At 49.2% G+C, this 131,791-nt stretch overlaps 7 protein-coding genes across 12 annotated transcripts; 3 read left to right on the forward strand and 4 right to left on the reverse strand.

The window, feature by feature from the left end:
- Positions 1 to 4,675: 4,675 nt before the first annotated feature.
- LOC122374141 lies at positions 4,676 to 14,689 on the reverse strand (the record flags this gene model as incomplete). The annotated part of the gene is made up of 4 exons (XM_043352722.1): positions 14,423 to 14,689; positions 8,159 to 8,356; positions 7,836 to 7,972; positions 4,676 to 4,818 (listed from the first exon to the last, which is right to left on the reverse strand). Coding segments are annotated over exons 2-4 (442 nt in total), but the record flags the coding sequence as incomplete, so codon positions are not given.
- An 18,734-nt stretch (positions 14,690 to 33,423) lies between these two features.
- Positions 33,424 to 53,911, reverse strand: LOC122374142 (WD repeat-containing protein 35-like). Of its 2 annotated transcripts, XM_043352724.1 has the most exons (8): positions 53,696 to 53,904; positions 39,541 to 39,737; positions 38,972 to 39,151; positions 37,947 to 38,042; positions 35,156 to 35,373; positions 34,831 to 34,981; positions 34,398 to 34,617; positions 33,424 to 34,165 (listed from the first exon to the last, which is right to left on the reverse strand). In XM_043352724.1, exons 1-8 carry the CDS (start codon positions 53,715 to 53,717, stop codon positions 33,876 to 33,878), a joined length of 1,374 nt encoding a protein of 457 aa, XP_043208659.1. In that variant the 5' UTR covers positions 53,718 to 53,904; the 3' UTR covers positions 33,424 to 33,875. The 2 variants fall into 2 exon arrangements, with proteins under 2 accessions (XP_043208659.1, XP_043208658.1); XM_043352723.1 differs by lacking the exons at positions 33,424 to 34,165; positions 34,398 to 34,617; positions 34,831 to 34,981; ... (2 more) ...; positions 38,972 to 39,151; positions 39,541 to 39,737 and adding an exon at positions 41,057 to 45,048 and having other exon boundaries at positions 53,696 to 53,911.
- A 287-nt stretch (positions 53,912 to 54,198) lies between these two features.
- Positions 54,199 to 81,870, forward strand: LOC122374143 (transmembrane protein 104-like). 5 transcript variants are annotated; one of them, XM_043352726.1, is made up of 14 exons: positions 54,199 to 54,221; positions 57,032 to 57,123; positions 57,634 to 57,755; positions 57,969 to 58,053; positions 70,288 to 70,377; positions 74,392 to 74,506; positions 74,823 to 74,903; positions 75,137 to 75,236; positions 76,927 to 77,032; positions 77,604 to 77,697; positions 78,412 to 78,597; positions 78,915 to 79,060; positions 79,359 to 79,548; positions 79,915 to 81,870. In XM_043352726.1, the coding sequence occupies exons 2-14, from the start codon at positions 57,079 to 57,081 to the stop codon at positions 80,163 to 80,165; spliced, it is 1,611 nt and encodes a 536-aa protein (XP_043208661.1). In that variant the 5' UTR covers positions 54,199 to 54,221; positions 57,032 to 57,078; the 3' UTR covers positions 80,166 to 81,870. The 5 variants fall into 5 exon arrangements, with proteins under 5 accessions (XP_043208661.1, XP_043208662.1, XP_043208663.1 ...); XM_043352727.1 differs by having other exon boundaries at positions 54,201 to 54,245; XM_043352728.1 differs by lacking the exons at positions 54,199 to 54,221; positions 70,288 to 70,377 and adding exons at positions 56,626 to 56,733; positions 58,482 to 58,529.
- A 339-nt stretch (positions 81,871 to 82,209) lies between these two features.
- Positions 82,210 to 85,194, reverse strand: LOC122374146 (cullin-3-like). The gene has a single exon (XM_043352731.1). It carries the CDS (start codon positions 84,878 to 84,880, stop codon positions 82,562 to 82,564), a length of 2,319 nt encoding a protein of 772 aa, XP_043208666.1. The 5' UTR covers positions 84,881 to 85,194; the 3' UTR covers positions 82,210 to 82,561.
- Positions 85,195 to 85,579: 385 nt separating this feature from the next.
- Positions 85,580 to 106,489, forward strand: LOC122374147. The gene is made up of 19 exons (XM_043352733.1): positions 85,580 to 85,598; positions 90,780 to 90,892; positions 91,112 to 91,509; positions 92,300 to 92,476; positions 92,726 to 92,848; positions 93,116 to 93,229; positions 93,468 to 93,606; positions 94,194 to 94,424; positions 95,438 to 95,661; positions 95,950 to 96,147; positions 96,555 to 96,729; positions 98,772 to 98,909; positions 100,446 to 100,570; positions 101,294 to 101,495; positions 101,999 to 102,179; positions 102,621 to 102,791; positions 103,915 to 104,132; positions 105,393 to 105,482; positions 105,735 to 106,489. Exons 2-19 carry the CDS (start codon positions 90,794 to 90,796, stop codon positions 105,990 to 105,992), a joined length of 3,261 nt encoding a protein of 1,086 aa, XP_043208668.1. The 5' UTR covers positions 85,580 to 85,598; positions 90,780 to 90,793; the 3' UTR covers positions 105,993 to 106,489.
- A 1,002-nt stretch (positions 106,490 to 107,491) lies between these two features.
- Positions 107,492 to 109,200, forward strand: LOC122374145 (alkylglycerol monooxygenase-like). Its single transcript, XM_043352730.1, has one exon. The coding sequence runs from the start codon at positions 107,714 to 107,716 to the stop codon at positions 109,037 to 109,039; it is 1,326 nt and encodes a 441-aa protein (XP_043208665.1). The 5' UTR covers positions 107,492 to 107,713; the 3' UTR covers positions 109,040 to 109,200.
- Positions 109,201 to 109,658: 458 nt separating this feature from the next.
- LOC122374148 (alkylglycerol monooxygenase-like) lies at positions 109,659 to 111,344 on the reverse strand. Its single transcript, XM_043352734.1, has one exon. The coding sequence runs from the start codon at positions 111,231 to 111,233 to the stop codon at positions 109,908 to 109,910; it is 1,326 nt and encodes a 441-aa protein (XP_043208669.1). The 5' UTR covers positions 111,234 to 111,344; the 3' UTR covers positions 109,659 to 109,907.
- Positions 111,345 to 131,791: the final 20,447 nt, after the last annotated feature.

Genomic DNA, 131,791 nt, shown 5'->3' on the forward strand with positions numbered 1-131,791 from the left:
AATGAACCTGACTTGTTTTGTGACAGAATATGCAAAACATTTCAATAAATAATTGTGTAGCCTTTCACACCCAAATTGTGAGCATTTGATGACCATTTCTTGGAATAATATAGGTGTCCCTTAACACCCCACATTGGGGTGCCAGGGGACAGTGATGAAAAATAATAAAAAATAATATGCATGTATATATTTAAAAAAAAATTTATGTAGCAGGCTTGTAAAGCACCAAATTCCACATAAAATGCTGCTAAGTTGATGCTTCTATCCCCAACCCTTCTTAAGTTATATAACAAAACGCCTCAAAACTGTCCCTTAACACCCCGTTTTACGGTACTTCAAAAAGCCACTTTGTCATAACCCATGACGTCACGTGGCTGCCAAGTGCCATTTCTAGTTGGAATATAATTAGGCGGAAAATGTCCAAGGTATGCCAAAGAACTTGGTGCATTAAATGGTAATGACTGTATTTCATGGAACTGTGGTACTTATACAAATTCCATCGATTTTTATTTAAAACAAATAATTTGGATAAATTATTAGTACCTACAACTCAACAAATGAGCTTCCATATGCTATCTCTACACGCTATCTTGGTCTTTTCTGCCAAATTACATTGGACTTTCTAGGCGATTCCAATGCAGCCACAGGCGACTACTGGCCGCATGGCCTGAGAATATTTGTGTGTAGTAAAAAATGGGAAGCGTGTGGTGGCGTGCGTGAAGCAGGTTCTGGTAAGTAACAAGCGCTCTTTCTATAGTGTCAGTGGCAATGGTAGCAACCGTTACAATAGGTCGAAATTTTTCAATAGTACCGAACATTTCCACTGTGGCTAGATTAGTTATATCTATTGATTAATGTTAACCAAAGGTGTTACCATAAATAACCGCCTAAAATAGCCAGATAATTTACACCTAAACCAAATTATGAACACTGATAAGTATAGGCACCAATAGCTCGGACAAAACATAACCAAACCTAACCTAACCTAAATTAACAAAACCTAACCTAAACTTACCAAAAATGCACCTACCACCTACATCAACAACCAAAACCTAATTGTGTTGTTATTGAAATTAGACTAAATTAACTAGTAACAGGAAAATCAGAATTTTATTAGCTTTTCGATGTTTGCAAATAATTAACAATATTTCACATCGAAAAACACCTATACTATACATTTTTACTAATGTTTGAACAGGTACCGTTGGAACTTTTCACCCAATAATGTGTTAGGTCGGGATTTATTGTGAAATGTCATTTACCAGACGTCCCATTTATGGAAGGAGCGTCCCAATCTTTGGAAAATGCCCTTTGTTACGGCTGAAAGCCTCAAAACCCAAAATGATAACAAATAAAATAAATTAAATACTACGTGTATTGGTAATGGGGTAGCAAGGGAAAAGGGGAAAGAAAATGATAAGACGACGAGACACTTCAAACTCCGAAGCCGACGAGATGCAGATCCGTCTGACGTTCAACCAAATAAATTGCAGCCAATAATGTAACCAAAGTAGTGCAACGAGAATCTTGAGTGCAACATATACATTTGCTTTGCAACCTGTTTGCAACGTTTTAAACAGTAATCTTACCTTGTTCTTGCCCTATCTTTCTCTGATTTCGGCCGAGATCTAATCAAAAAGTCAAAAACCACGCCGACGCGTTTGTCTCAGACGCGCCGCAGACACATTGACCTCTATAGAGGTCAATGCGGCGACACTAAAACGCAGCAGAACATCGTTAAAGTGCTGCTCTACGAGTCGCGACTACTAAACCAAAGTATATCGGCCGTCACAACCCTTCTATTTTAAAAGAGCATTCCAAAAATGGAAGCTTCCAAAAATGAAACAGATAACCACAGTTTCCCCAACTCAGCGTAGATCCCTAAAATAAATTGTGAACTTGAACTGAGATAGGTATCTACCTACCAGTCTGCAAAATGTGGCAGGGAGCTAGACGAGATTTTCGGGGCAGACAAAGTCCTGCCCCAAATCAGAATGCTGAGACCGGGGCAGCTCAATTGCTGCCCCTAATAATGAGAATGATCTAACGTTATATTGATGTGGGAGGTGGTGTGCATTCGAAATCATTGGGAGATCAGAGATGGACCCCTTTGGCTGACGGCAACACGCTACGAGACAAAAGATGGAAAGTGAGATATACTTGATCACACAAAAACATTTTCTATTAAAACAAATCTTACTTACCTCCGGCTCCCACAAGAATAAACGCGGCACAACGGCACAACAGACGATGCGAATTGCGAGCCACGCACGCCACCTGAAAACCAAGGCCCTAAAATACAAGTGAGGGGGCCAGGCCAGACGGTCAGTCAAAGTAAATCCCACAAAAGCCCATAAAGCTCCTGATTTTACCCACTATTTTGGGGGTGAGCACTAGATTTACATAAGAAATAGGTAATTTATTTTCATAGATAAGTACCAGTGCTCAAAGTGTGGGGTCCGACTGCTCTGGTTTCATAAGAAATGCAGGGTCGCGACCCCTCCGAACACAACGTCGATGACGCCCCTGAGCTGGAAAGCACGGCCCGTTTCAAGCTGGAGAGGGCCCGTGTTCCAGTCTAAGAGGTCCCGTTTCAAGCCTGAGAAGGCCAGTGAAATGGAATCGGAGGCAGAATAAGTGGAAAAAAACGATGAATTTTCGTTTTCGGAAGGGGATATCACGATTCTTTTTCTAGGAAATTATAATTATATGCGTAGTAAAATATGTGGAATTTACAATAATGTACCTATCCATTATGATCTACAGGCCTGCATGCATCGATACTGTGAAAGTGCTTCATATGGCAGCTTCGTTGGAAGGTAAAAGAAAATGGTATAGGTAAAAAAAAAGAAATATCCATTCAGGGCGTACTTGATCCGAAATGAGTGCAGTGCGCTTAAAGAAACCGTATGTATAAACACACTGCGCTGTTACCTGAACCATCTTTTCCAGTTTAGGCGTAGTTTTGCGCAATTAGTACTGACAATTCCGGAAAAAAGCTTCCCGTGCCAAATAGGCTGCAGGCTGCCATTGACGTATTTTCCAGTCAAAATATACATATTCGTAATGCTTTTTCAATTCTCTGTCCATCGACGATTGAAATTATTTGCAATCGTTACGACACAAATAAATAGGCTCAAAAGTTAACGAACCTATAAGGGCACACCCCTTCCGCTTAGAGCGCACCGAGATATCGCAGGTCACGTGACTGCGCTTCAACCGGAATCCCCCGTCCAGGCAGTGGTCACGCTTTTGCGACGCTTATATCTCAGCAACCACTTGACCGATTTACACGCGGTAATTTTTGTAGGGTAGCTTCATTCCTTCTACCAAGTATTGCACTATTCCCGATGCATGTGGGTGACCCCTTATGCACGTGCCACGTGGAAAACGAAGAGGTGTCACTTTTGTAATTGTTGCAATATCTCGGTAACTACTAGGCCGATTGCGCTGAAAGTTGGCATGTAGGTAGGCACCCACTAGGCAATGCATATCTATGTGCCAGAGTTGGGGTGCTGCTGCACGTGCGCACGTGCAGGGGTCGATTCCAGATCTCGAGAACGGCTGGACCGATTGCGCTCAAATTTGGTACATGGTTAGGGACCGGTTAGTAGGGTGCCGTGCACAAGTCAGTTGGGACCCATTTTGCACGTGCGCACGTGCAGGGTGCCGCTTCCAGATCTCGAGAGCGGCTGGGCCGATTGTGCTCAAATTTGGCACATCGCTAGAGACCGGTTAGTAGGGTGCCGTGCACAAGTCAGCTGGAGGTACCCCCTCGCGATTTCGCACGTGCGAGGCCCACCCTCTCGCTCGCTCCGTTAGTCGCCCCAAAAGGCGTTATACTGGTGGTTACAGACAAAAATGCGGCACTATAACACTGACCCATCCCGATGCCAGCCTTCAAGGGTATTGGATGAGTCTATTCTGATCGCTCGGATACTATGTAAACCGCCTGAAACTACAGGAATAGCCTAACATCAGTGACCTATTGTGCTTGCTCTCTGAAAGCTTCCTCCTCATCTAATCTCCATTACCACCACCTGCCGGGCACCGGCTGTGTTCATCCGGAGTCCCGCCGCCAAACTACACAAACCCAGCGCCTGTCCGCGGCGGGAACACTGACACCGGGGTCACAAAGAAGGCTCTGTTCACGGCTAGTGGCGCACGCACCAGACGATCACGGTAGAGCCGCGCGGCGACCGCGTCACGGCGGCGAGACCGGTTGCCAGCCCCGCCGGCCGGCCCGCTAAAAAACACCGCCCGGGGGGGGGGGGGGGCAGGTGGGTGGGGGGTGAATGTTGCTGTCGGTGACTCGAGAAGTCGTATCGCCTCTGCGCCAGAACAAATGTCGACAGCAGGTCACGCTGTCGGAACAAATTTCGACAGCCGACTCCGGTGCCGTTGCCAAAACAGAGGTGAATTAAGTGTTTTTGTGTGTGTGCCACGTCAGCTCTGACACAGTCAGACAAAATGAGAGCTAGCATGCTATGCTCCGACACTTAAATTTGACACAGAGTGAAAAGGAACCAGCAAACAGGAACATAGATTCGTCTGTTTGGTTTGACTGGATCACTTTTGATTCTTTTAATTAGGAGTGCATATAAGTATAAGCATTTAATAAGCCATTATCAAATCAGCGGGCTTTGTTCTAGGGAGCCGGATTGATTTTACTTACCAATAGTAGTTAGCACCGTCGAAGAGAAGAACAAGGAATGTATGTAGTTCCATTTATACTGATACCGGTCCTCGCCCGGAGTCAGGTCAACGCCTGACCGCACCGCTCCGAGGAGATCGGCCTCATAGGCGGTCAGCAGCTCTCTGTCGGGTCAGACAGTGTCACAAGGTCAGCCACAGAGGTCACCGAGTCACTGGAACTATCTAACTTCATGGATAAGCGGTAAACACGGCGGAAAGCTAGATGAGAAAGCCAGCACAACCTGGCCATAATCATAACAGGCCTCGTTCGGTGATTATTGGAGAAGGTGCGAGAAACCCAAATAACAACAAACCTAATTCTCAGCTCGGCACTTGGTGAGAGGAGAAGGCAGACGCTGACGGGAAAACGAGGTTTACAACAGGTGACGAAAATAACATTTGCGAAGTAATGCGTAGACCGAGCTACAATATAGTGGCAACGGCAAAAGGCAGCACTTCGAGGCAGACATTATGGAACGCAGTAGCGTGAAACATGTTTTTGTGAGTAGGGTCCCGTGGGTTTCAGCGTATCAGCTAGCTTCTCCTCCAACAACTAACTTGAACGCCCTGAAGAAGTGTCTTCGGTCCCTTCTGACCGCCCGGGTCCAGCCCGGAAGCAACAACACGAACAAGTTTGGCCACGCTGCACATTACCTTACCAATAATTTCTGAGGCATAGTTGGGGTCAAACCACCTATAAAAAGGATGAAGTATTCGTTTTTGGTACGAAAAGCTCAGTAGCTCTAATGATAGAAATGGCAGCAAAGCAAAGGAGACAAGGTTCCCGCAAGATATTATGCATAACTACTTCCATCCTTGCTTCCATCCTGGTATGGGGGACTGAATTGAAGGATAGCGAAAAATGGTAGGTACCTGGGTACCTAACAATATTCACACCGTTCTTAGCGCAGAACACTTCTCTTAGCAGGCAAAATGGCGTATTCAACGTGCTCCGATGTGGTCGATATGAGAATGGCCCTATCACCGATGGTTGATTAGTGTAATCCGTTTCCCAACTCATGTTTGCCGCCAATGAATCAATAATGATCATGGACACAATCACTGCCCTTGGGATTTAGATAAAGTTAGCCACACGGTATCATGTAATGCACTTTTATACACCATAGTATAATCAAGAGAGAAAGTTGACATAACTCACTGCGGAAGTTGGCCGATTTTAATCTCCTAACAACACGTCGCACCCTGAAGCTGTCATCCAGCGTCCCTACTAAAGTTTCTAATCAGCCTAATTAGTTATCCAGCCCACTCAGCCGCGCCGGGAGCGCGCCACAACTGTCGACGTAAGCGGAGCGCGGCGCAGTCCGCGGCTGAGATAAGACCCAGTTCCGTCTCCAGCTGTAGCCGCCAGCGGCGCTCGGAGACTGGGGAGACTCGTCGCACCCGAGGCGCCAACTTTCCATTGTATCGACCAGGCGGACGGTTAACGAGTAACGACACCACAACGTGGTGGCTCGCCGATCCAGCTGTGGTCTCCAAGCCGCGTCTCTGCACCAAGTCACGTCTCAGGTCGGTCAACGACGACGCGACGGTGACCTCGCTATTACGTCAGACCATCCGCCGACCTCGCCGACGCGACATGGCGGTCGGGAAAAGGCGTCTGTTCCACGGTCGGGCTGAGTAACGGAAAACCCGGTAGAATGGCGAGCCTGGTGTCTGCTAGTGGCAGTGGGCGGAAACAGACGAAAGAAGAGTCGCCCAGTCGAGCGGCTGATCTGAGCTGTGCTGCTCTCCAGTCTACAGCCACGGCTCAGAGCGGGCTGTCCAACGGTCGGCCACGGCCAGTGGTGCGCCAATAAAGCGGGACCATGCGGCGCGACACGCGACTGCAATGGAAAACACATGACCGCGTGACCGAGCCCATCTGTGGCCACGGCGAGGAAGAGCGGGAGAAAGAGAGGGAGAGGGAGAGAGTTTCGCGGCCGGGGCCACGCCCTGACACCGGTGGAACGGACCAAACTTAAAATGGTACTGGGGGAAGGGGATTAGACTTTGCGATTAAATTAACTGGGCAGACAAAATTGAATGTTCGGGCGTGCGCTATGGGAACAATATTAACTCTCCCCAAGGGGATATAAAAGTATACCCATGAATATAGAAGCCAATGAAGCCAGTCGGTAAAATGGATGGCCAATAAAATGTTTCTAGTGAAAAATAAGAAAGATTCTAAATCGTTATAATATTTCCAAGTGCTGCAGGATTGCTTTAGCCACCACGACCTAAGGAAGTAACTGGTTGTATCATGTATGGCCGCATGGTTTTGATTGTCTCTTAGATGGACTACATTTAAGAAAATATTCAGACGACAGACAGTAATTGGCAATGAGGCAATCGCCTCCCTCCCATTCGTCGACACCCATTGACTCGTCAAATTATCTCCTGACTACCGTCCGGGTCCATCTGTCGACTGAACAATCCGCGGCACCCGGCTCCCACCAGCTCAGAGTCCGCGTTAGCACCCTCATTAGCTAGTAGTCATCTAATTCTGCCGCCGGCGCCAGGTCCGCTCGGGCCGGAGCTCGGCCGGTCGGTCCGTCACGGTTGGACCGGTGAGACCGACCGGCGACCGTAAAACCGCCGTAAAGCCGACCGGCCCCCGACGCTAGCCAATCACAGGGGCATCCCTGTGCGACCCGAGGGGTCCGAGGGGAGGGGTGGGGGTCGGTCACAGCCGGAACCGCCGCAAACCGGCCGGAAACGACCAACTGTGCTCGCGGAGAACGGAAGATGGGAGCTGACCGCCAGCGGAGGATTAGGCGGGATAGAACGGGAGGTGATATTAGCTCGTGAAGTCGACCAAAAGGGAAACGTGAGCTGGGTTTTGCAGCCACACAAAGAAAAAGTAGTCATCTCTTTCGGACATAGTCTGGTAGAAGAGTTAAAGCGAACCGAAGAATTCCATATTCTTTGAACATCAGCAGGGATATTGAAAATAAATTGGGTTATGTATTCATGTACCTACTTACACGTTTATTCGTTCAATCAAAATCATAATTAGTTTCCTCAAACCTATATATGAAGTCTACTTGACCAGGTGCTGGTGGATGTGAACAAAAACATTATTACGAGCATTTGAACAGCAAGGCTGCATTAGAAGAAACCTCTGTTGTTGGCAGACTGACCTGAGCATGGTTTCGGAGCTGGACACTTCACTGCTGTTTGCGATTGTGAAGAGGAGCCGACTCCGATGGGACATGACCCTGGTCACAGCCACGGCCACGTCCGCCTCCTCCCGAGGCAGTTCAATGTCCTGGAACACCTGCAGGTGGGCGTACAGCTCAGCGCGGGATGATATGACACTCACACGCTGATTATCTGTCAGCCAGTGATGGGTAGTGACGTTAGATGACGATCTAGCAATGGCAGCTGTGTGACGTTCAGCAACATATGAACACCAAATACCCGTAGCCTACGAACATCATGTGACCTTTGTCTGACCCCTGACCTTGGCTCCGCCGGCCGTGTAGACCATCAGCAGCAGGATGAGGCCCAGGTGGCCGCCGACTTTCCGCAGTCGCTGCTGGGCCTTCCGCCACGAGGAGGGCGCATTGATGAAGGTGACGCTGACGCGCGGCTGGCTCTCGCTGTTGACCTTCTCGCCCATCATGCAGCGTCATCATGTCACAAGGCGGCGCCGACGGCCCTGCGGCGGCGGCGGCGGGGGCGGGGGCGGGGGCGGCAGTTAGCGCGACGGACAGACCACCGCCGAGAGCTGCCACCGCTGATGTACGGCCGGCCAGCACAGTCGAGCTGCAGAATTAATTGTCTAATGGGGAGCGGCTACCGGTGCGGTCGCGCCGGCGGCGGTGGCAGCGCCGGCGCGGGGCTCTCGGGGTTCCCGACCCCCGCGGACTGTCCCCGCCCGGGGCTGTGCCGACGCCGGGGCTCAGCGGCAGCCAGACGCGGCCGGCCGGGACACTCACCGCCGCCGGCTCGGTCGGGCGGAAGACGGTAAATCTTGGCCGAGGCGGCCAAATGGAGATATATGTCCATTGTCCAAATTAGGACAGCTCCAGTATGGAGCGTCTCTCATCCCCAGAAAAAGATCGCTCGGTATAGCGGATTGACGCCGGGATAACTACGGCCCATTGTCAAAAATATTCGCGGATAGAATATGAGCGACGGACGCAAGAGCTCTGTACTTTGACGTAATCTACAATGAGTTGGTTTGGTTGGAATATTTACTGGGCATGTTGATGAAATGCAGCGCTGACATAAAGTGGCATTGAAAGGCTCACGCTGAAAGATGAATCGTTCTGCGGTATTTCATGTCATAGCAAGGACAAAAAATATATGATTGGTTGGAAGTCGAAACACGGCTTCCGGTGGGTAACTGAGCGAGTGGTTTGGAATTAAATTGAATGTCGGAAGTCACCAGTCGTAAAGTATGTCGTTGTGGAGCTCTTCAGTTCTGATAAATGCTAGCTACAAACAACACTCCAACCTAAATCAGAGTTGTGCTCTTTGGAAGTGGTTGTTTGTCATGTAACACAGCTCTCCAATGCTCTCAATGTTGTCATAACAACATCCAAACGTCCGAAAACTCGTAATCCTGTCGTTAGTGGTAAGATTGATATTGGAACAAATCGATGCATCATCCATTCAAATAATTATTAAATCAGAATTGGCTTGCTCTGCTATCAAGTTACTTTTGTGAAGTGTTTGTCAGTAATCTGGAAACGTGCCCTTTCTCTTCCGTCAGGCTCGGGCCATCGGCTCAGATATGGCTGATACAGGGTCATTAAATTAGCTTACATGCATACATAGCGACTATGCCTTCATCAAAACTCATCCTCTGGGCCATATTTGGGCTATTTACATTAATTTGACGGCTCCGAACTTTATGGCTAACTCAGATAACAAAGGTCGTTCGTGGTGCTAATGAAGGCCTGGAGAAGCCTTATTATCAAATTACGAGCTAAGAGCTAGTTGATCACTGATTATTAGCAATAATCGCAGCGTAGCTCGTTTTCCGCGCACAGTGCACACCTTACTATAATTGGAAGACGGATGCGTTTGAGACATCCTTAGAATAGCTAACGACTTTGGGGCTAGGCAAGCCCTCTTGCTTTGCAGAGGGGCCCCTGGATTTGCCCGTACCGCAAATGTTGCATCCGATCCCAAATGTCCGTATAGATCAAAGTCTCTTTGGTGTAGGTACTTTGGATTGCTATAAAAATGGAGAATTTATTGCAAAAATCAGTTACGATAACCAGAAGCGGCGGAACACCTTCAATTAAGCTGCCGACTTTTGGTCCCATTCTTTCCATGCAACCCCCATAGGGCTAATGTTAAAATGCCAAAATCAAAGGGGGGCACGGTGCCCCGGTGCCCTCCCGGTTCCGCCGCCTATGACGATAACCCTTTTCGAGGTTCCTCTCGAATGCTACCAGTACCACCGATTAAAGTAAAATAGAAAACTCTCCTGACTGACGCTGAATCCGTCAGTCCCCGGAAGAATTCCGATCCGTATGAGTGAGCACTGTGGCCATTCAGCGCCCACAGCAGGCCCCTGTTTCCGACCACGCCCGAGCCGCCGTGCGCCACGGCCGTGGTCCCAACTGCGGCGACCCGTGAACGGTGGATGGTACCGCCAGCCAACGGCAGCGAACTACAGAGTCGGGACGACGGGCCACACCCAGCCGGGCGCCGGAGCCGTCTGGCACAGCTGGGTCATTGATACCGTCAGCAATAATGGTACTGATACTGATACAAATAGTGGTATTGATACCGTTACCGATAGTGGGACTGATACTGACGTTGATTTTGACACTGACAACGGAACCAACGGTGCTGCCAGCAACGACAGTGCTGTGATTGACACTGATACGATCACCGACACGGACACTAATGCAGACACAGAAACTGATGTCGGCACTGACGTGATATTGACACACACACGAAGCAGACACGAACACATACACCGGCAACCACAAAAGACGGCCGTATGTCTCTCTTGTACTTCTCGCAAACAATAAAAAACGTGTTTATTTACCAAGCAGACTTGAAAGCGTTTGAGGTAAGTGCATTCATTTCTCCCCAGACGACCGCAGTGTAGAATTGTCAACAGAGAAGGTACCGGCATAATAGAACCCTAAAGGAGCACCATCCTGAATGTTCCCGACGGCCAACGGGCAAATGATGTCACGCTTCTATAAAATTTGTGCACAGCGTTCGTTGTCAGGACTTCCAACTTTTCCAGCATCCTTAAATATACTTACGAGCACTCACCTTCATGCGATCGACATGCACAATATGTAAGTGTGCTAACCCTAATAAGTGCGATATTTAACATGGCGCTAACAGAGACGTGTCGACTGAGACAGCTGTGAGTGGCGTTGAAGGTCTAAAAAAGAGCAGAATATACTCAGCAAAACTTTATAAAGACATTTAGATAGAACACTTTTTCTATAAAAATACATAAGGTCAACGCGACTTACATGAGACATTAGTCTTTGTAATTATCAAGCCTTACCAGTGGCGCGGGAACTTCTTTCGGGCTGGGGGGGGGGGCAGACCTGATGCTTTCCTAAGACACCTAAGAACAGTTTGTTTCCTCCAACTTTTTCTTTGGAGCATTTCTAAAGCTGATGCTTAAGTGCGTGCATACCTTCATAAATCCTTTCCGATTTTTGCCTGTGAAACTGCGTGAATTCTGACAACTTGGAGCAGTAGAATTCAAATAAGTCTGTTGGCTGTGACAGCCTAGTGCGAAAATGAAAAACGCTTCAACAGCAGCTCCAATATTGTGTCTAATCCACCAGGACTATTTCATCTGTCTGTCAGTACGGCTTGGTAGAACACCGAACCCTAAAGGTCACCGTCACACAGACACATGAACACACGATAGACAAAGAGAGATAGAGAGAGAGATAGAGAGACAGAGAGAGAGAGAGAGAGAGAGAGAGAGAGAGAGAGAGAGAGAGAGAGAGAGAGAGAGAGAGAGAGAGAGAGAGAGAGAGAGAGAGAGAGAGAGAGAGAGAGAGACAGAGACAGAGACAGAGACAGAGACAGAGACAGAGACAGAGACAGAGACAAAGAGAGAGAGAGAGAGAGAGAGAGAGAGAGAGAGAGAGAGAGAGAGAGAGAGAGAGAGAGAGAGAGAGAGAGAGAGAGAGAGAGAGAGAGAGAGAGAGAGAGAGAGAGAGAGAGAGAGAGAGAGAGAGAGAGAGAGAGAGAGAGAGAGAGAGAGAGAGAGAGAGAGAGAGAGAGAGAGATACTGACAGACAGACAGACAGACAGAGGAGACAGATTTAGTCGTTTCCGGCCCACGAAGGACCGAGATCTGTTGGACCGATCCGCGGATCAGGGCGGTGGGCACGAGCCGCAGAGTAGGTACTGGTACTGCTCATAAACCTCCCGGAAACGGTCTGTCCTGCCGTAAGACGGAATTTCTGAGCCACTCTTGATTTTAGCGGGCTCACACGCTCCCAAATGTCCTTTCAGCACAGAGACGGCTCACAGCTACACTTCCTGCGCCTCCTGGCGTTCTCGAGACGACCCACTCACCCCTGCCCTCCCTGGCACCACCTTCCCCGAGATGAGTCAGTGCGGGTGTCGTATCCGACGACTCGTCATCCCCGCCGCGACACGGGTCCGACTCCGGCCCGACTAACGAGAGGGGCCGGCCGGCGGCGGCCCGTCGCTGACGTGACGGGATCAGCGTCGCCGCCGACGGACCCTCAGCGTCACCGTCGACGGGACCACCCAGAGATCCACCACGTGACGTCCTCCTCTCTCTGGAGGTCGGATAAATCACGGCGAGATGGAGACAGGCGGACTGGGGAGTGGCGTCCTTGTTGGTTGAGTTGGGTTATCACGGAGTGATATAGCCTATGTCGGTGCTATGCATTCCAAACAGTGCGGATTTACATTTTCTTTCAGCGTCGGTGAGTACAGTAATTTTTGTGTCTTCTTTTCGTTGGATAGGGAAACAGACAAAAATAAGCTGTCATCCTTCTCTTGTGTTTTTAATTCCCGCTCATATTAAAGCAGCATTATTAAATCTCTAGAAATTATCAGCATGACTAGTCCACCTGTCTGATTTGCTTTTATATCAGGTTAATCTCATAAGGTTGCGCGATATTGGCAGCATCCTATTCGCACTGTTTTCGCTTTCCAGCAAATTCCAGCCTTAAGACGAAGAGATGGAAAGACAAATTAAAAAGAGATGAAGTCATATTGTGTTTGATGTCCATCAAAGCAATGAATAAAAAAAAAACTTGAAAAGAGCCATCACGTATTATAGCTCAGTCTTAGTATAAATTCCTGACCTCAAACGGCAGAAGAAGAAGAAGAAAAAAACGAACAGAAATGTTTATGCTTGACAAAACAGAAATTTCATCAGGATTTGATATCATTGAGACCTATAAGGATTCGTTAGTATGTGCGAAATAAACTTGCACGAAATATCTGACGCACCAGATAAAGCGTTACCCACCTAACCATTTAAAGCTTATTTCTTTAAAACTGCACTGATACGCCATATCATGTTTGCTACAAGACTTATATAATGTAATAAGTCCTTCCAAGACTTAGACAATTGCAGTTCGCATTTCCAACTTCTTTATGAGTCGGTGGTCGAAATGGCCAGCCCAACGACATGCGGTGGACATCGTACAAATGGCGGCTCAGCGAGGTGTCGGTGGCCGAGCTCATGTTGATAGTGCGAACAAAGACGACGTCCAGTCACGCTAGCTCACAATCACACTGCGGGCTGAAAAGTTGGAACTAATGGGACAGGTGGACATTATGCCTAAATTAGGCAGCCCCGCAGAGCCAGTGATTAGAGTTACCATCAAACTCCACAGGTGGCCACTGGCCACTTTTAACTTAGCGAAGAAAGACGCAGTGCAAAGACGTGATCATTGTGTAAATGGCTCTTAGAGTCGCTTTTTGACGATAGTCATAAGTGACATTGTTGAATTGTACCAGATCTACTTTCGGAAAACAAGTAATAGTTCCGTTTGCATTACAAGCACCCGCCATAGGTATACATCAGCAAACAATTTTAATCATGACTCCGTTACCGTCTGTTTATTACAAGCACCCGCCATATACATCAGCAAACAATTTTAATCAGAATCCGTCACCGTCTGTTTAATCTATGAGTAATTCAAGATGTTCGATGGGTAGTGCTTACCATTGATTTCGATTTTTACATTTCAACTGCAGATTTGGTTGCCTGGTAATGCCCTCGAATTAGAAAAAAAAATTATAATATTAAATACCAAAACACTGTCTGAATAATTTTGGCGTGAAGCCTTTGATTTAGGAAAGAGTAGGAGTGAGTGATTATTTTTGTGTATTTTGACAATAATAAGTGCCTTTACCTTGCCCTAAAAAGTGATATAAGAAAGGACGACGACCTTAGCACAGCTTGTCAAAGAGACTCAAACGCCGTATCTGTAACCATTGCTGCCTAATCCAGCTCGCTCACCACCAACAGTACGAGTACATTGGCATTGTTTGAGGGCTAAGAGCCCTTTCATAGTGTAACCGTTGGAATTAGGCACACCAGATTACTTAAAAATATAAAGCAAATGTAAAAGCATAAAGACGAGATCTTTCAATTCATTGTGATGTCATTAGCTAAGGCTCAAGAGTTTACCGTTTACCGGCAGTTCATCGTTTCATCAAGAACGTCATCGATGAAAGAGGGCATTACTATGTATAACGACAAAAAATTCACCACAATGCTTGTTCTCACCTCCAGAGTTCCATGTCGCAGCGTAAAGTCCAACGGCACCCGTTTATGACCTCCCCGGCTACAGCGATTTCTTGGTGCCGGTAGCAGCAGTGTTTTAGCACTGCTATCGCTACCAAAAGATAGTGTTTATACACTGCACCGATAGATCGACACCCCTCCAACACTGACACAGACACCGACTGCAGCGCGCGGCTGGAGCACGTGCTGCTGCGAGCGGCGTGCACCGTCTGGCCGTCGAACGTCCGCGCAGCGCCAGCCCCAGCTGACCTTTGAGAGCCTCTCGGCGTCGCCGCCGCCGGTGCCCCGGGCGTCACAGTACGCGCCTGCTCCGTTCGGCTGGCCGTTTGATTCGAGGAATGTGGCTAGCTGGATATTGGAACTTGTGATGTCACGAGCGCGGCTAAGATTGGTAATACCTGGAACGTAGAATGTGCCGCCTCACAGATGTGTAATGCGGGACAGTCTACCGATTCGGGACGATGCAGGCCGACTGGCTGCATCCTCCTGGCCATGTGTGACGCATCTCAACGAATCGTCCATTGGATCTCTCCGCCGGTAAGGCAGGGCGAACACTAGTTTCTACTTTCGGAATTTGCATGCTTTGAATTCATGTGTAAAACTATATGTTAATCATCTTGACCTTCAAGCCTTCAACGATCTGGCATATCGATGCACATAAAAACCCTCGTTTCTGTTGTTTGCTCTCTGGGGGGAAAGCGTCCGAGAAAATGAATAACAAAGTCCCCATGCGCTTATTAGTGCTGCAGTAACCCGACTGAACTGACTGCATCCGAATCCGGTGCAATCATTTTAGTATTCGGAATGTGCGTTTAACTCTAAATTCGTTTTATATAATCCACAGATAACAGAAGTACTTGTTATCTGTGGATAACAATCAGTGGCGGATCCAGGATTTTCACTGGGGAGGGGCTGCAGGTCATAATTGGGCGCCACGCCCCGGATGGGCGCCATAGTCGCATCGTATTGGCGCTGAAATATTGGCGCCCAGTGGCCCTGACAAGAGGCGCCCAGGATCAGTATGTACAGTGACACCACACGATTGGAAATATCGGTGCGGAGCGTACTGAAACGACGTTATTCGACTGATTTTTGCATCCTAGTCCTAGTATGCGGCACTCCGATGAGTTGCGAATTGAAAATTGGCGCCACTGCGCCTTCGGCGCAGTGGCGCCAGTTTTCCTTGGGTGGGGGCTGCCAGCCCCCGCAGCCCCCCCCCCTGGATCCGCCACTGATAACAATGTACAGTCTGTCTTAAAAGTACCGCGCAAAGTGACGGTGGATCCATCAAGCCTGACCGAGAAAGGGCCTGCTTTAATTTGAAAGTCACCGACCAATTGACCTAGGGAATGGACGAGGATGCCAATTGCTTCGGTGACCAAAATTTAGCAGGCCCTTCCTCAGTGAGGCTCGATGGATCCACCGTCACTTTGCGCGGTACTTTTAAGACAGACTGTACATGTACTACTGTTATCTGTGTATAATCCTATAGCAGTCAAGGCATAGACTTAAAATGTATCCAAATTTAGCCAGGCCAAGGAGACCGGAAAGGAATTGACATCACTCCCGAGTCCCGACTCGAGGGACTCGAGGAGCAAATGTTAACTTTTCCGACGTCGTGGTCTGACATGCAATGCAGCCACATTGGGGAAGTATCATGGGACGGGTCACTGTGGCCGGTCGAGAGGGTATGATGTAAAAAGCTTAAAAGTCATGCAAACAATGAAAACGTCAACATTTGCTTGAAATTGCTTAAAATTGAACTTGTGTACATTTCAGATCCAAAACATTAGGCATAGAGCCTTGGGATCGAGCATAGGTGCAGGGCGGGAGCCGGGAGGTCCGGTTCATGAGCCAAACACCAATCAGATGGTGAACAGAACTCGAATACCAGACCCTTCAGAAGGTCCTGGGTACCGTGTCTGCACTGTTCAAATTCCAGCTCCAGCGGAACACTGGGTCTCGGCAGGTCGGTTCGCCGGCGGGCGTGGTCCGAAACAATCACCCACTTTACAGCCGTGTTGACAGGCGCGGTCGGGGCCGCTGATGCGGCTACCACGCAACGTCGGCTCCCCTCCCCGCCGATGGCAGCGCGGCTATATAGCCATCCGCGTGCCTCGCGTGATCCACCTTCCCCAACACGAGGATATGTACGAGTATACGGCGCGGTTTATAAAACGCCGCTGATTTCCCGCACTGTTACGACGGAGCTGGCTGTATGGATCGGTGTAATTGATGATGCTGCCACAATGTAGTCCTGTTAGACTGGCTTTACAATTATGTGACCAAGTGCTTAATGCTTGAACCCACCTACGCAAATTTTGATTACAAGCTTGAACGACGTACGTTATTAACAAATAACGCATGGTATTGTTTAGTCGATCTCCTGCTTTCTCATTCTTTTTTAGGCTGCATCATAGACCTTTGCATACTGAGTTTGCTGAACAGGGCTTTGATTTCGCAGTAAATTCGAGACGTTAAAAAGTCAACCTGTGAATAGAAGCAAAGCGTCCCAAAGCCTTGGTGATGTCAAAACCATTGATTGAAAAGGCTTTTTCCGGCTTATACAGTCTGCGCCGATGCATTTTCTTAGCATCGTGTCCGAGTGCCAATATCTGATAGCTGCAAGGTGGTCAGCTAAAATTCACAATGAATGGGTCATATGAAAATTAAATGTCCACAAAAATATCAAGTAAAATGCATGTAAAATGATTCAGAGTCGCTAGCGAGCCCCTTTTTGGTAACATTGACATGAGACGCAAAAAGTTTAATGTTATTGATTTAGCAAGGCAATGTTCTCGACTTTTGGCGAGTGGCCGGTCGCAGCTTTGGGCCAGTATCGATGGAACATGTGGTGTCGGTACCGACCGCCGCGCCGTCTGCGACCTTTTACTGCAGCCTGGCAGTCTCGTCAGATGTCGCTGACGCTGCAAACGCCCTCCAGCACCTCAACAACCATATGCCGTCGTTGTGCATTGTTACGCGTAACTAACCCAAGCAGGACTAAATATACTCCACTCTACGGTAACGATGCAGTTACAGGGTCCTTTGTCTGTTGGCACCTCATATTTCGCTTGGGTCTGCCTCAGGGCAGTGTTCTTGCACCACTCCTCACTTATGTTACGCGACAGACACCACTAACGGCAGCCCTTAAGCAGATTTCTTACTCTTGCAGGGCCCGTGTAGGTATGGATGCGAATGACAGGAGACGCTGTGTATTGTGTGTACTTGTAGTGAGGTGTGGTGTTTAGATCAACAAGCGGTCTTTTGCATCAGATAGAGCCCTTTCTTAACCCGCGCCGGGCCGGGGGGTGTTTGAACACCCCCTGCGGTTTTTCGCAGATATCTCAAAACAGTTGCGTTGGCACACCTGTTTGTGCATCTTTTCCGCACATGTTGTGAAAATTTCAGACCCAGGTCGCCTTAGGTCAGGTCACCAGGTCACGCCAAGTGACCTCACCTCAGAAAAAATAAGAATGCTCGTCATAGCTTCACCGACTGATCGATTGCTTTGAAACTTTCAGCGATGGATTAGAGCAAAATTATCCATAAAATTAACATCTCGGAATTTTGATATCGGTGACCTAAGGTCAGGTCAATTTTGCGGACTCTCCAATCTCCGTTATACTGTCGTACTGCGCTGTGGGTAGCGCGTGGCTGGACGGACGGTCCGTGACAATCTATTGATCTGTGGCTGATCTATTAGAGTGTCCGTCCGAGAGCCGTACGACGGCTGACAGAGCCTGGGGGTCGCGAACTGGTGTGGTAACCGTTACGCCCACCTGGGACGCCCGAGTCGGTACGGCACTTGCGGTGTCGTAACCGGATCGGCGGGAACCAGCAGAACGCTGTTGGACCGGCGGTGAAAGTCGGAACCGAGCACTCGCCCACCAGTGGGGCGTCTGGTCGAGCAGGTCTACCCGCTAAGGCAGCCTGAGCACGAACCAGTGGCAGGGTCCGATCAATGACCGTGGTCCGACCAGGGTGTCAGCGCAATGGCCAGTCAGAGGCGTCTTTAAGGGCGCAGAAGCCCACCTCGGTCGACTGTGGCCGGTGCAACCTAGTCAGGTCGTTTGTGTGAATCTCCGTGTTCTTCCTTCGCCTCAGAGTAGCCGCTCTTCTCCAAATGCCCGAGCCGTTTTCTATGTGTATTTGTCTTGTAGCGAACAGCAGAGTCGAGAAACGAATTGACAATGTCGCCGAAAGCCGCGGTCACATGCTGGCCGTCCCTAGTACTACCAATATGCCCGCAGGCGCGGCGAGAGACAAGCTCAACGTATGAGTCACCGTCCGGCTGCCGGGAGAGCCCCTACCGCGACCTTTGTCCACAGTCATGACGTCACGACAATGGGCTCCTAAACGTACGGGCAGCGGCCGCCTCAGGGGTGCCGCCGTGACCTTTGCACGACACGTTCTATAGCGTATGGCACAGCGGTTACTAGGAAGGCTGAGGCCAGCGGCAGGCCGGTTTACAAATAACAAACAAACTTGACGCGCAATTGACAACAGGTAACAGATTGATTAATAAGGCGGTGACAATATAAATAAAAATGACAACATGAAATGACAAATCGCATAGATGACAAATCGCATAGATGACAAATCGCATAGATGATCCCTACAATACCTAAGTCAATGGGAGAAAATTGAAAAGCGTCTTTTTTGCACAAACGCTATTCTAGACACTCTCAAACATCGAAATGTAGGTAACATTGACACACTGAACCGGAAAATGGCAATTGTGACCCCTCGTTATGTCCCCGAGGTCATCTCAGGTCACGAGCAGAATCTAACAGTTTTTCGCTAATAACTTCTGATAAAGGCGTGCTAGAGCGCTGAAAACGCCTTAGATGTGTTTGGCTCGACGTTGCGGATCGACTGATATGCAACATGACCTTTTCCGGTCAGGTCATGACCTGGACCTGAGGTCAAATTTTCAAGTTGACCTTTCAAGGTCAAATTATAATTCATTCGACGTGTCTCGACGAGAGGAACACGATGCTGGCAAAAGTAATGCCATAGCTCTTTTTTTAGTCAAAAGTTATTGCCGAATAAACGTGTTTCGTAAAAACGGCTATTTTTGGAATTTTTGCCATCCAGAGGCTAAACCGTTGACCTGAGGTCAAATCTGAGGACATTAATCAGAAAGGCCTGTAAAAGGGCTATCGAATGCGCTTTTCCGCGGCGCTGTAGATCTATCGGTTCCCGAGATAGCCGTCGGCAGTTCCCAAAATGTTGAAATAGTCAACCGGGGCGTTCCACGACAAATCGACAAATAAAAAATTAAATTTGCACCCTCATATTTTATTCTTCGTTGAAAACTTGTGTAAGGGGTTGTGATGGGCGGGGAAGCCAGCTGTGGCAAGGATTTTTTTTCTTCGAACAACGGTTTCCGAGATATAGCCTCGGGCAATTCTTGGAGTTCGGGCTGCAGCCCTATGTTTGGCGGCCTATAACTCAGAAACTATTGGTTTTTTACGATAAAAACTTTATATGGTTCAACTCACAATCAACCAACAAACATTTTGGCTATCTCGGATTTTCAATTTTTGAAAATTTTGATCACGTGACCTTTTGTCCTATTTTTCGAAGAGTGACCTCGATATTTTCCCCACTGAAAGTTGCAATTTTGTCTGATGACGATTAAAGCCTTATCGATTGTCATTCATATGCGATAATAAAAAAAGTGGTTATCGCCCTGCGTTGACCTCAGGTCAGGTCATTTTTATGACCTGTCCATTATTACGAGCGGGAGCGACAGCGAGATCTCGAGAATAAAGCAAGATAGCGACAAGCGGTAAACGGTAAAGGGTACACACGGATAAGGTCTATAAATTTTACTGAGGTCATTTTCAGGTCAGGTCAAAGATGACGTCACAGGAGCTAAAAGGAAGTCAAAATAGCGGCACTATACATATATATGAAGTTTTTCTCGAATAAGTTTCAAGGTATCCCAGCTAGGAACAAACTAATAGCACCATCGTGATCCTCTCGTCGATCCGCATCGAAACATATGTATGTTGACCTCGAAAGGTCGAAAGGTCAAAAGTTGACCTTAGATCACGTGACCTAAGGTCAACTTTTGACCTTTCGACCTTTCGAGGTCAACATACATATGTTTCCATAGGCGCGGGAGCCGGGGGGGCAGTGGGGTCAGCTTGCCCCCCCCAACTCTGGGGCCGTGGGGGCGGTGCCCCCACAGCTTTGAGACGGAATACCACACTTTTTTGCAAATGTTTTCTTTTTTTTGTTGAAAAAGCCGAGGGGTGAAAAATAAGTGGCCTAAAACCGGTGAGAAAACTAGATTTGGGGGTACCCTAGGTTAATCTCTATTATGGTGTGCCCCCCCAGTCGGAAAGTAGTTCCCGCGCCCCTGTATGTTTCGATGCGGATCGACGAGAGGATCACGATGGTGCTATTAGTTTGTTCCTAGCTGGGATACCTTGAAAGTTATTCGAGAAAAACTTCATATATATGTAAAGTGCCGCTATTTTGACTTCCTTTTAGCTCCTGTGACGTCATCTTTGACCTGACCTGAAAATGACCTCAGTAAAAATTATAGACCTTATCCGTGTGTACCCTTTACCGTTTACAGCTTGTCGCTATCTTGCTTTATTCTCGAGATCTCGCTGTCGCTCCCGCTCGTAATAATGGACAGGTCATAAAAATGACCTGACCTGAGGTCAACGCAGGGCGATAACCACTTTTTTATTATCGCATATGAATGAAAATTGATAAGGCTTTAATTGTCATCAGACAAAATTGCAACTTTCAGTGGGGAAAATATCAAGGTCACTCTTCGAAAAATAGGACAAAAGGTCACGTGATCAAAATTTTCAAAAATTGAAAATCCGAGATAGCCAAAATTTTTGTTGGTTGATTGTGAGTTGAACCATATGAAGTTTTTATCGTAAAAAACCAATAGTTTCTGAGTTATAGGCCGCCAAACATAGGGCTGCAGCGCGAACTCCAAGAATTGCCCGAGGCTATATCTCGGAAACCGTTGTTCGAAGAAAAAAATCCTTGCCACAGCTGGCTTCCCCGCCCATCACAACCCATTAGACCAATTTTAAGCACAAAATAAAATATGAGGGTGCAGGGCACTTGTCGATTTGTCGTGGAACGCCCCAACCTTTGGTGACCTCTGGTGACCTGACCTTTGACCTGACCCAAAAAAAGACCGAAGTATTTTCGTCCTTATTTTTGACGTTCTTTCGATTGCCGCTTGCCGCGTGTCGCTACGTGGCCCAGGAGCCAAGTTATAAGGGGGGGGGGTGTTCAGACACCCCCGGCCCGGCGCGGAATCTCGGAGCACCGGGCCGGCGCGGCTTAAAGAAGTCAATTTATGATGTTGAGTTCTTGCATATTGGTTACCTTCACTGCGCGTGACACGTGCAAAATGAAAAGGTGTCAAATTTTCAGCAATTACAACTCTGCAATCACTGGCCCGATCACGCTAAAGCTTGGTTTGGATGAAAGCGCTCATCATGGCCATGTGCCTTGGTTTGGGTGATATTGCACGTGCGAACGTGCAGAGGCTACTTCCAGATCTCGAAAACGACTAGACCGATGGAGCTCTCAAACTTGGGTACATACACCATGGGACCAGCCACACTGCATGCACATTGCACACGTCAGTTGGGATGTCCTTCGCACTTCTGCACGTGCAGGGCTTACCCTCGCGCTCGCTCGCGTGACTCAGCCGAGCGCAAGTTAAAGGGGCATGGGGCATGGGACATGTTCCTCCATGTCTTTGCCGCCACTGCAGTGTGAATGCTGCTTGCGACCTTCCCTGAATATCTTGCATGGCATTGATAGTTATATACTAGTTATATACGTTTTCATATATACGGTTTCTAGTTGTATACGCCACTCGTTGTAGGAACATCGTGTAAGTATTCCGTGGTACTTGGCTCCTCATGTCTTCCATTCTTAACTACTTATTAGGTTTATCAATCTCGCAGGGAGGTACTATGGAGTTCCACAATAGACGAGCACGATTGAAGATTGCTGGGAATTCAGCCTATCCGATCCTTCCATGGTTAACGAGGGATACACCGGCGTGCTTACCGACCGACAAGCCTTCAACGAGCGCCTTAGTCACGCTCGCGTAACGGTAGAGCACGCGTTCGGCCGCTACAAGGCTAGGTGACGCCGCCCACTGAAACGTTCCGAGGTCAGCTACAAGGTGGTGCCAAGGCTGGCGTTCGCGTGTGCGATGCTGCACAATATTGTGGAGGAGCGTGGGGAAAGGTTCCGCCATCAGTGGCTGGGGGCAGCCGGCGCAGATGCCGCCGCCGAGCAGCCTCGGGGAATATCACCCTAATATCGGGGAATATCCTCAAGTATAAGCCTACATAGCAGCAGTTGCTGATCGTGATTCATGCTCATTGCTCAACTATCCATTGAGGCGCCAATCATCAAAACTTGAAAGCGAATGCTTAGCATTTCAAAAGAGACAATCAAGGAAACCCAATGTCACCGCTGATAACGAAGCTAACTCCTGGTGAACAAATCGCGTCCCGCCACAGCCTGCTACACGGTGAACCATGTCATTTGGAGAGAACAGAATGACAGCGAATAAACTAGCCAAGCCACGTCGTAATGTCGAAAATGATGGAACAAATGTTGAGTACCAGGAAAGAGATGCTTCCAGCATAGCTCGAATATCAGGAGGGAAAACGTGATTAAACTCTTAACCGTTCATGGGACAACCAGACTAGCTGACTCCTAACCTGCTTTCAACCTTCATTGGCCGCAGAGCGAGATAACTAAAACCGTATACCTAAAGAAACATTTGGAGACATAAGCAATCGCAGGTTGTTTCTTCATTATATTACGATAGACGCGCACGACTGAAGATTGCTGGGGATCCGGCCTAACCGCTTCTTAAATGGTTAACAAGGGATACACCGGCGCGCTGAGCGACCGACAAGCCTTCTTCAACGAGCGCCTTAGTCACGCTCGCGTAACGGTAGAGCACGCGTTCGGCCGCTATAGGCTAGGTGACGCCGCCCACTGAAACGTTCCGAGGTCAGTTACAAGGCGGTGCCAACTGCCAAGGCTGGCGTTCGCGTGTGCAATGCTGCACAACATTGTGGAGGAGCGTGGGGAATGGTTCCGCCATCAGTGACTGGAGGCAGCCGGCGCAGATGCCGCCGAGCAGCCTCGGGGAATATCCCCTAATAGCGGTTTTTTTTTTTTTTTTTTTTTTTGAATTTTGCATCCCCGCTAGCTCAAGGCTATAGCAGGGGAAGGGAAGTTACTTGCTGGCAATTAGCCAGATCTTTTGTTTTACGTTAAGTTAATTGCCGGCTATTTGATTCCGGCCCAAGAATCAAAGCAAAGACAAACTTTACGTTAGACCGGCTCATGTGGCGTCCGGTGGGTTGCAAAACAAAGGGAAGGCCAAAAAGGTGCCAGATAGGCGAGACCGATAAATTTGGTTACTTACATAGAGCTTGCTGCTGAGACTTGCTGCTGATTTGTGTGCTGTTGTTTGGTGTGTGTTGTTGTGGGGTGAACTTTACCAGGAAAAGTCCTAACTAGAAAAAACCTGGTGCCTAACCAAGAGGGCAAAAACCTGTGCTTTCAGCCAAAGTACACAGTAAAAAAGCCCTTTCTTTAATTACGTTATATTACGTTACGTTATATCGCTAATGTGTATGTGTGTTTGTGGAGCTATCACCTTCATCCACTCCCGGGGGGCCATGGATGCAAGCCACATAGGCCGCGCCCGGGGTGTCCGGCGATAGCTTCTGTGTCTCGAGTGGGCCTCAACCTTTAAGAGGGATCCCTGTCGAGAACCGCGAGCTTACACACATATATATATACACTTGGAAAAGGCGGCGAGAACGAAAACGAATGGAAGCAAAACGAAGCGGATGGAGACGACGATGGGAGATCATAGGAACATCTATATACTGTGTGCAGGGTTTCGATCATATGCTATTGATGAGATTCGAATCACTGAGGAAGGTAAAGAGAAGATCAATTAGATCTGGATGATCATCACCCAGGAGAGTTGGGAGGTCCAGGCTGAGGTTGTGTGTGTTTGTGTAGTGAATGATGGGTTGACGGTATTGGTCGTAGTGTGGGCAGTTGATAAGAAGATGGGCAATGTTGAGTCGGGTGTGTGCGGCGCAGTGTGGACAGCTCGGGGGTGGCTCATTTTTTATGATAAAATTATGTGTTATCTTTGTGTGTCCCAGCCTCAATCTGGCTAGAACTATTTCCTTGAGTCGATTATCTTGATTAGAGGATGTGAAGTTACCAATTTGCGGGTGGATTTCAAAGAGGTGATCGTAGGGAAGAGCCTGCCAATCATACTGGCGCAGGTCTCGGAATGCGTGATTGAGGTGCGAAAGGACGTCTTGATGTGTGCAGCGATCTTCTTTACGATTAGAGAGATTAAGGCTTTGTTTGGCAAGCTCGTCGGCTTTTATGTTTCCCGGGATGCCACTATGTCCCGGGATCCATAGAAGTCTGATGTTGTATCCTATCTTGTTTAGGTGAATTATGTTCTTCTTAATCAGGTATACAATGTGGTGATCGGTTTGATTCTGTGATTTGATTGCTGAAAGTGATGATGCAGAATCAGTGCAGATCACGCTGTTCTTAACTTTTTTCTTTTTGATGTGATTGATAGCATGAAGTATAGCCGCAAGCTCGGCTGAAAAGATAGAGAAAATATCCGGAAGACGACTTGATTTTCTATAATGGGTAGAGAAGACTCCTGCTCCCGATTTGCCGTTCATGACGGATCCGTCAGTGAAGTAGAATGTTGTTTGTTGATGTGTGTGGCAATATTCGAGAAAGAGTTGATTTACTTCTGCTACTGTTACTCTATCTTTTTTCTCATTGAAGAGGTATTCTATATTATCTATGCGATCAAGGTAAGCTGATGTTATAGGGGGAATTGGCAATATCGTTGGAATGGTTATTTGAAAGTGATCAATTACTTTCTGGAGGCGACGAGAGATCAGTGGATAGCGACGCTGATTTGTGAGTGACGAGTTCGATTGGGTGTTTGTGAGAATTTGGTAGGCGATATCATCTGGGCGGGAGGCACATCGTATATAATAGCGCAGCAATAGGAATTTGCGGCGCCTGTCAAGTGTGGGTATGTTTGTGTCTATGTGTAGGGCTGTTATTCTCGTAGTGCGCAGGGCACCAGTGATGATTCTGAGTGCATGATTCTGTATTGTTTGCAATTTGTCAATACGGCTCGAAGCTATATCATCGTATAAGAAACTGTTATAATCCAAGATTGGACGAATTAGGGTTACGTAGAGTTGCGTGAGTGTGCGTCGGTCCGCACCCCACTCTCTGCCTGCGATGCATTTCATAATGTTGATTCTTCTGGTACACCTTTGTACCAGATCCTCAATGTGAGCGTTGAAGTTAAGTGTGTAATCAAGAGTTATTCCTAGAAATTTGTGTTTTTGTACGTATTTGATTGGTTTGTTATCTAGTGTGAGGTTTCGCCATTTGTCACGTAGCAAACGATGGGAGAATATCACTGCGACAGTTTTGCTAGGTGAGATCGTAAGACCCCACTTCTTGCACCATTTTCCTATGTTATTAAGTGAGTGTTGTATTTGTTCGATTCCAATGTTAGGGTTGTGATGAGTATACCAGAGTGCTATATCATCAGCGAAGAGAGAGTGCTTAATATAAGATGGTTCATTATCGAAAATATCATTTATCATTATTGTAAAAAGTGTAGGCGATATGACGCTGCCCTGTGGTAGGCCATGTTCTAGAATGTAATCTGGTGAGTATGTGTTCCCACACCTAACCTGGAAGGTGCGATTAGAAAGAAAGTTACTGATGAAATGGGCCATATGACCCCGTATGCCTGTTTTGTGTAGTTTAATAAGTAGAGCTTTCCTATTTACTTTGTCGAATGCATTCTTGAAATCAATGAATACTGCTACTGTGTACTCTTTACGTTGGTATCCAATCTGTATCGAGTTAATAAGATGTGTTATGTTACTGGATACTGACTTCCTAGGTCTGAAACCTGTTTGATATGGAGAAAGTAGATTATTGGACTCCAGATAAGCCCTAATTCGTCCATTAACCATTCTTTCCATTAGTTTTGATGCACAGCTTGTGAGGGATATTGGGCGATAGTTTGCAGGATCAGAGTGTTGTTTGCCATTTTTAAGGATTGGGATAATAATGCTTCTGCGCCAGGATGGAGGATATGAATTGCTTTCCCAGAGTTGATTTATATTAGCCAGGAGAGTTGCAAGTCCAGATTCAGGGAGATTTTTGAAGAATTGGTATGCGACCTGATCTGGACCGACCGATGTGTTTCCACATTTGGCAAGTGATGAGTGAAGCTCATGTTCTCTGAATGGTGCATTGTATTGTTCGTTGTTGAGTGAGTCGAATGAGAGTGTACTGAGGTGTGTATCAAGTGTTGTGGTGAATTGTGGTGGGTGTTGCTGTTCAGAAGAGATATTGGCGTAGTGGATAGCAAATTGAATAGTTACTTCTGAGGGGATGATGTAATGTATGTTGTTAATGTAAAGGTGGGGTACCTTGTAATAGGTGCGATTTTTAGTGAAACATTTAATCAGGGACCATATTTTCGAAAGAGGGGTAAATCTATTAAAAGTGTTAGCAAATTGCTGCCAGCTTGAGCTTTTGGCTTTCAAAATAATTTCACGTGATTCTCGTCGAGCCTTACGAGCTGCCTCCGCGTGTGCGTCGCAGATGCATCGTCTAAAGACACGCATTGCTCGCCTTCGAAGTGCTACTGCTCTTTGACAATCAGAGTTCCACCAGGGAGAATTTTTGTCGGGGATGGGGGGTCGAGTGAGAGGAATCGTCTGTTTTGCTACGTTAAGTATCATGTCAAGGAAAGTGTTAATATCTTTAGGGGGATCTCTACATTCTACGTTAATGTGTTTTTGAAAGTTAGCCCAGTCGGCTTTCCGAAAATTCCATCTTGGGAGAAAGTTAAAATTTGTTTGTTCTGAAGGAACATCAATGGAGTAGTGCAAAGGGAAGTGATCACTAAATAGGGTATCATCTGCAGTGTATTGGGTGAAAAGTGTCGCGGTGTTTGTGTCCGTGATAGCGAAGTCGATGACGCTATGTGAGGCTTCGCCATTAGAAATGCGTGTGTGTGTTGGTACTCTGTTTGTGAGTGGTATCAAATCAAGTGCTTCTATTACGTTAAGTATTTGTCTGCCTCTTGTGTCGTTGCGTGTGCATCCCCATGTTAGATTTTGGGCGTTAAAGTCTCCCATTATGATAAAAGGAGGGGAGAGCTGGGAAATCAATTCGGAGAGGTGTTTAGGATTCAATGGGTAGGTAGGAGAGAGGTAGATAGAGAGGACAGTTAGATCACGCTGTGCTATTTTTACTTTAGCTCCTACAACGTTAAGCGTTGTATTGAGATGAATTTGGTGGTGCAAGATATTATTTGAGATATAAAGCGCCGAGCCGCCCCGGCGAGGTGTTTCATTTACGTTATCTGTATACAAAGAATAGTCACGAATGTTGAAATTATAATTAGTCGAGTCAGAGTCTATGAATCTGGTTTCTTGGATGGCGGCAAGTAACGGTTTATTATGCAAGATATAGTTCTTGAATTCCCCCCAATGAGATACCAGCGAGCTGGTATTCCATTGGAGAAAGAATTCAGGCCGTGATTGTTCAGTGTGGTTACTCATGTTTGCTTATTTATGTTTTACTGAGAGACGGGTCATGGGTCGGGCCCGGCTGACCGTCTCCGACTCTGTGTCAGTGGCGGGTTCAGATGGTGGGATGGAGTGTGTGGGTGAGGTGGCAGCGCTGGTCCCCGTCCGCTCGGACAGAGGCGAGTCCGGCTCCAGTGTCGTGGTTGGTGACGCGTCCGGTGTCTGTGAGGGTGTGGTCTGTGGTCGTGGTGGTGTTCGTGGTGGGGTCGGAGGGCGCTGGGCACTCCGCACCGGTGGAGGGGGACGCGGCGGTGTCTGTGTGGGTGTGGTCTGTGGTCGTGGTGGTGTTCGTGGTGGGGTCGGAGGGCGCTGGGCGCTCCGCACCGGTGGAGGGGGAGGTGGCGGCCTCGCCGGCGGAGGCGTGTCCTCGCTTGTTTGTGTTGGGCGCGGAGGGCGTGGGCGCGGCGGCGGGACCTTTTCGCGGACTGCCGGGAGCGGGGGCCACTCAGCTGGATCCAGTGTGACTGTTGCGTTCGTTGTGCGGCTGTTCTGTTTCATGTGGTGCTCCCTGGCTGCCTGTCTTGTGGCCTCCCGGTGCCAACGGCTTGCATCTTGGACAACGGGGCACCCCTTATCCCAAGACGGATGAGGCCCTCCGCAACTGAAGCAAAGAGGGGGAGCCTTACACCCTTCCGTCGGGTGCTCCTCGGAACAGCGTCCGCACCGCGGTTTGCGGCGACGACACGCCCGCGCACTGTGGCCATACATGAGACAGTTTTTGCAGGGGCGAGGGGCGTAGACCCACGGCGTGATCGGGACTCTCAAGTAGCCGCAATACACGACTTGCGGGAGGTCCCGCCCGGCGAACCATAGTCTTATTGTGGGGTTAGGACCCATCTTTTCGATGTTGTTGGACCTGAGCCTTTCGACTTTGATGACGCCTTGCTCCTTGAGTTCGTCGAGGAGCTCAGCGTTGCTGAGCTCCGTCAGCGCCTCGCTCCTGAGAGCACCTTCCACTGAGTTCAGTCGGTGGGCGAGTTGGGTTGTCACGGGTTGGTCGGTGAACGTCGTCATGTTGAGGAGGATCTCTGTCTGCTCTTTGTTTTTCGTTTGGATCAGAAGGGACCCGGACTGTACGGCCTTAGCCGAGGTGACGGGGCCGCACAGGCGATCCAAGGACCGCTTGATGGTAAACGGGTTGCTGTTTTTGAACGTTAGGTTGTTGGTGGTTTTTTTTACCAGCACGAAAGCTGGGCCGTCAGGGATGGTTTCGGAGGGGGGCAGTGAGGCCGCCCCCTCATCCTGGTAGAAAGGCATGTTACTCTGGTTAATTTGTGTTTATATCTGGTTATTATTAATAGAAGAATCAATAGCGGGCAGAACCGCAAATAGCAAAATTAGTCCGATCCGGATGAAAAAATTGGGCAAGAGGGCCGGCGCTGCCGGTAACCTCGGAGGCCCCCAGACAACGACGAAAGATCAGAGAGAAAGAGGTGGGGGGTTGTGGGACAGAATGTCCCTAGAAGAGAGGGAGTGGAAGAAAACGAAAACGATCCTAAATTACCTGCCTACTACGAGCACTTCTATGCGGGGCTTTAGCGCCGCCGGTGTGTCACCCGTCTTAATAAAGACGGGTGCACACAGCCGGGGATCTAAAAGCTGAAAGCAGCCGCTCAAAATGCCGTAGCCTATCACCTAGTTGCCGCAGTGGCACGCCCTGCCTAATAGCGGGGAATATCCTAAAGTAGAAGCCTACATAGCAGCAGTTGCTGATCGTGATTCATGCTCATTGCTCAACTATCCATTGAGGCGCTTATTATCAAAACTTGAAAGCGAATGCCAAGCATTTCAAAGGAGACAATTAAGGAAATCCGATGTCGCCGCTGATAACGGAGCTACCTCATGGTGAACAAATCGCGTCCCGCCACATGGCCCGCTGCACGGTGAACCATGTCATTTGGAGAGAACAGAATGACAGCGGATAAACTAGCCAAGCCATGTCGTAATGTCGAAAATGATGGAACAAATGTTGAGTACCAGGAAAGAGATGCTTCCAGCATAGCTCGAAGGTCAGGAAGGAAAACGTGATTAAAATCTTAACCGTTCATGGGACAACCAGACTAGGTGACTTCTAACCTGCTTTCAGCCTCCATTGGCCGCAGAGCGAGATGATTAAAGCCATGGGGAGAAGCAATTGGAAACCTGACTAAATGATGTCTCAGTGCGAGCTCCCGCCCGCCCTAACCGCTACCGGAGGTGGAACGGGACTGCCGGGACTGCACGCTGCCGGTGCGGCCCGCGCCGGGATCATGTCACAATCACGTGACCGGCAGCCACCAATGGGAGGGCTCCCTGCGTCCGCGCCCCTGGGATAGCGACTGTGCCGCAACGCAGCACGCCGCGCCGGCCGGTCGGCTCGAGCGTAATGTGGCCGTCTACCGGAACCCTAAAACAGAACCGAGCAGTGCAGCCCTTCTGCTCGATATTCGGTTGAGGTTTCAATTGCAAGAATTGATTTCATTGCGTAATGTGTTTTATCTCAAACGCAACCAGTAGCGGTAAGGGGGGGGGGGGGGCACTGCCGAATTTTGGTCCCATTCTTTCCATGCAACGCCCATAGGACTAATGTTAGAATGCTAAATTCAAAGGGGGGCACGGTGCCCCGGTGCCCTCCCCGTTCCGCTGCCTATGAACGCAACTGTTATAGGAAGAGACAGGTGTTCCGCCGTTTAATGAAAATTGGTAGATATTGCACAAGTTATCGGTCCAGTTTAACAGCCCCCCTAAGATCTCAGCTCCCAGTGGAGCTAGAAAGACAAAATTTGGAGGGTATGTGGGGGCCCTGGGGAACTCTATTGTGTGGGAATTTCATGACCCTAGGTCAATATCCTCAAGGTCAAATGAGGTCAAATGTGGTCAAATCTGTCATATGAGCGACTTTTTTGCGTTTACACGCCGATAACTCAAAAAGCTACCAGCCGATTTTCTTTTTTTATTCACTATACGAAAGAACATACATTTGTGAGTATGTAGGGTGAATTTCTAGTTAATCAAACAATAAATATGGCAGTTAGAACTCATAGAAACCTGCTAAGGGTAAGATGTCGCCGGCTGAAGCGGGATCGGCGGACGCGGGAAAAGCGGCAATCACAATTTTGTGTTTACACACTCATAACTCAAGTTTTTACCGGCTGATTTTCAAAATTTTTTTGACCATAAGATTGCCTGTACATTTCTTAGTCTTCTCACTAAATTTGACGCGAATCGAATATAATCAGCGGTAAGGAGCGCGATGTAAAGACGGAACCGTCCCGCCCCGGCACAGTCTACAATTCAAGCGGCGCGTAACGGCTAGCGCCGGCCGTCGCGCCGCCGCGCCGCCGCGGCGGCAGGATGTTTGACTTTACACCGCTATTACTAGAAAAGTTGCGAACCGATTTTCTTATTTCTTGCACGAGAAGATTCGCAATTCAATTCTGGACAGGTAGCCAAAATTTCACATTAATATTATGTTCGCGGCGCGAGTTATTGGCGAAAAACAAGAGGGGTGGGCGAAATCCGCCCCCCCCCCCTTCCACTGCGCGTGTTAAATCGTTGAAATCCTTCTAAAGAATGGATTATTTCTCCAGGTAATGGCGAAATAAGGATCAACATATGTAACCGAACTTTGATTCGCTGACCTTCAGTTATCTCTTCGGGGAAAAATGTTTGTTTTGGATCAACCAACATTGACAGACATATTTTTTTCGTCAAACTAACTATAGCTAAACCCGATCGAGGCCACATAATGTCAACGACCTTGAACCTGACTTTCCAGCAGCCTTGACACCCACCACCATCCACGGGAAATAGGTGCATCATTTCACATGTTGGCACGTTTCTAGTCACAAAAAGTTTGGAAACGTACGGATAATGTGCGCTGACACATAGGCGGCGGAACGGGGAGGGCACCGGGGCACCGTGCTCCCTTTTATTTTGGCATTTTAACATTAGCCCTATGGGCGTTGCATGGAAAGAATGGGACCAAAAGTCGGCAGTGCCCCCCCCCCCCTTAGTTGAGGGTGTTCCGCCACTACTGCGCTGACATAGGTACACTGTATCGCCATTCTGGACTGATATGGTCTCGAGGAACAGGCCAGAGGTAAGACCCGAGGTACACGCCGAATGGACTGAGACTGATTGCCCAAAACGTGTTCTTAGGCTACCAAGACAATATTCGTTGCATACAATATAATTCAATGGTTAAGGTCAAGGTCAGGTCAGGTCAGGTCACCAACAACAAAATATAGAAAAGGGCATGTGCGACACATGATTTATGAGTCATTTTATTCATATAATTCAATAGGCACACTCAATTAGTGATATGGACCACCTCTGGATGAATTTCAGGTCGAGGTCAGGTCAAGGTCAGGCCAAGTGAGGTCAATTTTTGAAGTTGGTTGTTAAGGCTTAAAAAGGTGTCTATCTTATGCAGTTTTTCACAGCAATCGAATGATGCTATTTTTGTTTCCGTATACGAGGTCTAGTACTTCCAAAAAAATCATTTTTCGAAAAATTTGTGTGTCGTGACGTTATAACTTTTTGAATAACTTCCACATTTTGAACCGATTCTTCTCAAAATTGGTATGTCGGCGCACATAGACCACTTCTCTGCCAAAAATACTGTTTTTTTCGATACACTTAAAGTTTTGGATTTTATAATTATTTTCCCCCAAAAGTCGTTTTTTTTAAATTTGGGGCCAAAACCCAAAAATTTCAAAAAACAGAGATTGTCATTTGATAGACAAAGTAGAATGACGTACAACTTTTTTGTTACGTCTTGATTCCTTTAGAAATGAAGATGTTAGCGGCGTTTGAAATTTTGCGATTTTTGAGGCGAAAATGGCGAACATGACGTCACTAAAACGTCATTTTCTCAAAAATTTCCGACGGATTTGCTCAAATTTTCACGGAACGCGTCAAATTGATGTATGATAAGGTACTGAAAGTTTGACGTTGCTGGCGTAGCGCGTTTAGAAGTTATTGGCGAAAAACGGGAGGGGGGGGGGGCAGATTCTCCCCCCCCCCCCAGCGGGGCGCGGGCTAACCTACATATACCAAATTTAGCAAGCCATTGTGCAATTTCCACCTCCAAACCTTTACTTTGAGTGGTATCTCTAGTTGCTAGAATATTTTAACGTTTCCTTAGCACGGCGAAAACGAATATAAAGCCCAACCAACAACGACTGTCCCGCCGAACATCCCGACGAGGGGCTGAGGCGACGACCCCGCCCAGGAGGGCGTCGATGGGATCCGGTATGAACGTCAAACTGTAGTTAGTCCACATCAAACCAAAAATATTTATTATATCCACGACAGATGCGACAGGCGGCGAAAGCATAAAAACGAATGCAGCGGTATTACGACGACCCAGACGAAAATCTCATTGCTGATCCGTTGCACTACCTCTTAGCTAACGTGGTACATAAATGTTGCAGAGGTCTCGCGGAAGCTGATGGATCACAAGCGAGCTACAGTAATTAGGGACATCATATTACGGATGACGGATCGTGCGTCATGTCCCACATGTGCCGCAACAAGATCAGCCTCTGAGGCCGGTGCCATGGACGGATTTCCACAGGTGACCTTGCATTCGCTCTGCAAGGGAAAACACAGGATATGTGCACACAGACAAGCACTGCTGCCACGCGGAACGGTCCCTGGGCAAGTGCATTAGTGACCAATAACACGGGCACCCCTTCTCTTCCACAAGACTGCCGACCGCAGTCTGCGGCCGTCTAGAAGTCGTCATCCTCGGCCTGCTTGGGCGGCTCCTCAGCACCGGCTTCGACGCCCTCCCCGGCGTCGGGCGGCGGCTCGGCCCCGTCATCGGGAGGCGGTGGCGGCGGCTGGTCCGCGGCAGCGTCCTCCGGCGGGGCGGCGTCCGCCGGTGGCGGCTCCTCACCCCCGTCACCTTCCGGCGGCGGCTCGGCCTGCTCGGCCAGCGGCCCCTCGCTGGGCGCGGCGGCCGGCTCCCGCACCAGGTTCACCTCCTCGTCACTGAACATGGCCGCCTGGGCCAGGTCGTCTGTCGGACACAGGCCGGAGGGATATCGATCATTCGAAGTGCTGTTGTAACCTACACCGAAACTTGAACGTGTTGGGATTTGGAAACAACTGGAGTTGACATAAGCAAAAACGACTTCCATTCTAGCTGAAGGAGCCAGCATTAGCGACAAGAATATCAAGCTGAAATCATCAAACGAACACACTACGATAGTTACCCTCTCTGAGACCACCCAACAATTCCGTTCACTCACCATCGTTGAGATCGAGGCTGGTGTCCGATCCGAGCTCATCGAAGTCGGCCTGCATGGAGCCGAAGACGCGCGCGCCCGGCCGGCCCTTGGGCTTCTCGCCCTCCTCCGTTGGGGCCGTGAACATCATGTCCTCAGAGGTCTTGGCGATACGACCCAGGCCGATGTCGAGCTCCGAGTTGTCGGCCTTCTGGATCTCCTCCAGTTGCTGCTTCATCGCCGCCTGTGGAGAAGAGGTAAGAGGTGTTACAAAAGATGCGGATGCATGACTAGGAATGTTTTCCTTAGCGTAACAGGGGCTAGAAGAAATGTTGCAAAGTAACCGTCAAGTGTTTTGTCGAAAGTCCAACAGTGATATCAAACTAAAACAATCATTGCAGCTACGAGTTCCCACCAGGGGCCATTGCCAATTTAGGAGGGTAGTAGCGCCACGCACCTGCCGCTCCTTCATGCGCGTCTCCTCGGTGCGTTCGTAGTCGTCCATCTCGGCCTCGAGGAAGGCCAGGCAGCGGAACTTGTCGATGTAGTCGGTGTACAGCTTCTTCAGCTCCTCCTCCAAGCGTTCAAACTCGTCCATGAACGCAGGCCTGGCAGAGATAACCAGACATTCACTCAGTGCTGAGCATTAGGATGTTACCAGAAGCACCCGCAATGATCGATAATTTCTACAATACCATCACTTTCAAAGAAAATCACTCCTTTTCCACTGGTTCCCCCCTACAATGTGTCTAAACTCTAACATATATTATATGAGGCCGTACCTGACTTTCTTCAGCGTTGCCAGCCGTTTCTGGCTTCGGTCCAGATCAGTCTTTTTCTTTTCGATCTTCGCATCCAAATTGGCCTCATCGGTGGCGACGTTGGAGATGAGCTTCTTGTTCTTCTCGATCTCCTCCTTGATGAAGACGCTCGCCTTCGCCACGCTGGACTCCACGTCATTCAGCTCGATGTTCTTCGAGAGCACTTGCTGTCGCACTTCCTGCAAAGAGCGGTCACCCACATGACACAAAGCCACCCACCTCTGACCGGGCGGGAGCACGCGCAGCGTCATCTATCGGTAAGTTGCAAGAGCTTCCGTATTTCAGGTTGGTCCAGCCTGGGTCCAGCTACCGACGAGTAACGGCTAAATCAAAGAAATCCAGGACAAAACACAGCCAGCTTTTCATAAAACCAAGTGTGGAGCCACAGATAACAGTAGTACTGGATTGGAAACAGAATATTGGCAGTTGCAGTAAGAGGCCGAATGTTTTTATGCGACGGCGCCAAAATGGGATTCTCGCGTGCTGCTGGGTGGATCATTTGTGTGTTGTGTATTGCAAGAAATCGTCATTTTTGTGTTTTGTCGTTTACATTTAAAATCGAAGCTACCAATGTTACTTTCATTTGCTTAAAAATTAAAGTATTTCACTTTTAATTTGATTATTTAGAGGGCACAATGCGTGGTGTTTTCTTTTGAAAACAAAGTGTGGTGCAAAGCCTTACATACATACGTATAGTATAGGTACATCAACAATGGAGGAGGAGAATGAACGGTAAAAAACTGCCGTTCTGGCTACAACCCAACGAATCAAGAGGAACAAAAGATTAAAACAGGTGATGTCTCACATGCCACCTATTCGCTTTTTTCACCGAAACATCTCTACGGGCTCAGTGGGTTGGCGCCATGGGTCACCGTGACCGGGCTGAGTGGGATCAGGACTATTCCGCTGTGTGTGAGCTGCATTTCAGAAAGGAAGATTTCGAAGATGATCGGTCATTTCGCACCGGCATGCAGAGACAGCGCCGTCGGCTCAAGAGCGGCGCAGTCCTGTCAGTATTGACCAGCGTGGATGGATTACGCGATGCCCCCTGTGCACGAGCGGCCAGCGAAACTAGCCATGGCATCCGCACGCCACTCACACCAGAAGCAGGTTATGAAGGGCCAGACCGATGCGTTCTTCACGAATGACAATGTCAGCTATCAGGTGGCAACTACAACTGGTCGAGTGTCCGGCAGTTCCTGGAGAATGAGGCGGTACTCCGAAGTCGAACTAAGGGCCTCAGATGGTGGTCACTGGTCACGTTTCAGCCCCGCCGACGCCTCCGCCCGAATGGCACCATCACGGCAGGAGTGACAGCAGGATGGTGCTCTTGTCATCCAGGAGCTAGTGGCCGCGGTGGCGAAATCCACTGAAATGGAGGACCTGGATGACAGCGCCAAGGCCTCCCTGGGACACAGCTCCGGCGCCTTGGCACGCTCGGCTCTGCGCTCGGCCACCAGGCGTAACAAGTACGGTGCCTCCGCCCTGCCTCCGCCAGCCTGCTGATCTATCATGGGGCTACGCCGCTGGAGGTACGACTGGAGAAAGACGAGGAAGACATCGACCTCACCGTGAGGATCTGCCAGATTTGGAGGCAACTGCCGAAGACGGAAGCTAACAGGAACCAGCTGCTGGTCTGCGATCAACCAAGAAGTGACGCAGAAGTGACGAAGATAGTCGTAAACCGAGATGTCGAACTGACCGGAAGTCGTTTGCAATGATAGCCAGCCACGACGTCCTTAGGAGCCTCCTTCCAGAGATGTATGCGACGGTTTTCAATCTATTTGCTGGAAAGTGTGGAAACATGGTAACTGATAAGTGAGACAGACACTCAAGACAGTGCTGTCCATCGGAAGTCAGGAAGCAGACACCCCAGCCACTGGTGCAACCCGATCGAGGAGCGACAAGAGGCCAAAGCTCAGCAGGGTCAAGAAGATGTAAGGCGGGGAAGTAAGGTCGCTGATGAAATTGTGAGGGCAGGCGAAGCGAAGTGACACTTGAAGGGGTGTTTTTTTTTTGACGTTGGTTTGAATCGTGACGTTTGGATGGTTCGTTGTGACAGGACTGGTATCGATTAGCATGTAAATAAAGAGATCAAACTCCCATGTATGTACAAGTACTTTTTGTGGATGAGAGTGAGAAATCATTATAATCAAATCAGTGGCATACGTTCCCTCACAACGGTGAGGAAAGTGTAACCAGCAGCGTTTAGTAAATAAGTTGCCATTATGCAAAAATGCAGCAATAAACACGAGCACGGCTAGTCGATTGCTTCTTTATAAGTTTCATTCACATAAACCAATATTTTTTGTTGCCTGTGAGAGGAGATATCGAAATATGGGCACGAAATATTCGGTTCTGTTTTCGGCCTCTTACTGCAGCCACCGGAATCCTGTTTCCAATCCAGTACTACTGTTATCTGTGGTGGAGCTCAATTTCAATCAAATCCAAACGCACACATGGTATAAAACTATGATGGCATTTAGGTTGAACGTGACTTTGCACATATGGTTGAGTCACCTGCAAGTCGCCATTTGCTACACGATACAAAGCGTCAAGACTGTGTGAAAAACAGACGCGTGTAAAACGCATGGTGAGTCGAGAAGGACGGGTCGTACGGTGAAAAAGGGCCAACAAGTAAAAGAGAAACGTGGCCCGTCAACGAAAGCAGAGTGGTAAGTGGTGTCAGAGCGGAAAAGAACGATACGATAGATACGATAGTAAAGCATCCGAGCACTCAGCAGTATCCTACCCGCAGGTCCACCTCGCGGCGCAGCAGGTCGAACAGCGTGGCGCCCTTCAGCGTGATGTCGGTGGCCAGTGTGCGCGTCTGCTTTAGCTCCTGGATCTGAAGTGAGTGAAACCATGGCGAGGTGAGTCAGGACTGCGTGGGTTAGGCAAGAGTTACGGGCGACAGATACTTGAACGGTCAGTTTGATCGATTACTCTGATAAATACTGGATAGACTGTCGACTTTTGAAAAAAAACGGAAGTTCAATGATTCGATCACACAATAAATTAACCTTCAGTATTTTCACATACCTATGTCATGGGCGTGGAATGAACAAAAACCAGTGAATTTAATCTTGAGTATAGTCATTTCTCGGTTGAACATTTGCAATCATGGATCAATATAAGCAATCGAGTATCTTCTACAGGTATGGAAATTTCATCGGTCTAGAGTGTACACTGTACATACACGGACCAGCCAGCAACCTGTTTGGATCCGTCACAGCGTCACGGCCTACGCAGTCCGTGTAGCGCGGTAGGTATGTATTGATTGCCCGTCGCCAGGCTACGTCACAGAGGCGTACCACTGGCCGTTGGGCGCTATACCGTGCATCGTGAACACAGGGCAAGTTCGTGGAAAGCTTTACTAAGTGAGGATCGCTTTCAAGTGACTGGAGAATGAAACGGAACAAAACTGGACAGCAATTTTTCCGTGACTTTTGACGGTGGCAGGTCGAAGGCTCATTCGAGATCTTTGTTTTACAAATTATTGTAATTATTTATAATTATTCATGAGCTCGTTTCTGTTTTAACTCTAACCCGAAGAAACACGCCAGCTTTTAATTTGTAATTTTGAAACGAATTTTGGTCGATTTTTGATTTATCGTACTTACAACAAGCTTCATAAGCTTAGATGCTGTCAGCCCAGCAGAGAAGTTCTGCAATGTTGGGCAACATAAAAATAGCCTATCAAGAGAAGTGATGTGTTAATCGCAGGCAAATAAATCTATACCTTCTTTTACCGCCTCAGTCGTAGTTTGGACCTACCCGGCTGCCAATGTCGAATGTGACGGGCAGTGCGGTCTCGTCGGGCCGGTAGTCGCCGGCGCCAGAGTTGGACTTCATCGCCGAGTATAGCAGCGTAGTAATCTTGAGCAGCTCCTTCACAGCGTGGCCGTCCGCCTGGTAGATCTTCTTCGTGTTCAGCTTGATGTTGGCCGTAGTCGCCTGGGTACAGTAGGGATATGTCATGTTACTGGGAAAATACAATCGGGTCGCAAACTCATCTGTATATGGAAGAAAAGTAATCTGTACGGAAAGTGTATTTTTTTTTTGGAACGATACAGCACAGAAAACAGCACGCCCTTAGAGCTTGTTTCATAGCCTGAGTTTTACAAACACTTGCAAAAGCTACCAAAAATTTGAGCCTTTGAGACCTGGAACATCATGACTTAATGTACGTTTTTTAGAGGTAGCTGACCAATTGCTAATAATTCATGAAAAATGTGGCGCCGCCCAGCTTAGAGTGCAGCTAAATGCGATATAACCAGGTATACGAAACACCATTCCAGCCCTCCGTCCCGACCCGGACTCGTCCTCCGTCCCGTCTGCCTCACCATGAACTGGGCCATGCTGCGGACGAACATGACGCGCTCCTGTTCGGTCTCGATCTCCGTGGGTGGGTCGGCCGACGGCTCGTAGCGCTTGGCCAGCCAGACGAGCACCTCGGCCACCAGCGGGAAGTTGGGGTTGCGGAAGTTCTCCAGCGAGATGAGGCGCGGGTAGCCGAGCGCGCGCATCATCTCGGCGAAATCTGCGGACGCGGCGCCGCAGCGGACGGTCGGCGAGCGCGGGGAAACAGCCGACTGATCTCGTATCAATCTTAACTTCTCCCCGGACTAACTCGTTCGCATTCATGTTCACGCTATACCTTGTCCGGACTGACGGCCACCCTCACCAGATAGCGGGCGGTGAGGTCAACCTTATCCCCGGTACAACCTCTCCGGGATGACCCTTTGGTGACATGTCAATTGTCAGGTTGTCCTAACGGGACACTTCCGTCCCACCACCACTAAAGCGCGCTAGCTGGTGGCCCGTAGAATCCTATGCCTAAATCCTACCATCCCACAGCTCTGGTGAATGATGAGACCGAAAGCATGTGCTATCTAAAAAAACTTGACTCGCAAATATCACGCAAACGTTACTAAAAAGCTGCTAGTACTTCGGTCATTTGAGTTAAGGTTAAAGGTCAGGTCACCAAGTCATTGGAAGTCAAATTTTCCGGATTTCGACTTTTCTCGTCAATCTGTTCATAACTCGTGAGCTGGAAGAAATGCAGGCATAGGATCGCCGAAAATAAAACATTCGATGGCTGCCTAAATATATTTTGCTACTTCTATAACGTATAAAATTATTTCGCCCACCAGTCGATGCAATAGGTGGAGAATTGTAGGGAGCTGTGGGTGTTCGGGCAATGCAAATTTACCGCCCCAGGGCGCCGCCTTGGCTTTGGGGCCGCAGCAGACGGCGGAGGTCAAGCTCACCGCGCTGGGGCGGCGGATTTGCGGTGCCAGTCGCCAGAACACCCACAGTTCCTCACAGTTCTCCACGCATGGTCGATGCCTAATATTGATATGGACATCGCACAATGCAATTGTTCTGTTGGCATCGTGGTCTAATGCTCTATGGCTTATCTGCGTCTCTTTCATGTTATTGCCGACAAACATGTGACTTTGAACCTGGCCGCGGGACTGTAAAATTACACGCAACATGACTGATCTTAATGTAGCATTGATTGGTACCTGCTTATTTTCCAATCACTTCTCAATGTCCACCTGAATTATGTATTGCTTACAAAAATGCCTTTCGTCAAAGAATTTGATAAATCTTTTTCATTACCTCAAAATGGGACAGAATGCCCGACAATTTAGAAAACACAATCTGTTGCCCCAAAACCGAATCTACCCATCGTGGGTTACAATACAATATTAACGGTTTGAGCGTCAGCTTCGTTTGCTCTATAACTCATTTTAATTGCCAATTGTGCCTACCTACAAAATCCCTTCTCGAGACGCCTTTGGAATCATCGATGGCTGCGAGTCGTATGCATGAACTTAATCAAACAGAAAACGATTCATATACACTCAGTGTATTGCTCCTCGAAAAACTTCATCGAGATAGATAATGCTACATCGTACTGACTTGAAATAGAATGAATAAATGCACATTCCGTTGCACACTATAAGCTGCGTTAAATCAGACCATCCCGTGCTCTCGTTCAGTTTCGTTCAGTTCTAGCTACCGTAGCGTCGGTTTCATCCCTGGAGTGCTCCTTTCACTTTCCATGATATAACGTAAAGAACAAAGGGAGCAAAACATTTCTACATAAGCGGTTGACTACTTGCCAGTAGCTGAAAGTCCCCACGAAACACAACCTGAGACACTGCTGCCACCAACAACCTGTCACAGCTATCATCCTGACTGCCATGACTGCCATGCCATATCACGTCAGGATCGATCTCACTCGGCAGCATACACTGGCGCGTGGCAGAGCGGACAGGTCTGACGCACCGTGATCTCACTCTCGAACGCCTGGTGCTTGCACGTGGGACACTCCCAGGCCTGGTTCGGGTCCATGATGGGCCGGCCGGATGCGATGCAGGACGGGAACCGTGTGCCACATGATGGGCAGATCGTTACCCAGTCGGGAATCATCGTCTCGCAGTGAATGCACTCGGCACGGTTGCTCTTGGAGTCTTTGGGACTGTACTTCATGAATATCTCCATGGCGAGATCCTCATAAGCCTGACGCTCCTCCGGTGTGGCGTCAGGCAGGCTTTCTAGCCGGATGAAAGCCTTCGAGGTCGTCGAGAACGCACTGTTGGCGCAGCTGGATAGAGCTAGCAGACTGTAGACGTCAGCCAGTGGCAGGATCGTCTCGTAGTCACGCAGATGAAGGGCTGTCTTCATAGCAGCATCACGGGCGCCCTCGTACAGCTGTCTCTGAGCCAACAGGAAGAAGTGGTACGCTTCAGCACCTTTCCATGCGTTGTCTAGCACGCGCAAGTCTCCAAGCGCAGACTGATTTTCTGCCTCCATCAGACCCAGCATCACCGAACTCTTTTGTCCCAGTCCTTTGCCCTTTGCGTTCATCATCTTTTCGTTGTGTTGTTGGACCATCAGGGCGGCGAGGACATACATCTTCTTGATCCTCATCGGTTTGGAACCTTTCTTCACCTCGAGGTCAGTGAGCTGGAAGAGCAGTTTGGCTGCCTCTAGGAAGTAACCAGCCTTCCTGAACAGTTCGATTGCTTGGATCCGCTTGTTCTTCGACAAGAGGTACTGTGCGTACTTGGCTAGGTACGAGCCCGTGTCCTGGATGTTTGTGGTGCGCGCCAGTTCTACAGCGTAGCGCCAGTTGTTGAGATACATGCACACTTCGACGGCTTCCTTATCCTTGTGGCATTTCTGATAGGCCTTGACCGCCGGCTCGCAAAGGCCCACCGACGCAAACATCTTGGCGATTTCGGGCAGGGCCTTGTGATTCTCTGCGATGTTCTCCACCAGTTCCTCCAGCTTTTGGTAGTCTTCCATCAGGTAGTAGCACTTGCAGAGCCGTTCTTCGTTCTGGTTTACCTGTTCGTAGTACTTCGCTGCCTGGTCCCATTTGAGGTTATCGGCGTAGAAGTCTCCGATCTTGTTGAGCGCAATATGCATCAGCATATCATCGCCTCCAACACCCGTTTTCAGGAGCTGGACCACACGGAACCAGTTGCCCATCTTGCGGTGGAGATCGATGGCGAGGTCGCGTCGATCAGCATCAAGAAACGCTTTCTCGCTGTCCTCAAACTCACCGAAGTAGGCTAGTACCTCAGCCTGCTTGATATTCTCTGAGGAGATGTTGTTGAGTCGTTTCGCAAACTGAATGGCAGGATAGTCCTTGCAGCGCACAAAAGCTGTTTCCGCGACCTCAGTTTCAAGCATTTCCAGTGCTGCCTCGCCGATGAGCCGCCACAGACGAGGATGCGGATTTTCCTCGACGAACTCTTGTGCCTCTTTCAACCCGGTGTTCTCCAGGATCTCCTTGGTGTCTCTCATGGCCTTGCTTTCGAGCTGCGCCACCAGCTTAGGATGAGGACGATCAGGTCTGATCAGCACCTCATCAAGCTGAACAGTGGTCACCTCCAGGTCCTTGAACCTACACAGGTATCCAGAGCTGGCCACGGGCTCCTCCGGGTCCAGGTTTCGGAACACAAGCATGCGCGTCTTCTCCATCAGTGCGCACATGTCTGCATTATCCTCAGCCCAGATCAAGTCCCACACGTCTTTTCGCTCGAACTTCACCAGCTCACCAGCACGTTTTCCCTTCTCAGGATCATTTCTTTCGAGATCGAAGAAGTACAGGATGCCAGTCACGTCGATGAGCGAAATGCGCGTCGCATCACAGTTGACCGCGATTTTCTGTGGACGACACTCAACCGTGTAGCGGTTGCTGAAGATGAGTTGCGGCAGCATGTACACTTGCACAACACCCGACTCCCGTGCGATGAGCAGCATCGTCTCATGACTTGCGAGACAGGTGATCGGGTCGTTGGTGTGCTTACGGGCGGCTTGACGCTCATAGTGTCGCGAAGTTTCCACTCCCGAGATCATGTCGTCTACATGATAGACGCGTTCCTTGGTTTTCTGATCATCTGACTGTGTTGTGGCTATGTCTCTTGCCGAGATACCCTTGGGTGTGTGGTAATGCCAGACGAAGAAAGACTCACGGGACGCTGCGAACACGTGAGTTTTGGTCATCGTGACATAGCGTAGCTCCACATCTGTGTAACGCGAGTCGACTGGCGTACCGATGGCGTTGCATAGCATCATCCCGAACTTGAGGTCTTGGTCGTCCTTTCGCACCAGAATGCAGCAGTGCTCGTCAGAAGCAGCCATGGCCAGCACAATGGGCGACGGTTTGTGGTACTTCTCGTTGTTCTTGACGTCCCAGAAGATGACATTGTAGTCTGCTTTGCCAGGCGACAGGTAAGTGTAGACCACTGTGTTCAGGAAGTAGCACCACTTGTAGTCTGGCCGGATGTTTGCGAAGTAGATGAAAGAATCGACTGCGAGTGAGAGCCTCAGTGAACGGCCTTCCCACGCAACCGAGGCTAGCTGGCGGCCTGGAACCTTCAGCGTGCGCACATGATCACCGAACGGTGAGAAGAACATGACGGCGTTGCAGTCCTTCTCTCCCGACTGGGCTGCGTTGATGTTGCCGGCCACAGCTAGCATTGTGCCGTTGTGGTTCCACTGACAGTCGGAGACCGCCATGCCGGCGTCGATGATGACCGGTTTGTCGTCACTTTCGCTGCGCATGATCTGTACTTTGCCGTCTTCGTAGCAGACGAACAGAGAGGGGCATTCAGGCTCGATGTAGCCGAACCGGCCATTGTACCAGCGCAGGTTGACGATACGCACATAGCCAGTCGAGTTTTGGCCGTGACACATGATAATCATCTTGTTGAGGAACTCGCCCTGGCTATCGTACAAGTGCACCTCACCCGTGCCGATCGAAAACAGAAGCACATTTCCATCTGGTGACCACTCGACTCCTGTAAAGGACTGGCCCTTCAGCTCCTTGCCCCATATACGGTTGCCATCTACGGAGCCGACAATGACTGCTCCGTCCTCATAAACGATGCAGATTTTCTCGCCTTCGGAGTTCCACGCCATACCAGTAACCACCGACTTGTTGCGGTTGTTGATCATCTCCTCGTACCAAGAGCCTTTGTAGAGCATCCAGACGATAATGAGACCATCCTGGTCACTGGTGGTCAGCTTTTGGTGGATCTGGTTCCAGGTGATCACTTGGATTCGACCCGAATGACCCTCCAACGTCTGGTTCATGGACAGGTTGGAGGCTGCAGCTAAGCCCTTGATCTTCTGGTCATCTGGTGCCTCCAGTTTCAAAACTTTCAACAGGCCATCGTCCCCACCACATGCTATGAAGCCCTCAGCTTTGTTCCATGATATCACGCTGAGCTGGATGTTGTTGGGGATGGCGATCTTTTTGCTCAAGTATATAAACATGTTGGCGTTTTAGTTGATCGAGTCAGCCAGACCAGGCAGCAAGAACTAGTCTGAAAGCAAGACAGGCATCTATCAGTGGCAAAGAAAAGGAGCTTTAATCTGCATCGTATATACCCTTACATTACGAAAACCGCTGGGGACGAGACCAAACAAACTGAAAGCTCTCGGAGTTGGCTATTTAGATAGATAAGCAGCGCATATATCTCCATATAAATTGCATCATACAGCTACTAATAACGCCTTTCAACCACGGCCATTCGTATTTCGTAATCGGCATCAGCGAGATATAAGTAGGTGCTATCGCTTATTTATAGTCTGGTCCACAATAACATCAGATATGCTTCTGCACAGATAACAGTAGTACTGTACTACTGTTATCTGTGGCTTCTGTTAAAATCACTTGCGCCGTGTCAAAAATGCAGATTCAAATGAATATAGGTATCGTTCGATATTAGGCATGCCTGTGATCTACCGGAGGCCATCAAAGCGTATTACTGAGTGTACAATGCGTACAGCAGTCACTTTCAGCCAGCTCTAGTCACTGGTCGTTCCAAATTGCTTTTGGGGCATACCCAAAGGGGGCATTTCGAGTCAACTTGGTCTGGCTGACTCGTAAATTGTGCACACTCAGTTGCAAAATCTCCTATAGCATTGATAGACACCGTGGTTATCAGTTGACCTATGGCATTTGCCAATGCCTGGGAGGTATTCATTGAAATTCGAAACGGAAGTGGTGATGAAACTTTTCAACATACAAAATTATATCGTAAGTTTATTGTGGGGCGGGGGAGGAAGAAGGAAGGACAAACGCACTCTTATAAAACTGCTGACCGGGAGTAAAAACGAGGCTTGGTTGCGTCACATCCCTCACATCGCTTTTGGAGTGACAATCTGTTCCAAACTGGCCTATGAGAGTTGAGACTATTACCCTCAGTGCTTCTCAATTCCCAATCCACGTAGGATCTTCACCTCAATAGTCAATTACATGATTTAGCGGGCGCACAACATAACCATGGATGAAGTAATACCATGGATGAAGTAACCATGGAAGTAACCATGGATGAAGTAGGTAGATAATCCATGACATAACCCCGCCGTGTTTTTTTTTATCTAAGAGGAATCTGGAATAATTATAATATATCACTTAATGCCTGTCTTGCTTTCAGAGTTTATTCGTCGTGACGAATATTATGTACATGCAACCTGATTCATGGGTTTCATGCTTTAATATCGAGATCGTATGTCAGATAAATATTTACATTTGTGATCCAACTTACCTATACGTCTATGGGTAAGATCATGCTAGGTCCTGAAAGGTAACCAGCATTTTTTTTTTGTCCCGAACCTTTTTAGAGACACTAGCGATTAAAACACCTTAGACGTGTTCACAGCTTATATCAACGCTCCGAATCCAGTGATAACACGATCTTTCCGCCTGAGTCTCAATACCTGAGTAGAATTTGTCAAACACTTGGTCAAATTTTCAAGTACAAATTTAAGATTAGATTGTAGTTCATTCGGCACATCTCAACGAGAAAACACGATGCTTGCAAAATCTGACAGATGCAGACTTCGTGTTGAAAGTTTTGCAGAAAAACATAACTCCACAAAACGTCCATTCCGACGGATTTTGCCCCGCCAATTTTGACGGGGTGCCAAACCGCCCTAAGGTAAGATCCGATGACACGATAGGGGACGGCGCTTTAACCCGCGAGTTGCTGGGGGGGGGCGTTAAACGCCCCCACTTTTTTCGCCGGGCCATAGCATAAAAACGGCGCGCCGCAGGCGCGCCAAATTTTATGTACCTGTAGGGAATTGCTTGAAGTTTATTGTGACAAAGTTTCAAAAAAATCGGTCGAAAAATTTTTGAGATATCGAGGTTTTAGTGACGTCATGATTTCTGAGTTTTCGACCAAAAACGGCATATGTTCAAAAAATCATATAAAATCACAGAATAGACATACAGACATGCCGTAAACGCCATTAGACTGCCAATACCATGATCAATCAAATGGTTATCTTCGATTATTGATTATCGTTCCGCATTTTGCATAATCTTGAACTGAATCTTTGGCAATTTTTCGTGACTACTTCACGACCATGATACATGAATTTATTAAATTGAACTTTTTGAGCCAAACACGTACACATATGATTAAATTAATGTCACCATCGTGTTCTACGCCCCAAATTACCTATGAAACATGTGTCACAGGCTGCGAATATCAGTTTTGATTTTCGGGGATATGTGCCTACCCGGTTGACCTGACCTTGACCCTGACCTATGCTTGACTGACCCCTACATGGAGCTGACACTCTTGTAGGCCTTATAAGATGGATTGTGCACCGTTTTGACAGAGTTTATGGCGATAGGCGCCCATTGCGAAGTCCTGAAGTCCATGCTACTGAAAGCCCGATTTCAGGTGTTTGACCTGACCTTGACCCGACCTGTGACCTCAAAATTCAACTTTAAAGTACTCATCTGAAGCGTCTCGTCGCGCTCTTTTGTTTGCCGCCTCGTGCGTTTCGCTGCGCCCATTGGTTCTCGAGTTATCGGCTGGGGGCGTTAAACGCCCCCCCCCCCCCCCCCAGCAAACGGTGGGTGGCGAAATACCCCAGCAACTGCCGGGTTAACTTATAGAGTTAGAATATCCCCGCAAAAAAAAAATATTAGATGGCTGTGTTAACCCGCGCCCCACTGGGGTCTGCGTATAACACGCCCTACTGGGGGGGGGGGGGGCTATTCATAGCCCCCCCCCTCCTAACTCCGAAACTACTGGGCCGATCGTCAAAATTCAAACGGCGTCTGATAGCCCCGGAAAAACTGTCGAGTGAAACCTAATTTCATTGACCTCGAGGTCACCGATGACGTCACAGGTCAGGTCAAAGTAAAAATTATTAGCATTTTGGCTTCTTCACGTTTTGGGCTCTGGCCGCCGTCTTACAAGTCAGATCAGGCTCATTTTTGGTTCACACACTCGTGAACAGATGCTCTAGATACTCTGAGGGTACCAAACTTGTACTTTGATTTTCAGGTCAAGGTCAGGTCATCACAGGTCACGAAAATATATCATCCGTCGGTCACGTGACACATGTTTTATGGTCCATTTAGGCCAAACATTTCGAATTTGATGTCGTCTGTGTCATTCGAGGTCATTTTGAGTCAAATTTAGCTTAGGTCAGGTCACTTTCAGGTCAAAAAAGGTCAAATTTGGAAGTTAAAATTTTTCAACAAAAAAGGTGTCTATTCGATGCAGTTTGAGCTCAGGAACACGATGGTGCTATTTATATTGGCGTACGATGTCAAATTCGTGCTGAAAAATTGATTTGAAAAATTAATAATTGTTAATTTTTTGCAATAATGCGTATAACTTGGCCATTTTTGAAGATATTTAGCTAAAACTTGCTAGAGGTAGTCATAATGATGCGTTCTATCACATATATTCCGGTTTTTGCGAAAAGTCAAAAACTTTTTGAAAAAAATATAAAAGTATAAATTTTGAATTTTATTATATAAAATTTTCGAAATTTTCAAAATTTCGAAAATCCGAGATAGCAGTTTGATAGCGCAGTCTATTCTGAGTCCTCTCATGCAAAGAAATTGGATCTAGCTTAAAAACTGAGCTCTTGGGAGCGATTGCCGTGGTTCAATGTTTTGCGTCGAAATCGGCCGAACATGACGTCACTCTGACGTCATTTCCGGCCGACCTATGGTAGGTACGAAGTTCAAATTTTGACACAAGGTGTCAAATTGATGCAGCCGAAGGTACTGAAAGTTTGGCGTCGATACGTCAAGCGGTTTGGAAGTTATTGCAGAAAAACGGGAGGGGGGGCTATAAATAGCCCCCCCCCCCAGTGGGGCGCGGGTTAAAACTTAAGTGGTCCAAATCGGTCCAAAACCCCTAAAATCTGTTGCAGACGAGCCCATGCTCCGAAACTACTGGACCGATTTCGATGAAACCTTCACCATTAGACGCGCCGTGGTCTGAAACGGTGCCGTTTTTGATAATTTTTTGATTGGTCCACCCTAAGTGGTCCAAATCGGTCCAAAACCGCTCAAATCTGTTGCAGACGAGCCCATACTCCGAAACTACTGGACCGATTTCAATGAAACCTTCACCATTAGACGCGCCGTGGTCTGAAACGGTGCCGTTTTTGATAATTTTTTGATTGGTCCACCCTATGTGGTCCAAATCGGTTCAAAACCCCTAAAATTTGTTGCAGACGAGCCCATGCTCCGAAACTACTGGACCGATTTCGATGAAACCTTCACCATTAGACGCGCCGTGGTCTGAAACGGTGCCGTTTTTGATAATTTTTTGATTGGTCCACCCTAAGTGGTCCAAATCGGTCCAAAACCGCTCAAATCTGTTGCAGACGAGCCCATACTCCGAAACTACTGGACCGATTTCAATGAAACCTTCACCATTAGACGCGCCGTGGTCTGAAACGGTGCCGTTTTTGATAATTTTTTGATTGGTCCACCCTAAGTGGTCCAAATCGGTCCGAAACCCCTAAAATCTGTTGCAGACGAGCCCATGCTCCGAAACTACTCGACCGATTTCAATGAAACCTTCACCATTAGACGCGCCGTGGTCTGAAACGGTGCCGTTTTTGATAATTTTTTGATTGGTCCACCCTAAATGGTCCAAATCGGTCCAAAACCGCTAAAATCTGTTGCAGACGAGCCCATGCTCCGAAACTACTGGACCGATTTCGATGAAACCTTCACCATTAGACGCGCCGTTGTCTTAAACGGTGCCTTTTTTGATAGTTTTTTTTATTGGTTCACCCTAAGTGGTCCAAATCGGTCCAAAACCCCTAAAATCTGTTGCAGACGAGCCCATGCTCCGAAACTACTGGACCGATTTCGATGAAACCTTCACCATTAGACGCGCCGTGGTCTGAAACGGTGCCGTTTTTGATAATTTTTTTATTGGTCCACCCTAAGTGGTCCAAATCGGTCCAAAACCGCTAAAATCTGTTGCAGACGAGCCCATGCTCCGAAACTACTGGACCGATTTCGATGAAACCTTCACCATTAGACGCGCCGTGGTCTGAAACGGTGCCGTTTTGGATAATTTTTTGATTGGTCCACCCTAAGTGGTCCAAATCGGCCCAAAATGCCTAAAACCCGTTTGTACTTTGTCAGAGTCCGGATAGATTTCTGCAGCACAGAGGTGCCCCAAACCCATTGTCATGCATTTTGCTTCCCAAACTAGAGCAAAAATGCATGCTAATTGGGCCTGGGGCACCTCCGCGCTGCGGAAACCAGCTCATCGGTTGACTGCATGAAAACGTATTTTTGGGCTGTACTTGAACCGATTTGGACCACTTAGGGTGGACCAATCAAAAAATTATCCAAAAGCGGCACCGGTACAGACCACAGCGCGTCGAATGGTGAAGGTTTCATCCAAATCGGTCCAGTAGTTTCGGAGCATGGGCTCGTCTGCAACAGTTTTTAGGGGTTTTGGACCGATTTGGACCACTTAGGGTGAACCAATAAAAAATTATCGAAAACGGCACCGTTTTACACCACGTTGCGTCGAATGGTGAAGGTTTCATCGAAATCGGCCCAGTAGTTTCGGAGCATGGGCTCGTCTGCAACAGATCTTAGCGGTTTTGGACCGATTTGGACCACTTAGGGTGGACCAATCAAAAAATTATCAAAAACGGCACCGTTTCAGACCACAGCGCGTCTAATGGTGAAGGTTTCATCGAATTCGGTCGAGTAGTTTCGGAGCATGGGCTCGTCTGCAACAGATTTTAGGGTTTTTGGACCGATTTGGACCACTTAGGGTGGACCAATAAAAAATTATAAAAAACGGCACCGTTTCAGACCACGGCACGTCTAATGGTGAGGGTTTCATCGAAATCGGTCCAGTAGTTTCGGAGCATGGGCTTGTCTGCAACAGATTTTAGCGGTTTTGGACCGATTTGGACCACTTAGGGTGGACCAATCAAAAAATTATCAAAAACGGCACCATTTCAGACCACGGCGCGTCTAATGGTGAAGGTTTCATCGAAATCGGTCCAGTAGTTTCGGAGCATGGGCTCGTCTGCAAAAGATTTTAGGGGTTTTAGACCGATTTGGACCACTTAGGGTGGACCAATCAAAAAATTATCAAAAACGGCACCGGTACAGACCACGGCGCGTCTAATGGTGAAGGTTTCATCGAAATCGGTCGAGTAGTTTCGGAGCATGGGCTCGTCTGCAACAGTTTTTAGGGGTTTTGGACCGATTTGGACCACTTAGGGTAGACCAATCAAAAAATTATCAAAAACGGCACCGTTTCAGACCACGGCGCGTCTAATGGTGAAGGTTTCATCGAAATCGGTCCAGTAGTTTCGGAGCATGGGCTCGTCTGCAACAGATTTGAGCGATTTTGGACCGATTTGGACCACTTAGGGTGGACCAATCAAAAAATTATCAAAAACGGCACCGTTTCAGACCACGGCGCGTCTAATGGTGAAGGTTTCATTGAAATCGGTCCAGTAGTTTCGGAGCATGGGCTCGTCTGCAACAGATTTTAGGGGTATTGGACCGATTTGGACCACTTAGGGTAGACCAATCAAAATATTATTGAAAACGGCACCGTTTCAGACCACGGCGCATCTAATGGTGAAGGTTTTATCGAAATCGGTTCAGTAGTTTTGGAGCATGGGCTCGTCTGCTTTTAAGGGGGTGTATGGTTCTGGACCATTTTGGTCCGATTGGTCCAGTCAGAGTGAACCAATCGCCAAAAAACGATAAACGGCACCTATATGAGTTCCCTGCTATTGAATGGTGAAAGAATTATCAAAATCGGTCCAGTAGTTACTGAGCATGGGCTCGTCTGCTAATCTCGTCTGCTTTTTAGACACTCCCTCCCGAAGTCTCCGGGGGCATCATCCCGAAGTCTGTCTTTCTCTCTGGGGGCACCATTCTGAGGTCTCCGGGGGCACCATTCCGAAATCCGAGGTCTGAAGGAGCACTCTCCTCGGGTCAGAGAAGGCACCATTCCGAAAATTAAGTGGCCGAAATCCGTGGATTTTTTTAGGGGGGGGGGACACCAGATGCCAGGGGGCACCACAATACCGTATGCCCCCCCCCCCCTTCCCCTTGACGAAATCCTAGATCCAGGGGCGGCGCCACGGGTTTTCGATAGGGGGGGACGGGGACCTGCCTGACCGAAAATTCCAAAAGTAGGTAGATACTGATCGTGTATGCAAAAAAAAACGAGGCACGTAACGCCGCGAAACTTGGTAAAGCCCAAAACACATCGAATGGTGCATCCCGTTTCCAAACTTATCCTAGGACACCTAAGATCGATCACCTTTTCAAGCATCCTTGCCTCTAAATCAAAATTTGCAGTCTTGCCAACTCAAAGCTGGTTTCCTACAAGCTGCGAATTACTTAGGTATGATGAGTAGCAGTGCCAACCATTCTTACGTTTCGTACTTTCAAATTTTCAATCTTACGTCTGGTCAGCTTCATGGCTTCACCATCATATAGTCATGGAGGAAAAGTGGGAATGTCTTCTGCTCTGACAAGTGCGCCAAAACTGCAATATAATTTCAGAATCATGACATCACCACCACCACCTGATCCATATGCAACGGGCAGGGTGCAGCTAATGGCTAGCCGTCAGTGGTCATGTCATCGGTGGTCACTCAAAAGGTCATGCTAGGTCATGGAAGGTCACCAGCCATTATTTGATCACACTTTCTGATGGATTTTACTTACCAAGAGCTTCGCGGGAAAAACGAGCGCATGCATCGTTGAAAAAAAAAATGAGTGAAAGGGTCTCAGGTCCGGCGACCTCTGCAGGTGAAATGCCCCAGGGTAGGATTCCGATTTTCACAGCCGCTGACGTAAGAAGGGGAGTGGGGGGTTGGCTCGATTAGACTCCCAGCCGTTCGGCCGCCGACCGAACTTAGTTTTGCAGAAAAAAAACGAGTGCTATCGAACCCCTTGACGAGAGGGAGCCGATGCTACCCAATTATAAGGTCTTGGGCTACTGCGTGCTTTTTTTGGTCCTGCCTGTGATCTATCCGAACACTTCTCCCCACAAGTGCTGGGGTTAAATGGCATAGATTTCAAATGGTTCCTGTGGTAGAACTGCCATGCTTGAATTCGACTAATTAGGAATGGAAAATATCCATATAGTAGCGGAAATCTATGGAATTTCAGTAAACTTGGTTTTGTCGGCAATGGGGTCTGGCAGTGGGATGGGGAGGTAATAACCCTGCCTGGCGCCCCAAAAAGGGGGGGGGGGCACGATCCCCGAGGCCCTGCCGATCACCTTATAACTACAGGCATCACAGCTCCACACCTTTTGCAGATGGCCAGGACCTCCTGCGATACATCACAACAGCAATCTTTATTCAGAACCTGCCTTGATTAACCAACGATGCATTAAATGCGACGGATAACTCTACAATGCATTATTATCAATTATTGAACGGGCCTCGCCGATAGGGGGGTACTGTACCCCCCTAACTTTCGATAGCGGGGGACCTGTCCCCCCCGTCCCCCCCGGTGGCGCCGCCCATGCCTAGATCCGCCACTGTCTATGAGATGATTGATGTAGCCGTTGACCGTTATTTAAAGCCATGCAGTTCCCGGTGCCTATATTTGGGGCCGGACGGATGCCAGCTCCTCTTGCGCCTACAACACGGCTAAGTTCAACATAACGATAACTAATAGGTACTCACTTCTCAGATCGCGGTAAGACATGGCTCGGAATCCTTGTCACTGGGCGTCTTGCAATCGACTATGGTAGGTATATCGTAGAATCGACACTCGTGTTGTCTATTTACCTAAACTTTCTAAACCATTTCTAAATGCATACAAATTAACTATGAAGTTAATCAGTAACAGCACGGCGCATCAATCGTCTGCTTAGCTCCCGCTGAGTGCTAGTGACATCTATCGTAAAACTCGTAAACTAATTTCATCAATAACTATTGGAGGAGGCCTGAATTATTGCCGATAAAAATGATTCAATATTAAACATACTTAAAAAATGACCTTACGTTTTCCACGCGCTCGTTTTACTTTTCAAAATTATTTCAAAGCAACTTAGACTTTTTATGAGATGAATAGCAATAATTCATATATAAACTGCACTAGGGCGCTTGTGGCGCTGGTAAAGAATGGCGCAAACATTGTTTATCCTTGGTTTATCCCCAACTCCCCCCCCCCCCCCAGTTCCTTTTGTGGGTTTGCAAGGGCTTTTCTGTGAGTTGTGTTTCGAGGTGGATGGTAGGATGTTTTTCGTTAATGTCTGGTAACACTCCATATTTTTTTGTGTGGTATTATTTAATTTAAATGTGTCGATTTGATTCCAAGTTAAGTCAAGCATCATTTGACTGCATACATACCGTAATGAGTCGTGAGTGTGCTGTAAGGTTTTTTAAAATTTTGTTTCAGTCTTGTTTGAATGTATTTATTGTATTTAATTTGCCCACATTCTATTTTATTATTTGTCATTTCACTTTTTTTGCTACAATTGTATCATTTTTTTCCTTCTACTTCAACCTATTTTTTGGCTTCTTTTTCGAAAGTCAAAGTGTGTGCTTCTTCGTTGTGATTCATTACCCTTGTTAATGATTGGGGAATGAGGATGAGACTTGAGGCCAATTTTATCAGCTAAAATGACTGGTTGTGGCTATTTTTTGCCTCATTCAAAATACATTTTCCAACGGATGGCTATTTTTGTATTTGCTGAATCCAGATCAAGGCTGCAAAGTAGGGGATTCTTGATAAGATTTTGTGGGTGCAGGGGCGTGCTGCTGGTGTAAATAGGTACAGGGGCAGTGGGGGCAGCCTTCCCCACAACTTTTCCTCGACTCAGTTGAGACAGATTACATGTTTTTTTTGCAAATGTTCTCATTTTGTTTGTTTTGTTGATAAGGCCAAGGGGTGAAAAATAAGTGGCCTAAAACTGGTGAGAAAATTAGATTTGGGGATACTCTAGGTTCCGGGAACTGGGAAGTATCAGATATGTGACATCTGATAATTCCGTCCCTTCTCTCTCCCCCCCCCCCCCGCCCCAGCCTGAAAGTAGTTCCTTTGCCACTACTGGTCTGTGGTTAGTGAGGATTTACCATAATTATAGTGCAGTGCAGAATTTTTGTTGAATGATGCAGGCCCTTAGTGGACTGGGAATGCTGGATGAAAAATGCTACAATTCAGTCGGGGAAACTATGGTAAAATCTGCTATTTTTAGCAGTCTGCTATTTTTAGCAGAAATCTGCTAAAAATGGGTACGCATGTGACGTCATCGTACCCAAATATAGCAGATTTGTGTACGGCCCCATACAAAAGCAGATCTGCACCCTAATTGAAGCAAATGCGCATCAAATGCCTGGCAGATTCATGATGAGAATAGTGCTGAGAGTGTTCTCTGCTATTTTTGTTCAGATCCGACTATTTTCAAATTCATTATTTGAAAATAGTCGGATCTGAACAAAAATATCAGAGGACATACTCAGCACTATTCTAATCATGAATCTGCCAGGCATTTGATGCGCATTTGCTTCAGTTAGGGTGCAGATCTGCTTTTGTATGGGGCCGTACCCAAATCTGCTATATTTGGGTACGATGACGTCACATGCGTACCCATTTTTAGCAGATTTCTGCTAAAAATAGCAGACTGCTAAAAATAGCAGATTTTACCATAGTTTCCCCGACTGAATTGCAACATGCATTTGTAGCAATGCTAGCTGCATCACCATATGCTCAGAAATCATAAAGTAACCATGGAAAACCATCACAAACACACTGCTGCTCATGCTTCTCTAAGGGATGATCCCTCATCCCTCTCCCATCCCTCTCCCAATGTTTAAATGAAATAAAACAACCAAAACTACTATGGGCGTCAAACCCCTTGAGACCCCACTTTTTTGCGATAATTTTTAAATGCGTGAACTCTGGTTGACGATATTCTGGCAATGTGTGTTTCAGAACCTGCCGAAACTTTTATTACTGAGGTATTTTGACGCCAAACGATTATGAAAGGTACTTCTCATTCACTCGTAATGCTAAGGTCAATTCAGGCCCGGGCAGAGGCTTGCGTTCGGCCATACTCGAGCCCCGCCACCAGCGCCATCTGCTCTTAATGTCATCTACCAGCGCCCGCTACCGCTACCAGCTACCGCCCAACATCAAGCCCATGGATGGAGCGCAAGACGCGAGTGACCGGACGCCGGGCAAGGAGCGCCGGAGGGGTAGGGTGGAGCTTAGCACTGACGTCATTACGTGGCTCCGCCCCATGAGCGCGTAGCCTCTACCCAAACAGCAGATTCGTTCCGTGAAATTTAACATTACGAGTGAATGAGAAGTACCTTTCATACTCGTTTGGCGTCAAAATACCCTAGTAATAAAAGTTTTGGCAGGTTCTGAAACACACATTGCCAGAATATCGACAACGATAGCTAACGCATTTAAAAATTATCGCAAAAAAGTGGGGTCTCAAGGGGTTTGACGTCCATAGTAACCTAACCTGACCTAACCTAAGCTAACCCAACCTTGCTTAGCTAAATTTAATCAAACCAAACCTAATCAAACTTATCAAAACCTAATCTCACCTACTGTGCTGTTACAGTTACCAGTGATGTCATCAAATAGATGGACCAGATACCTCTGCACTCATTACCTTATGATTCAAAGCTCTGATTGCATGAGAGTGTAAACTACTTAATGAAAGGCAGCAGTGCTACTGGCAAAGCTTGATGTGTAGTCAATTAATGTAAGTTATATTGTAAATAATGATGGTATATTGTGCTTCACTGACTAAAAGAAGAGTGCTCCTTCATTATATGACTTTTCTAATTGTTGCAAGATTTGTAGGGCAATTAATATAGCTCCTGTGCTGAACTGCTGCGCAGGGTGTTGCATTGCCTGGCCAATGATTCATCTCAGCAGGGCTGGCCAGGGAAGATTTGAACTTTATTCACTGTTTTGTCCTCTCACTAGTGTAGATATATAGTTTTTGTAGTGATTTGATGATAGATGAGCATTGACATAAATTATTCATGTCATTGCAGAATATTTCACTCAAGCAGCTGACAAAAGAGGCAAAAGATAATCAGTCATGCCTGCACCTGTGGTGGATGATGAAAATGGCTATTCTCCTTTGGTGAGTGTCTTTTTGAAGCATTACTTGCATAACATAAACTGTTTCAATTACAATAATTGTAATTTTTGCAAGCATTCATTATGAGCAGGGTGTTATTTCTGCTAGTGTAAAATGATAAGCAATTAGCAAGGTACAAATTAACTTCATGCCAGTGAATATAAGAAGACATTTAGTTTTGGCTCTAGTACATTAACCTAACTCCTAAGATGCCACTTACCATACCATGCTTGTGTCATATCATAGAGATTTCACATATATTGATTTTGATTTTGTTTCTAGATGAACTGTGATAAAATTAAAAAAAGTGTGTTAACATTAGGATATTGGACAATGCATGCCTGTAGGTAATTAAGTAAGTGTAATATTTCAAGCTCACTGGAATATGTGAAGTCTGAAAAGTAAGCTCATATGCTTGTAGGTAATATGTAGGACCTCTTCTTATTCCTTTATGGATACAAATACTATGTATTGGATCTAAGGACCTTGTTGATCTTTTTTCTTCGTCTCCAGATGGGCTTGGTGTATGTGTTCAATCTGATAGTGGGCACTGGTGCCCTGACTCTGCCTGCTGCCTTCCTGGAGGCTGGATGGGCACTCAGCCTCTGCCTGATCATCATGCTGTCCTTCATGAGGTATGTCTGATGAATTCATAAAATATTACCTGTCACATATCATCGAACCATGCTATTTGACTCATCATATTCTCAAATATTCTCAATGAGTGTGTAAACCTGTTGTTTCATGGCTGTTTGATATATCTGAGACAGCTATCTTTGTGATAGTCACTAGTCATGTGCTCTCATGAGTGCTCTCAGCGTCTAACATCGCGCTCTTTCCACTGACAGCTACCTGACGGTGACGTTTGTGATTGAGGCGATGGCAGCGGCCAACGCCATCATACACTGGCGCCGACAGCGGCAGCTGAAGCGGGTGAGTGCTGCGGAGTCCGCGCCGGCTCGGGCGCCAGTGCCGGTTTGAGGTGGGTGGCTGATCGTCGGCTATGAGCCGCCCGTCCTGTCAGTGGCTCAGTAATCACCGTTCTCTGCTCTGATGTGAAACTTTCAGCAGTGCTTATTTAACCGTGCTGGATACTGAAGTGATGTCCTTCAGTATCGCAAGCTGTGTGCAGTCCCTTCCCCTCTCGCTTCTGAGATGGTCGCCGCACCGCACCACCTTACGAGCTCGGACCTAGGTGCCGGCTCACCACTGCACTGCGTTGCACAGTTCTGAGTCTTCTCTCACCGCGCCGCACCGTAGCGTCCACACCAGTGACCAGAGCGCCTATGACCGGGACTGACCCTTCGGCGGTCGTTCCGATCGTGTCCCTGACCCACCTTTGACCCTGCTGCCTTCCCCAGGCCGGCTCCCCTGAGTCGCCACGCAGACTCGTTCCTCTGGAAGCCATTGTATGTAGCCGACCGGCCGGCTGTCCCGTGATCTCTCTGTAGTAACGCTCGGGCGCACGAGACCCCTGTGAACCCGCACATTGCGTCATGTCTCATCCTCCTGCCTGACCGCATGGCTGAGTAGCTGGCTATTTAGCTGAGCGGGGCTGAGTACTGCCTGTTGATTCGGCTAGCAAGTAGCTAAGGCGATGAACTTATAACGCATGGGTATTGGGCCAGGGTTAATTACAGCATTATATGCCATACTTTTATCAGTTCAATTATCGGATCGCACTGGGTTTCGTCACGTGTGCCCTTTTTTTGATGCAAAGTGTGCATTCAGCCGTTACCATGCGAGCTCACTTTGTGCTTGCTAGCGGGCAGTGAGATTGATATTTCGGTTGCCGATTCGGTATGGAGTGGTGCTGAATATGCCAAACATTTACAACACGAAGCGAAGCGTGACTTTATCTACTATTATAAATCTTAAAAAGTCCGCCGCCGCCGCCGTCGGGGTTACGCAGTCGGTGTTACTCCCAAAAACGCTTATTGCGGCGCCGTCGATTGACGCAGGAGGGTGAAATTTTCACGACTCGTGGGTCACGTAATTCAACAGGACGTATTAAATTTTGGGCACGATGCGGCCAGGGGTGCACCCGTGGCGCGTGCTCATGTGCGCCATAGGGTTAGCATTAGAATCGCGACCGGCACCGAGCAGAGGGCACGTGCTTTAGGCTCAGTTGTTCGCTTAAAAACTGAGTGAAAAGCATCAGAGCCGGCAGGTCATTGACCTTTGACAACGAAGGCCAACACAGGGCACCGCTCGCCAAGGGGATTCGCCAGTAAATACAATTAATTTGCTTTTGCAATATCTCAGCCGTTTCTGGGATGATTTAGCTGAAACTTGGACTGTCGGTGGTAGTATATGGTAGGGTAGGGTAGGGTAGGGTAGGGTAGGGTAGGGTAGGGGTAGGGGTAGGGGTAGGGTAGGGAAGGGTAGGGTAGTGTAGGGGTAGGGTAGGGTAGGGTAGGGTAGGGTAGGGTGGGGTGGGGTGGGGTAGGGTAGGGTAGGGTAGGGTAGGGTAGGGTAGGGACTAGGGTAGGGTAGGGTAGGGTAGGGTAGTGTAGGGGTAGGGTAGGGTAGGGTAGGTTAGGGTAGGTTAGGGTAGGGTAGGGTAAGGGTAGGGTAGGGTAGTGTAAGGGTAGGGTAGTGTAGGGTAGGTTAGGGTAGGGTAGGGTAGGGTAGGGTAGGGTAAGGTAGGGTAGTATGGTAGGGTGTGGTAGGGTAGGGTAGGGTAGGGTAGGGTAGAGTTAGGTATGGTAGGGTAGGGTAGGGTAGTAGGGTAATAGGGTAGGGTAGGGTAGGGTAGGGTAGGGTAGGGTTGGGTAGGGTAGGGGTTGGGTAGGGTAGGTTAGGGTAGTAGGGTAGGGTAGGGTAAGGTAGGGTAGGGTAGGGTAGGGTAGGGTGGGGTAGGGTAGGGTAGGGTAGGGTAGGGTAGGGTAGGGTAGGAGTAGGGTAGGGTAGGGTAGGTAGGGTAGGGTAGGGTAGGTAGGGTAGGGTAGGGTAGGGTGGGGGTAGGGTAGGGTGGGGGTAGGGTAGGGTAGGGTAGGCTAGGGTAGGGTAGTGTAGGGGTAGGGTAGGGTAGGGTAGGGTAGGGTTGCGTTCAGTAACATATCCTAACTTACAAAGGGCTCGAACAACTCGTATGCATCACCATCATACTCTACAGTTCAATTACAAGCAGTTACCCAGTTCTACAAAAATCATACCAATAAAAATGCAAGTTTCTACACCCAAACTAATGCATCCGTTAATCATTACATATAAAAACATACAGTTATCGCGTAAACCTGTACCTCTAGTAAATCTTAAAAAGTTCGCCGCCGCCGTCGGGGTTACTCCCTAAAAGGCTTATTGCGGCGCCGTCGATTGACGCAGGAGGGTGAAATTTTCACGACTCGTGGGTCACGTCATTCAACAGGTCGTAATAAATTTTGGGCACGATGCGGCCGGGGGTGCGCCCGTGGCGCGTGCTCACGTGGTGTGCCATAGGGTTTACACTGGAATCGGCAACAGGCTATTGCTCGGGAACGGTAAGGGCTACGGGGGTGAAATTTTCGCTGTAAGTCGGACGCGTGCACTAATTTGTCGTATTAAATTTTCGAGGGGGTGGGTTCAGCGGTGTGCACGTGTTAGGGCCGCGACCGGCGCCGAGCAGAAGGCACGTGCTTTAGGCTTAGTTTCTTCGTTTGCAAAACTGAGCGAAATCAGAGCCGGGAGGTCGTTGACCTTTGGCAACGAATACCGACGCCGGGCACCGCTCGCCAAGAGGATTCGCCAGTAAATACAATTAATTTGTTCTTGCAATATCTCAGCCGTTTCTGGGCCGATTTAACTGAAACTTGGACTGTCGGTGGTAGTGTAGGGTAGTGTAGGGTAGGGTAGGGTAGGGTAGGGTAGGGTAGGTTAGGGTAGTGTAGGGGTAGGGTAGGGTAGGGTAGGGTAGGGTAGGATAGGGTAGGGTAGGGTAGGGTAGGGTAAGGTAGGGTAGGGTAGGGTAGGGTAGGGTAGGGTAGGGTAGGGTATGGTAGGGTAGTTGGGTAGGGTATGGTAGGGTGGGGTAGGGTAGGGTAGAGTTAGGTAGGGTAGAGTTCAGTAGGGTAGGGTAGGGTAGTAGGGTAGGTTAGGGTAGTAGGGTAGGGTAGGGTAGGGTAGGGTAGGGTAGAGTAGGGTAGGGTAGTAGGGTAGGGTAGGGTAGTAGGGTAGGGTAGGGTAGGGTAGTAGGGTAGGGTAGGGTAGGGTAGGGTGGTAGAGTAGGGTAGGGTAGGGTAGGGTAGGGTAGGGTAGGGTAGGGTAGGGTAGGGTAGGATAGGGTAGGATAGGGTAGGGGTAGGGTAGGGGTAGGGTAGGGGTAGGGTTGAGTTCAAAAAGGGCCCAACATACAAAACACTTGAACACCCCGCAACTATCACCATCCCTTACAGTTCAATTAAAAACAGCTACCCAAATCTACCCAAATAATACTGCTAAAAATACAAGTCAATGACCCAAAACTAATGCACCCGTAACATAACATAAATCAAAACATACAGTTATCGCGTAAACCTGTACCTCTAGTCTACTATTTATAAATCCTAAAAAGTCCGCCGCCGGTTACTCCCAAAAAGGCTTATTGCGGCGCCGTCGATTGACGCACGGGGGTGAAATTTTCACGACTCGTGGGTCACGTCATTCAACAGGTCGTATCAAATTTTGGGCACGATGCGGCCGGGGGTGCGCCCGTGGCGCGTGCTCATGTGCGCCATAGGGTTAGCATTAGAATCGGCAAAAACAGGCTATTGCTCGGAAACGGTAAGGGCTACGGGGGTGAAATTTTCACGCCAAGTCGACCGCGTGCACTCATTTGTCGTATTAAATTTTCGACGGTGTCGGTTCAGCGGTGTGCACGTGGTGGGGCCGCGGTCGGCGCCGAGCAAAACGCTCGTGCTTTAGGCTCAGTTGTTCGCTTAAAAACCTGAGTGAAAATAATCAGACAACGAAGGCCGACACAAGGCACCGCTCGCCAAGGGGATTCGCCAGTAAATACAATAAATTTGTTTTTGCAATATCTCAGCCGTTTCTGGGCCGATTTAGCTGAAACTTGGACTGTCGGTGGTAGTTTAGGGTAGTGTAGTGTAGGGTAGTGTAGGGGTAGGGGTAGGGAAGGGTAGGGTAGGGTAGGGGTAGGGTAGGGTAGGGTAGTAGGGTAGGGTAGGGTAGGGACTAGGGTAGGGTAGGGTAGGGTAGGGTAGGGTAAGGTAGGGTAGGGTAGCGTAGGGTAGGGTAGAGTTAGGTAGGGTAGAATTAGGTAGGGTATGGTAGGGTAGGGTATAGTAGGGTAGGTTAGGGTAGTAGGGTAGGGTATGGTAGGGTATAAGGGTAGGGACTAGGGTAGGGTAAGGTAGGGTAGGGTAGCGTAGGGTAGGGTGGAGTTAGGTAGGGTAGAATTAGGTAGGGTAGGGTAGGGTAGGGTATAGTAGGGTAGGTTAGGGTAGTAGGGTAGGGTATGGTAGGGTAGGGTAGGGTAGGGTAGGGTAGGGTAGGGTAGGGTAGAGTAGGGTAGGGTAGTAGGGTAGGGTAGGGTAGGGTAGAGTAGGGTAGGGTAGTAAGGTAGGGTAGGGTAGGGTAAGGTAGTAGGGTAGGGTAGGGTAGGGTAGGGTAGTAGGGTAAGGTAGGGTAGGGTAGGGTAGGGGTAGGGTAGGGTAGGGGTAGGGTAGGGGTAGGGTTGAGTTCAAAAAGGGCCCAACATACAAAACACTTGAACACCCCGCAACCATCACCATCCCTTACAGTTCAATTAAAAACAGCTACCCAAATCCACCCAAATAATACACCTAAAAATACAAGTCAATCACCCAAACTAATGCACCCGTAGCATAACATAAATCAAAACATACAGTTATCGCGTAAACCTGTACCTCTAGTCTACTATTATAAATCTTAAAAAGTCCGCCGCCGCCGCCCACGCCGCCGTCGGGGTTACGCAGTCGGTGTTACTCCCAAAAACGCTTATTGAGGCGCCGTCGATTGACGCAGGAGGGTGAAATTTTCACGACTCGTGGGTCACGTAATTCAACAGGTCGTATTAAATTTTGGGCACGATGCGGCCAGGGGTGCACCCGTGGCGCGTGCTCATGTGCGCCATAGGGTTAGCATTAGAATCGCGACCGGCGCCGAGCAGAGGGCACGTGCTTTAGGCTCAGTTGTTCGCTTAAAAAACTGAGTGAAAGCATCAGAGCCGGCAGGTCGTTGACCTTTGACAACGAAGGCCGACACAGGGCACCGCTCGCCATGGGGATTCGCCAGTAAATACAATTAATTTGTTTTTGCAATATCTCAGCCGTTTCTGGGCCGATTTAGCTGAAACTTGGACTGTCGGTGGTAGTATATGGTAGGGTAGGGTAGGGTAGGGTAGGGTAGGGTAGGGGTAGGGGTAGGGGTAGGGTAGGGAAGGGTAGGGTAGTGTAGGGGTAGGGGTAGGGTAGGGTAGGGTAGGGTAGGGTAGGGTAGGGTGGGGTGGGGTGGGGTAGGGTAGGGTAGGGTAGGGTAGGGTAGGGTAGGGTAGGGTAGGGTAGGGTAGGGACTAGGGTAGGGTAGGGTATAGTGTATGGGGTAGGGTAGGGTAGGGTAGGGTAGGGTAGGGTAGGTTAGGGTAGGGTAGGGTAAGGGTAGGGTAGGGTAGTGTAAGGGTAGGGTAGTGTAGGGTAGGGTAGGGTAGGGTAGGGTAGGGTAGGGACTAGGGTAGGGTAGGGTAGGGTAAGGTAGGGTAGGGTAGGGTAGGGTAGGGTAGGGTAGGGTAGGGTAGGGTAGGGTAAGGTAGTAGGGTAGAGTAGGGTATGGTAGGGTAGGGTAGGGTAGTAGGGTAGGGTAGTGTAAAGGTAGGGTAGGGTAGGGTAGGGTAGGGTAGGGTAGGGTAGTGTAGGAGTAGGGTAGGGTAGGGTAGGGTAAGTGTAGGTAGGGTAGGGTAGGGTAGGGTGGGGTAGGGTAGGGTAGGGTAGGATAGGGTAGGGTAGGGGATTGTAGGGTAGCGTAGGGTAGGGTAGGGTAGGGGTAGGGTAGGGTAGGGTAGTGTAGGGGTAGGGTAGTGTAGGGGTAGGGTAGTGTAGGGGTAGGGTAGGGTAGTGTAGGGGTAGGGTAGTGTAGGGGTAGGGTAGTGTAGGGGTAGGGTAGGGTAGGGTAGGGTAGGGTAGGGGATTGTAGGGTAGGGTAGGGTAGGGTAGGGTAGGGGATTGTAGGGTAGGGTAGGGGATTGTAGGGTAGGGTAGGGTAGGGTAGGGTAGGGTAGTGTAGGTTAGGGAAGGGTAGGGTAGGGTAGTGTAGGGGTAGGGGTAGGGTAGGGTAGTGTAGGGTAGGGTAGGGTAGGGTAGGGTAGGGTAGGGTATGGTAGGGTAGGAGGGTAGGGTAATGTAGGGTAGTGTAGGGTAGGTTAGGGTAGGGTAGGGTAGGATAGGGTAGGGTAGGGTATGGTAGGGTAGGAGGGTAGGGTAATGTAGGGTAGTGTAGGGTAGGTTAGGGTAGGGTAGGGTAGGGTAGGGTAGGGTAGGGTAGGGTAGGGTACTACCATACAAAACACTTGAACACCCCGCACCTATCACCAACCCTTACAGTTTAATTAAAAACAGCTACCCAAATCTATCCAAATAATACATCTTAAAATACAAGTCAATCACCCAAACTAATGCACCCGTAGCATAACATAAATCAAAACATACAGTTATCGCGTTAACCTGTATCTCTAGTCTACTATTTATAAATCCTAAAAAGTCCGCCGCCGGTTACTCCCAAAAAGGCTTATTGCGGCGCCGTCGATTGACGCACGAGGGTGAAATTTTCACGACTCGTGGGTCACGTCATTCAACAGGTCGTATTAAATTTTGGGCACGATGCGGCCGGGGGTGCGCCCGTGGCGCGTGCTCATGTGCGCCATAGGGTTAGCATTAGAATCGGCAAAAACAGGCTACTGCTCGGGAACGGTAAGGGCTACGGGGGTGAAATTTTCACGCCAAGTCGATCGCATGCACTCATTTGTCGTGTTAAATTTTCGACGGTGTGGGATCAGCGGTGTGCACGTGGTGGGGCCGCGGCCGGCGCCGAGCAAAACGCTCGTGCTTTAGGCTCAGTTGTTCGCTTAAAAACTGACTGGAAATAATCAGAGCCGGCAGGTCATTGACCTTTGACAACGAAGGCCGACACCAGGCAACCCTCGCCAAGGGGATTCGCCAGTAAATACGATAAATTTGTTTTTGCAATATATCAGCCGTTTCTGGGCCGATTTAGCTGAAACTTGGACTGTCGGTGATAGGGTAGGGTAGGGTATTGTAGGTTAGGGTAGTTTAGGGGTAGGGTAGGGTAGGGTAGGGTAGGGTAGGGTAGGGTAGGGGATTGTAGGGTAGGGTAGGGTAGAGTAGGGTAGGGTAGGGTAGTGTAGGGGTAGGGTAGGGTAGGGTAGGGTATGGTAGGGGATTATAGGGTAGGGTAGGGTAGGGTAGGGTAGGGTAGGGTAGTGTAGGGTAGGGTAGGGGATTGTAGGGTAGGGTAGAGTAGGGTAGGGTAGGGTAGTGTAGGGGTAGGGTAGGGTAGGGGTAGGGTAAGGTAGGGTAGGGTAGGTTAGGGGTAGGGTAGGGTAGGGTAGGGTAGGGTAGGGGTAGGGTAGGGTAGGGTAGGTTAGGGTAGTGTAGGGGTAGGGTAAGGTAGGGTAGGGTAGGGTACGGTAGGGTAGGGTAGGGTAGGGGGTAGGGGTAGGGGTAGGGTAGAGTAAGGTAGGGTAGTGTAGGGGTAGGGTAGGGTAGGTTAGTGTAGGAGTAGGGTAGAGTAGGGTAGGGTAGGGTAGGGTAGGTTAGTGTAGGAGTAGGGTATGTAGGGTGGGTAGGGTAGGGTAGGGGTAGGAGTAGGAGTAGGGTAGGGTAGAGTAGGGTAGGGTAGGGTAGGGTAGGGTAGGGTAGGGTAGGGTTGAATTGAGTAACATCCTAACTTACATAGGGCTCGAACAACTCGCATGCATCACCATCATACTTAACAGTTCAATTAAAAGCAGTTACCCAGTTCTACACAAATAATACCAATTAAAATGCAAGTTTCTACACCCAAACTAATGCATCCGTTAATCATACATATCAAAACATACAGTTATCGCGTAAACCTGTACCTCTAGTCTACTATTATAAATCTTAAAAAGTCCGCCGCCGCCGCCGTCGGGGTTACGCAGTCGGTGTTACTCCCAAAAACGCTTATTGCGGCGCCGTCGATTGACGCAGGAGGGTGAAATTTTCACGACTCGTGGGTCACGTAATTCAACAGGTCGTATTAAATTTTGGGCACGATGCGGCCGAGGGTGCGCCCGTGGCGCGTGCTCATGTGCGCCATAGGGTTAGCATTAGAATCGGCAAAAACAGGCTATTGCTCGGAAACGGTAAGGGCTACGGGGGTGAAATTTTCACGCCAAGTCAAGCGCGTACACTCATTTGCCGTATTAAATTTTCGAGGGTGTGGGTTCGGCGGTGTGCACGTGGTGGGGCCGCGACCGGCGCCGAGCAAAAGGCTCGTGCTTTAGGCTCAGTTGTTCGCTTAAAAACTGACTGGAAATAATCAGAGCCGGGAGGTCGTTGACCTTTGGCAATGAATACCGACGCCGGGCACCGCTCGCCAAGAGGATTCGCCAGTAAATACAATTAATTTGTTTTTGCAATATCTCAGCCGTTTCTGGGCCGATTTAGCTGAAACTTGGACTGTCGGTGGTAGTGTAAGGTACTGGTAGGGTAGTGTATGGTAGGGTAGTGTATGGTAGGGTAGGGTAGGGTAGGGTAGGGTAGGGTAGTGTAAGGGTAGGGTAGGGTAGGGTAGGGTAGGGTAGTGTAGGGTAGTGTAGGGTAGGGTAGGGTAGGGTAGGGTAGGTTAGGGTAGTGTAGGGTAGAGTTCGGTAGGGTAGGGTAGGGTAGGGTAGGGTAGGGTAGGGTAGGGACTAGGGTAGGGTAGGGACTAGGGTAGGGTAGGGTAGGGTAGAGTTAGGTAGGGTAGAGTTAGGTAGGGTAGGGTAGGGTAGGTAGGGTAGGTAGGGTAGGGTAGGGTAGGGTAGGGGTAGGGGAAGGGGTAGGGTAGGGTAGGGTAGGGTAGGGTAGGGTAGGGAAGGGTAGGGTAGTGTAGGAGTAGGGTAGGGTAGGGTAGGGTAGGGTAGGGTAGTGTAGGGGTAGGGTAGGGTAGGGTAGGGTAGTGTAGGGGTAGGGTAGGGTAGGGTAGGGTAGGGTAGGGTAGTGTAAGGGTAGGGTAGGATAGGGTAGGGTAGGGTAGGGTAGGGTAGGGTAGGGAGTAGGGAGTAGGGTAGGGTAGGGTAGGGTAGGGTAGGGTAGTAGGGTAGGGTAGGGTAAGGTAGGGTAGTAGGGTAGGGAAGGGTAGGGTAGGGGTAGGGTAGGGGTAGGGTTGTGTTCAAAAAGGGCCCAACATACAAAACACTTGAACACTCCGCAACTATCACCATCCCTTACAGTGCAATTAAAAACAGCTACCCAAGTACAGCTAAAAATACAAGTCAATCACCCAAACGAATGCACCCGTAACATAACATAACTCAAAACATACAGTTATCGCGTAAACCTGTACCTCTAGTCTACTATTATAAATCTTAAAAAGTCCGCCGCCGCCCACGCCCACGCCGCCGTCGGGGTTACTCCCAAAAAGGCTAGGCGGCGCCGTCGATTGACGCAGGACGGTGAAATTTTTACCAGTCGTGGGTCACGTAAAAAAACAGGTCGTATCAAATTTTGGGCACGATGCGGCCGAGGGTGCGCCCGTGGCGCGTGCTCATGTGCGCCATAGGGTTAGCATTAGAATCGGCAAAAACAGGCTATTGCTCGGAAACGGTAAGTGCTACGGGCGTGAAATTTTCGCTGTAAGTCGATCGCGTGCACTCATTTGTCGTATTAAATTCTTGAGGGGGTGGGTTCAGCGGTCTGCACGTGATGGGGCCGCGACCGGCGCCGAGCAGAGGGCACGTGCTTTAGGCTCAGGTGTTCGCTTAAAAACTGACTGGAAATAATCAGAGCCGGAAGGTCATTGACCTTTGACAACGAATACCGGCGCCGGGCACCCCTCGCCAAGGGATTCGCCAGTAAATACGATAAATTTGTTTTTGCAATATATCAGCCGTTTCTGGGCCGATTTGGCTGAAACTTGGATTGTCGGTGGCAGTGTATAGGGTAGGGTAGGGTAGGGTAGGGTAGGGTAGGGCAGGGTAGGGTAGGGTAGGGGATTGTAGGGTAGGGTAGGGTAGGGTAGGGGATTGTAGGGTAGGGTAGGGTAGAGTAGGGTAGGGTAGGGTAGGGGGTAGGGTAGGGTAGGGTAGGGTAGTGTAGGGGTAGGGTAGGGTAGGGTAGGGTAGTGTAGGGGTAGGGTAGGGTAGTGTAGGGTAGGGTAGGGTAGGGTAGGGGCAGCGTAGGTTAGGGGTAGGGTAGGGTAGGGTAGGGTTGTGTAGGGTAGGGTAGGATAGGGTAGGGTAGGGTAGGGTAGGGTAGGGTAGGGGTAGGGTAGGGGTAGGGTAGGGTAGGGTAGTGTAAGGGTAGGGTAGGGTAGGGTAGGGTAGGGTAGGGTAGTGTAAGTGTAGGGTAGGGCAGGGTAGGGATTGTAGGGTAGGGTAGGGTAGGGGATTGTAGGGTAGGGTAGGGTAGGGTAGGGTAGGGTAGGGGTAGGGTAGGGTAGTGTAGGGGTAGGGTAGTGTAGGGTAGGCCTAGGGTAGGGTTGTGTAGGGTAGGTTAGGGTAGGATAGGTAGGGTAGGTTAGGGTAGTGTAGGGGAAGGGGTAGGGTAGGGTAGGGTAGGGTAGGGTAGGGTAGGGTAGGGTTGAATTGAGGAACATCCTAACTTACAAAGGGCTCGAACAACTCGCATGCATCACCATCATACTTTACAGTTCAATTAAAAACAACTACCCAAATCTACCCAAATAATACAGCTAAAAATACAAGTCAAACACCCAAACTAATGCACCCGTAACATAACATAAATCAAAACATACAGTTATCGAGTAAACCTGTACCTCTAGTTTGGATTAAATCATTGATCGTCGTAAGACCTGTGTTTTTAAAAGGTTATGAGCTAAATTTTCCTCTTCGGCTTAACAGTGTTATGACGAAATACAGGCAATGGTTTAGCTGAATTCAAATGGTGCTAAAAATGAAATTAAATAATCTTTGAGGTGGTAATTTAATTATATTTCTTATGTACATATATTAGGTGTTTGTTTAATTCTTGCACGGCAATGTCAAATCGGTTGAATTCCTGGAGTAAAAAATTAGCAATCTCTCAATACCGTTGCAACACTTACTGCATTTGCTGGATAAATATAACTGTTACTTGTTGCGTCAAGCATCGCGAACAGTCGGCTGAAATCTTTAGGGGCTAAGTTATGCCTTATTCCATAAATTTCGTACGAAAGATCTCTCTGCGTACGAGGACTAGAAATAGTCGGGATCTGATTTTTCTTTTTTTTTCTTTTTTTATACGTGTTCTGGTAGTTCATGCACTCAGTACTTTGTTCATCGTTCGTATTTCTTCGACCTTTCTTATCATTCTTCGTTATCTTTGATCTACGCCTGCTCATGAAATATTCAGTAGCCTTCTTTGGCCGTCTTTGGTTTCTTTGGTCTTCGGTGATTTTCTTTTCTCAATATGAGTAAATGGCTTTGTATTTGAAACAGGGAAACATTTGATATTTCAAATGTTGAAGTTTTTTTGCGCTTTGATATCATTTAGTTCCGGTAGAGAAAATTAGCGTTTATTTGATAAACCACACACTTCTTTGAGCACTTCCTATAATGCATAATCGTTTGGCCATTAGTTTTTTGTCTTTCTTTTTGCTTCCATAAAGTTAACTTTATCTATGTCAATATCTTTCTCGCACTATCTGTCTCTATCCATCTTCTTCGGTGTCTTGTTCTAATGTCCTGCATTGTAAAGGGATATTAAAAGTGATGTTTCATGAAGTAGCTAATTACCTACTTCTTCGACTGTTTTGTTTCAGTGGGATCTAGTTAACCAACGATGCCTTGGGTTTGATATTAGTTGGTTCATAGCTATAAGCTTATGCTTCTATTGAACTATTGCAAGTTTGCTAACTCACGTCCCATGTATAATCTGAGCGCTGTTGGTACTAACGCCCCTGCACTCACCCCGGCGTGCCTTTGTGTAAGCGAGTGCCGTGGTGCCGGACAGCCGTGTGTATACCGTAGTGTGTCTGTTGTTCGCCCACAAGCAACTGGACTGCGTGTCGACGGAGGATGGCCCGTCGGACGCCCAGTTCGGCGTGGTCACGGTACCGGCGCGCAACCCCGCGCTCGCTCAGGTACGCTCCCCTCCATCCCTCTCTCCCTCCCTCCCTTCCCCTCCATGACTCTCTCCCGCCCTCCTGCACCTCGCCGGTTTCATTGCTCCGTCTTTCTCCCTCCCTTTCCTCCTTTCTCCTTCATTCATATGTTCTCTCCCAGCCCTTATTCTGACCCTGGGACTCCCTAACCCCATGCCGTGTTTTTTTTTGGGGGGGGGGGGGGATTCGCTCATCGATATGCCCCTGGTCGGTCCGTTTCATTGCTAGCTGTGCCGCCGACGCTGCCCCGGCCTTCTCCGTTCTGATTCTGTATCGGTTGCATACGAGACTACGGTATTGTCCGGCAGCCATCCACCAGCCCCTGCTGGGCAAGCTCACGGCCAATTGGCCATGAACCCGCCTGTCGTCTCCTTCATTTCAGCCCTCTGTTTGCTGTCATTTAATCCGTCTTCCACACGCTTACATAATATTTTACCCACTATTTCCTCTGTGCTAACTCTCAGTCCGCTATTTTTGTCATTTGACTCCGTCTCTCGTTTCAACCGATAGTCATTTCACCCTCTGTCAATGCATAATTAGCAGCCTACCTTAATCATCTCACCGTTTACCACGTCATGTCATCCGCATGTTACCTCTCATGCGTCCTCTCCCCATCCTCCCCCATTTTTTCCTCGCTGAACAGTCGTAATGCGGGTAATACCACACCGGCTAAAGCATACTGACAGCCGTCCGCTTGTAGCTGCGCTGGTGTATGTATGTACAGTCTGTCTTAAAAGTACCGCGCAAAGTGGCGGTGGATCCATCAAGCCTGACCGAGAAAGGGCCTGTTTTAATTTAAAAGTCACTGATCAATTTACCTAGGGAATGGACAAGGATGTCAATTGCTTCGGTGACCCAAATTTAGCAGGCCCTTGCTCAATCAGGCTCGATGGATCCACCGTCACTTTGCGCGGTACTTTTAAGACAGACTGTACAGTGGGTCTATTTAAGATCTCCAGAGCCACCACGTGGCGCTACGGTCGGGGTAGGGCGAGTCCAAATCCCGAGGGAAGTGAGGTCACCGGTCATTGTGGGGGAAGGAGGGAGGGGGAGTGAAGCGGTATCACGGCGCATGGGGCGTGCGTAGCGCCGGGAGTGGGCCGCCCAGGGCCGCCCGCCACTGCGCCGAGGCTGAGGGGAGGGGATGATGGTTGCGGGTGCGTTCACTCCGGTATGGTGGTATCCTGTTCATGTGGAGCCGGCAAAAATGCGACTGAAGGGAATAATTATCTCAAACAAACGGGCAAGCCAGAGGCAGCGTTAGTTCCCTGTTTCAGCCTAAATGTTGGACAATGACAATTGAAATCTAGGACGTATTCACAGCATGCAACTATTCAGTCGATAGTTGCATGATGCTTTTCATGATGCATGATGAGGCTTTTCTGAACTGTTATTTGAGTTAGATATTTTTCATTTGGCACGTTCAGTTTTGGTGGGTTTTATCAGGTCGAAAAGAATCAGAAAAGAAAAAAGAGTTGAAATGGCTCCAGACAAATTACCAAAAATATTTTCTTAAAAAAATGAAACTTAGCTCAAAATTTATAACCCATAATTTTGACTTTTGGAGAGGATATTGGGGAAAGATGCCATCGTGCTTATCTGTGTTGCAGTAGAAGGAAAGGTTTTGGTTCGTGTCTAGATAAAACCAGACCCGGGAGTGGGGCTCGAACTCACGACAGATCGCTGATCGCATTCAGCTCAAGGTTACCCAACGTCAACGCTACGAGCACCTATCCGGCCCTGCGCAGCTTGCTCAGTGTTTCGGCTAAAGTTCGACCAAAGTGTATGTGTCTGACGTCTGTGAATGTCACGAGGCGAAACCCCAAGGTAAATGTCCGTTCCGGTAGCTCGGTCGGTAGAGCGTTGGACTCCATGTGACATGGGGTGAGAGCGCACGTCCCGGTTGCAAAAGTCCGGGTTCGAAACGCGACGTGTGCTTGACGTTTTTGAGTCTCCTGACGGGTATGGCTGTGGTTGGTGGCAGGCCGCTGCCAGGCGAAGTCAGTGAGGGGACCGGCCGTGCGCGGCTATGTGCGCACGTTAAAATTTGGACTCTAAATTCTGCCATAAACCAGGAATTGCTTGATCGGAGAGCAGAGAGCAGGGTCAACGCAACAAGCTAAGCTTAGCGGGGACTTTGTCCTTGTGAGTCCTTTCATTCAAAAGGTTCGGACCAAAATTATATTAAAAAAGGGGGAGCCGAACCAGGTTGGGCCGGGTTGAACCCGGTTGGACCGGTGTCTTACACGCAATCATGGTCAGACAAAACAGAGGCTTATTTCGGTTCAAATATTTTTACTAACTGATCTTATTGTTTTTAGCTTACACGTATAATAACTTTTAGCTTTTTTTAACTCGAGACTTCATGCAAAAAATGTGGCATTCGTCCACTTTTCCTCATCGTCTCTTAACGACAATTGATTTGACATCAAAGAATATGTGATGTCAAATCAACCTTACCAGCAAAAAAAAAAAAAAAATCACCTGCGTGATAATTATTTGCCTACGCAAGAAACGCCAGCCGGTCAAAAAACTGTCGAGCGATACGATCTTTTTATTGTTTGAATTATATTCAATGAAAATTTCAGGAGACAATAAATAATCTAAAATCTTAATCCTTATAGCTACTGGGCGCTGCGCCCGGAGCATTCGCTAGCATTCCATTGCTAGCTGCATTACCAACATCACATTTGCATTACTTTGGGTTCATCATAATTGACAATCGACAATTGACAGTAGATAAACCGGCCACAGCAAACCCATGCCTCATTATCCTTTCCTTCCAAGCAGCCAACTGCCAAGCTAACCGGCCGCCCAGCCCACCACCGCGACATGGAACAACGCTGGAGTGCGCCATTTGCCTGCGGCAGTGCCCCACCGCGCCGGGGCTGTTTGACAGGTCATCCGCACCGTGACCTCGCCACCCGCCCCCCCCCCCCGCCCCGCCCTCCTCCCCATCGGGCCCAGCTCGGTAGTGACCTCTCCTTGAATCTCACATGGACTCGACTGAGGCTCAACGCCATCTAGTTACGTCTGGAGATCCTTACTAGATCCACTGTACGTACGCCAGTGTTGCCTCCGGAGTCGTCTGTGGGAATCCATTAATGGGGCAGACTGCTGCAAGGCGACGGCTGGCGATGCCCGTTGTATCCGCTGTATCCGAGTTGTGTCCGAGGCTGATCCGCTTGCATAGCTGCAGGCGCAGGCGCTTCTGAAGAGGGCGTTGCGGATTTTGTATTTGTCCGCAGTTCCGCGTGCTCGTTTATCGCCGATCTGTTGCGTCGTTCGCTTTTTCGCTACTGATTCGCATTCGCTTTTATTTGTTGTTTTAGTAACGCTTGCGAATGTATATCGATGATGTGCTACTTCTTTACCATTTTTTCGTAATCTGTTTTCATTCCGTCTTCCGCTCAGTTTCAGCTTTTAGTGTGGGATGCGTCAATTCACGGAAATTTTGAGTGCTTTTTAAGAAAGCCAAGAACAACGTACTCGTTGTTATGTTTTTGGTTTCGCCTTGGCAACAAATGATCTTCCCGATGATCCGTCCTGATATTTTGTTGTGTCTGCTTTATATCCACATTCCACGACACTGAAAATGTTTTTCCTTGTCTTGCAAATGTCATTTTCGTCTTACCGCTAATAATTTATGGAAATAGTGTTTTTAATTAGCTGTTTGATTTTGCCCTATTATCGATAAGAATAAGATGAATAATAATGGCTGATATAGAACTCCGTTATTTTCTGCGTCATCGTTTTTGCTGCGTGGCTGTTATGATCTGACGTGTGACATTTGATATCCTTCCTTCGAGTAACGAGCGAGTTGTCATCTCGCCGGCTTACGCTCTTCATCAATTGCATCGTTCACGCCTGACTTTTGCAATCTTCGTCAGTGCATGACATTCAGTTCTTAGTTCCAAATCAAGTTCATGTGTCGGACACTGCCTCACCGATACCTGACCGTGAGGCGTGCTGACCTGAGCTGACCTGCTGCAGAGAGCAGAGACGCCGGACGGCAGCCTGGGTGGCTCGGCTCGGGGCTCGACTGACGGCGTCGCCGACTCGGACTCTCTGGCTGTCTCCGAGGAGGAGATGCGTCTTCTCGAGCCTGGTATGTGTTGGACACGGGTAATCAAATCGGAACACTGTTCGGTCACCGTTTTTTTTTTTATCAGCATGCTGAAAGTTTTGTCAGATATTGAAGCTTCTTGCTGGCGTTTCTCGGCTTGTTATAACCGAACCACGCACATCTACTTAGCAGGCTGGTAGCATATCGTTAGATGGCGACCGAACATCGCTGGAGTATTAGTGGGCCACGAGACCTTCTCAGCCGTGGTATGTGCGGGTCACTGCCGGCGGGAGATGTGTGATGCGCACTTCGCACATCGCCATAATGCGCTAACGTAGTTCGTGTTTGGTTGTTTCAGATCCCGTCTCGCTGAACGAATACTACAATATCACCGAGACCGTCGAGATGGGCAAAATGGCCTCCTTTTTCTTCTCCAGATGTAAGTCGGACAAATCGTTAGCCCATCGCCTAATGTGACTGTTTTCGGCACCCAACCCGTATAACGTTGATTCATTGATATCCGGAAATAATACAGTGAATCACGTAGCTTGGAATGCACCAGTGCTAACTAAGCGACCTTTGAGTGTCGCTCTTCCATACGAGCATCAGCATTTTGGAACGGGCTCCCAATTCTGGTTACACGTGCCTGATGTCATGCTATTCCGCTTTCAGTCGGCGTCAACGTGTTCTACGTGATGATTGCGATGTACCTGTACGGCGATCTGGCCATCTACGCTGCCGCCGTGGCCAAGTCGCTGCGAGATGTCGGATGGTCAGTAGCAAGGACGGTCATGATTGGTAGGACTTGCTTTGAATAATCATCGGGTTCTCTCTGTCCGGCCCTTGATGTCGTTTCCGGTCCCGGTAGAGCTTCATGCGTTTGTACTTTTTTTATAAATTTTTGTCTGAACCTTTGGATATGATTCACAAGGACAGAGCCACCGCTAAGTGAAGCTTGTTGCGGTGACCCTGCCCTCTACCCTCCGATCGTGCAATTCCAGTTCTATGGCAGAATTTAAAGTCCAAAATTTAACGTGCGCACATAGCCGCGCACGGCTGGTCCCCTCACTGACTTCGCTGACTACGGCCTGCCACCAACTGCAATCTTTCCTGTCAGGAGGCCCATAAATGTCAAGCGCCCGTCGCGCTTCGAACTCGGTCTGTTATAACCGGGAACGCGTGCTGTCACTACGCGGAGTCCAACGCTCTACCGACTGAGCTACGGGACCGGATTTTAACCCGCGCCCCAGTGGCGGTCTCAGCCAACTTCGCCCTAGTGGGGGGGGGGGGGGGCATATGTTACCACCCACCTCTAACTCAAAAACTAAGAGGGCTAGAAAGACGCGGTAAAAAGCAATCGATAGCTCTCAATGCGTACGTTTGAAAGTATTTCGGTCATTTTTCATCTTAGAGCAATATTGGGGTCACTGGAGGTCATCAAAGGTCAAAATTTGCCAAATGTCTTTATATTTCTCAGAAAACATGCATCTATCTCAGGAACTATGATAGCTAGAAAAACGCATGCAAAAGCAATCGATAGCTTTTGAACTTTTGATAAGGTCATTATCAAAATTGACCTTAGGTCATCGGCTTAGCCTCCAGAGGGCAAGAAGTCCAAAATAGCTGTTTTTGCGAAATGTGTTTTTCGACAATAACTTTTGACTAAAAAAGCCACAACATTTCTATTGCTAGAATCGTGTTCCTCTCGCCGAGACGCGTCGAATGAACTATAATTTGACCTTGAAAGGTCAACTTGAAAATTTGACCTCAGGTCAAGGTCATGACCTGACCGGGAAAGGTCATGTTGCATATCATTCGATGCGTCTCAACAAGACAAACACAATGAGACCATCACCAGCGTCCTATCTCTTTCCAATCGAGAGTTATCGTCAAAAATCTGTTTGTAGCCTCAAATGACCTCGGATGACCTTTCTACAGGCTATCAGCAAAAAAAGACACATTGGTCGTCACGGGTGGTCCAAATCATTGTGATGCTGAAATATTTAGACTGTTCCTTTGCGTACACATGGATCTAGAGGCATTTTCATTTTTGTCCATTGACTTATTATGGTAAGGTCACGCCACTGACCTGACCTTAGGTCACGGATATAAAAAATCAGAGATAAATTGTAGGCGCCAATAACATCATGCAATCCACCAAGTTTAAAACCTTTCTGACAAACACTGCAGGCTGGACATGATTGCAATATGTTAACGTGACCTGGTGACCTGACCTGACATGACCTGGGGTCAAAAATTTCACAATTGTCCAAAATTGATGTACAAAAAGCTACCCCAAGCGGCGCGGCGCTACGCGCCCCGGTTTTTATTCACACGCAAAACAACGCGACAGGGTGGTAACATAGGTATGCCCCCCCCCCCCCCACTGGGGCGAAGGTTAAATTAAACCAACGTGTGTGAGTGTATACTGTTAACTTAAACATTCAAACGTTGTGTTTCAGTACCTACGTGCCGGCTAACCACACGTGTAACGCCACCATTCCACTGTCGGACCCGTGCTGGTCTGGTCTGGAGCTGACCAGATGGGACGCCTACCGCATCTTCCTGGTGAGTCAAATATAATACTTAGGTAGGCACTCCGTATTTCTGTTAAGTCAAATGGGACGCCTACCGCATATGAGTCTCAAATTGGAAACCTGTATACTCCTGGTGACTCTTAGATGGGAGGTCTGCCAAATCAAATTTCTACCGTATTTTTTCCTGATGAGTGTTAGACGGAATGGCTAACAACATTTTCCCGTGACTATATATTTCACAAATTCCAATATGTATGGGTGGCAAACCTAAGAAAGAGCGTATTTAAAGTGCAGCGGCCTGATTGATGCATGTGCATTTAATTATACTGGGAGAGCATATTTTCTCTCACAGCTTTTCACACGAATTTCTCCGAACTATACATTTCAAGTGATCAGAACACGTGTTAAGTGATTCAGGAGCTTTAACTTCGTTCTTTCTTAGGCTTGCCACTTGCCAGACTATATAGCTCTCATCTCATTTGCATTGGCTTTTGCTTTTTCTTTTCCAGGTTCATAGGAACTGGCGTTGAGATTTTGGGCGATGGATTTTGCCCATATGCTTATCCACTTTCTGGTTACTTAACACCTCCATTTTCCCGCAGAGCATATTTGTGGCGACCCTGGGGTCGTTCGTGTTCTTCAACGTGCAGAAGACCAAGTATCTTCAGGTGCTTACCACGCTGATGCGATGGGGAGGTGAGCGTTTGTTTTATTTGAAATAATTTATTCTTTTGATGGCGACCAGTTATGGTCCATAACATATTGTGCCGTCAAACCGTGCTGCACCCATAGACTGAAACTGAACAAAGAAGAATCTTTTAAGAATCCAAGTATTCCCTGGCGACAGCTTTCGACCTAAGTACTGAAGTGGCCTGTTAAATGTATTTATCATTACGCTGAATCGGAAATAACCAATCCATTTATATCCGCGTTGGATGAATGCCAGTGTCAAGATGGCTTTGTATGGGATGGGTTTTGTCAGTGTGCATGTGTGACGGTCCCCTGGTAATTAATGTAACATCTGTGGGAAGCTTTGGGTCTGGTGTTTATGCTGTGGGTTAGCCTTCGAGCTGTTGGTGGCGCCGTCATCTTTTCTGTTTGTGTGTCCATGTGACCTCTCTGTTGTCAGCAGTCAGATCGGCAGGTAGTCCTGCCGTTGTCTCTTGTCCCGGTGTCTACGTAATTATAGCCTCCATTATCTGTGTATAACATTCGGCCCGATGGTGGTGTTGTCATTATCTGCCCTGTCACTGTCAGTAGGTATGTGACGGTCTCTGTTCTCTGTCGACAGCGTTCGGTCTGATGGTGGTGCTGCCACTTTATCGTTATCGCTGTCCCTGTGTCTATTGCCTCTGTCTCTGCCCTCTGTTTTTTTTTTCCTATGAAATAGCCTCCGTTCTCGCCCGGCAGCGTTTGGTTTGATGGTGGTGCTGGCTCTGCGCCGTCTGGTGGCCGCCGGCCGGCCGCTGGGCCACCCTCCCGCGTTCCGCCCCGCCGGCCTGCCCACCCTGTTCGGCGTGTGCGTCTACTCGTTCATGTGCCACCACTCGCTACCCTCGCTCATAACGCCCATCTCCAACAAGAGTCGTATCACAGGTGAGCTGATCCGACTGGCCGGGCAGTGACGTGACGTTGACGACACTTTTCTGGTGTCCACGAGACTATGTGTTTACTTATGCGGTATGTTTCCCACTATATAACTTAATATTAGATAGCTTCATTGTCATTAACAGCGCTTACATGTATGCCGTATTCAGCTGGGTCTACGTATTGTAAATGACCCAGAATAAGCCGACTATTCCAAACTGTCTACGGTTGCTGACATTGCTCGCTGCTGTAATTGTTTATGTTCGAAACTACGCCTTTCGTCTAATATTACCCCGTCTGACCCGTTCTGCCGCTCGCTCCTACAGCGCTTCTGGCGGCTGACTACGTGCTGATCCTGGCGTTCTACCTGCTGCTGGCCTTCACTGGCATCTTCGCCTTCCCGTCGCTGTACGACTTGTACACCCTGAACTTTGTCCCCTGCGACGAGGGTCAGAGCATCGGCTGGTTCGAGGTTCGTGCTTCTTACAACACCAAGCATTATCGAAACCGCACTGATTGTTTTCATCTGAAGTAGAATTGATGTACGGTTTGTGCCCTCCCAATTGGAAATGCATTTAAGTGGCCATCATTTACTGCGCATTTGATTGCTTTTCAATGAGATATTCTCATATACCATGAGTATTATTATTAGACGAACCCGCACTGCTTCAACGTTTTTTATCGCTCTTTGTCCGCGACTCTTGGTCATTTTGCAATTCGCTGTGCCTGACCCGGCAGCCCCTGACGTCAACCTGTTCGTCCGGTTACAGCAACTGCTGGACTACTTCCTGTCCATGTTTCCGGTGTTCACGCTGTCGACCAACTTCCCCATCATTGCCATCACGCTGCGTAACAACCTGCAGACACTGTGTCTGACCGAGGGCCGGCGGCACGGCGTGTTTGTGCGCCGCTTGCTGTTCCCTCTGCTGGCCCTGCTGCCGCCCGCCGTCGTGGCGCTCGGTAAGGACGGGGATCGGCCAGCACGGGGAGAGACGAGGGGAGATGTAGCGAGAGCTGTTAACTAACGTTCAGCATCGCGTCGTATTTTTATCAGCGCTGAAATCTGTTACGGTATCCGTCGTACCGCCGTGCTGTAGTTTGCCAGTCTGCAAATGTTTAACCCTGCCATCAGGTTCCCCCATTTGAGGATTGGGCCCTTACCCATGTCCTCTGTCTGTTTCTAGGCGCCCACCTGTGCCCCAACCCTACCCCCGCGGCTGTGCTGCAGTTTCCAGGACCTCCAGCTGCTGTGCCCTAGCCCCTAGCCCTGCCGTGCTTTAGCCATGGACCTCTGTGCCCTAACCCATGTTCCCTACCACTCTGCAGTGTTCCAGGACCTGCAGATGCTGGTCGGTATCACGGGCAGCTACGCCGGCTCCGGCATCCAGTACGTGGTGCCAGCCCTGCTGGCGTTCTACTCGCGACGCACCACGCTCACCCTGATCGGAATGGGCGTGCGCAACAAGCACAGCAGCTGGTTCCAGCACACGGGCTGGGTGGTGTTCGTGCTGCTCTGGGCCGCCGTCTGCGTCATCTTTGTCACCGTCAACCACCTCGAGGACTGGTTCGGGTTCTAGACCCGCCGCCGCCGCCGTCCGGAGGGTATAGTTGAGGAATCGGGCCGGCCGGCTCAACCCCGAGGAGCTTTCAGTAAACATGGTGACAATGTATGGGGTCCTGGTTGTATTCTGCCGGATTTAGGTCGTATCACAGGATGCAGTGTTTTCGCGGATTGGGCATGCCGGGGTGAATGTCCACACCAATACTCAAATTACAAGGGTTTAGGAGTTCTAAAATGATGCCAAGGTTGGGTAATGTTTGTCCTTTGGTGGGGACTGTAGTCCAGTGCCACTGGCAACCCCTGGGGAATTCGAGCTCCTATTTATATTGGTGTTCCGGTAACGTATCTGTAGAGCGAGGCTGTTCGAGGTTAGTCACATTCCTCCTGAATACGCACGTCATGTTAACGTTCTTAGATGCCACCTGCGTCTGTTTTAATATGGCGTTATTAAGAACCGACCATAAGCGCTTTTCAAGCATAAAAGCAATGTACTGTTATACTCGTATACCTAAATGAGGCTTGCATGGGCCTCGCGTCTCATGCGCTTTATTCCATCTCTTGTGAGTTAATCAAACATTCGTTTATGCTTCCACGTATAGATGAAACTAGAATCTGTACACGAGCGTTGCATGACGTTATTGAGTTTAGTATGTGAACCAATTTGTCTGTGATGTCAACTGATTTGTCACATATTTTATGAGATTACCCTATGAGTGACGCGCTATGAAGCTACTTGCCACAATCGTTGAATACCAGCTGTTATACGAGCTAAAGGCGTGGCGTACTATTAATGTCACAGCCGCAATCTCAACTTTGTTCGTCGTACGGCATAGGACGTGCCAAGTCACACTAGTTACAAGGCTCTTAGCGTTGAATCGCCGTGCCCTGTCGTGGAACCCCTGGATGCCCGCTCCCCAGTGCTTCGCGACAGGACCGAGCTAGCTGGGCCCTGTTTTAGCGCATGATGCTACCTGACGCTACCGGGTATTGACGCTCAGTTTTCTTGGGAAGGTACGCGGAATCACATAGTTTTCCTACGTTTCCATGGAAACCGAGCGTCAATGCCTGGCATATAGCGTCAATTAGTAGCTTCATGCCGGCTGATTCAGGGCCCAGGACCACTTGGTGGTACGCGGTGCGTTGGGAGATGGCCACTAGTCATTCATGCGTGACACGGAGGGTTAGATGCCGCGGCCTTCGCTGCACAGTGCACAATTATCGGTTTGCCCCTGAACTACGGACGATATTACATTAGGTCGGAAGGCATTTGACCAAACTAGACGAACATGGGCTTAATGTGGTAGTGGATGTGGGGATGTTCTGTACACACAGAGTCGGGCATAGCTCATGACATTGCCACCTACTTCGGACTGAGTTATAACGTTCCTGGGTGTCGGACATGAGGTTTGTGTGAGTGGGTTGGTGGGCTCTGACGCCAGACAGGCCGCACAGTGCCGCCCGGTTGTCTCTGTATGTCGTGTTTTGGGCAGTGTGAACGCACATTGGTGACATTGCTGAGGGGAACTTATCCTATATCCTGTGAAGGGAGGCGAAGGAAAGGAGACCAACGGCCCTGTCTGATGTTGGATGTCCTTGCGTCACCGCCGCCGCCACTAACCAGCTCGTCGATACGCAGTGTTGTGTTGCCTCACAGGTTTTGTGCTGTTCTGCGATGGTTGAAGCGCCTGGTGACGTAAGAAATATATTGTACATGGATCTGATCGATTGTTTTGTTGAAAATGATCAGTGTAAGTGGATTTAGTTTCTCCTGAGAACCACTAGCTGCGTGCGACGCCAGAGTTAGGCGAAGCATAAACCAAGATAATAACAGCAATTTACAGTATTACGACAACGCGTTTTTGCCCGTGAGAAAAAATCGTGTTAACATTTAAAAAAGGCGAACATTTGATCGTCGCGCTAGGTTCCATTTCGGTGGGATGTGTGGTGTCGAAAGTGTTACAGACGCTAACGAGTGGAAGAGGTGCTTCTGCTTCAGTGTAAACGAACAGGTGGGCTTGGAACACTTGTTGAGCTACCATGAAACCCAACAAACAACAAAAACTGATAAATTTCATCTATTCAACTCTTCACACTCCGATCCTCGCTCACGGATAATATGTTAAACACGATCTATTTACAAGTCGGCACATAGTGACGCCAGAAACAGATCTGGGAAGCGGGCGCCGCGTAAAATCGACCGAACAAAACACTCGCGTCTGCGCAGCCGACCTTCAAACAAATTTGGTGAAACAAGAATACACATGCCGTCCTCGGCGGAAATTTCCCCATCGTTGACGCCCACACCGTTCGCGGTAGACACCTCGTGCCCCGGCCTTCGACAGCGTCTCGGGTTCGTCCGGCACCGCACCACGACACCACCAGGTCCCTCGCCCTGCTGCGAGCGCGCACCACTTAGGCCACGTACGTGTACACTTTGCGGTCCTCCTGCGTGCGAGCCAGATACTCCTTTTCGATGAGCCCCTCGATGCGCTTCTTGATGACCACCGGCGACGGCAAGAAGCGGGACTTGAGCTGCTCAGTGACCTCGGCCACGAGCACGTTGTGCTGCAGAGTGCGGCGGGCCTTCATGATACGCACCACGGCCGCCTCGATCTCGTATTTGCGGTCCTCGTCCACTTTGCTGCGTGTCTCGCGCCGCTCGGGCTCCGACTCGCCCTTCGCCACGCCCAGCTGGATCTTCACGCGATGCAGCTTTGATGTGAAGGCGTCGTTCACGCTGAAAGCATGGCTGGACTCGATCTCCTTCGTCTTGGGCTGCTTGACAAGGATGCGCTGTGTGGGCTTTCCGACAGCCAGCGACTGGAGGGCGCGCGTCAGGTCTTTTTCCGGTATGTTGGTCTCGTTACGGATCTCCTCGTAGGTCAGACGCTCACGGTTGTTGAAGAGCATGAGGATGCTCATCTGGAAGGTGGAGACCTGGATGATGTGCCGGCGGGGACTGCGCGTGCCGGCCGCCAGCAGTGCCGAGTTGGAGCCGCCAGCCACAGCCAGGTCGGTGGACGAGTCGTCCGACTTGAACGGACCGTAGAAGACGGCGTTCAGGTCCGCGGAGCCCAGCTGCGCCTGCAGCGTCAGCTGCCGCCCCGTGTGCTTGGCCAGGTAGAACTTGCGGAAGGTCTCGAAGGCGGCCGCCGGCGCTCGCGGGATCTCCACCTTGATGTTTCCAGAGTGGGTGGGCCAGAAGCCGGTGGTCAGCACCCGGACTGTCAGGTCGACGCCGAACGGGTTGGCACCACCCGACTGGATGTGCTGCTTGAACTCCTCCATGATGGTGTTCGAGACTGTGATGTCCTTGAACATGCCTTCCAGCTTGGATGTGAACTGACATCCACATTCTGTCCTTAGCTTGGAGATCATGTTCTTCTCGTTGTCATCACTTGCTGACTTGTTGAGAAGCAGCCTCTTGGCCAGGTGCTGCTTGTAGTAGCGCTCGAAGACGTCTTTTTCCTGGAGGAACCGGAAGATGACCATGGTCTTGTCCAAAATGGCCTCAATCTCCTGTTCTGTGACACCCTTAGCCCCCTTCTTCAGCCTGTCATCAATGAACAGAGACAGGTACTCAGGGGACTTGTTGTTCAGGTTCAAGAAGTACTCAAAATCTGAGGCAATGCGCTGTTTGACCATCTTGTCCTTGTTGAAAGAGTTTTTCAGGAAGTGATCAAACACATCCCTTAGGTCTAGCAGGCTCTGCACATATGTGATGGCATTCTTCCCACCATATGCAGGATCTTCTGCTACCAGTGCCCTGCCCTGTTCCCTCAGGTAGGTCGACACACAGTCAGCCAGAGTCTTCAGTCCATCTTGTACCCTAGACAAGAGCTTGTACATGCATGCCAAGTCATCTGTTTTTTGTTGTTTCAGCATGTGGACCACACCAGAGTTTTCTATCTCGACGATCGTCTTCATGTGCTTCTTGATCAGTTCCTCTTCCACCACCTCCACAATACGAGCCTCTGTTGACTCGTCAAGGTAGTGAGATGCTCGCTCTGCCTCTTCATTTATGCGTGCTTCCACTTTCCTGATGTATGCTGATGCAGAGTTTTCAGCCAGGAAGTTTTGACTCTCCATTCTGTAGAACTCAGCAGACTGCTGAAGGAATGGCCTCTCAAAGTCTTCCTCATACACAGCCCTGCTGTCCACACCAAGAACCATCAGCATGCTGCACGCATTCTTCACTGCCAACTTGTCAATCACCTCTCCACGCCTCTCTCTCATGACCATCTTAAGAAGTGTTTCCCTCAGGTGATCTCTGATGCCACCATATCTGACAATCTGGTCCCTGAACAGAATGAGTCCCAGGTTGAACACATTGTCCACATTGTTCTGCTGTACATATACTCTGTCCATGTACATGAGGATATCTCTGATCATGATCATTGATGTCTTGTGGTCATGCCACGCTTGATTGAGGGTTGCCAGGAAGTTGTTGTTCAAAGATTTTAGCACATCCCCTCTTACTTTGGTCTCCAGATGCTGAGTTACAACATCTCTCAGTCCAGTGTACAAACGCTCACCATGTTTGTGAAGAACCATGGTGTATGCATTTCTGTACAGCTCTTCAAAGCTCAACCCACTGTTGTTCTTTTTCTGGATTTCTTGGATGGCATTCTTGAGGATATTCCAGATACCCTCCACATACCTTTCATCCATGGTCATCGGAAATGCTCTGATCCGCATCTTGGCGTCTTTCTTGGGTTGTGTCCGCTGCATCACAACTGGCTGTTTTTAGTATCAGTGAATGATAAAGCACACATACACTGCTACAGACGAATCTGCCTCCAGACTCAACGCTTCCTTTCACAGACTTCTAAATGCTCGCTGTAACTTCAGTTTCTGTTTCAGTCTCATAACGAGCGCATGATAACAAACGCAAGAAGTGGAGCAGAAACTTCAGCCTTCAATAGATGAAAGTTATAAATTGTAGCTAACAAATCTAAAAAATAATATCGACTGTAACAACTCCACCTACACCACCAAATTATTACTTTTTTCGCGTTCCTCCTCCAAGGCAAGAGCGTTGTCAATTGTTAGTCGATTGTCATCCTCTGCTGGCATTGACCAAGGTTTTAACAAAACTGAAACCGCCTCTTGAAATGTAAATTACGATTAATACAAATATGAAGCCATTATTTAATTTTTTGAATTTACTCATTAATTGCTAATTTTAACATTTGTCATGAAATGATGACATTTATTTAAAAGCATGAGTATTACTTTGTAATAAATGTTTTTGGAAATATACGTCATCAAAATCTGTCAAAATTGTCTCTTATGCGCCATCTGAGGAAAAATCGCATGGCTAAGCTCAAAACATTCAAAACATTTCGAGTGTTGAGTTCGCAATGTGTTCGCAATGTGCAATGTGTTGTACCTGATCTGGTGATCTCAAATTGATGAATTGTTATTATTATTTACGATTGTGTTACAGGTACAAGACCCAGTTTCTCCTTATATTGAAATTCGAATAATAAATAATGAGTTAAGTGCATGGATCCGAGAAAATGGATCTGGGATCTGTTCCTATGGATCCTGATCTTGGATCCGACAAGATCATAGATCCAAAAACATTCTGTTTTGGTGATTTTATGTGATCACACATCATATTCCATAGTGTTGTGGCACTTATTGACTTGGAAACAATTGGAAACCTGGTTTTAAATGTTGTGCATGTCATGTGATGTCAGGATCCACTCACGTAATAGATCAATGTTCTTGCTTTATCATCAGATTGAGATCCTATGAAATCATAAATCCAGGGTAAATTTGTTGTACCCAGTGGCGTACCCAGGAATTTGCGAAGGACCAGGGCATTGGACGAGAGGGCGCCAATCAAGGAGGGCGCCAACAACAAGGAGGGCGCCACATATCTGAAACTTGAATGTGTCAGTTATGTTCGTACACGTGCGGAACGAACATAACTGACATACTGGACAGAGGGGCGCCACCCACCATCATCTAGGAGCGCGACGCTATCGATTGGAGGGGCGCCAATACTGGACAAAGGGGCGCCACCGGCCCACCATATCGTCTAGGAGGGCGCCACTATCACCAGAGGAGCGCCAATACTGGACAGAGGGGCTTCGCCATCAACTAGAAGCGCGCCGCTATCGACTGGAGGAGCGCCAACACTGGACAGAGGGGCGCCAGTCACTGAGGGCGCCGGGGACGATGAGCCAAAGGGACAGGGCATGCACGGAATGTCCTGTATGTGCGTACGCCACTGGTTGTACCTGATCTGGTGATATCATAGCTCCTAACCTGCAGTTTGCTCTGAGATTCACAGATCATAGAATATAGATCCATCGCTCAGATCCAAGAACATGTCTGAGCTTTACTACAGCCGTTCAAGTCAGTTGAGGAAACTATGAGGCGCCAAACTAAAATTGGATCAGCCAATCAACGGCTGGAGTGGGATGACCATATATGGTCATAAAATCAGAAAACTTAATCTTTTCCATGCATCCTAGCATTCAAATGAAAAAATAAGGCATAAAAATGTTTTTTAACCACACAAGGCCTACACTCACTCGGTACACAATTAAGTGGCGGCTCTAAATCGCAGAGTTTCAATGCAAGGTCAAGCAGTGATTGGCAAGTATGGCGGATTGAAACAGACACGCCAAAAAATGTAAGCAGCACCACAGTTTTAAAATGTCATTATTTCTATTATCCCAGATCCATTTTCTCGGATCCATGCACTTAACTCATTATTTATTATTCGAAAGAGTTGGCCACCCCTCTCTGTCCAGTTTTCAAGATGATGTTCCAGCGCTCTATTGATACAGGAGTCCTGCCAGCCAAGTGGAAGGAGGGAAATGTGGTCCCGATTTTCAAGAAGGGAAACAGAGGTTTGCCTGGCAACTACAGACCAGTAAGCCTCACCTCCATTGCTTGTAAGCTGCTAGAATCTTTTGTTCGAGATAGGCTACTGGAGCATTTCCTTGAAAACGACCTACTCACCAATGACCAGTTTGGGTTCCTGCCTGGAAGATCATGTGCCCTACAGTTACTGTTGGTGATTGAAGAGTGGCTCACCATCCTGGACAGGAGAGGTGCCGTGGATGTGGTATATCTGGACTTCCAGAAGGCATTTGATCGAGTGCCCCACCAGAGACTTCTCAGGAAATTAGAAGCATATGGCATTGGAGGAAACCTGCTCCGCTGGGTATCTGCCTTCCTAGCAAACCGGAGGCAGAGAGTTGTGGTAGAGGGCGTTTGCTCGAGCTGGACGTGGGTCAGCAGTGGCATTCCCCAGGGCTCAGTACTGGGACCATTGTTGTTTCTAGTCTTCATTAATGATCTCCCAGATGCTGTCAGAAGCCGTTCTATGCTTTTTGCAGACGACACCAAGCTCTACCAGGAAGTGACCACCCTTCAGGACAAGGCTCTCATGCAGCAGGACATTGATGCCTTGGGACGCTGGGCAGACAGGTGGCAGCTCCCCTTTAACCAAGATAAGTGTAAGCTGATGCACCTAGGGTCCTCTAACGAGCACTTCAGCTACCTGATGAACGGTTCCACTTTAGCTCAGGTGCATATGGAGAAGGACCTTGGACTCGTCATTGATGAAGACCTTAAGTTCCATGAACAGGTGGCGGCTGCCGTGGGTCGAGCGAACAGAGCTCTTGGACTGGTGAAGAGGGCTTTCAAAGCCCTAAACAGTCATTCTCTGCCTCTCCTCTACCGGACTCTGGTGCGTCCTCACCTTGAGTATGCAAATGTGGTGTGGGGACCTACATTCAGAGCGGACCAGGATGCCATTGAGAGGGTCCAAAGAAGAGCAACTAAGCTGGTTCGTCCATTGCGTCACCTTCAGTACCAGGATCGACTTCGAGCCTTGGACCTCCCCTCCATGTACTATAGAAGGATGAGAGGAGATATGATAATGGCGTACCAGATTCTGACAGGATGCCTGAGAGTGAAAGTAGCCGACCTTCTGCAGCTCGACACCTCAGATCGAACGCGTGGTCACCATCTGAAACTGAAGAAGAGACGAGTGAACTCCCATCTTCGCCAGACCTCTTTCTGTCATCGCATAGTGGACAGCTGGAACAGTCTCCCTGCAGACGTCGTCGCGGCACCGAACTTGAACACATTCAAGAACCGTCTCGACAAGCTGTGGGTGAACAGGAAGTATACCCTGCGAACTGATTGAGCATGTGGTGCCAGGATGAGCTAAAAGCTACATGGTTGGTGTAAGGGAGAAGCAAATGACCGGATTTCCTACAGGTCCTTTGTTGACCGTCCTAAAAATCCGTAACCACTATTCTATTCTATTCTATTCTTTTGTATAGGTATGGCTTTTCTAATTGTGGTTCAATAATTATTTTAAATGTAAATATTTTTATTTATTGTAATGAAATTGAATCTTTTAACAATTTTCTTCCAAAATATCAATCCATTTATGGAATGGCCAGCTGATTGTGATGCCCGGAACCTGCAGAAAAGTCGTTTTTCTATCGCCATTCTCGAGTGAATTTGCCGAATTTGATCAAATCATGACCATGTTGATTCCTAGTGGAAAATGGAAGCCTTTTCTCTGTGATAAGTGGACGCGATACTGCAAGTACCAGCACGTTATACCGTTTTTCACCCTGGCCTTAGTAGTGAGGGCTGCATTTATGCCCATATATAGTCATCAAAAGTCTATTATTGACCAATCCATTTTTGGATCTTCGCCTTGTAGTTTCCCCAACTGTAGTGTCCATTTCAATTTCAATCAAGAGCTCAAGCTGGGTTTGGAGAGTCATCTAGAAGAATGGGCAGCTAGACTGTGTTTCATGGTCTGCTGTTGGCCACAAATTGAATGTTTTGTGAGCTAACAGCATGCCTGATGGGTTGTGGTCATAGGTTGTGTCATGAGACCAGTGTCTGGTCACAGCTTTTCATTAGCTCTTGAAGCACAGTAGTTTACAAAAGTGATTCATTGCTGTGAAACAGAGCTCAAGTCTTGCCCTAATTACTTTTCAGCAGTCTGGTTTTAAGATAGGGCCCCTGTCTCCAGATACATAAGTCATGGCTGAGCCCAGGCAAGGAGTTTAAAAAGTAGATTGAATGTTTTAATTTATGGATTGGCAGCTGGAGTCAAGAGTGCAGCACAGGCTGAGCAGCTGGGCTTGTTGTGCAGCATTGACTCAGCCTGTTCAATCAGAATATGGGAGTGCTGAGATGTCAATCTTAGCATTTTCATCAAATTTATATATATATGTTACCTCTCCCACTCAACAGACTTAATTCTTCAACTCAGGCCATATATGAGACCTGATCTGGATGTGGCTGCTCAAACCACACTGTCATACTTCATACTCAGAACTATGCTCAAACCAAGCTCAGACCATACTGATCCCTTTAATGATTCATTGTCTGATACTGCAGGGCACCAGAGCAGCCCAAGTCTTGGCTCTCACCACCAAAAATTTGATTTCATTGCTGCACCTACCAGCTGAGCTATGCTAAAGGCTCATTTTCTTGCTGGCAGAGTCTCATCACCCGTACAGTGTACAATTCAGCATGATAGGTACCATGATCTTGCCACTTCTGATCAATGTTACCAAATACCAACACAGTGCTCTTTCATCGGTGTTGATATGGGTGCCGATGACCCTTGCAGTCTAGGCCCTGGGGACCTAAGAAAATTATTGTGTTTGGTACCGACACTTAACCCTCGCCCGTATAGGGGGGAGGGGGGGTCGAACGGACCCCCCATGGTTTTTCGCGAATAACTCGCGTAAAAAGCGGCTGATCGCGACGAAACTTTCAGTACCCTCGCGTTCATCAATTTTACACCTACCCTGAAAATTTCATGACCCTGACCCAAATGACCTTTGACCTGTGACCTACTTTTCGAGACCATGTTTGGCCGGAATCGCGATTCGGCGTATGTCGGCTCGCATTAGCCGCGCGTTTGCAGTCTTTTCGTGGTTTCAAGCGTTCAAACATGTGATATGATGTTGCCCCCATGCATTAGGGTGGGTGTCAAGGTCACCTGAAGGTCAGGTCAGGTCATTGACCTTTGATAACCTCGGTTCACTTTTCCGAGTTTTACATGTTTCTAGGCCAGTTTTTTTTTAGCTGAATTCGAATTTAGCAACCATATGAACATTTACGAAGTAGTTTTGGTGCCTTCGTAACATGTTACGAAGCTGTCAGAGGCGGTTGCCACCTACTTACTGGTTGACCTGACCTGACCTGACCCGACCTGGCCGAAATGCATGAAGACATCATCTGTGATCAAAACTAACATGATATTCGTGATCAGCACCCCGAAAAACGCCATAGCAGCCACACTTTACGACGTTCTAACAGGTCCCGATTTTCCCGACTTTTGAGTCGTTGACCTGACCTGCAAGGTCAGGTCAGGTCAACCAGGTCAACCAGGTCAACCAATGACCTAGGACCTTAAAATTGGGTATCATCGGCTTCCTCTCGTCACGGGCAACACGCTCGTTTTTTCCGCGAAGCTCTAGCTCGATCAGGGGCGAAACGGCAGGGGGGGGGGGGGGGTCCAACGGACCCCCCCCCTTATACGTTCGCGGCTGGAAAAACACCAATACGGGCGAGGGTTAAGACATAATGTCTACTTAATCTTGCTCCCGATGTTTCTTCACAGGTGATGAAGTCAAGATGGCTGGTAGTAAGATGCAGGCAGTTCTGCTCCAGCTCCCTCTGATTGAAAATGAGAGGGAGAGATTGAACACCTACTTGGATAAAATAATTGAAAGAGTGAGGAGTCTCATATGTTGCATGTGGCTGTGCAAAATGTTTGTTAGCTGTATCCTTTGCAGCTCAATGTAGTTATGTGTGTTTGGCTGTAGGACGAACAAATTGTGTGCAGAGTAAGCATCCGTAAAACTCAATGTATTTGTGTATAGTCTTGTGGACTGCTGTTCTTTAGAGTGCTAGAGAGTGTTCCACCCGCTGATCATGCCCTGTCATCCACAGACAAAAAGGCTCAGCGCCAACCCAGCAGCAGCGAGAAGCCTGAAGCGCGAAAATGCTGAGCTGCTATGCCAGCTCACAGAATGGGCTGACTTGCTCGAGGATCATATAGCCTCGCATCAGTCGCCGTCGCCCGCCGACCCGCCGCCGGGTCCCACGAGCGTCGCCCCCAGTCAGTCGAGGACGGCCCGCTCGACGACTGACCTGAATGCCACGCTGGAGTCTGCCGTATCGTTCCACACGGCGGCGGCAGGCGGCGGCTCGGTGGGGCCGGGCGGCGGCTCGATGGGACCGGGCGGCGGCTCGATGGGACTTGGCGGCGGCTCGGCGGGACTTGGCGGCGGCTCAGTGCGACCGCAGTCCCCTGTCAGTCGCGGCAGCACCACCGAGAGGCCCCAGCGGTGAGTGTCGACGGGCGCCCATCCGGCTGCTGGTGTTGAGCACGTGAAAGTTCGGTATAGATCATCATTGGTGTCCTTGCAGTAAATTGCGGTAATTACCTCAAAATATTCCTTTTCAAGTCATTTATTATGTCTCGATGAGGCTATGGTAATCAGAGCTCAGACAAAGTTCCATGGCAACCAGTTTTGAGAGAAAAAAAAAGCGTAATACAGGCGTGTAAGTGTAATTCATTTTTCGTTGCAAGGCACACATGGGCTGGTATTAGCAATACTTCATTTTTTCACTACATTGACCTGAGGTTGAATGTCAATATTAACCTTACAGCATAAATTTTTGCATTGCTCGATGTGCCTTAACACGCGCGAGCACTGGCCATTTTAGCATCCTCGACTGTGGACGAGGAGGGTGGCTGCGGCCCCTTGTGCCTGTCCGTCAATTAAATTGGATCTTAGCAGAAGAGTAAATGTGATGCACTGCACTTCACAAATAAGAGAAAGCCAACGGCTTCCAATTTTAAATTTTCAGGTCATCTAATGATGTTATTCCGTGGCGAACAATTCACCGCAATTATCCATGGCCTGATGATATACCTATTTGTGGTAAAATACGAGTAAAATACTCTCATATCTCAACTGTTTGTTTGTAAATGTGCTACTGTAAAGTAGTGTAGTGGTTATATAATATATAGTTAGCATACTAGTTAGTAATTATATAGTTAGTGAAGTAGTTAAAGTATATACATAAAGTAGCTTTAGATTCTTTGCTCATTGTGCTGTGGTGCCTTCGCAGCACTCCCGATCCGCACAGTGATTGCACGCGGACTGCGACGCTGGAGACGCCGTCACCGCCGCCGCCGCACAAGACCTGCCCCTCCAAGATCTCCAACAGTGAGGTGTCCTCAATTATCAATCGCCACCTGCTCAAGAAAACTTTCGGTCATGAAAGTCCGAAAGAAGTGGTGCAAAGGTGAGCGATGTTGCGTTGTCTGCCAATTTGCTTCCTATTTCACTCAGTAAGCCGTATTTTGTGCGGTCACGGCCTCACTCTGTCACACGGGCTGTGCGTGTTCACCGTTCCCTGCTCCTGTGCCCGGCCACGACCTCTCACTCTGCCACGCTGGCAGCGCCTACTCGCCGTTCACGCTCCATGTCAAACCGCCCACTCTGCCGCGCCGGCTCTTCTGTCCACGGCTCACTCTGTCCCCGGTTTTGCCAGGCCGCCGCCGCTGGGTGTCGAGACCAGGGTTGTGTTTTCATTTCACGACGAGGACACCGGTTACACCTACCTGAACCTGTGGGAGGATACGGACTCGCTGACCAAGCTGGCAGGGGATCTGACGTAAGTACATGCCAGACGCTAATGCCTCGTAAACCTCGCCCGTAAGCCGCAATAAACGCCTCAAAAAGATGGCCTCATCGTACTCTTTTGTAGGTATGTGTCTTGTGGTCAGCGTCTTTTTTATTAGGTACGTTTAGTTGATAACAGCCGATGATTATGCCTTTGGACTGTTATAATATCAGGTTGTCTACCATAGTATTGCTCCAGTTTCGATGTGTCACCACGGTGAATCGTCAACTCTCTTCCTCCTGTGATGATGTCTTTTAGGGAGCTGGCGCTCCACCCGGCGCGGATGTCGCGTCTCCCCAAGCAGGGAGAGCTGGTGATCGCCGCCTGGAAGGGCGCCTGGTACCGCGCCAGGGTGACGGACGTGTTTGACAAGTGAGAACACAAGTATTTTATTTTATTTTAAAATGATCTTCATATAATACGTCTTGCTTAAGCTTCACGGCTCAGTCCATTTATGTCATATAGCAACCATTTTTTTTAGCTGTATTGCGGAGTTAAATGTTTAGTAGACTTCCTACCTTTCGTTTTGTTTTCTAAGGACTCCGTAACCCCGTGCGGCACTGTTACATCGCCTTCCCTACTAACCGTCCCGCTCGCGTCCCGGCCGTAGGGGCGACATGAACTCGATGGTGGCTCTGCAGTACATCGACTACGGTAACAGCGAGCACCAGCCGGTGGGACAGCTCCGCTTCCTGCCTGACAAGATGAAGGAGGCGCCCGCCGCCGCCTACAAGTGCAAACTGGTCAACGTGAGTACAGAGCTGTCTATTGATGATTCTAGCCGCTCGTTTTTTTTAACTCGGCAAAATGGGCGTTGTTTGAGCTTTGACCACTTCGCTGGTGTTTTCATTGAATTAGGATGTTTTATTTTGTTTTCGTACAAGCTCGCGTTCGGTGTTATTTATAAATTTATCAAGACGCTTAACCTATATCTAGTCAACTGAATTTGATGCCTTAGCTGCGGAATCGTCAAACAGTCGATATCAAGCACGCTGCCCCCCCCCCCCCATCTCTGCCCGCCGCCCATGTCTGTTAGGGCCAAGTAAAGCTGCATATACCACGACACGGTGTATTGTGCTTCCAGCGACCGAAGACCAAGCACGGACACGGCGACCCGCCGACTGACCCAGTCCGGTCACGGTCGCGCCCTTATATAACCACGGCACAGAGCGCATGCGCGGTGACCGCGCGGCGGTCAGGCGGCTCGCCCGTCGCCGGCCGGCCGGCCGAGCCGCCGGCCCGGCCCGCGCCTCGGCCCCGCACGACCGGTCCGCGGTCACAATATCCCAACATGTCTACCCACTCTGGCCACCCTCCCCCTCTCTCCGCCCCACAGCTGAAGGTGGGCGGCGAGTCGCACTGGCCACTCCAGCGGCGCCTGCTGCTGGCGCTGGCCGACGGACCCGAGTGTCGTCTGAGGGCCGTGCTACGGCGCTCACAGCTGCCAGACCTGTACGAGGCGACCCTGATCTCGGGCGTCACGGTCGGTTCCGAGCCCATGCAGGTGGACGTGGTGGCTACCCTGAACGCGGCGCTTCTGATCAACCCGGCCGCCGCTGCCACACAGGTTAGATGGTGGGGTAGTCTGAGGGAGATGGGGCAGGTTAGACGGTAAAGAAGCTGGGAGGTGGGGCAGGGTAGACGATGGGGCAGTTTGGGGGATATTGGGTGGGGCAGGTGGTGACGCGGCTCACGGCTGGAACGGTAACCTGAGAGAGAATGTTAGGCTGTTTAGATGTTGGGATGGCTTGTGCTGCAATACAGGTGAGCCGGCGTTAGTTTTGACAATATTCGAGCGGCACCACCGACCTTAGATGGGATGGGTCGGTCAGTGACTCAGATGCATGTAAACTGTGAACGACGTACTGTGTATGATGGAGGGAGGGAGGAACGATCACCGGCACCATTGAATGCTGCCATTGTGATGGTGAAGATGTGTAAATGTTTCCTGGATAGAACCATCGCATAATGGCTGGACTAATGCAAAATAAGTTTTGAAATTGAAGCTACGAGTATAACATGCCTATATTCTCTGTGCTCGTAGCACTCAAAATCTAGTTTTTTTTTCTTAATACATTTAGTCCGAAACTTTTGAATGGAAGGATTCACAAGGACAGAGACCCCGCTAAGCGAAGCTTGTTGCGTTGACCGTGCCCTCTACCCTCCGATTGCGCAATTCCAGTTCTATGGCAGAATTTGGAGTCCAAAGTTTAACGTGCGCACCTAGCCACGCACGGCCGGTCCCCTCACTGACTTCGTCTGGCTACGGCCTGCCACCAACCGCAACCATACCTGTCAGGAGGCCCATAAATGTCAAGCGCCCGTCGCGCTTCGAATCCGGGCTGTAATAACCGGGAACGCGTGCTCTCACTGCGTGGATTCCAATTTCCAACGCTCTACCGACTGAGCTACAGGACCGGCTAAAATCCCAATCATGAAACACATCCTGTCTTGGCGCTTATGCTCTATACTTTGCACCATCCCTTACCCAATAGCTCTCTGGGCCTTGTGTGCTGGAGACGTGACCGTGGGGCAGTCATACCTCCCGGTAACCAGTTTGTCGTCCCCGCGGCCTGGCAGATCGAGTCGGAGGAGCTGCAGCTGCGGCCGCTGCTGGTCCCCTACCGGCGGCCTGCCGAGCTGTCCCCTCCGGTGTCGGTCAAACCCGAACAGCCGCCGGAGGAGAAGGTACTCAGCTGGCTGGCCGGCCAGACGGCCAGCGGAGCACGCGCTGACCGCCCAACGCCCACCAGCCGGCCGGCGACGGCGCGCGCCAACCGCGACACGGCGGAGCTGAACATCAGGTCAGTTCGCCGCGGAGGGAGGGCATGGTGCGTGCAGATTGGGTGGAGGGAGCTTTGGAAACGGCATTAAGTGTCCATCCGAGTGATAGGTTCATCGCGCCTTGTTTCTTTTTTTTGGGTTGCTGAAGTTAGAACCTAAATGCTTGGTAAGATGTTCGGTAAGATTATTTTAAATTAAAGTGACATTGCAGCGGATTTTTTACGCTTATGAATTTTCTCAGCCACCCGGCCTCAGCACCACATTCTCACCATTCACAATATTATGTCTCCATGTGTCCCGTTCGTCAGTTTCGCGTCCTCGGAGAGCCGGCCGTCGCGCCGCCACCGTGTGCGCGCTCCGCCCGAGTACAGCGGGCTGCAGCTGGTGTGGACAGCGCGTCCCATCGAACAGCAGCTGGTGGGCGACGGGCCGCACAACGTGATCGTCATGCAGTTCAATAACCCGGCCGACTTCTACCTGGGCGTCCGCTCGGAGCAGTTCGATGAGTGAGTGGGGCTCGTCTAGGCACTGCTGGCTTTGTTTCTACGCTGACTGGGAGTTGGGGGTTTGACCAGTGTGCACCAGTAACCCTCTTGTTGTTTACATTATAATTTACTTTTGTTTTGCTTTTCATTTTCATCAATTAAGTTCTGACAATGATATCCCTCACTTAATTGGTCGATTCGTTGATACCTTACTAGTTACTGTTGACGTTGGGCTCAACATACGAGCCTGCTGCGTAAGTATGGCTCGTGGCGAGCCTGCGTAAGCAGGCTCGTATGAGCCTCCTGCGTAAGTATTATCTTTATAAATGCCTACATTTATGCCGAAGATGTTGCAGTCTCATGGAGCTGCATCTGTCCATCCTGCTTTTTACAGGCTATCGATGACCTTCCCCATCTGTTTTGTACAGGTTCGAGGAGCGGCTGTTTTCCGTGTACAGTCGGCTGCCGCTGCATCCGGAGCAGGCGGTGCGCGACGCGCTACTGCCCGGCTCCTACTGGGTGGCGCGCTGGGAGAGACCCGGCGAGAAGACGCGCTGGTGCCGCTGCGTCGTACTGGAGGAGCACAACCAGAAAGGCGGAAAGGTGAGGGCGGAACGGTGGAAATGGGAGCTGTAACGGCCGAAAGGCGAGAAAAGAACGGCTGAAATGTGAGGACAGAACGGTGAAAATAGGAGCTGTAACGGCCGAAAGGCCAGGAAAGGAAGACCGAAAGGGGAGGAAAGAAAGGCCGAAAGGAAGGGAAGAACGGCGGAAGTTGAGGTGACGTCCGTTCTGTGGCCATTCTTATAAAGAAAAGAACGGAGGGACGCTCCGTCATTTCTGAGATTAGACGGAATTTGGTTATCATAAAAGGACGAAGACGAAAGACGGAACCTGTTAAAAGAACGAAGCCAGATTGACGCTACCCCCACCCAAAAGGACGCGTTTCCGTATCATAAAGAGACAAAGACGCCTCTGGTGACGTAAGACTTTGCGTTGTTCGTGAAAAATAACGCACCAGAAATAGCGCTGCTCTTCAGCAGCGCTTTTTTACGGCATTGATACGATATTTAGCTGGTTGCGAGAGCAACTTGTGCGAAATGTGTTTCAGGCTGCATGCTAATCGATATGTGAGCTGTATGACATTGGTCGGGAGTTATTTCATACGAAAATTAGTCAATTTGACATGCAGACCAAGTACCTATAGACCGCCACCTTATCGTTCTGCAGCTATCGTTGTTTATCGGGCATACACATTAACAGGCAGGATTGGACACCTTGAGATGCAATATCCAGTGAGTGGTAGGTGTTTACTGTTTGCAACTGCCTCCCAGTAGCTCCAACCTCACCTGGCCTGTGTCCTGTGTCCTCTGGCGCCTCGACTGGTATCACGGTTGGAGGTCTGAGTCACGTGGCACTACAACTTCTCGTTAGCACTGAAAGTTCTTGTTTGCACGCAGAGAAATTCGTATACACTCCGCCACGCTCAAGCGCTGTCGCTGGACTGTCCTCGCTGTCCCCACACAGAGAAGATCCACAGGCCATTTCTTCCCCCGCTCCCCCTCCCCCCTCTTTAGCGTGGCAGTTCGTCAAAACAACACCTGCGCCCCCCGTCTCTCTCTCTACCTACTCCTTCCCTCTCTCCCTCCCTTTCATCCCGAGCCGCCGCGCGCGTTCGCCGCGCGCCGCGTCGTCCCCTAGAACGATAAGATGCCCTATCAGTATCCCCTCCTCTTTTATCTCTACCGCCTGTCCCGAGCCGTCACGCTAACTCAGGGTGTCTGCGTTGTTCCCTTACCGCTTATTAGACACCATATCACTGAGTATGACATAGGCATTACCACATTTATACGCAAAAACAATCTTTGGTGGGTTTCAGCCTAGCAGGAAAGACTACAACATATTACATACTTCGCCTATCTATATTATCCTTCATCGTAGCCAATGCCGCCAAGGCTATGTATCGTAGCAGACAACAGCCCCCGGTCCCATAAAAATTCAAATATGATCCCAAATAATTGCAGGTTCTCATTTTATTATACCTATATAGCGATCACACAATATTTTCTTAGTCTTGTTGCATTCTTTGTGACGAAATTTGTAAGAAAATATTGCAGGAAATGATTCCTGTTTCATTTACTAAAGCTCTTGATCATTTAGACGAAAAACGCATCCTAGCAAAACAACGAAGGGGGAGGGGTAGAGGGACGGAACCTTTATGATAACCAATAAGGACGGAATCGTTTAATTCATTGAGTTCTTTTTTTCCTTCCGTCCCTCCGTCCTTTTCCTTTATAAGAATGGCCTCTGTCCTCACCATAAAGTTGAGGAAAGAACGGTGGAATGTTTGGCCATGATTATTTGTCGACCACTCTGAGCGATGAGCCGCCTGCGTGCCGATGCGATACCGATGCCAGTGGGTGATATGTAATTGTGCTCTGGCACCGACCTACCGATTGCGGCTGTCTACAGCCCTGTGGCTGTCGCCGCCGCCAGGAGCCTGCATCTAGTAACTATGCTGTGGGTGGGGTCTGTATAACCCTGCCACTGCCATTGCCGCCAGGAGCCTGCCTCGGCCAGCTACCCGGTGCTGTGGGTGGGGTCTGTATAGTGTACTGTATGTATAACCCTGCCACTGCCGCCAGGAGCCTGCCTCGGCCAGCTACCCGGTGCTGTGGGTGGACTATGGCGACACGGACCGCCTGCCGGCCGTCAGGTTCCGGCCGATGACTGAGGAGTTCGCCGCGGAGCCGGTGTTTGCTGTCCACGCCCGCTGCGCCGGGGTAGGTGTCAGTCCTCACGACAGCGGTCCGTTGAGGGGTGTCTAAAATCGCCCACCATCCGCTGAATTCCAGATGACGGAGGATAAAAATAGGGAGAATACCAGCGGTGTGGGATTCTTACGGCTGACTCGAACTAATTTAAAGAAATACTGTTAAAGGACCGCCAAAGCTTTGAGCAAAACATGAACGATGGACAGTGCAGCTAACATAAACTGACCAACATGCTTTGTTAGCCGATGTTTTGCAATTTACATGCGGTGTAGGGTGAACGACAAGGCATATTAATTTATTGTATGGCAGCTGATGAAACCATATCAACTGTCTTAACCCGGCAGTTGCTGGGGTATTTCGCCACACCCACCGTTTGCTGGGGGGGGGGGGGGCGTTAAACGCCCCCAGCCGATAACTCGAGAACCAAAAGGCGCAGCGAAACGCACGAGGCGGCAAACGAAAGAACGCGACGAGACGCTTCAGATGAGTATTTTAAAGTTGAATTTTGATGTCACAGGTCGGGTCAAGGTCAGGTCAAACACCTGAAATCGGGCTTTCAGTAGCATGGACTTCAGGGCTTCGCAATGGGCGCCTCTCGTCATAAACTCTGTCAAAACGGTGCACAATCCATCATATAAGGCCTACAAGAGTGTCAGCTCCATGTACATAGGGGTCAGTCAAGCATAGGTCAGGGTCAAGGTCAGGTCAACCGGGTAGGCACATATCCCCGAAAATCAAAACTGATATTCGCAGCTTGTGACACATGTTTAATGGGTAATTTGGGGCGTAGAACACGATGGTCACATTTATTTTATCATATGTGTACATGTTTGGCTCAACAAGTTTAATTTAAGAAAAAAAAAATGTATCATGGTCGTGAAGTAGTCACGAGAAATTGCCAAGATTCAGTTCAAGATTTTGGAAATTGCGGAACGATAATCAATAATCGAAGATAGCCATTTGATTTTTCATGGTATTGGCAGTCTAATGGCGTTCACGGTATGTCTGTATGTCTATTCTGTGATTTTATATGATTTTTTGAACATATGCCGTTTTTGGTCGAAAACTCAGAAATCATGACGTCACTAACACCTCGATATCTCAAAAAATTTCCGACCGATTTTTTTGAAATTTTGTCACAATAAACTTCAATCAATTCCCTACAGGTACCCAAATTTTGGCGCGCCTGCGTCGCGCCATTTTTATGCTATGGCCCGGCGAAAAAAGTGGGGGCGTTTAACGCCCCCCCCCCCCCCCCCCCAGCAACTCGCGGGTTAAGTATTATTGCCGCAAATGCGTATGATTAAACACGATGTTAATTGAAACTGGTGCTGAATTAATTATGAATAAGCACGAAGTGGACTGTTACGTAAACATAGACGTCTATTCTTAGCGGAGAATAATCTTGTTGCGTAAGTCTTCAATGTGCTGAATAACTATTTTGCTGTTGCGCTCTTTTTCCCTCTGACAAACTTCTGTGTACTGAACAGTTGAGCACCTGGGCGCCCGTACCAGGTGTAACTTTACTTGTGTGTGTTTTTTCAGGTGTACCCAGTGGACGAGCTGGGAGCCCAGCTGGACTCGTACTCGGCTGAGGCAGCCACCACGTTCCGTGAACTGCTCCAGGGGACAGTCTGTTTGGCGGTGCCGGTACCCAGCGAGAGCACTACGTGAGTGTGCCGGCCGTGGAGAGGGTACTGGCGGGCTAGCCGGCCCGACAGACCGGGGTTGGTGAGACCGTGAGTGGCGGGCTGGGAAAACCTGAGGGAATCAGACTTAGAGTGGCGGGCTCGTAAGACGGTAAGACCTAATGTGGGGATCTGGTATGGTCAGACCTGGGGGACGAGGTGGTCAGACATATTGAGAGGACGTCATTGGATGAGAATTCACATCGGGAGTGACGTGGGGATAAAAACATTTTGTACGCCCTGTAAAGTGTTTCTGTGATGTAAATCGTGATATTCTGGGCTGTGGCCAATCATATGTTTGCCACGTCTACCGACTGGTTGTCACACCGCAGTAGTGAGGCTGTAGCGTGACCGCGTCTTTGGTGTGACCCGATTTGTCCCCGGGCAGCGGCTATTCAGTCGGAGGTCGCTGGTCTGACCCGATGCTTACCCCGGGCAGCGGCTATCCAGTCGGAGGTCGCTGGGTGACCTGGTGTCTACCTACCCCCCCCCCCCCCCGGGCAGCGGCCATCAGTCGAGGTCGCTGGCTTGACCCTATGCTTACCCCGGGCAGCGGCTATCCAGTCGGAGGTCGCCGGGTGATCTGATGTTTACCTACCCCGGGCAGCGGCTATCCAGTCGGAGGTCGCTGGGTGACCTGGTGCCTCCCCCGCACCGGCCATCAGTCGGAGATCGCTGGTCTGACCCGATGTTTCTCCCCCGCAGCGGGTGCCAGGCAGTGCTGCTGGAGGCAATCATAGATGGCTCGGACGATCTGATGTCGGTGACGCAGGCTCTTCTGGAGCTGGGAGTGGCGGCCATGCGCGATCCGGAGCTGGACCCGTCGTTCGCTGAGATTGAGGAGCAGCTGGCCAACGGACACACGGCCACCGTCCCCTCGGCGACCGCCAGCCAGGAGATCGCCAAGGTACGGACCTACTCGCCTCCACGGTAGTTGGAAAGGCAGGATCGCTGTATATGTATGTGGTCTCAGAACTTTGGAATGTCACAATGTGTAAGTCCAAAATATCAGAGGGAGTGAAGCTACTCTCCGCTTATTGTTTGAAGTCTTGTGTACCATTAAATACGTTGGGATAGATTTTCTGATTGCATGAGTGCATTTCAAATTCTATTTTTCTTCTTTCGTTCATTACTGAAATGCGATTCGTGCGTGCTCATCTAAACTGCGTTAAATATATGGATGGGTGTTTTCACCAGCCATTGGCCTCATTGAACCACGTACGTTTTATACCGCGTCATCCCGGTCCCACAGAGCAAATACCCATGTAGTAATCTGCTCCCGTAAACCATAATTTGTCAACCTCTTACCAGGCTGCTGTTAGCGCGGTAGTTCTCCACGTCGCGTGAGCTGTTACATACATGCCTCAACTCATTGTAGCACCTCCGTTACATGTCTCCACCCCTCCGCAGTGGGACCCGATGGGTGAGGACTTCACGTCTCCCTTCAACCGTCCGGAGGAGGACGGAGAGGCGGAGGTGGCCGGCCTGACGGGACGCCGGGACCCCGATGACCCGGGCGTGTGTCCCGTGTACGCGTCCGGCCGCCGCTGCTGGGACGGCATCGCCTGCCCCAAACGACACGTCCGAGGCGGTGAGTGACAGTCACGCCGCGGGGGGGGGGGGGGGGGGAGGTGACTGAAGGGGTTGTTGGTGGTGCTGCCTGAATGCTATGTTTGATGTGGAGATTGGGATTTGACTAGATATGGGATTTGATCCATGCCAGATTCCTTCAGATTTTCCTGCATACTGGTATGTTTTTAGTTTACCTTCTGCAATTCACAATTAGCATATTAATAATGCTCGGTCCGTATGATTTTAGCAACTTTATGGTGTACCTGTAGTCCGTTTTAGTTCAGTTCGCCTCCTGAAGTTAGACACATGTTTTCACCGAAAGAAGTTTTTCTCGCCTATTGCTGGCTGGCTGGCGATGAGACGTTTGTTGTGCTCGATATATCCCGCCTATGCTGATTTCTCCCGCTCCCTTGCCTCTTAGCGCGTCTCTTAGCGCCCCCCCCCCCCCCCCCGCCTCCAGGTGACCAGGAGCCGGTGACCGTCCTCATTCACTCGGCCAATCCGGAGCCGGTGGTGGTGCCGCGGATCGGCTCCACCGTCTACGTCAAGGTGTCGGCGGTGCTGAGCCCGGACAAGTTTTACGTGCAGCTGCCGTTCGGCGCCATACCCGCCCAGGAGGTCAACAGCGACCGTGAGTATTTGGGTAGGGTGGCAGCTGCGGCTGTCTCAATTTTGAGTAGTGGCCAGGCAGGCTGTGCCATACTTACCTACTGGAGGATGGAGAATCGAGTAATTGGTGTCTTAGGCAGGTTTTTTTTTTTTTTTTGCTGGTTCCATTGGTGGTTGTCGGCTGTCCTACCTGGGTGCTTGTGGAGAAAGTTACTTGTGTATGCGTGTTCTGTATTTATAGAGAAATTATGAATACGTGTCCTTAGCCTTGCATCACGGTGTCAGAATACCAGCAACATCGTTGTCATGCACTGATTTAAAATGCAATCATACCATTTCACTATATCCGTTTTTAGACCTAACTCTCATAAAATTGTATCCTACAAACACAGAGACTCCGACATATGCCATCCACCCCGCCGCTATCGGCACCCTGCTCTGGCCACCGTGCCACCCGACATCGCGCCGTGCCGCTCCCTGCACCCGGCCCCGCCGCGGTCCTAGCAACACCCGAGTCCTGCGAGCTGCTGCGTGCGCTGATACCGTATCGGATCCGCTCCCCGGAGCTTTATTTGAGAGTTTGGCGCTCAGTACGGGTGTCGTGGCAGCGCTATCGATAGTTCATTTGATAGGTCTTGTGTTATGAAACTGTTTGTGCCGGGTGGCGTTATCGCTGCTCGCGTGTCAACAGTGCGTTTCAATTACATTGTTAAGGGACTGATATATAATTAAATATCATGCATCATACTCGGTCTTCGATAACGCAGTGTCATGACAACAGCTTGGCTTGATATTGTCGTCTGGCGCTCTGGCAATACCGCTTTGTGAATCATCTTGGAAATGGCTGACGTCCTATGCTTATCAATGTCCTTAAACGACTGTCAAAGCGCTAAGTCATGTGGCCGGCTTCTTTGTTCACATTTTGGTGCACACGATCGCTCGTACTTCTGACGATTTTCGTCGGATTTGTGTGCTAGTTGTCAGGTAGCTTCGTGGCATGTCCTTGTGGCTAGTCACTCCTCGTGTGACCTGTCACATTGTTCTTGTGACCAGAATAGTTCATGTATGTACCCGTCTCTGTGACCCATCCCTGTGACCTGCTCTGTGACCTGTGACCTTTGTGACCTCTCTATTCTCGTGCTCAGACGCCGGGTACCGACGCCGACTGGACATGGACGAAACACTGGAGTCGCTGTCGGCGGCGATGGCCGCGGCGTATCGGAGCTGCGGCCGGCGCCACTACAATGCCGCCTGCCGGCCGGCGATCGGCGAGGTGCTGGTGGCGCCGTTCCAGAGCGGCTGGCAGCGAGCCATGGTCGTGGACCTGGCCGATGAACCCGAGACGGACCGGCTCTCTGTGGAGGTGAGTACCGAGTCGGACCTGCTCCCTGTCGTGGAGGTGAGCTAGAGTCGGACCGGTAAGTTAGAGCCGGACCGGCTCACTGTGGAGAGACAGTCCGACCCACGCACTGTGGAGAGTCGAACCGGCTCGGCGGCTCACTGTATAGAGTCGGACAGGCTCACTGTATAAAGTTGGGCCGGCCCTTAATGTGGAGTCGGGCCGGCTCACTGTGGAGAGACAGACCGGCTCACTGTATAGAGTCGGACAGGCTCACTGTATAGAGTTGGGCCAGCTCACTATGTGGAGTCGGATAGGCTCACTGTGGAGGGAGAGACAGACCGGGTCATGTAATAACTGTGGGGAGTCGGACTGGCTCACTGTAGTGACTCTGGAGAGTGGAACCGGCTCACTTGGAAGTCGGACCAGTTCACCGTGAGGAGTCGGACCCGTTGAGTTAAGAGTCCGGAGTCGGACCGGCTCTTGTTGGAGGCGAGTTCGCCGAGTTGCACCGCGCGGGATCCCATACTGAGCCAGTTTATACTCTGGACTGTGGACGAGGGCTACGCTGAAGGCCGCAGGATGCGAGCTTCTGTTGCTGCAGCGTAGGTACCTACTTGACAATCATAATATGTCTAATATTTGTATTTGTAAACATAACCAATCGGTATGATCAGTCTGTTGAACATCACGTAAATTTCTGACACATTTAGATGTTTCGTTGGTGTGTCTAGTGGCTACTCAGTTTATTAACAAAATTATTTTCAATTTGTTTGGATGTTGGCAATGCGCATTAATTGTCGTAAGCTGGTTGAAGCATGTGCCTTTTTTAAGTGCTTGTTTGCCGTTTTACTGCAACTGTTTTCAGTTCTAAAAATTTGATGCTTGCAAAAACACTTTGTAATGGTTTGTAAAACGAAAGAAACCATAAATTAAATTTTAGATTTAGCATTCCGTACAGTTAACAAAACCCGCATTCATTATGCCACCTCGCTCGTGCCCTGGCACATAATTCGAATAAAAAAGACGAACAATAAAGTAGCCACCTGAGAGGCGGGACACGTACTCGGGAATTTCCATCATTCACTTTATGGATATGACTGTCACAAACAACGAATGGCGTGTTAGAGGAAAACGCCAAAGAACACACGTCACACGCAAACCTGCGCGTGAATGGTGCTTGTGACTTGTTTCTTAGTTTACGTCCGTTCCATGTGATGCGGGTAAACACCAGGAACAAGTCTGTTACAAGCCCTTGATGAGTGTGTGGCTGCGTTGTGACAGGTGTTTCTGGTGGACCACGGTGTGACGATGGCCTGTGACGCCAGCGAACTGAGGGAGATGAAACAGGAGTTCAACCTGCTGCCGTACCAGGTAAGCGAGCCCCGCTGAGATCTATTGTGCCCTCTTTGGTCTCTCCATTCTCTCTGAATTATTCTCATAGTAACTGGCACACCCGAGTGGATTTGGTAGTGACAGGAAGCGGCAGTGCTGCCACGGAGACGGCCAGGCTGGCGTTCACAGTGCAGTCTCAGAGCTGTGACTGCCGACTAATGACTTTGACTATGACTAATGACTGATTTGTGTTGACTGTGAGACTGATGGCACGGCACTCTCTGCCGGCAGGCGGTGTCGTGCTGGCTGAGCTGTGTGGCTCCGGCCAGCGGCAGCCACTGGTCTCCAAAGGCCATCAGTCGGTTCGTCAATCTGGTGAGTCGGCCCTGTCTGCTGGGCGCAGTGACGGGTCGCCGGCCGGACGGGCAGCTCGAGCTTGACCTGTACGACGAACACCGCCACCTGAGCGAGATTTTAGTCCGCGAGAGGCTGGCCGTACGCGTCCAGCGCGCACCCCAGCCGGTCGGTAGAAAGCTGCTGCCGGTGTAGGCAGACCCCGGCCGAGTCGGCACTGCCGCTAGGCCAGTACAGGGGGACGTGATAATGGCTGTAAGATAGGTGAGAGACGCGTGAGAGAGGTCAGAAAGACGCGTGAGAGAGGTGAGAGGCAGTGTGAGACGTGCAGGGTGTTGATATTAGGACGCAGGAGCTGGGCCTGCCTGTTTTCGTGATAGCTGCCTTTGCCACTTGATATTACAGTGCCTTAGTGAAGAAGTAAGCGTCACCCTAGTCTGAAGGTGAGTTCAGTGCTCTTGCAGTGCCGTGATAACGATATAGACGCTCCCCAGCGCAGTCGTCAGCGCGTTGTCGGCAGGCTGTTTGCCAGCTCCGTTACTCAAGGACCAAGTGTGTGTTTCCAGTGAGAAGCCGCATCTTCCTGCGGAGCTCTGAGTTCCCTTTCCACTGAATATCATGTTTTGTACATTATGAGGTTACGTCATAAGCACAGAGTTTTCATTTTTATATGAAATACACGTTTACCTTTACAAATATTCATTGCTATCGTGTCGTTCTCGGCTTCGGAAAATAATTTATATGGACTGAATACGATACAGAACAGTGATACCGTACCAGGCTATCGCACGGTGGCCGGTGCAGTAATCATTTTACCCTATAGCGTTGCTGGTACAATTTACGTGTGAAACAAACGCTGATCTCATGTTTGTAATACTTTTACGGAAAGAATCGAAGTTATCTTAATCAGTATTTTATAGGCGACAGCCGGATGTTTCGGGCTGGACGACCCAGTCTCAGTTTTTGATGCTGGTAAAATAGTTGATTTGGACGAGCATTGAATCTCCGGTAACATATCCTGCCATTCTTGGTAACAGTGCCAACGCATCACACAGTAATTTAACGATCTTTAAAAATGCAGCTTGTCAATGTTTGCTTGTCAATGTCATTCGTGACTCGGTGCATAGTCATCATTGTTGGCCCAAGCAGTAGCGGCGGAATACCTTCAATTAGGGGGGGGGGGCACTGCCGACTTTTGATCCCATTCTTTCCATGCAATGCCCATTGGGCTAATGTTAAAATGCCCAAGTCAAAGGGGGCACGGTGCCCCGGTGCCCTCCCCGTTCCGCCGCCTATGGGCCCAAGGCCCTTGCTTGGTTGGGTGGAATGTGGATAGCATCAACGATTCCTCCTTTGCATTCGGCTATAGGCGGCACCTACATCTACTGGCATCTTGCTTGCTTAGAAAATAGAGAAATCAAACATGGGTCATGACTCCCACTCCACATCTGGCTGAATTGAATGTCATTTGAGGGTGTACCGTGCGTTTCATGATCAAGTGCACTCATGTCGGAGGTGTGTTCGACTCTTAGTCTTATCAGCACCATGTCTCAAAGGACATGTCCGACTTGTTATCAGCTGGCGGTCAGGAACCTGCTACGCACGCGCAGGGAGTGCAGTCGACCGTCGACGAGCGCGGTGGTGGCAGGGCAAGGACTGGGGACTACAGGCGTCTGAAGGTCGGAGCTGGAGGACTGTATTAAGTCGCCCCTTGGAGGTCAAAGGTCTGCAGTTGGTCGCCTTCTGAAGGTCGAAGGTTTGCAGTCGGTCGCCTTCTGAAGGTCGAAGGAAGGTTTGCAGTCGGTCCCCCTGCCGTCTGTCGCTGAGAAGGCTACACTTTGGCGCCGGTTGTCGTGTTAAAAGGTGTCAGGTGATGTGACATCGAGGTCCACCAGCCCATCGAAGTCTCTTCAGCCATGCAGCTGGACACCGGATACATGGTCGAGCAGGTGCTCGGCATGTTCTACATCAGGAACGTGACGGCGACGTTCGTCCCGCCACTGGAGCGGCCGCCCAGCTATCTATCGCAGGCGCTGCCCTGGTTCCTCATGCTGGTGTTTCTGGAGGCGGTATTTCTGCGTCTGAAGGGGCGCCAGTGGGACCTCAGCGACGCCGCCGTCTCCTCCTCACAAGGTCTAGCTCAAGAGGCCGTGCGCTACACTCTCCGTGGCTGCGAGGGCTGGGCCTACGTCTACATTTGGCAGCACTATCGCTGGTTCGACGTGCCCTGGGACTCGCCCGTCAGCTTCTGGTTCACCATGCTGGCTGTCGACCTGGGCTACTACTGGTTCCACCGGGCCTCGCACGAAGTGAACCTGGTGTGGGCGTCTCACCAGGTGCACCACAGCTCCGAGTACTACAACCTGTCCACCGCGCTGCGACAGTCGGTGGTGCAGCACTACTTCAAGTGGATCGCCTACATCCCGCTGGCCATCATCGGCGTGGCGCCGTCCATGTTCTTCACCCACGTCCAGTTCAATCTGGTGTATCAGTATTGGATCCACACCGAGATGGTCAAGAGCCTGGGACCGCTGGAGCACGTGCTCAACACGCCCTCCCATCACCGCGTCCACCACGGCTCTAACGTCAAGTACCTGGACAAGAACTACGCTGGCGTGCTCATCATCTGGGACCGGCTGTTCGGCACCTTCTGCTGGGAGGAGGAGACGCCCACCTACGGGCTCGTACACAACATCGAGTCGTACAACCTGTGGACCATCCAGCTGGCGCACTTCCGCTGGATCGCGTCCGACGTGCCTCAGCAGGTGGGCTGGCGGAACAAGCTGCGCCGTCTGGTGTGCGGCCCCGGCTGGGTGCCCGGCACCGGCCGTCTGGGCGACCCAAGCACGTTCCCGGAGCCGGACCCGGCGCGGCGCCGGTTCGACACGGGCCGGCCGCTGTGGCTGCAGCTGTACGCCACGCTGCACCTGCTGCTGCTGCTGGCGCCGTCGGTGACGTTCGCGCAGCAGCACCTAGCGCTGCCGCCGCTGGGCGTGCTGCTGTACAGCGGCCAGCTGCTGCTGGCGCTCAGCTGCGTCGGCTGGCTGCTGGACGGCGCCGGCTGGGCGCCGCTGGCCGAGCTGGTGCGCTGCGCGCTGGCGCTGGTCAGCCTGGCCTGGCTGGGCGGCCAGTACCCGGCGGCGGCCGTCACCGCCGGCAGAGCCGTGCTCGCCGGATCCATGCTGCTCTGGCTCGGAGCCGTCTCCCTCGGCGACGGAAAGGACAAGACCAAGGCGCAGTAACGGCGCCTCGTGCTGAACAATGCTAACAACTGATGAAAACCGTGTTTCTGATTGTTACAAATATTAAAAATGAAATGAAACTAAATAAGTTATCATTAGAAGAAAAACTATGCGTTGGGAGGATTTTTGTCCATTACCGAACGAGTATTTTTTTTTTGCATTTTTACGTTCCCATCTGCCCCCTCCCCCCACTAATAGCTTTTTTTACACACACTACACTCGTGAATAAAGATCTTTCCCCACAAAAAAAAATGTGTTTTATTCCCAGTAGGCCCGCCTTTTTTTTCTAGTTAGGATTTTTTCTGGGGGAGGACACACACGACAGGTTACCTATTGGTTGGTGGATGGGAACACCATTGCGCCGCGCTGGGAACAGCAGCCCGATAGCAAGGCGATCTATTTAGAAACTTATTTAAATGGGTGCATGTTCTTGCCTTGTTGGTTTTGGGCTGAATATACTACTAGCCCCGGTTTGAACTGTTTGAACAGCTGCAGTATTTTCCCTAATTAGGGCTTGGAGCTCTAGAGTTCTCGAGATTGGTTGTTTCTGCAGTCTGTTGAGACGTCCGATTTTTGCGTTTTTGGCAGACTCTATGGAGAAACAAAAAATATGGTTTCCTGCCGTGAAAATTTTATCTTCCGTAGTAACTTTTATTTTAGAAGGAAACTTGTACGACATTGATTTTCCCAGCATCGTATTTCTCTCGTCAAGACACGTCGAAGATTTCAGATAAGCGGACAGGCATTTACTTCACAGGAACGCGTCATAAGGCTATATAAACAAATATCCATGTTTGGTCTCTGGCTCGGCGGCAGTCTTGTATTTGTCTCTTCTCTCCCTTGCAATAGCGGGTAGCGAGTCGTTCTGCTACTGCGCCTTGGCCTTGGCCTTTCCGTCGCCGAGTGAGACGGCTCCGAGCCAGAGCAGCATGGATCCGGCGAGCACGGCTCTGCCGGCGGTGACGGCCGCCGCCGGGTACTGGCCGCCCACCCAGGCCAGGCTGACCAGCGCCAGCGCGCAGCGCACCAGCTCGGCCAGCGGCGCCCAGCCGGCGCCGTCCAGCAGCCAGCCGACGCAGCTGAGCGCCAGCAGCAGCTGGCCGCTGTACAGCAGCACGCCCAGCGGCGGCAGCGCCAGGTGCTGCTGCGCGAACGTCACCGACGGCGCCAGCAGCAGCAGCAGGTGCAGCGTGGCGTACAGCTGCAGCCACAGCGGCCGGCCCGTGTCGAACCGGCGCCGCGCCGGGTCCGGCTCTGGGAACGTGCTCGGGTCGCCCAGACGGCCGGTGCCGGGCACCCAGCCGGGGCCGCACACCAGACGGCGCAGCTTGTTCCGCCAGCCCACCTGCTGAGGCACGTCGGACGCGATCCAGCGGAAGTGCGCCAGCTGGATGGTCCACAGGTTGTACGACTCGATGTTGTGCACGAGCCCGTAGGTGGGCGTCTCCTCCTCCCAGCAGAAGGTGCCGAACAGCCGGTCCCAGATGATAAGCACGCCGGCGTAGTTCTTGTCCAGGTACTTGACGTTGGAGCCGTGGTGCACGCGGTGGTGGGAGGGCGTGTTGAGCACGTGCTCCAGCGGTCCCAGGCTCTTGACTACCTCGGTGTGGATCCAGAACTGGTACACCAAGTTGAACTGGGAGTGCGTGAAGAACATGGAAGGTGCAACGCCAAGGAAGGCTAGCGGAAGGTAAACACACCAGCTGAAATATTGCTGCACGACTGACTGCCGCAGCGCCGTCGCCAAGTTGTAGTATTCAGAGCTGTGGTGCACCTGGTGAGATGCCCACACCAGATTCACTTCGTGCGAAGCCCGGTGGAACCAGTAGTAGCCAAGGTCGACAGCGAGCATGGTGAACCAGAAGCTGACGGGCGAGTCCCAGGGCACGTCGAACCAGCGATAGTGCTGCCAAATGTAGACGTAGGCCCAGCCCTCGCAGCCGCGGAGGGTGTAACGGACGACCTCTTGCGCCAAGCCTTGAGACGTAGACACTGAAGCGTCCGCGAGGTCCCACTTGCGCCCCTTCAGACGAATTAGCACCGCCTCAATGGCGATGAAAACGAAGAACCAGGGCAGCGCTTGCTCGATGTAATTCGGCGGCTCCTTCATCGGCGGGACGAACGACGCCGTCACGTTCCTGATGTAGAACATGCCGAGCACCTGCTCGACGTATTTGCCGACGTCCGGCCCCATGGCGAAGATGTGATCCCTGTCCCTGACTCTGGCACCGTCCCACGTTCGCCTGCAATCACACCCACCGCCAGACGACGACTGGCTCCGGCCGCCTCGCTCAACGCCAGGCTCGCCCGCGCGATGACCTTGTGATAAACAGTTGATAGAACAGAGCCCCGCCTCCCACTTCATAAACACTCCACTCATGAGCGAAAAAAGCCGATAAGACAGGACTCTGACCGATAGGAAGTTATTGCCTCACCTGAAGCCTGAAGCTCAGGTCCGATTGCCTCCCAATCGAATTCGGATATATTCGTGTATATTGTTGGTTATATTTGGATTAGCTTGTAAAAACACTGCTGCTTAGGTAGGTGCGGCTAACGCCGTCACGTGTCTCGAACAGCTTTAGCGGCGCAGGCTTAGTGGCGTTGCGTTATATATGAATGGTAATGGAGGTGTGTTACATAACGAGCTAAATGCAAATATGGCGCACGAATATTAGTTTTTTGCTACAAATATGTTTTTGGTTAAAGGATTCACTCATGACCCTCTAGGTCCTATGTTCATTTCGTCGTCGCATTGAAGAAATTGACTCCAAATGCTTTTGGTGTCCATCAAATGTTCAACTGTTGTCTGTTTGGGTCTTGTACGTACAGCGGGTCTATTGCGTGCGTTAGATCTCGGCAAATAGGAATGTAGGTACTGCATGCTTTTTCAGGTTTGCATGTATTTGAATTCCAGATAAATATTGCTGGGTGGGTATTTAGGACTTAGGAGCTCTGCTATATTGAGCATTAGGTCCTTAAAATGCCTATGGGCAGGCTAGCCTGCTCATAAGAATAAGCACGTCTTAAAATTCAGAATGTCTCTAATCTCTATGTGCAGTGTGACCCTCTCCTGAGTTGGCGAGATATCAGTCTGTGATATCACGGGACAGGGCATGGCATATGCAGCATTCCTTATCTCCGATTCATTTAGATAAATCAGGTGCAAAAGATTGCTTTCCAGGCATTCCTTGTACCTATGTGCCAATGGTCAACTATACGCCGAGGACAAATATGTTGGATCATGTCATGTATTACAAAGAATAAAATAATCGAAATAACTATTTATCATACTTTTCTGTGCAGCCTCTTTTCGGATGCCTTGTTATCATCGTTTGGTCACTCATCACTCATGTTCCGCTGAGCCGGCTGATCCCATACCCTGCAACCTTTATGGCAAGGCTGATGGCTTGTTATGAGCGTCTTTCTGCCCCGGTGACAGCGGCCGCCCGGTGCGGGGCACTCATTTCATGGTACTGACGGCACACATGGCAGACGCGCAGCCGCGCCCGCAGGGGGGGGGGGGGGGTATCGGGTATGCTGCAGAGACATCGGGAAGGTTATAGAGCCGAGAGTGATCGTGAACAGCAGTTGTAGATGAATGGCTTACTATTATAAAAATCAATATATTCATAGATAACATTAACCCTAGAACGCCTAGGGGGGGGTATCAACCCCCCCCTGAGGTTTTTTCGAAGTGCACGCTAAACGGCTTGTCGTAGCGGGCTGAAATTTTCAATACCCTCTGGGGCAACCTTTGCGCATCTTTTGCCGAAAAAAAATTGATCGGGTTATGTCAGGTCACGGAGTTATGACGTCATAAGAGGTACAGCCTCCGGCCGACAGTTACCAAACGTGTGCGCCGAATCCCTAGGTTTTCTGCCGGTGATACCCACATTGTTTGATGGATCATGATGAAACTTCCCATGCATGTTGGGGCAAGCATTGGCTATCGTGTGGTGCAAGAAAATTGACCGGGTCAGGTCAGGTCACGGAGCTATGACGTCACAAGAGGAACAGCGTCCGGTAGGTACTATTTTTGAAAAGCGCCCGAACCACTATTTTGCTAATTCTTGTCACCTCAATGGGAATATGCAGCAATATTAGCTTCTATAGGGAGCAAATGGACCTCCCAAATCCAAAAATACAATCAGATTTCAAAAATTTAAATTTTGATTTTTCGAATTTCTGCCGCCGACTGTGAGCTTGCCGACTTCCGGCGCTCCCAACGCGCCATTTTTAGAGCTAGGGAAACGAAATACATACCAAACGATAGAGAATTGATCAAGGAACACGATAGTGAAGGTTTCAAGTCGATATCTCCCACCGTTTTGCCGCAATCGCCGCGGAAAGTCGAAAAAGTTTGATTTTTTCGGAAAATTTGACCTTTGACCGGTCATAAGTAGGTCAAATGTTGACCTAGGACCAAAAAATATACCACCAATCGCGAGATCTCGTTGAGAGCAATCCGTTGGTTTTTTCCGCTAAGCTCTACGACCTTCCGTTTCGAAACGCCAGGGGGGTCGTAACAACCCCCCCCCCCCTGGTCGTTCGTGTTATGAGAAATGGCCTGGTCGTGCGAGGGTTAACATCTTTTACGTTCTTTATGGTGCAATGTCTGTATCGGGTCTGTACCATATTACCATGTGACATCGGAAGATTGTGGAAATGTTTGATTTACCTGTGCCACGCAGCGTAAATGTTTATTTACGTTTATCTATCCGTTTATGCATACTCTTGGTGGGGGCATAGAAGTTATTTTCCCCTTTCTCGTGAAGAATGGTACGCGATAGAGCGTCTACCACGTTCATCTGCACTTATAAAGTTATATAACGCTGGAAGACCCGTGAATGAGACCACAAACATTCAGCCCTGGCATTTGCCGCAGAGCCAATTGTGTTAGGTCACAGAAGCGGCCTTTTAAATGTATGTGATTTTTGGCATTTGATATTTATATCTGTATAACATTTTGATAAGTTCAGTTGGTAAACATCATCCAACGGAAGTTCCGAAGGACGGGAAGAGGAGTGGTGATCTCGTTTGTACAAATTATGACTTCTTTTCTTTTCCGACTCACTTATACTGGGCTCACTTTTGAATTAACGTGCAGCAAATGCTTTGCTTTGCTTTATCCAATTAGGCCACTGGCTCGAGAGTAACGATTGGCAGTGCTGACTAGCGTCAATTATTGCAGTAGGTACACTGAGTCTGGTGATCTAATTAAAGCTCTGACTTTTCAAGCATGTACTTAACGATTTTGTTTAGGAGTTTCTTTGCGGAGGATAAATTCTTTCTAATAAGCATGACCTAATTGTTCGCCCAACAATAAAAAAATGTCTGCCAAGACGTGAAAAGTTCAGTCTTCAAATAAATATAATGTCAGCCGCCCACATTAGTAAGCGAACAATATCCTTAAATACCAACATTTTTATTTCGTCGGTCGTGGTCGTGGGAGACGTGGTGTTGAGCGAGAAAGAGGGGCAGCGGGTCGGCGCGGGAGCAGCAGGGCAGAGGGGCAGCTCGGGAGCGGCAGCGCAGAGGGGCAGCTCGGGAGCAGCAGGGCAGAGGGGCGGCTCGGGAGCGGCAGGGCAGAGGGGCGGCGCGCGGGGGCGGAGGCAGAGGATCGCTCCTCAGTGGACAGAGTGGCCGTCTCTCGGCCGGCGGCGCCACACTGCCGAGCTGATTTGTGGACGATCATACACGTTATTGCGGTCCGGCCGGCTGGTTAATACCGGCCCGTTCGTCTCAGCCGCGCCGTAATGTGAGCCGACGCAGCGCTGGTCGCGGCGCCGCACACAGCCGCCGGGCGCGGATACGACCGGGGCGCTTCCCGAGCGGGATTCACTCTGTAGCAGCGGGTCTGTTGACATAATAGGCCCGGATGTTCTGCCATGTAGAGCCTGTTGACATAATGGGACCTGCGCCGCGTCCCAACTGGCCTCCAGGCTCCTTCATCATGCATGACACATTAGCCACGTCTGTCGAGCGGCAAAATGCTTCTGACTTTTGTGCAGATAGGGTACTTGACGGTCATTGCCGTCGTCGCCGTCATATGGTGGCTTGCCACGGCACATTTCTCGTGCACTTTGCCACCATGTCTGATTGCTTCCGCGCTGAAGCATACTGCATATGGCACTTCGGGTTCGATTGCCCAATTTCGCCGGCTGGAGCTAACTCTGCTCTACCTGTGGTGAGCGAATGACTGGATTATATTGGGTCATCTCGTTAGAGCCGGCAGTCAGCGAGGGTCTGGCACATGCTGAATGTTGGTGTTTTCTTTTGTTGGAAGAAAGCAGAGTGTTAGTTAAGTGTGGCGTAAATAAGAAGTTTGCTGCCAAAATATTGGGCCTACGTAAACTCAGGTTTGGTAATACCTACCTTACCTATACCTTCAAGTAATGCTGACAAGGCAAACTGGAACGACGATAAACATTCTGGGTAACTACCTTAAGAATACCGGGGGAATTACGGTCGGAATATGACACGAGACAGGCTCTGGCCGGCAATCGTAGCCCGTAAATACTTTTATAATGTTTATTTTTCTGCCTATACCTATCGTGCTTCAATAAAACGCTTTCATCATTTTAACAAAGGGTGCTTAGGTACTGCTTGTGTCTTAAGTCTCGGTAAATAAAGATGAGCCACGCTACATAAAACAGAACTTATTACAGAGTACCGGGTAGGTATAGTCGGTTAGCTACAAGGCTAGTCGCCAGAAACAGTAAACGCAAGCAAACCTGTTCTAGGCAAAGAGTTTCATCAAAATTGTTATTATGCCTATCTACGAGAAGGTAGCGGATGGCAGCGGGATCCGTGTTATATTTCCGGGAGCTACCCGTCATGATTTCCTGCATCATCACTGCTGCTGTGCGCTGCTAATCCCTGCCAGTACCAAGGCTGAGCAACATTATCTATCGCTGCAATAATGCACGGCCGTCTATGTGGACGGGACGGCTGTCGACCCTGGGATTAGTTCTCGGCTCTCGCTTATCTTTACTGCGGGGACCATCATATCAGGCGACCTGGCCGGCCAGGCCACTTGTGCCCGTCGAACGAGGGCCGGTCCCAGCGCCGGGCCGGGTTGGCGGCGACCAAATGTCGACGGTGGAGGCCATATCGGCGCCGCTTTAGGGTCATCTCAGGTTGAGACAATCTCAGCTGCCACGACTGCTCGACGACCGACCGGCGTCGATCCGTGCGTCGGTCTGGTCAGAGGGGAGAGTCGCTCAGCTCGCAACTCGGCCGCTTCTGACGTCATGATGAGAGAGGCAATTTAGTGCAGCGGTACCGCGAGTCAGGCATGAGTTTCTCGCATTGAAGTTCATCATCTCGAGGTTTGCGATGGGGGGTAACTCTGTGATAAGCTCTGTTCATTGTATTTCCGCGGTAGTACGAAATGAAGGCCGGGAATGTTCCCCGGGCTCATTCATTTCTGGATTCTAAGGATGTGACCCCTTGATCCTCCTTTATCACACTGGACGACCTCGGCAGGCGGACTCGTCTAATTGCCTTTGGAGGGTGGCTGCCCTCACTGCCCGCCCATCATACCAAGGAGCTTTGCGCCCCTGACTCGCCTGGCCGCGCGCCGTCCTACCTCTGGAGAGTCTCCAGCCGAGGGCACTCCTAGAGTGCAACGCCGCAGACAAAACCGGCCTCAGCGGCCCTCTTCACCCGTGCGTGTAGCGTGCGGCTGCATTTTAATTGCTGCATTCCTCCAGGATTTCTTTTCCTGAATGTCCTGAAGCATGCAATAAAAAACACGGTGCGCAATAATACAACTCCAAATCTGGCCGACTTCCTCTGTGGGCGTAATTTGGTTGCAACATTGTCAAGGAGACATGCTTGAGCTGGAATTTCAGACATAATTATGCGCCAACCAGAGAATGCCTAATTGCGGTGCCAGTGTTTTGTCGTTGGGATGCCGTTAGCCCGATGTGTTAATAATTTGCAAAGTTTGAGTAAAATTTCACATATACGCGTAGGAATGCAATCCATCCATGTGCGCTTTCAACAGCCGAACAGCCTACTGGGTGCTCCTTCCAACAACCACAGCCGTCCGCAGTCGCACCCGTCTTAGCCCCTGGACAGGCGCGGCGATGGCCTGTCACTCGGCTCACCGCCGTCCGTGGGCGCGGCCCGGTCCAGAAGAGGAGTGGGAGTCTGCTCCGAGCTGTGGCAGCGGGTCACCGGGTCATTGATCGACAGCATCCGGCCAGCAAGACGGAGCGCCGTGAGACGCCCGACGCTCGGCTGACCAGAGGGGTAACGAGGAGCGCCGGTCTCCGCCCACCGGAGGCACAGACGGATGCGGTCAGTGTGGACCTAATGATATCGGCCGTCGGGGCGTGAGCAGGGAGCTGGGATGGGTCGGAAGGGGGATGGGGGATCGCTCAGCCACTCCCGGCTCTCGGTCCGACTGTCTAGTGTCTGCACATCGGCGAAGTTTTACGGAAACGAGAGGCGACGATGACATGGGGTTGTCCCATGAACAAAGGTGGCCTAAGTTTATCGAAGATCTGGCGGAGTGTCTATGTGTCCCGCGTCGCGCCGGTCTGCCTCAATAGTCAACCCGCGCCTGGGGATTCCCGAACCTGAATCATTTGATTTCGGTAGCACGGCGTCTGCCGGTTACCGGTCGTGGGTCATCTCGGTCAAATTGGATGATCTGACGAGTTTTATTGCACGGTCTCGGTCAGAGCAGACGGGATCAGCGGGCGGCGCCCACTCCCATCCAACTCGACTGACTAATATAATGGAAACCCTACTCTGTTCAGTCGGTCGTTCGATCGCACGGAGGGCGGAAAACCCATACGGATATCATGCAAATGACTCCTGATTGAATTGCGCTTCGTTGAAATGGGCTTTGTCGCGGTTGGATGGCAGCAGTGATATTACACATATTGATGAGTTCATATAAATGAATAAAATGAGTCACATAAGGAATCCTTCACTCCCAGGTCAATCACGCCTGAAGACATGTTCATTTTAAAAAATGTACATGGAACTTACGCTACGTGATACGCATTGGTATGATCGTGCACATCGTGCTTGTTTATTCACTATTTCTTCTTAGCGGTTTTACTCAAAAGATAAAAAATGAATCAATATGTAATTGTATCAAAATGTATCGGAGTGTTAATACCACAGATTCACCGCACATAAATGCTCATTGAGCTGTGTTTTGTCGATTAGCCTTCTTGTGTTGGCTGTCCAATGCAATGGCTTCTGAACGCGACTTAGGTGTACCTTCCCGAATAATGGCATGCACAGTGCATTTGCTTGCAGCATATATGGGTTATTCCCTTTAGTCAGTTCCCAGAGACCTGCCACATAACACCTTGCAGTGATTACGGTTACCAATAATCTTGTTATCCTAATCTGTATTACCGTGCGTTTGATAAAAGCTTGGGATCCGAGAAATGACACATGATCTCGAATTAAGGATCCCTTCACGCAATGGTGGAAATAGCACGACATTCAGCACATTCCGCGTACCTGACTTATGTGATTACCAGTTCTATGCTATGCGTATTCACCTGGATCCCTTCACGCAATGGTGGAAATAGCACGACATTCAGCACATTCCGCGTACCTGACTTATGTGATTACCAGTTCTATGCTATGCGTATTCACCTGGCACATTTTCTTCAATTAATCGACAGTATCTGTCTATATACGCCCGACACTGCACATCTACAGTAGGTATGCGTATTTGGACGTGGATCGTCTTATACGCTGTTTTTTTTTCGTACGATGAGCGCAAAATGAACTTAGTACGTAGTCTAAGCCCCAATTAACAAACAATTAGGTATTCTTACGACATTACGATCTTCTGATAACGTCCCGCTTGACGTGAACACAAATCTGTCGCTTGTAGGTAGTCCTCCGGGCTCCGACACCCTCTGAACATCATAAAAATCGATCTGTAACAAGGTATAGAAAAAGTACACCACAATGTCAACAGTGCACTACTCACATCCTTCTTGTGTTGGCTGTCCAATGCAATGGCTTCTGAAGGCGACTTAGGTGTACCTTCCCGAATAATGGCATGCACAGTGCATTTGCTTGCAGCATATATGGGTTATTCCCTTTAGTCAGTTCCCAGAGACCTGCCACATAACACCTTGCAGTGATTACGGTTACCAATAATCTTGTTATCCTATGTATGCGTTTGATAAAAGCTTGGGATCCGAGATACGACACATGATCTCGAATTAAGGATCCCTTCACGCAATGGTGGAAATAGCACGACATTCAGCACATTCCGCGTACCTGACCTCTTGCCTGATGGAACTCTTGAGTCTCAGTATCCTACAATTCGTCACGTTTTTCCAGCTCTGGCAGACATTCGACGTCATAATCCTGACAGGTCTGTCAGCCACCTTTCAGCCACGGTCGCCGTGCGTCTGTTCTTCCGTTACTGGTTACCGGGTGCACTAACCGACGGTGTGGTGCCGATTTCCAATAATGCACGGGACGCCTCCCCGGTTCGTGGTGGCCAGACCGGAGTCCCATGGATCTAGCTATGGGGGCGCGGGGCGTCTGCTCCGCCCGACACGCTGGCCCTGTATGGCGGGTTGGGTCGTGACTGACGGGCAAAGCCGGGATAGCTACAGCAATGGTGGTCATTACATCCATGCGCCAAGGACGGAGATCCCACAATATTTACGAACGGTCCACCGTCCAGTGACCACCATGTCGGGAGACACATACGGTTTGCGGTATGTTGGGAGATACGGTCAATACCGAGTCCCGTATTGTCAAGACTCTCGTCTTGATTTTTGTCTTGAAAACCCCCATGATGGCTAACTATGTAGAGCTGCTGACTGTTGCGGAACATGTTGTATGCATTCGTGTTGCTAAGCACATTCTGGCAGAGTTCCAAGCCAGCCTTTTCTGAAAGGCTGTCTCTTCCGCCTCACCGCCTTTGATAGATACTTTTCCATCACGTGCAGACCTTCCTTCAGTTTGCCTGATGTAAACATGCAGCTCGGTCTTTGAGACTAACCGACGAATCTCCCACTGATCCATCCGGTCTAGCGAGCTCTTAGCTCAATATTTCATACACTTATTGGAATGCCGATCCAGAAGCACAGAGTGCCATCCACCGTTCCACATTGAAAGTGTTCGGCTCCTTCGCCCTGTTAATGGCTGAATAAAAAGGAAAATTTAACCCGCGCACGGGGGTCTGCGCCAACTTACAACCGACGGGGGGGATGACCGTCCCCCCCCCCCTGAGATCTCGAGAACGAAGCAAGATAGCGACAAGCAGTAAACGGCATGGGGAACGGACGGACAAAGTCTACATTTTTTACAATTTTCAGGTCAAAGATGTCAGATGACGTCACAGGGGTAAAAAAGTCAAAATGGCGGCGCTAGATATGGAGAGTTTTTCTCGAATAACGTTCGAATTAGTCAAGCTAGAAACAAACAAAGGGCATCATCGTGATCCTCTCGTCAATGCGCATCGAACCATGTATATGTTGACCTCGAAAGGTCAAGGTCAAAGGTTGACCTCAGGTCACGTGACCTCGAGGTCATCATGTACAGGGTGTAACGAAATTATCCGGACATCTATTTTTTCGCCATATCTGCTCGCACAGTTTCTTCTTTAATGTGAGAAGCTGGAAAATCAGATGAATGCATACCTCTGGTATCTGCTCTCAACTCAGCAGTGACCTGACCTTGCGAAATGACTCCTGCTCTGAGTAAGAGTCGAGTCGCCGACGGGTTCATTTGATAGTTTTCGTTTAAGGCAGTGGAGAGAAGGGAGTACAGTCTCTCGTTTCGTAGTAAGGCTACGTGTTGGTGGCATGGTGGCATGAGTCAGAAGCTGGTCTGTCAGCAGCTGGACATCAGCAGCAGCCAGTAGCCCAGTAGCACATCTGCCTGAGGCGTAATAAGATGGGACTTGGTGGCAGAGTCAGCCCGGCCTCGATCGCAAAAGGTGCCCTTTGCCAAGTGGTGAGGAGAGTTGTCAAGATAGCGACAAGGAAAGGGCACCAATTAATCCGCAAACTGACTCGAATTCTTACCAAGGCAGATAATAAGAGGTCCCATATCATGATTCACCGTTACCCGCCCTTTAGCTTGGTTTTACTGCCCTTCAAACTGATGGAATCGACGGGAAAACAACCAGTTCACCACCTTTGGCCTCAGGTCAAGGCGTGTCCACTGGTCGAAGGAAGACATGAATGAGATGGCCTGGTCGGATGGGAATCTGTTCGAGCTGCGATATCCGTTGAGCCGTCAAATCGGCCATGTGTGGGCTGCCAGCAGCTCGAACGTGCCGGCCGTCGCCGGCGTCAAACATCCGGGCAAAATCCAGACCTGGAGCATGTTCAGCTGCTGTGTAATATTCAAGCTGCTCATGACGACACAGAAAACCACTATCAGTGACGAGTATTACCGGCGCAACATCCTGGCTAGCGATTGGTTGGAGCCACTCAACCAGACGGCACAAGAGGGCTCGGTTTCTGAACGTGTACCGATGCCTGATTCAAGCCGCGCAGTCTTCATGCGGGGCGGCGCACCACCTTCAAGTCCCTAGCAGAATGAGAAGTGATGCCGAGAGGACCTATTTTTCTTCTGGGCTAAAGGGCTATGGCTTTGGAAATAGTTCCCATGCAATTCCATCGATATCTTATGGACTATATTGTCCAGCAGGAATGAATGAGGGGACACCTGCCACCAGCGCCGCCCAACTGTGGGCACAGGTTAGTAAGGCGCTACTCTATATGAAACCCACTGTGCTGGAAAACCCAGTGGCGGGAATGCTCCAAAAATTTGTACCTGCGCTTTTATGAAAGGTGGCTATATAATAATTCAAAAGGGAAAATATCAGATTGGCTTGCTTCTTAATTACAGCGCGAAGAAAGATGTCCGGATAATTTCGTTACACCCTGTAGATCATTCGATGCGCCTTGACGAGCTGAACACAATGAGACCATCCGCGCGGCTGTAGCTCGTTCCTGTAAGGAGTTATTGGCAAAAAAAACCGTTGGTCACCTTTGATGACGTCACATGACCTTATAGCTGGCCAACAGCAAAACAGGCCTCAAGGTAGTGAAGGTTGATCGTATATGAAGTCATGTGTGGTATATGGGGCCATTCCGACGCGTTTTAGTGGAAAAACAGGGAGTTGATTTTTCCCCCATTGACCCCATGGGGAGGTCGAGAAATTGACCTGACCTTAGGTCATCGATATCGAAATTCCGATATATACAAATTGTAGCTACCAACAACCTAATAACATCCTGCGACTTTCAAAGGCCTCCGTCATCCACTCTAGCTCTGACACGGTGGCGGAGTTGCAAAAAAGTGACTTGAGGTTGTGTCATTCAAAGTGACCTGATGACCTGACGTTAAAAGGCAGGAGGTTCAAACTTGCACACCATGTGTAAAATTGATAAGAGAATAGTTTTGTCAAATTTTGCGGTATTCACGAAAAACCTCAGGGGGTGGATAACTGCCCCCCCCCCGTCGTTGAGCAGGTTAAAAAACCCTGTTCCATTTCAAGCTTGCGGCCGAAGTGCTCTGCTGAAAGCAGTGCATGACAGGGGCGCAGGAACTATTCTCAGACTGGGGTGGGGGGGGGGGGGGGCACACCATAATAGAGATCAACCTAGGGTACCCCCAAATCTGGTTTTCGCACCGGTTTTAGGCCACTTATTTTTCATCCCTTAGCTTTTTCAACAAAAAACGAAAACAAACATTTACAAAAAAAGTGCGGTATTCTGTTTCAAAGTTGTGGGGGACACCGCCCCTGCACGGCCTCAGAGTTGTGGGGACAGTCTGCCCCCACAGCCCCCCCCCCCCGGTTCCCGCGCCTATGGTGCATGATTTCCGCACATACAGCTCTTGCGCTCAAAGAAGCAAATTATTGAGCGGAGGAGTCAAGGCCCTAAAACATAGGGAGGAGCGAACTGCCGAAGAAAGAAAGAAACTCTGACCGCAAGCTTGATATGGAAAAGACAATAGCTCCCTCACATTTCTATTTTATCCACATAACACCACAAATATTGACAAGATTTCTGTCACAATTCCTAGTCAGTTATGCACTGTGCAGTATGTGATACGAAACGTAAGCACGAAAAGCTCCGCTTGTTTTTCAATAGAAAAACAATTTTAACGAAAAGTGTTTGTCCGATTTTCAAACAACCTGTGGTTATTTGCCAACTGTTAAGACGCAGTAGCACTGCATTTACATATGCATATGACCTCAACTCATCATATAAAACCGCCACAGGAAAAAAAATGAAGAGGTTTCCTGGCAGAAAAAAAAAATGTTGTTTTACTTACTTTTGTCTCGAATATATTTGGGAAAGATAGGAAAACACAAGAAAGGTGCTGAAGAGTAAAAGTGTTCTGAGATCGTGTTCCCGAGATCGTAGTTTTAATCGTCTTGCTGCAGAGTGTGGAATACGATTAAAACGATGAAAAATACAGCGAGTTAATAAAAAGTAAGCAACCGTGTAAAGGCCGTGTCCACCGGAAACCTTGCATTGGCTGATTGTCAAGTTCCAACTAACCAGGCCGACCAGGGGTGACCCAACACAGATAGCGGTCGTAATGACACAGGAGTCTACGGCAGACCAGAACACCACTCGACACAGCGCGCAGCGTGCAGGCACCACAAACCGAGTGTACCACTCACACTGTTTGCTCTAAAGAAAGACACTATAAGTTCCTCGCCACGCACTTTTACCCAAGCATACATAGATTTTCCATACCGTCGGCACTGCCTACTATGTAACGCATAACGCGATGCCCATCTGAACACAAAACGGTCTTGTGTGTGCAAACTTTTCCTATGATGTTTCGCGTTCGGAAAATCCGTTCTGTTATGCGGCTCTAAAAACGCTCGTTGGTAAGCGGCCTGTTTGATAGGAAGTGTCGGCACACTCGCCTCCGGTCGCGCCCTGGTCTGTATCAGACATTAGCGCCGTGCTGAAGGTCCAACTTTGTTGGATAGTGCCTCGCGTACATCCCCACTGTAACGATGAATAGATCAGCTCGTTGCACGATTCGCCAGAACAATGTGCCTGGCGGTGGGAAAAGTTTAGGAGGAACGGCTCGTGACGCACTGCGGGGTCGTTCCAATCGGCAAAAGCTGCATGTCAAATGGATTGGCTCGGAGGAAGACTATTGCATTCAGTTCTGTTAAGAATACACCAAAACGCTGGCTGATAATTGAAAATGTAACCCCACTCATAAGCCTTGATAAGGCAATGACATGTGCATGGTGCAAACATACAAAGAGAAAAACTCGTATAGGATGTATGTATCTATAGTGCAATATGACTGAGTAGAGAAGAGGAAAAAGTCGACTGGTCTGAAAGTCGCTTGTCGACTGGTCTGAACTTTGCTTAGGGAAGTCTTAATCCTTTAATTGGCAGGCTTCTGGATATGAAATACAGAGAGGGGGAGCAGAGTCCACATCCTTCGGAGATCCTGAGATCCACCGAATCGATTTTTAAAATGCAAATGCCAATCGATAGCTCTCTAGTCTCTACCTGATCAACCTGATGAAAACAGACCTACAAATGAAACAAAAATGTCCGGATTCGAATTCAGGGGCTGTGGAGTATACTGGGCAAAATACAATTTTTAAGTAGTACATATCCTTGACTCATCACTCATCACTGCCACCATGTTTATTGATCTGCCTGTTAATGCAATCAGTGTCATTCGGTAGAGTAAGTACATCAGCAACTGAAAAGTATATGAACTGAAATTTAACCCGCGCCGGGCCGGGGGGGGGGGGTGTTTGAACACCCCCCCTGCGGTTTTTCGCAGATATCTCAAAAACGGCGGCGCTCCGCGGCGCCGTTTTTGGCACACCTGTTCGTGCATCTTTTCCGCACATGTTGTGAAAATTTCAGACCCAGGTCGCCTTAGGTCAGGTCAGCAGGTCACGCCAAGTGACCTCACCTCAGAAAAAATAGGAATGCTCGTCATAGCTACACCGATTGATCGATTGCCTTGAAACTTTCAGCGATTGATAAGAGCAACTATATCTATAAAATGTATATCTCGGAATTTTGATATCTGTGACCTAAAGTCAGGTCAATTTTGCGGCCTCTCCATTATAAGCCAATGGGAGAAAATTGAAAAGCGTCTGTTTTGCACGAACGCTATTCTAGACACTCTCAAACATCGAGATATAGGTACAATTGACACACTGAACCGGAAAATGGCAACTGTGACCCCTCGTTATGTCCCCGAGGTCATCTCAGGTCACGAACAGAATCTATCAGTTTTTCGCTAATAACTTCTGATAGAGGCGTGCTAGAGCGCTGAAAACGCCTTAGATGTGTTTGGCTCGACGTTGCGGATCGACTGATATGCAACATGACCTTTTCCGGTCAGGTCATGACCTTGACCTGAGGTCAAATTTTTTCAAGTTGACCTTTCAAGGTCAAATTATAGTTCATTCGACGCGTCTCAACGAGAGGAACACGATGCTGGCAAAAGTAATGTCATGGCTCTTTTGAGTCAAAAGTTATTGCCAAACAACCGCTTTTCGTAAAAACGGCTATTTTTGGAGTTTTTGCCCTCTGGAGGCTAAACCGTTGACCTGAGGTCAATTCTGAGAACATTACTCAGAAAGGTCTGTAAAAGGGCTATCGAATGCGCTTTTTCCGCGGCGCTGTAGCTCTATCGGTTCCCGAGATAGCCGTTGGCAGTTTCCAAAATGTTGAAATAGTCAACATTTTACCTTTGGTGACCTCTGGTGACCTGACCTTTGACCTGACCCAAAAAATGACTGAAGTGTTTTCGTCCTTATTTTAGACGTTCTTTCGATTGCCGCTTACCGCGTTTCGCTACGTGGCCCAGGAGCCGAGTTAGACGGGGGGGGGGGGGTGTTCAGACACCCCCCCGGCCCGGCGCGGAATCTCAGAGCACCGGCCCGGCGCGGGTTAAGAATAGGCGGTTGCACCTGCAGAGTTTTGAGAATACGATGTCAGAGATATAAATAGGTCAGGAATGAATATATGAAAAAACGGCGATGATCAATGACACGTCCATGGAGACGCATCGATGAAACCATTGTGAGTACGGCCTCGAAGGGACCGAAACGGGTCGCGATCGATGGTCTCCGCTGACGCTCAATGGCTCAGCCAGTGGCCGAAATCGGGCCGCCAACCATGAATGGTAATTCTGATTTAGGGCCTCTAGGCGACAAAACGGCCTTCATGGTGTTAATTCGTGATGGAACTGCTAGCGTGATGTATGTAACATATGGATTTCGCTGGCTTGGTGAAGAGCGATCCAAAATGTGCGGAGGAAAATTGGAGATCGAATCATCAAGGGAGATTTATTTCATTTCGTTTAGATTTAGTTAGCCAGATGCTTAGTGAAGAACGATTTTCGACACACGCCTCGGCAATCACCATGCTTCTTGTTGTGTATTTGCCTTGACCAAGCTGGCCGGCAGGACTTTAGCTATTGCAGTGTTTTAGAGGACGTGTCAGTTGTTGTCTTCCATTTTCACGGGGCCTCTCTGTTGCCCATTTATGGCAGGTTGTTGTCAAGGTTGTTGTGTGTCCGACGTAGTGCGACTAACTGCGCAATATACAGCTCTAACCGAAGATGAAGTCTCAGCTATGAAGTAACAAGGACAAATTCACTTCACAACACTTCTAAAAGCCCTCACCGGTGGGAATGTTCGTAAATTTTAAATATGCTGCAAATGCCAAAAGACGTAATTATTTATCGAGATAATCACTAGAAGCAATTCTACTGAAAACGATGCCGGGCGTGGCACTTCACCGACCCCGCCGACATGACAGTAGTCGGGCGTGGCGCCCTGGCTGGGTAGGCTGTGCCGCCTACAGCGCCTGCTCGGCGGCACAGTCTATCTATCCAGGTGGATACGGTGAGCAGTGTGCCGTTGGCGTTCAGCCAGTCCCAGTTGATGTTTGTGACATCTGTATTTTATGCAGTTTAGAACTGTGCTAAATCAAGCTCTTAATTATTCGTTACTTGATGCATATATTTCAAGTGTACCGGTATAGAATATTTGAATGGTAAGCAGGACTACGTCAAAAGTTAAATGGATATTTAATTACTTCAGCAAAAGCTGCGCGAATATTGTTGATTAAATACGCCGGTAAACGAAATTGGTAGCGATAAGCAAACGAATCATAGGTAGCTAAGACTCAATCGATCGCAAAGTTTATTGATCACTTTGGTTTTGGCAGTGCATTATAGGCTTGAGTAATTGGCTGATGGATCAGGGTTGAAAGGTGGCATGAATGAAGAGACCATGTCTAGTCTTAAAACTTTCACTTTCAGCCGCCGCACTTAGCAAAGCCACACTAGGCTTATTTAGCGTTCGTTTAACTTTGCGTAAAAGATGTGCATTCAGAAACTTTAGAAGATTGAAGACAGGTTGTCTCTGAACATGCTTAAATGGTATAAGCCTGGCACTGGCCTCTATGCGGAAACTTAGCTACCGTTACCTGAACCTCGATAGATAGAAGTTTCCGGCCTTAGCGCTAAAATGGGCTTATATCTCTACCGTGGAAAGCTCAAGTGGTCTCCATCGATGAGCTCCTAAAGTAGCATTTCAGAGCCTCATTCCTGCACGATATCCCGCTCTGAAATTGCTGCGGCTGCTTCCGGACCGATACCAAACTTCCCATATGTCTGCTGGCCCTGTGAGACTCAGCGGGGCGTTCTGGGAGTCGTTCACGGCCTGAGCTGTCGGACACACGGCCACCTGAGCTCGGACTGCCCTGCCGACGGGCTCCGAACACGACCGTTCTGTTTCGGGGCGCTCGCCGGCTGTCTGTGCCGCTGCCCTGGCCAGCGCAGCGGTGACAGCTGCCCCGCTACCCTGGCCGGCAGGGGCTGCTGTCTCGCCTTCACTACAGCGGCAGATCGCCCCACACCAGGTGCCACAAACCTCCAGCGCTGCGGCGCTTTTATTGGCAAAGTTTTCAGATTGGCTCGACAGGGTCGGCTTAACAGGCCATTTAAGGGGCCGGGGAGGTGCCGGAGCCGACCTGCAGAGATAGTGTTCCGACTTGGCCCGGCGCTGAGCGGCGCGCCGGCTGGTGACCGCCGCCGCTGCCACTTCCGGGAAATGGACAGCGCGTCCTCAGCGGCTCATTTCATGTGCGGCCAACATATGAGCGAGCGCTGGCGAGGACCTCACCAAATGTTACCCCGGTTCGTCTCAAGACAGCCGCACTTATGACTCTCAGCTCCGAGACCGAGCTGAGTTGAGAGGAGGCACATTCGTAGAAAATATTGAACTCTGCTACAAAGAACTAAATTAACGTCTACGGCTTATATTTCAGCATTCCTACTTACTTCCTACTTAAAGTAAACTGCCGCGTATCAAAATAAGATTTTGGTGAAAAAAAATGAATGAAATTTGTTTGCAGCAAAACTCATAAATTTAACCCTCGCCCGCACATGCCATTTTCCCATCCTAGAACGCACATGGGGGGTGCCACCCCCCCCGCCCCATTTCGTTCCTGTTGGAGATAGAGCTTAGCGGTAAAGACCAAAAAGATTTTTTGGGAAAAGACGAATCCAATGATACCCAGTTTTACCTTCTCAGGTCAGTCATTGACCTTCCAGGTCAGGTCAAACTAAAAAATGTTGCTGTTTTGGGTCACCGTTGGATATCAAGTGCGCTGCTTATCAAATACCGATGACGATGCTGTTTTCTGGTGCCAAGCCAGCTTGAACCTCTGTGTCACACTACCCGACCAGATTTTTGCTGCTGAGGTCATTTCAGGTCAAGTTAGGTCAAGGTCAATTATATGTGTTTGTATATCTGTGTGTGTCTGTGTGTATACTGATGTGTGCACCGATTGTTTTTGGGTCCATATTACATAAAATCATGATCTGAGAAGCTTTTACCAAAAATGCAGTCAAAAAACTTCACAAAAAGTAAATTCAGCTTGCCTAAAACGCAATTATCTTAGATGACCTAGGTTGACCTTGACCCTGACCTTGACCCCTGTACATCGTCGAACAACATGTTCCATGATAGGTGGGAGGTAAGACTGGCAAAAAAGGCCGAAATCAGGGTGTCAAAAGCTCACAAGGCCCATGGCAAACGCAAGATGTTGAGAATTGGCCATTTGGGTCATGACATGACCTGAAAAACAAGGTCATATCTCCGAAACCAAAAATCACAGAAACTTGAAATTTTCAGTGGACATCAAGAAAGGATAGAGGAGCAGCTATACGAAAAAATTAGCCTTCTAGCTCTAAAAATGTTGAGTGCAGAGCAGAAAGACTACCTGGGGGTGGCAACCCCCCCCCCCCCCATGTGCGGGCGAGGGTTAAGAAAACGTTTGCGTCAGTGATAAAAGTTGCACATGCCCAGTGCCATGAGAGCACGTCACTCTGCGCAATAGTCCTTCTAAGGAACACTAACGGCCTCTGCCATTTTGACTGCGTCTGAGCGCCAGCAGACTACATATGTGACGTCAATTATTCGCCTCAGGTCCGAGCTTGCCTGCGATCTGGAGTGGGATCGCCAGCTCCCTACGGATTATACTGGAGCTCGTCATTTGTCCGCCGTCATGGACTGATTTTCCTCAAACGGAGCCGCAGCCACAGGCAACCATACATCGCAACACAGCAATCATATGTGACAGCGTAACCACGGCGAAGAAGACGACAAATGACAAATGTAATGGTCGGTGTAATATAATGCCGGGATAAACAAGTGTACTCCGGTAGGTACATCGCAACACAGCAATCATATGTGACAGCGGTAACCACGGCGAAGAAGACGACAAATGACAAATGTAATGGTCGGTGTAATATAATGCCGGGATAAACAAGCGTACTCCGGTACGGAAAAATAAACAGCAAAACTAAGTGCAGCTTTAGGCACAGCCATGCGAGCATACATAGCCAGTAACAACACACAAAGACTAGAGAAGCGTAACTAAGTATAACGCAACTCAGGCCCGTAAGACTGTCGGCCCGGGCATGCAAGCCATGCCTACTAGCGGATCCAGAGCAGCCTTTGCGACATATACCCCCTCTTACACCCAGATCGTTCCGGAATCGAAGAAAAAGATAGCATAGGCGTACACTCAGTTTCAAATATTTCAAAATGATGCAGCAAATTTTGTTGGAAAAAGCGTGTTGTAAATCATATAGCTTAAAGGGAAATCGGAAATTTTCCTGAAATAAAAAAAAAAACTTATCGGCTATGCATCCCGAAGCGTTCCATACCACTGCCTTTTTAGGATCCTCTAGTGCACATACCTACGGCAGCTTATGCCGCCTGGCACACTGGTAATTGAATATTGCATTTTCATCTGCGCCAGAAGTGCGAGAGTGGGACCTCGCAGGTAATACGTTCCTTGTCTTCATGCTAGAGCAAAACGGCGAGATGATAAGATAGAGGTAGAACGAGGGATAGGAGATCGAGAGAAAGAGAGAGAGAGAGAGAGAGAGAGAGAGAGAGAGAGAGAGAGAAGAGAGAGAGAGAGAAGAGAGAGAGAGAGAGAGAGAGAGAGAGAGAGATAGAGAGAGAGAGAGAGAGAAGAGAGAGGAGAGAGAGAGAAAGAGAGGGAGAGAGACAGAGACAGAGAATACTCCACGGACTCTTGTTCGCCATGTTCACACTGCAGCACGGTATTGTGGCAGAGCGTCAGCCCGGCCCAAACCGATCGACTTCCGACCGGGATGACGCTGTGCCTGGCGACACAGATAGCTCTGCGGTGCTCCTTCACAAGCTGACCGATAGCAGCTTGTAGAGCGGATTCCAGGAAACTCTTCTTTTGCTCGGCTTCGTTAAGCCTCGTGTCTGCAGAAAGCCGTGTTTTGATCAGTTTCGAAAGCAACTGAGTTTAGACTTTGTTGTTTTCTGGTATTGTTGATTAAATTTGTTTGATTTTCTCATTCATTCGTGATTTTATTTCAATGTTTTCCAATGCATAGCGATGTGTCGAATTGAAATGCTATCTGAGGAGCTGACAGTATTAAATATTTAGTATACTAAATATTTACCCACAGGCATGCTGCTCGTTGCATTGCACATATATGTGCAATGCAACGAGCAGCATGCCTGTGGGTCTTGTGCCAACGCCAATGCTAATTTAGAGGTTTCACGTCTTTAAATTACGATGGATTCTGGCATCAAGTGAGTTCTACGAGGCAGGGTGACGCTGGCCCCGGCGCCGAAGCCTGGTTCGGCAGGACATCCGACTTCAGACATCTCGCACAACGAGCATCACCGAGCACTAGCCATAATGCATTATTGATTGGGAAACGGGACAATCAGCGTGCATACTGCATACATCGAGCGGATCTTCTACCTGGGCTTAAAGAAGGAAAATGTAAGTACACATTTTTGCGAGACAGCACTGGTTAACATCTTCAGTACGTTGCATTCATTCAAGACTTTTCAAAGCTGCAAGCTTGACTGAATGCGCAACTACTCCCGCGGCATTATTAACTTTTCTCGGAAACTCCGTGTCGCAAAGACTGGTAACATTTCATTATCTCGGTGCGTCCCCGTGTTTTCAACTGCATCTGTTGTGTGCGGTCTCGGGATATTTGTGGTGTTCCAGCAGAGAGGAAATAAAAATCATTTCCACCGACCGGTGATACGTGTGAACATTTGACTGAGTCCCTGCAATCGAGATCACTGGTTTCTCTATTTATACAATTCAGTGGCAATTTCCCTGCGGCGCTCCCGTGCCACCTCTGAATGAGTTGGACGCTGTTCAATCTGGCGCCTATGATTCGGTCGCCGCGGCAGATCAC

Source organism: Amphibalanus amphitrite, unplaced genomic scaffold (assembly GCF_019059575.1).
Source record: "Amphibalanus amphitrite isolate SeventyFive unplaced genomic scaffold, NRLGWU_Aamphi_draft 001611F_arrow, whole genome shotgun sequence".
Classification (NCBI taxonomy): domain Eukaryota; kingdom Metazoa; phylum Arthropoda; class Thecostraca; order Balanomorpha; family Balanidae; genus Amphibalanus; species Amphibalanus amphitrite.

Coding starts and splice junctions, on each gene's coding strand:
- LOC122374145 (XM_043352730.1), top strand. CDS start 107,714: ATGCAGCTGGACACCGGATACATGGTCGAGCAGGTGCTCGGCATGTTC.
- LOC122374142 (XM_043352723.1), bottom strand. CDS start 44,998: ATGTTTATATACTTGAGCAAAAAGATCGCCATCCCCAACAACATCCAG.
- LOC122374143 (XM_043352726.1), top strand. CDS start 57,079: ATGCCTGCACCTGTGGTGGATGATGAAAATGGCTATTCTCCTTTG. Junction 58,054..70,287: donor GACAGCGGCAGCTGAAGCGG/GTGAGTGCTGCG, acceptor TTCGCCCACAAG/CAACTGGACTGCGTGTCGAC. Junction 74,507..74,822: donor GATGCGTCTTCTCGAGCCTG/GTATGTGTTGGA, acceptor TGGTTGTTTCAG/ATCCCGTCTCGCTGAACGAA.
- LOC122374146 (XM_043352731.1), bottom strand. CDS start 84,880: ATGCAGCGGACACAACCCAAGAAAGACGCCAAGATGCGGATCAGAGCA.
- LOC122374147 (XM_043352733.1), top strand. CDS start 90,794: ATGGCTGGTAGTAAGATGCAGGCAGTTCTGCTCCAGCTCCCTCTGATT. Junction 90,893..91,111: donor TGGATAAAATAATTGAAAGA/GTGAGGAGTCTC, acceptor TGTCATCCACAG/ACAAAAAGGCTCAGCGCCAA. Junction 93,230..93,467: donor GTGACGGACGTGTTTGACAA/GTGAGAACACAA, acceptor TCCCGGCCGTAG/GGGCGACATGAACTCGATGG.
- LOC122374148 (XM_043352734.1), bottom strand. CDS start 111,233: ATGGGGCCGGACGTCGGCAAATACGTCGAGCAGGTGCTCGGCATGTTC.